The 108,275-nt window shown below is 44.3% G+C and overlaps 6 protein-coding genes across 6 annotated transcripts; 3 read left to right on the forward strand and 3 right to left on the reverse strand.

Annotated features, from left to right (window-relative positions):
• The first annotated feature begins 2,667 nt into the window (after nucleotides 1-2,667).
• On the forward strand, nucleotides 2,668-107,486 carry LOC111598440 (chaoptin). The gene is made up of 7 exons (XM_023313682.2): nucleotides 2,668-2,699; nucleotides 51,865-51,883; nucleotides 90,789-91,713; nucleotides 93,384-93,646; nucleotides 101,807-104,741; nucleotides 104,852-105,342; nucleotides 106,051-107,486. The coding sequence occupies exons 3-7, from the start codon at nucleotides 90,945-90,947 to the stop codon at nucleotides 107,104-107,106; spliced, it is 5,514 nt and encodes a 1,837-aa protein (XP_023169450.2). The 5' UTR covers nucleotides 2,668-2,699; nucleotides 51,865-51,883; nucleotides 90,789-90,944; the 3' UTR covers nucleotides 107,107-107,486.
• On the reverse strand, nucleotides 35,906-38,365 carry LOC111598442. Its single transcript, XM_023313683.2, has one exon. The coding sequence runs from the start codon at nucleotides 38,182-38,184 to the stop codon at nucleotides 36,118-36,120; it is 2,067 nt and encodes a 688-aa protein (XP_023169451.1). The 5' UTR covers nucleotides 38,185-38,365; the 3' UTR covers nucleotides 35,906-36,117.
• Nucleotides 46,166-76,474, reverse strand: LOC111598429 (protein folded gastrulation). The gene is made up of 5 exons (XM_030223464.1): nucleotides 76,329-76,474; nucleotides 65,679-65,851; nucleotides 47,522-49,101; nucleotides 46,862-47,461; nucleotides 46,166-46,807 (listed from the first exon to the last, which is right to left on the reverse strand). The coding sequence occupies exons 3-5, from the start codon at nucleotides 49,001-49,003 to the stop codon at nucleotides 46,409-46,411; spliced, it is 2,481 nt and encodes an 826-aa protein (XP_030079324.1). The 5' UTR covers nucleotides 49,004-49,101; nucleotides 65,679-65,851; nucleotides 76,329-76,474; the 3' UTR covers nucleotides 46,166-46,408.
• On the reverse strand, nucleotides 95,095-95,915 carry LOC111598397. The gene is made up of 3 exons (XM_023313618.2): nucleotides 95,894-95,915; nucleotides 95,350-95,808; nucleotides 95,095-95,276 (listed from the first exon to the last, which is right to left on the reverse strand). Exons 1-3 carry the CDS (start codon nucleotides 95,913-95,915, stop codon nucleotides 95,095-95,097), a joined length of 663 nt encoding a protein of 220 aa, XP_023169386.1.
• Nucleotides 96,495-97,178, forward strand: LOC111598444. Its single transcript, XM_023313685.2, has one exon. The coding sequence runs from the start codon at nucleotides 96,666-96,668 to the stop codon at nucleotides 97,158-97,160; it is 495 nt and encodes a 164-aa protein (XP_023169453.1). The 5' UTR covers nucleotides 96,495-96,665; the 3' UTR covers nucleotides 97,161-97,178.
• LOC111598443 (PHD finger protein rhinoceros) lies at nucleotides 98,690-100,575 on the forward strand. The gene has a single exon (XM_023313684.2). The coding sequence runs from the start codon at nucleotides 98,794-98,796 to the stop codon at nucleotides 100,444-100,446; it is 1,653 nt and encodes a 550-aa protein (XP_023169452.2). The 5' UTR covers nucleotides 98,690-98,793; the 3' UTR covers nucleotides 100,447-100,575.
• Nucleotides 107,487-108,275: the final 789 nt, after the last annotated feature.

Genomic DNA, 108,275 nt, shown 5'->3' on the forward strand with positions numbered 1-108,275 from the left:
TATACATATACAAGTATATATTTTTAAAGTCAATATCAGTTGGAACGAGGCAATCAGGCGAAACTGCTTCAGCTCTGGCCACGCCCCAGTCACACACACACACACACACACGCATGCCCCAGTTCCAGCTTTATCATTATCGGCGAAGCAGTCATCATCATTGAGAGGGTCGAGCGACAAGAGGTGTTGGGGGCGAGCTTCGATAAAACGGGGCATTAAGTTAGCTTCTTTCACGACTTCGGCTTCTACTTGAGCTTCAGTTTCAGTTTCAGCTTCAGTTTCAGCTTCGGTGTCGGTTTCAGTTTCAGTTTCAACTTTATAGCCGCGCTAATAAAAACATTAACGTCGCCACACCCACACATGAGAGCCGATTGCCTTGGGTGGGCGGAGCACACAAGTTTACTCATAAATAAATATTTCCTTGGCTAACAATTTAAGCAGTCCGCGAACAATGCGAAATCCAACAGCTCCGGCCCAGCGTGCCAATTTGTTAATAGTACAAAGTTGCGTCGTGTAATTTGAAACTGTTTACATTCGCTCAAAGGGGTTTTCGCTGCGAGACTGCCGCCTGGGTTGGCTGCGTTGGCTGGGCTGGCTGGGCTGGCTGGGCTGGCTGGCCCTGGCTAATGGCTAGGGCAATCGCTTGTCCAATTGTGTAAGTTTTGCCAGATAACAAGCGGCAACGCCTGGCAAAAGTTCGTGCATACAACAATGGCATCCAAGTTTTCTAAGTAGCCCCGCCGCTGCTGCCTCACCCTGGGCCAGTAGCCAACTTGGCCTGGACCATGGCTGATTGGCTGATTGACTTGCCCAATGGCCCGCGGCTCATCCTAATTGTGCAGCGCGTCTAATTGAAGTGGACACATATTGAAGTACTATAGAGCGATGGCTCAAGTCTGGGCAGCGCTCAGTTCCTATGCCTATTTCAATACTGAAGTGTGACACAACTGAATTTCGATATTTACTAATGCAAAATGAATACAAAAAATTAAACTCTCCATAAATATTGGTCTCACTCCAGCGCTGTCTGCCACATATAAGTAAATAAATTGCATATCACTTGACGTGCCCTGCCCCCAAACGTTCGCTAGGTTGCCCCAACTCCCGGTGTCTATTAGTTGCACTGTATCTCTTTCCATATCTCATGCTATGCGAGGCATGCTGCATGCCTCAGTAAGCAATAAGTTCGACAAACTCATTTCATTAAGCTCAGGGCTGCATAAAAAACGAGCTAATGCTCTGCTGCCACTCCCTGCTCTGCCTTTGCCTCCCTGTCTGTGTCTCTGCCTCTGCCTGTGCCTGTGCCTGTGCCATCCTGCAACCCAGTTGCAATGTTGCTGTCGCTCGTTGCTCCTTGCTCGTTGCTCCATTGCCGATGTCTCATCATTTATTGGCAAGCGCTTTTCAACGGATTGGCAGCAGAAACATACGCGTCGATACAGTTAAGCACACACACACACACACATACACACAGCTGGCTTAAAGTGCTACAGGCAGTAACAGAATCTGCTCGACTGAGTTGCACGCTGAAGCTGAGACTGCGACTGGTACCGAGGCTGAAGCTGAGACCGAACAGGGCTGCAAGCGCCTGTTGGTATTTATTGCCAGTTGGCAGCCTCAATGCGCCCTCTAAAGCCATAAATTCGTTATTAGATTATATAAAATTTACCAACGATTTATCTATGCTCACGGCCGCGTCTGTCACCAGACACAGCTCCAGCTCCAGCTCCAGCCCAGCTCCGACTCGCTTCACTTGCCTCGCCAGCAAGCAATGGTTGCATTTCATATAACGGACGAGATTTAGTTAGCTCAGCTATTCCGGCTAACTGTAATTGCTGCAAATATCCTTGCCAGGCAGGGAATGTGCTTAAGTTATGCCAATTAATAATACAAAGAGTGTGGCAAGTGTATCGAAACGTCAAATTGAACCTGTTCAGCTAATGGGTTAAGAGAGCTCAGTTAGCTGCTTATCGCTTCCCCAGTGACAGCTCCTGCTTGATGCCTCCCTTCGCTCATTTGCAATTGTCATTGAACTAACTGCAGATCGATCGCCACAGGGCCAGGGCCAGGGCCAGGTCCCAGTCCCGGGCCCGAGCAGCATTCAGAATTGCTATGCTTCGCTTTATGTGCCCGAGAGGCCATTGCCAAAATGGGATTCCGACGTTTGCAGCTGTACTTTCTTGCCGGGCCACGCCCATTGGACGCACGCTGGCACGCTGGGCGTCAGTCAGTGCTCAGGTCGTCGTCGTTGCTTTCTGTTGCCTTTTTCCAGTTACCTCGGCAGTTGCAATGAAAATGCATTAAAATGCAGCTGCAATTGCTTTTGTAGCTGTAGTTGCCATTGCCACGCCCACGTGCCAGCTGGCGCCCTCGCCCATGCCCGTGGCCCACAGTTGCTGCGGCAATGGCATTCATCAACGTAATCCTGTCTCGTTATCCTTGTGCCTTGTGCCTTGTGCCTTGTGTCTTGTGCCTTGTGCCTCGTGCCTTGCATGCCCTGCGCAAGACGCAGAACATCTCGACGGCAATGCCACTTAACATCTCCCTCCCCCGCTCATCTCCACGCATTACTGCTGTACACAATTTACATTCATCTTAGAATAAATACCCGAATGAAAACCATATAATTGATTTCTATGTATTCTGTTTTCGTTTCTTCAATTCCAGCTACTGAAGCGACGAGCCAACAACTTTTCCAGGTAACTAAAATTCTTTGTCTCTGTCTGATAATAATCGAATTGGAAATTCTTTTAATACGCAGCATTAATTAGGTGAGCTTGAACTATATTAAAGCTTGCAGCTCCCTGGAGCATTTCGCTCTTTTTCTAAAGGCAAACTTTCAAATACCTAGCAAGTTGCCTATGGGCTAAGCATTTGCAATCTGAAAAGTAAAACTTCTATGCATTTAAACTAGTTAAATATCTGCCTGCTGGGTATCTGCTAGTCGAGCGAGGTATAACACTTAAAAAGCGGCTGAAAATGAGCGACCAAATTTGTGTAAAACAAGATGGGTTTTCCTTCATTTACTTAATGCGCATCCTTTTTGCATTCGATATTGCTGCCTGTGTGTGTGTTGTGTGTTTATATGTGTGTGTGTGTTGTGTGTGCTTTTTATGTAATCAAAAACCGCCGCCGGTGCTGCTGCCATGACAATCCGTAAGCATATATGAAAGTCGCCTCAGCAGCAAACTCCAAGCTCCAGGCTCCAAGGCTCTTTACTTAATGGCAAGGACATTAGTGTTTCGGCTGTCTGCTCTCGGCTAATGCAAGGCGCTGCCAAAGAAATTGCCACTAAATGTTATTGAAATCGAATATCGTATTTTCTGCGCCCCACGCTCATGTATGCGTGTCTGTCGGCTGCTTCGTTTAGCTCTTCTAAACACAAATTGATTTGCAGCCAAACAACGACTCGACAGCCATTAGAAAATGCCCAAATTAACATTCGCATGCGTTCATCAGCCGCGCGCAGTGGCTGGGGCGGCGGCAGCGGACCCAATCAGCAGGACATTAGCAATGCAACAACAAAGAGCATTCGGCTGAGTGGACATGTTGCCTTTGTGGTTAGCTGGTTGTTGGCTGTGCTTTTGACTTATTGCCCGCAACTAATTCCTAATTATAATTTCAATTAAATATTTATTTTAATTAAAAAGCAACTTCAAATATATATCCCACATCCGTTTGGCAGTGCCATCGCTTCAACTGTTCGCGGGTTATCCAACCATGCAGATTCCCATCGGCCGCCTCCCTCGCCGTCCGCTCGCCAGCCCACGGCCAGCCATACGCCATCGTTCATCCTCCAGCCCACTTAGTTTGCCTGCTTCATTAAATTTCATGAATCGCCCGCAGCGTTACCCCATATACTGTGCATGTTGTTGATGGCTTTGTATACACACACACACACACACACACACACACATTGAGAGAGAGCGAGAGGGGGAGAGAGAGCTCTTTGTTGTCTGCTGGTTGGGACATGCTATGCGTATAACTCAGCGATTCTCGCAAGCCCTATATACCATACCTTATGCCCTTATCCCTACAGCTATACCCAGCTCTGCCCTTCAGGCAGCCCCTGGCCGCCCCGCAGCATATCTTGGCTGGCATATCGCTCCACGTTTCTGTTGTTTCAGTGAAAGCCACAAAAACTGTTTGCGCTTTTATTTATTTGATATTGATTTCCACTGTCCCAGGACGCAATTTGTTTGCAATAAACTTCATAACAATAATTCATGTCCACACAAATAAATAATTCATGGTTTTACTTGATACGCTGCCCGCTGCATTCACTGACCAGCAGCTGATTCTGCCACTGGCTCTGGCGCTGGCTCTGGCTCTGTCCAAACAATCCTCTGGACTTGAGCGCGAGGCTAATGCTTCACCCTTCACTAGATTTCCAGCGCGAATCTCGACCTCGATAGATAATTTCATTGCGCAACGCTGGTCAAAAGCCAGCTGGCAGGAGCTGGCAGGCTGAGGAGCAGAATTAGATATGTGGGCATAGGCCTAGGCAGGGCCCAGGCGAATGGCCAGAACGCACATAAAAGTCAGAGTCAAGCTAATAAATTCTGCACGCGTTGCGATAATAAAAACTAAACATTAAATTAAAAAGGTGTTTCCTGCGATGTCAATTCCATTCATGCATGTAAAAGCACTCACAGCAGCATTAATGAGTGCACAGTGTGAATCGTGTGAGTACTGTGGAGACGCCCAGTTAAATAATGGGCCGACGGTTAAATTTCTCTTTGAGTTAATGCACATTGCGCTGTGTGTGTGTGTGTGTGCTGGAATTACTTTAAATAGTTAAAGTGATTAAGCGTTTAAGCAGCGGCTTAAACTGAAACACATACATTACAATGTAAAGCAATTAAATCAATTGATGACTTTGAATTATTTGTATGAATATCAAATTTACACTTCGATACATTAAATACGAGTTTTTAAATCAATAATTACTTGAGCGCTTAACTATGTGCAATCATTGCAATCAATTTTGAATAATTGTGAACTTTTATCTATTTTTTCCTCTTCAATTTTTAGGTATTTTCAGATGTAAGCCTTCCTTTTAAATCGTTCCACAAGCATTTTGTGTTTTAAATTATAATAATAATGTTTATAATTACAATAAGCGACGGTATCATTCACATGATGACTGCGCCATGATTGAATATGCAAATCATCTCATTTATTGACTGACTGCCGAGTGCCACTGGAGCTGTGGGCATTCAATTCACTGCGATTCGAAGGGTCATTTCCATTTCCCCTGTATAGCGAATCATTGACGCTTTTAGCTGTCCCTGAATCGTTGTCTAAATTTCCCCTGCTCGATTAAGCAATAAGTTCGCAGTTGGCAATATTTACTTAGCCAACTATTTGTCTATCTGTTTCGTTTTTTTGGTATTGAATTGAATTTGCCGAGCGATTGTTTAAGTGTTCCGGGTACATTTTTGCTCTCAATATGCTCGTGTCTCTCGCTACATTTCGATTGCGTTGGCCATGGCCTGTCGCCTTGAACAGTTCGACAATGTAAAATGCTTAGCTAGCTGTCACTGGGCGAATTCAAATAGTTCTCAAATAGTTTTTATTGACCTTATCCACTGCGGAGCTGCTAGCTGCTTGCGAGTCGCGCGATTTGGCGGGTCTGTTCTATAGTTTTTTATTCCTTCCCAGCTTCCTTTGGCAAGTGTCTGTCGATATCGCTAAGTAATCAACAACACAAAAAAATGATAAGCAGAAGCAGACGCCACAATGTTCACGAACTACGCATTTCCAGTTGACTGTGTGTGGGGGTGGGGTGGAGCGTGGTGTGTGTGTGTGTGGGCGGATGGGGTGGACTGGGGTGTGTGTGTATATATGCGTACAGCCATTAGCATTTCCCACTGCCATTGTCATTTTCATTACCCCTTTCTTGCCTTCGAGCGAAGCATCAAGAGAGAGTGAGAGAGAAAGAGAAAGTGTGTGTAAGCATTGGAAATGTGTTGGGCGATGTGCATGGGAAATTGAATTTCCCATTATCGTATAAATGAAAATTAATGAAATTTTTGCTAGCTTCAAGCTATCTATCTACTCGCATTTGTAATTCGAGAGCTGCTGACTTCAACCTTTTTGTACGCTGTTAGCTGATTGAATACATAAACTGACTTCCAGTTTGCCAGCCAGCAGACAGCAGACAGCAGACAGCAGAGAGTGAGCCACTTGGTCAGTGGAGCAATCGGATTTGACAAACAACCAAGCAGAGAGCGTTTTGAATTCGCAAATGCCGCATTACTCATACGCCACGTGCAGCACTTTGATTTTTGCTGTGCTGTCATAAAAAGCAAAAGAGCAGCAGGACACTCGAACACTTTGGCGGCTGGCTGGCAGTTGGGCAGTGGAGGAGCGGAATGAGTTGGACACTCGTTCGTATTGATTTCTTATGTGCCGCATAAGTCAAGCGAATTTCGTTTCAGGCCAACTGAGGTACAGACGCGTCCCAACGACCCGTCCAGCGAAGCAAATATAATAAAAATGAGCAGAAAATAAAATATTTACACATGCGAGTGACACACAGTGAGAGAAAGAGAGAGAGAGAGAGCACAAATAAATAAGCAAATACAAATAAAATATGGCCAAGCCCGCCGATGACAGCGATAAGTACAACGACATCGAAATGGACGGCAGCCAATTGAGAAAATGAATTTACTATAAATGGAATGGTTAAGCACACACAGCTCGAGACGGAAGCGGCAGCAGCAGCAGCAGCAGCAACAGTAGTTGATGTGGAAGTAGTTGTGGCAACAGCAAATGTGGCAGCAGTAGAAATTGTATTAGTAATTGTAGCTGATATTATTTACATGACAATATATTTATTTGCTATTAATTCAGAACTAATAAATAAATATAGTACAAACAAAATACGCAGGACAGTAACTCGATGTATATATGTATATATATGAAGTATAGAGTAAGGCTTGCGATTCAAGCAGTCAAACTCATTGATTGAAATCATAATAAATAATAATTCCTAGAACCCATAGATCACTCCTAATTCCTACCCAGTCACATTCTGTGCGGCTTGTATCAATTTCACTTCTCTTAATGCTTATTGAAAGCTCATGAAGTCGCTCAGAGTGCGAGGCCTTGACACACAGTGCACTCGGTTGGACAGTGTGCCCTCTAGCTGCTCATCATACATGTGCTACGTTGGGTCTAAGCTGCAACTGCAACTGCAACTGCAACTGACTGTCTGCCGCTTTTGACTGCACCTGACGGCTGTCGCTGTTGCTGTTGCTGTTGCTTTGGCTGCCTGCGCGAGCGTGACGCTTGTTCAACTGTTTACAGTTGCAGGACCCTGTCGTTGCCTCTGGAACTGAAGCTGATTGAGGAAATGCGCATCAAGCGCTCTAAGGCACTGCCAATAAACTATGCGCCTGTCTCCGACTGCCAGTGTGTGTCTGTGCATTGATCTCTGTCTCTCGCTCTCACTCTCAGGGGAGTGAGCGGGTGGTGGCAATGAGAAAGCCAGCAAAATCCTATAAATATGCCATTTGAAAGATAATGCAGCAATAACAAAGTGACGGTCGGGACGTAGCTGCGCACGGATAGGCGAGGCAGGACGAGCACGAAGCTTGTCCAAAGATAAATAGGCAGCAGTAGGCAAACAAGATGAGCAAACAAACGTCGACGAGGCTATTGCCATAGCACGAATGCAGCTCTCCCTCATGCACCTCCGGCGCCCTGCGCCCAGCACACTGCGTTCTGCGTCGTGCGCTCGTCAACCAGCTGCTAGAGTGGGCAAACAGTGCAAGCAGGCGGCTGTCGAGAGGAGCTGGGCCAGCGTGCTAGCGCCAAAGGCGGCGAAACGCATTTGGAAACGCAATGAGAAACAGCAGCAGCAGCAGCAGCAGCAGCAGCACACACACACACACACGTACACAGTCACATGAAAATACCAACTGTCCGCTTGTGTGACTGAGCCTGTCAGCAGGACATGTGCATGAGACACAAGAAAATAGATAGATTTCGACGACGAGTTGGGATTTTGCTGAAGGAAAAACATTCTGCCGAGACTGGCCCAAAGACCAAATACCCTTGCAGACATAGAGCATAGCTGATCTTAGCTCTATGAGCGAAGAGTATGACTAGGTTAGGCTATGCCTTGAGCAGCCTTAGGCCTGATCAAGAAAAGTGCAAAGATATTGCAATCGAAATACTGCTCAGTATGTTATGTCTTAGTTATAATGCTCAGCTGAAAGGGTATTGGCAGCAATGCAACAACAGCAACACCGAAGCAGTCTAGAAGGGCTGCAAGGGAGGAGGGGCTGGGAGTCACGTAAGTCAGGAGCAGCGAGCAAATAAAATACAAAAAGAAAAAAAGGAACAAAAGTAAATAGATTCCCGTTTGAAAGTTGTAGCGTATTTTATATGAGGCTTGGCCAAAAGAACAAGCCATTACTAGGAAAGCAGTCGAAGCCTAGGCCAACACACAGACACACACTACACTACACACACACACACACACACACACGAAGAGCTGTTTGCTAGATTAAATTTACTACATTTGAAATTAAATAACTAAAGCTCCCGAAGGATCATCTTCATTTTGTATTTATCCAGAATGAATGGTAAACGACAGTTGGAATAACACATACACACACACACTCATACACACACAGGCTGATACATACATAGAGAAGATTTGGAGAAAGGCAATGGATTGATGATAGAAGCAGCCGTGCCAATAGTAAACAAAATATTGCAAAAATACAACTGAAATCCAACGACAGGGCAAACGGCTGAGACATGAGGACCATGAGACACAGAGACAAACAGAGGGCAGAAGAGTCTGACTGAAAGATACACTGAACGACAACGGGCACACACACACACACACACACCCGCTCGCTTATACAAAAACAATCAGTAATGTAATAGAAATGCCGAAGAACAGCAAACATAGCAGTTGGCAATTGAAAAGAGAGAAAGGAGAAAGGGCGGGGCCCAGTCACTGAGGTATCGCAGAGTCAACTGAAAAAGGCAGCTGCTTGACAAGCCGTTGAAATTCATATTGAAAGATGTTTGTCTGGTTGCCCGGATTAAGTAACTGCCTTAGCCAACGGCCCAGCCAGCCAGAGCCGGCACAAGAAGCCGCAGAGCTTCAGTCTCGCCACCGTGGGCGTAGCACAATCGTTCAAGATTACAGCCAGCAGCTGCTGAACTGTTAATCAACAATACAGAGGTGATTGTTGAACTGTGACTGTGCTTGACGCCTCAGCACTTTGTGGGCACAGAAAAGAAATCGCTAGGCAAGAAGTGTTGCATGCGCCGAGGCGCAGCAGATAATGCCACAGTTCGGGGCGTGGCACATGGCTTGACGTAAATGGGCGCTCATTACGGTTACGAATTTTGTGATTTAACAAGCACCTGCCATTGAGATGGCGGAAGAGCGAGAGGCAAGCTTCAAGGATACGCATTGAAAGATATGCAAAAAGGCAGTCAAATGCTTCAGTCAGACGTGTTCACACACACATCGTGTGTGTGGGTGTGTGTAAGGCATTCTGCAACAATGAGGGTAAGCGGCCAAAAGGGGTACTTGCTCAGGGAATTGAGCATTGGGTATTGGGATTGGGAATTGGGGGTGTTGCGTATTCCAATGCGGATGCGGATGCGGATGCGGATGCGAATGCCGAGCTGCCATTCTTTTCATTTCTTTCTTTTTTTTTGCTCTCTTTTGAACGTCCGTCCACAGTGTTATGAATAAACATAAAAGCGTTTCGTCTTCTTATCGCGCAAAGCATCAAGAATTCAATTGTATTTAATGCACACACACACACACACCCATGCACACACACACAGCCAGTTGATTGTCATGCACAAAGAAAGTGACTTTTTTGTTGGGTTTTCAAGGCATGCGTGTGTTTTGTTATGTGCTCCATAAAACAGAATATTATTCATACGCCAGTGCGGCCCAAGAAAAAACCAATTTGATTAGCAGAAATCGAAGCAGTCAAAAATGGACCAGTTTCTGCTTGAGCTGTTACGTAAAGGCTCCGAAAATTTCAATGTATTTAACATATATGTATAAACATACATAAACATATATACGCAGACATTTTTGATAAGGAGCAAGCGGCAAGCTCAGCAGCTAAAGCGAGTTTCTGAGTTTCGACAGCTTGCCCGCATTAGCCCGAAAAAAAGCATCTTTACCGTAATTATTTTAACGAAGTTATTAAGGATATTTCCCTAAACATGACAAAAACAAAATGAAAATGAAAATGTGGGCAGAAAAGGGTTTGTCTAGCGTTACGCCGTGATTGCTATTCCGTTTAGAACTTAGAAGTTTCATAAAATATGTGAGCCTAATCATTTTTGATATAACTCATAATGCGATTACATAGATTACACTATTTATTTGCCTTGTTTTTATTTATTTTATTTTATTATATTTTGCAATATTTTATTTTAGAGCTTGTTTCACGCTTTCCCTACAGCAGGTCATGTCAAGTTTGATCCTTTGTCATCTCGTCGGTGTCCTCATTCTTAAGCCTAAATCAAAAATCTCAGAGTTTCATTTCGAGTTTCTGCTTTTGATAGCTGACAAATTAAACGAAATTCGCGCAGTGTTTTAACTTAATTTGTTGTCAATCGCATAACGGTTAAAGTGGAGCTTAAAAAAATTAGTCGCATACTTGAAGTGCGTTAAGTTCGGGTTAGTTCGGCTGAATTGAGTTGAGTTTTGCGTTGGGGTCACGGAACACGTGTTCAAGTGCAGTGGGGACACCTGAGAACCAATTCAGGCAAACGGCAAAGTGGATCCGGATCCTTGGCTGTTACACCACGGTCAAGCGGATTCTTGTCTCGTTCGCATCCGCATCCGCATCCGCAGCTGCAGACCCGTTTGCCCATGTCGGCGACCTACGTTAAGTGTCAAACACATTTTACTTAGCAATTTCTTGGGTCGCAAATCGTGGCCCCACTGCCGCCCCCAATGTGGCCCCACACCTACTTTCAATACAGCTGCCCCTTGCCGTCTCTGCTGAGCGCTATGTTTCCATGTCGTAGGCGTTGCCAACTCTAATGAAATGATTCATTTCCGTTTTCCGTTCTATTTGTGTGTGTGTGAGTGTGAGTGTAACTATGTGTGTGTGTGTGTGTGTGTCACACACTTGACACTTTCTTTCCGCTTTGGCTCGTGGCTGCGGCTTTGCTTCGTTGGCTTTGACTTTGCCACGTTGATAAATTTGTGTAAATCCGTTTTAGCCAATTTCCACGCACACACAGACACACACACACACACACACTCACACCGTCACACCGTCACAGAGTCACACCGTCACACGTGCTAATGTCCTTGGAGAGCGACGTACACCTTTTTGCTGCCACAGCTTGCGGTTTTTCGCTCTTCCTTTTGCGGCCTCGCCCCTTGGGACACTGCTTGCTGCTGCTGCTGCTATTGTGTGTGAGAGTGTGTGTGCGAGTGTGTGTTCTTTTTTCGTTTTCTGCTTTATTTTCTGTATGAGCAGCGACTAGACAGCAAGATAAACGATCAATGATAAGTATCTGAGGCATTTTCTCGCCTCTCTGCAAACATGCCTGGCATGCAGATCTCAGAGCGGAATATATTTCAATCAACTATTAACCTTTTAATTAGCTGCAAAGCGTGGCTGAAGCTACAGGGTATACTCGCTCATAACACTCCTGTTCAGTAACTTCTTGGTATCGTTAGTTGAGTTTAGTTTTTGAATTACATCAAAATCGTTTGGGATTTGGTTTTCATTTCGGCTTGTTCAGTAAATTTATCACTCACTTGACACTCGCTCGACACAGCCATGGTTAGGACTAGGCTGGCACACACACACACACATGTCAGTATCCTTTTTGCTGTATACAACTCCAGAAATTGCCTCGTGCTTAAATAATCTGCGCAATTCCTTTTTTCGACGCTTCGTTAAACGTTTTTTCGCTTTGTTTGGCATTTTTCCGTTGTTGTTTTTTTTGTATTTTTGGATATTTTTCTTGTGATTTTTTTATTTTTTGCTTTATTTTTCTTCTTCTTTATTTTGCAGCTGCTGACCTGTGGTTTCATCTGCAGCCGACAGGGGGCGGCAGCGTGTGTGCTGGTCAGAGCTGTCGCGGCTTCGGCAACGACTTTGGTCACATGTTTCATGCCAGTTACAGCGTGTAGAAGACGAGCTGCGTCGAGCCCCATAGTCGGCAGCTCCTGCAAGCCCTCAACCTCCGCACCTCCCTCTCTCTTCCTCTGTGCCTGCTGCAATAGCTGCCTGCCTGTAGCTTCCTGTTTGGCCCCGCAGCTGTTGGTCGCCGCTCATAACTTATGCCAGAGGCGGCAAAAATGTGCCTGGCCCGAAATGGAAAATGGCGGGCAGCGCAGAGCATTTGTTACCACCAATGCTAGTGGCAATGTTGTCACACAAACACACACAGCTATGTCTAGTGTGTGTGGAGGGTAGCGTGTCTATGCCCCTTCTCTATGCTTGCCCAGGGGCGTCACTTTTGAAACATTTACTTTATGTTGTTCACAGGAAATTAGATTTTTTTTGCGCTACTGCTACAACTGCCACGCCCACAATGTCAGTGGCGCTGCCTCCATTTTGCAGCAGTGTGTTGTGCAGCGCATTTAGTTTTAGCTGAGTTGTCAATGGCAGCAGCCACGTCGGCCCGTCCTTATGGACAGGAAGCAAACTCATTGCGGAAACAGCTTTTTAGCCGTAACAAGCCGCACACCCACCCAAACACACATTCCTACACCTGGACACACACACACACACCTTCGCACACAGATCAGCAAAGTTACCAACTTGTTTGCCATGCTAATTTATTTATAGACAGCATTTGCAGTGCCTGCGGGTCGAGGCGGGGCTTGCCTGCTAACCTGGTCAGGAATCTCTTTACCTTTTTATGTTTTGTTTTGTTTGGTTTTTTCTTTTTTTTTTTTTTGTGCTGCTGTGTTGTGTGCTGGTTCCGTGCAAATTTCCGCCGCAGACGACAAATTACATACGTGCGATGTCCACCTGGTTAGTCTGGACGGGAGTCCTTCGGGTTGCAATGGGTTCGTTTGGTTTTCTGCTCTTTTTATAAATGTGTCTCCTATGCTTCTGCCTTTTTTTGTCCTTTCGTAATTCGATTTCGAGAGAAGCAAACAAATCATTAAATGGCCGCCAAACTCATTTGCGCAAACATATTTGGGTCAGTCTCGCAGCGCCTTTTTCTCTTTCAGCTTCCTCTTTATATTCATTTCGGGGCCAGTTGAACAGGTTTTCCATTACTGAATCACGCCCACCCGCTGGCCATTTGGCCGGTAAAAAAAATGAATGCGCTGGAATGGACAGCTGCACCTTACCAAAAAAAAAAAACCCCGAAAAGCATAGAAAAAGGCCAAGAAAAGTCGCAGCGCGCGGGGTGCACCGGCGGCGCCATACGCTGTTGCAGGCAGACAACACCCTTTGGCTGCCACCATACGGCTTAAAAGGGCCAGCTTAATCTGTCGAATGAAGCTCAGCGCAGACGAACAGAGCAGAAGAACTGCAGCTAGGCCCACGTGCCGATTTGCAGCTTGTTGTTGGCGTTGGCGTTGGCGTTGTCGTTGTCGTTGTAGAACATGATAAGTAGCATAACCATTAAAATTCGGTTGAAAATGGAGCGCGACCACTTTGGTTAATGTTCGGCTGCCAACGGTAAAAGCATATCGCTAACGGGCAACATTCAGCTGCAACGCGAACACGCCCCATGCATTCATTTGCCATGCAGCCCTTCGCTCTTGCTGCGGGCATTTGCGGTCTTGCATCCAGGTAGCAATGGCTACAAGCGTGTTGTCCCTAAAGCAGCAGCAGTTGAAGCCAATTGCTAATTGGACATGTGTTCAATTGAGCAAGCAAAGCAAATGAAATGGGAATATCAAATGATATTGTGCGGACCAAACGGATTAGTCACTTCTCCATGGGCAATGCCGATTGGCGATAAGCTCTTGGCCATTCTTTCGTTCGACATGAGGATATCGATGCAGATTAGTGACTGAGGCTGGAGTTGCTTGTGCTATCAACTGGACTTGCATCAGATGCAGATAAGTTTACTTTCTATCTAACGTAGCTCTGATGCCTTGAGCGATAAAGCCACATCATCAATCTGCCATTGATTGACGCAGCCTCCATTTGCAACATTCATTAGTCAGAGAGGCTCGAATAGATTTCGTTGAACAAGCACTTATACTGTTGCACCTGGCTACTGGCCACTGGCCACTGGCAGGTGGCAACTGGCAACTGGCAGCTGGCAGGTGGCAACTGGCAGCTGCCACTAGCTCAACCATATTCCAGTTTTTCATTGCTGCGCTGCACAAATGAAACTCCTTTTAATTTGTAAAATGTTTTCAATGGCACATTTCATATTTTAAAGGGACCTGCGCCACGCCCCGTCCATGACAGCTGTTGGCGTAACATCTTTGAGCTGACCTCCTCCTTGCCTTGCCTTGCCAGCTGCTGGCGCTGACAATAAATGAAAAGCAATTTGCGCCGCAGAACGTGGTGCGTCGTACGTGGTACGGTCAGTTGGTGGCTGGCAAATGAATCAAGGCGCCAAAAGCATTCGCTCAAAAGGGCATTTTGCGGCACTCGGCGGCGCCAATTGCGCCGTCGAATAAACCCCTTCAATAAATGCGTCCACGGCCGTTCGTTCGCATTGTCCAATGGGAAAAAGCGCTCGGAGCACTGCCCTCGCTCCGCCGTAGGCATCTATTTTTTGGTTGTTTGGCAAATGCGAAGATTCTAAGCTGCTTTAATGGTTCGCAACATTTTTGAATACTAAATTGTTTGCCGCATGAAATTCCATGAATTTGCAGTCACGTGGCCATGGCCACGGCCAAAGCATCCGCAGCTGAACGGGCAACGGCTCACTGCTTGTTGGCCACAAACAATTTCAGTTCTGCCACCAAATCGAAACGTTCGGCTCCGCTCTGTTGGGAGTTGGGTTGGGCAGGCGGCACACCGTTTGTTCCAAATTATATTTTATTATACATTTTTGTAATATATTATTATTAATTTTGGCTTGGTTCCGCAGTAAGGGACAACGCATACAATAAAACGAAGGCGTTTTCAAATTTTCACTATTAAAATTTATGCAAATTAAAAACGCTTCAGCAAGCCACAACACGTGCAATTTATGGCTAAGAAAAATGCAAATTCTTGCCGAGCTCAAGCCGATTCGATCAACTTTTTATGAGCTTTAACCAGCTGCGGCAGCCACTGAAGCCCCATTGACAAAGTCAGTCCGAGTATATTGCTTTGGTGGCCAGCCATTCATTTATATTTACTGTACAGTATGCACTCGGACTAACTCCCTTAAAGTTGGCCTCACCACTCTCCAGTGCGGATTTGCTCTTGCTTAACGTGCTCATTTACGATGCCTAACCGAGCGCTTTAGTGGTGCCCAAGCGGATCTACAATATCTAGGAGCGCATCACAAACAGATTGTCAGTGTGCGCGAAAGTGAACAGGAGTCTTATGTCTAGGCCGGGGCGAGCCGAGAAGTCCCATTCTATGCCCATGTCCAGCGCCCATTCCCAGTGCGTCTCATTTCATTTCATTTCATTTTGTTTTAATAAATTAAAATGTCAACTTGATAAATGAAGGTTTCCGACTCGTGTGTCGGCAGCGGCGGCATTTTTGAAGCGGCATCAGCCACCAAGAAGTGTCATACACACACAGACAAGTGTACATATATATGTGTGTGTGTGTGTGGAGAGAGACAGAGCATCACATTAGCGTGCGTCCATTGTCCTTTGACTGGGTCCTTCCACATTCAGCGCACATCCGTTTCGGTTGTTCGTTTGCGGGCGGTCACTAAATTATTTTGTGTTTAGTTGCAGCAAGGACTCGGCTGGGAACTCGGCTGGGAGAGCTGGCTGGAAACTGCTGGCCGGAACTCGGCGGGACATGGGTCATCATTTGACCAGAGCTCCGCTCTGCTGGGACTCGATCCGGTTGTCTAAGTGGTTATGAGTTAATTTTATTTATTTATTTATATTTTATTGTTATCATTTATTTCACTGCCCCACCCCCGTCGCTGGCCCTGCTGACAGTCGTTTTGCCTTTTGCGGTTCTCTAAGTGCGCATTATTTTATTTCCCATTTGCCGGCCAGCTAAGCAAACATATGCACGAGTCGTAGTCGTAGTCGCATTCGCATTCGAATTTGTATTCGTTGTTGTTTATTGTGGCTGTGTTTAAGGTTTGATTTCTATCCGGGCCGTAATTTTTATAGGTCGCCATTGCCGTTGGCTTAAAAAAGGTCTTAGACCCCGGGCGGTGGCACAGCAGTCGGACAACACCAAATGCCTGCGCCAGACCCTGCCGAGCAGAATGCAAAGACATTTCCGCCGTTCATTAAATTTGTCTACGCATTTATTTGTCAGCAAGTCGTAAAACTTGAAACACGAATTTTATTAGTGAATGCCAGGACATCAAGACACCAGGACAGCAGGACACCAGGACACCAGGCAGGACCGGGCTGCCCAATTTGCCCTTTTGCTCGGTCCGCCCCGCGTCCTTTCGACACACCTGCCCGTTTATATCTCCTGGGCAGATGAAGCAAAAAAAAGGTCGATCTGATGTCTGGGATAGATGACATATGCGTAATATGGACATAATGTTGCCAGGTGGAAGGCAGAAGCTGTCAAACAGCAGATGACAAGTTATAAAATAATTCTGTAAGTAGTTGGCAGGAGAAAAACAAAAATGTTTTCCGACATCTTCTGCTGGGCGCACCCGACTCCCCGCCAGCTTCCATGTGGCAAGAGTCAGGTCAGCCAAGCATAATTCAGCTCGGTTTTGGGCACGAAATCTATATTTAGAGATGCCGGAGTCCATTCCGTTATTTTCCTTTTTGTTTTACTGCCTTTTACGGCGCCTCGAAAGGGATGAATATGGGCTTATTGCAATGTTATTTTGCATTGGGGCAAGTTCGATGTTGCCTCGCTCCGCCCCGGCCCCGTCCCCTCACTAAGCATAATTTCAAAAAGAATATAAACACGGATTGTGTTAAAGTCGCCAATGTGATGTCAGCTCTGAAATAAATTATTTCTCCAGATCTCGTATACAATTTGCATTAATTGTGGAAAAAGAAGGGCGGAAAGTCGCTTTGGAGTTTGTGGGGCGACAAATCAACGAACTTGACTTGAAATAAATGCACTCAGCCATGCTCTTGGCCAAGTTCAATTGCCAGCAGCAACTGGCAGCCGTATGTGCAGCTGGTCCTGTGTGCTTGAACTGCGGCCTAGGTTGAGCAGCGGGCTAAAGTTTTTGTATTAAATTAAAACGCTGAGCGCAGAACTTTGCTGCGCCGAGGCGAGCGTTTGGGGATGTGGGCTAACCTGGCGTATGCGCGCTGCCGTGCCGCCGACTAAAGGGTAACTTTACTCCAATGTTGCCACTTTCAGCGTAAATCGTTTTTGTTCGTCGACAACCCCGGGCCGGCTCGCATTGCAACTGTTATTAGCAGGCTGAAGCTGGGCCATGGACTGAGGCACGGCATCTGTTGGCTGCCTGGTGCTGCCTGGTGCTTGAGCGGCGTCTCTGAAGTGCAAGTGCAACAACAGCAGCTTCAAAATCCCAAAGCAAAAGTTTTTCTTGCCACGCGGTTAGTTACTGGAAGATCTTGTTTGAGTCTAGCGCACAAAAGCATCGATGCCTGCGGCTGTTGCTGCGGCTGTAGCTGCGGCTGCGGCAGCAACTCGAAAGCCGAATCCCCAAATACTGAAAACTTAAAATGAGGCATTAACGCGCACCCACAAACTTTCTTAAATCGTTCAATTTATAACAACGCTCCAAATACGTTCGATATTAAATAGTTTACAACAAGCATCTTAGGGATTAAATTGTATTTAACGACTCGAAGCTGTTTTCATTAAGTGAAGTGCATCAAAGCGGCGAGCAGCAAATGAACACAGCTCAGACGTTAAAGCGACTTTTGCTAGATCTGAAGTGGAAACAATCGATATCTTGATTTACTCAGCCACAAACACTCGAAATGACATTTATCTAAGTCTCTCAGCTGTATATATCACGTATTAAATACATTTAAGCACATTGGATTAGCTCTTTATTGTCGATTATTTAGCGAGCATAAGCTATTTGCAAAATATTTAATCAAATATGGTTTATGTTAGCCCAGGACAACAATCACTTGTTTCCCTTTTTCCTCTTTATTTGCGCAAAATTTGCCAGTTTTTGGGAAATCAAATAAAATACACAGAGAGCTATAAATTGGGCGAACAGAAATTTAATGCAATTTATAAAAATCAAAGGCACAACAATAATGCAATTAGCGGCTGGCTGGAACAACAATAAATTGTTGTTTCGTTTTTATGAGGTTTTCGCTTTAATTTCCTTCGATTTATCGCATCGAGCGCAAATAACCAATTTCATATGCACGGCTTATATAAATATGAGTTTGATACACAAATGCAATTAAAATGTATGAAAGAAGCTCAACGAAGACACAAGCCTATGCCCACAAACACTCACTCTTCACAGAGAGAGAGAGAGAGAGAGAGAGAGAGAGGAGGGAGAGAGACAGGGAGAGAGAGAGAGAGAAAGAGACGTACGTACACTGTGCTGTGGAAGCCATTCATGCACAACATCAAAGCTCGAACAAGCGTTGCCAATTTCCCATTGCATACTCTTAGGCGCAATTAAGAAAAACTGAAAAATTTGCAATTGGGAAATATAAACGAAATTAAGTACGTATATATGTATGTATGTGTGTGTGTGTGTGTGTGTATGTGGGCATTGGTGACGCTTTAAATGAGCTTTTATTCATGCAACTCCTACTTTAACGCCCGCCACTCAGATTTCAAACCAGCAAAACCAGTTGAGCTAATGGCTGCTGGCTGGATGGGCGCTGTAACGTTGGCCTCTGAATCTGCGCTTGACTTTGACTCCAATTCAACGCCTTTGAAATTGCTAAGTGGCACGAGCGACAAGTCAAAAAGTGGTTTCAACTTAATGCCAGCCTCTGTCCCAGGCTCTGCTTTGCTGCTAGCAAGGCTAATGCATTGTTGTGTGTGTGTGTGTGTCTGTGTGCGTGAGTTTTTGGAGCAAAACTTCTGCACGGCTTTCAGTTCATAAATAGTCAACAGAGCCACAGAGCCAGCGCCCGGCACATTGACAGCCTGCACCAGTTTTTGCTCAGCTCTTTCTTGCTCTTTGGGGCTCGTGCTCGGTGCTCTTGATACTTGCCTTTGTGTGTGTTTCTTTTGCTGCCGCTGGCGGCCTTTCACATGCGACTTCCTTATTGTTACCGTTATGTGATTTTCAGTCAAAGTGCAACGCCCTTCTCGTCCCGCCCCGCTCGCTAGCCCAACCGCGATCGCTTCCGCCAGTTTGGCAGATTTGCAAGGCAGCTGCTTTATGCTTCACTTCCGGGCGTCGTTTATGGCCTAGGCCCTGCCCGCCCATTGTTGCCAAAGTGCCAACGGAAAACGGAAGTTAGCTGAAAAGGCGGTACGCCTCTGCCTGGCTGCCGCCAATGCCACAGCCAACTCCAACGCCAACTCAACGCCCATCCATCCATTGCTTGGCATCCGCATTGTTGCGCTTTTGTGTTGTACATTTTTATTAGCGTCAATCAATCGGCTTAAATGGCTGCCAGACAAATGACGAGCCCCAGTGGCCCAGTCGCCGAGTGTGCCTCTGACTGTGTGTGTATGTGTGTGTGCACCTTAACGAGCCTGTTGATTACAACGTGGACAGCACAAAACGTCCATGTGAAGCAATTCGTTTGCTTAACCCAACTCACCCGGTAATGCTTTAACGAATTCCACTAGGAGAATCAAGGCAGAAAGAAACAGCTGGCGAAAAGGCGTTCGACTAGCAGATACCCTGCAGCTGTATATCTGTCATCGATAGTTATCGATAATATATCAATTTGATCACAATTGAAAGACATTTTGACTTCTCGACAGATTACTGACAAGTCACGATAGGCATTGATTGTTAGCGATAGCTACAATTGCAGTTCTCATATCGATCGAATATAAACTTTGTGCTCTTTAGATCTTAGACCTTTCTCATAGAGTCTTAAGCAGAGTTCCGTTTCAGCTGACCTAACTCTTACCTCGTCTCAACGCATATTTATGTAATTCATATGTGTATGCATATTTCTTGTACTTCTTGCCATATTTTAGCCACAAATATGGCCAAGTTTGGGGCATTGCAGCCAAAGCCATTAACATTCAAAGGGAAATTCGAACAAGCTATCCAAATCGTTTGCTTGTCCCGGCCCAGGCTTTCACTCCTTTGACCAGATACTCAATGTATATACGCACACACATACTTATATATATATATATAAATTTATATGTGTGTGGACCCCTTTATAAACGTGTTAAGCTGTGGCTGCCACATTAAACACCAAATAGTCATTAGCTTCAGCTGCAACGGCAACGGCAACGGCAACGGCAACTGTCACTCTGCAGCTCAATGCGTTTGTGATTTACATATGTGAGCCACTGGGCAATGGGCTGTGTCACGCACAGCACTCGAAATCCCAATGAAATACTTAAATGAAATCACAAACTGTTAACGGACAAACATCGAACATCAAATGAACATTGATGCAAATGCTAGTGTGCGGCCTGCAACGGCTCACAGTCAGTCAGCAGCAGCAGCTGTGGGGACAAAGATTAATTGCCCGATCCCTGAGCCAAAACAACTGACGGACAGCGTCAGCTGCAGTCCTTGCTGGGGCAATCTAATTTCAAATATTCATCAATACAAACTGCCAGCAGCTGCATAGGTATTTAGCCCACAGTTCAGCCAAATGGCATGGCAGGTGAGGCTGAGCGCCAATCTGCTGGCAATGCAAATTGATTGCGGTGCCTTTATTTTAACAATTGTACCGTTGCAAACAACGGGCAGCGCACTTATGTTAATTAATGCTAATTAGCCAGCCTCATAAGCTGGCCAACTCATTAATTTCACGCCAGCAACTAATTAGGGCCATATTAAACGACTACAGCTAATTCTGAGGCGTGTTAATCACTACTTAAGAGCTCCAGTTCGCCGTGGCCCAGCGCGCCTAATCAAGGCGCTTGATAAACATTTCATTCACACTTTTTATGGCATCACGAATGTTCTTCAGTGCAGCAGCCAGTGTTAGTTCTTTGTCCTCAAGCCAATTGGCTCACAGGTTCCACAGGCAGGCAGACAGTCGTGGAACGTTTCGAGCTTTGCCGAACTCTTCAATCTACTTTCAGCTGAATTGAACGCCAAAAGATCAAACAAAAAATATATATACTATTTACATAGCCACGAAAGTGGAGCCTGATCTTGGCTGTGCTTTCAATTAACATGAGCATTGCGTCTGCTGGCCATGGCTATAACCATAACTCGTGCGAATGTCTGCTGCCTTTTGACCAACAAATTTCTCAGCCAACTGCAATTTGGCAATGTGGCGTTAGGTGCTCGTATTAGAATCTTGTTTTTCCAGCATTTTTTGTTTTTGTTTTTGGTTTTTTGTGCTTTCTGGTTGCACGTTGCACACTCGATATATCAGCAACATTCATTTGGGGCTGGGGCTCTGCACAGTTTTTGGGCATCCCTTTAAATGCATTTGGGCTTGCTGTTTGCATGCGTTTAGCTTCGTTAGTTGTCGTTAGTCCGCTGAGCCGCTTGCCAGCTGCCAGCTGTCCCGCTTCCAGCTGGCAGGCCGCACCACGGGCGCACGCTGAAAGTGTTGACAGTGCAGACAGGGATGGAGGCGAGTAAAATGAGGCAGTTGGAGCAAGGGTGGGGCAGGGGAGGGGAAGGGGCAGGGAGCACAGCTTTCTGCTGCTGTGTGTGTTTAATTGTCGCATTGCGACCGGCAACAAAACGCACCAGACTGCAATCGCAACTCGGAGTGCAGAGACGCCCCCAAAACGGGGCCCCAGCCTCACAGTCCATTGCCAGCCATATTTCAAAGCATCTCTGTGTGTGTGAGTGTGAGTGTGTGTATGTTGGTGCTGGCAACGTAAATCGCCAAAATTGTCCCGAGAACGTCCTGTTGTCGGCTTTCGACGAAATTTGCCTACAATTTTTGCCAGTTGCCAGTTGCCAGTTGCCAGTTGCCAGCAAAGTTGGCACGCCAAAAAGGACCAAGACAAATATTTTCGTTGCTTGTGTGTGATAAAAACTGCATGCGAGTGTGCGTACAGCTCACATGTGTGTCAGGGCGAGTGTGTGTCTGCCTATGTATGCGTGCTGGCTGCTTGTGCGTGTGCGTGTGCCGGCCGAGAAAATATGGTGCAATAAACTTTGCGCTCGCGACATGCGCGCATTTTTGAAGACTCCTGTTGAGCGCATGCACCCACACACACACGCACACACAACAAATTCACACACATGCACATGCACTCGCGCATACAATTTGGGTTTTTAGTGCTGCCAAAATTTGTAATTTCATGTTACGCCAGAGGCCCCTTTTAAGTCAAGAGTATTTTCAGCTCCAACGATGCGACTCGTAGTTGCCTGCAAGGGGAGCGCGTCAAGGTGCGGCCAGGTGGGTGAAATGCCGGAACTTAAAGCCCTCGACTAATAGCTGCGACAGCAAAAGTAGCAGCTTAAAAGTTATGAAAAAGTTAAGCTGATAGTAATAGTAATAGTAATAGTAATAGTAATAGAAATAGTAATAGTAATAGTAATAGTAATAGTAATAGTAATAGTAATAGTAATAGTAATAGTAATAGTAATAGTAATAGTAATAGTAATAGTAATAGTAATAGTAATAGTAATAGTAATAGTAATAGTAATAGTAAAGTAATAGTAATAGTAATAGTAATAGTAATAGTAATAGTAATAGTAATAGTAATAGTAATAGTAATAGTAATAGTAATAGTAATAGTAATAGTAATAGTAATAGTAATAGTAATAGTAATAGTAATAGTAATAGTAATAGTAATAGTAATAGTAATAGTAATAGTAATAGTAATAGTAATAGTAATAGTAATAGTAATAGTAATAGTAATAGTAATAGTAATAGTAATAGTAATAGTAATAGTAATAGTAATAGTAATAGTAATAGTAATAGTAATAGTAATAGTAATAGTAATAGTAATAGTAATAGTAATAGTAATAGTAATAGTAATAGTAATAGTAATAGTAATAGTAATAGTAATAGTAATAGTAATAGTAATAGTAATAGTAATAGTAATAGTAATAGTAATAGTAATAGTAATAGTAATAGTAATAGTAATAGTAATAGTAATAGTAATAGTAATAGTAATAGTAATAGTAATAGTAATAGTAATAGTAATAGTAATAGTAATAGTAATAGTAATAGTAATAGTAATAGTAATAGTAATAGTAATAGTAATAGTAATAGTAATAGTAATAGTAATAGTAATAGTAATAGTAATAGTAATAGTAATAGTAATAGTAATAGTAATAGTAATAGTAATAGTAATAGTAATAGTAATAGTAATAGTAATAGTAATAGTAATAGTAATAGTAATAGTAATAGTAATAGTAATAGTAATAGTAATAGTAATAGTAATAGTAATAGTAATAGTAATAGTAATAGTAATAGTAATAGTAATAGTAATAGTAATAGTAATAGTAATAGTAATAGTAATAGTAATAGTAATAGTAATAGTAATAGTAATAGTAATAGTAATAGTAATAGTAATAGTAATAGTAATAATATCGGAGTCACATTACTAGATGCAGCAACATCAACAGAGTCAACAGAGTTGTCTGGAGGACAGTAACAGTTTGGTCATAGCAGTAATAGATAGAGACACTTTTGGAACGAGAAGGAACTCAGCATGCGATGGCACAAAAATAAAGGCGAATTCGAGGAGAAGCTTAGTTAATTTGACGCGCCACAGCGTCTAAGCTGCAAGCTGGAGAGCGAAGAAGGCGTCGGCAAGTGGGGTTATCTTCGGGTGTATCTGAGGCAGGCAGCAACAGGTGGCTCTGGCTCAGCGGTAATGCCGGGCCATAAGCTCACTTGCAGACGGCAACCAATTGGCTGGATTTGTATGGTGTTGGTCGTTGGAGGGGGGCATGTGACGGTGGGGCGTGTTGGCCGAGAATGAGGAACTGCTTGGGTGGCGCTTAGGCTAAGCACAGCCGGAGACTTGCACACAAATTGTGCAAACAAACAATGAATAAGGAGACGTCCTTCTACATAAGTACGCCCACCCGCCCAATGCCGGCAGCATATCAGTGTGGGATTTACTGCTGGGTATTGAGATCTCCAACGGTATTACCTGCTGCTTGCCGCCCGCGCACAGGTAACATTTTTATTAACAATAACTTATTTTGTGTAATAAACAATGTCTGGCATTGTCTGCTTCCGTTAGCCGTCCGGAGTTCGTTGTGCCCCAGCCGGAGCCCGAGCCCGAGCGATAGAGTAAGCCCAAGCCCAAGCAGAGCTGGCACTTGAGGCGCCGCTTCAGCTGCTCGACATGGAAAACAAATTCTAGTTACGACTGTGCCGAGGACTCTGTTGGTAGGATTACCTCAATTCCTTTGGCTGCCACAGTGCAGCTTCATGGCAGCTGGCTTCCGGTTGACTCTAGCCCATACTGTGCTCTGCTCTGCTCCATGTGCACTTCGCTTGTTTGTGGCACTGCCCAAGTTGCCCACAACTTCTGCCCCAGCTCACCAGTGCCTCCATTGTCAATTTCTGTGGCTGCCACCACCCGCTGGCGTGTTGAGCGCTCACCTAATAAAACCTACAAATAATCACGCATTTATTATGCTGCTCAGCATAGACCTACCTGTATGTGGCTGTGTATGTGGCTGTGTGTGTGTCTCTGTGTGTTTGTGGCATTGTTGTCGTGCATCATGTGAGGCCAGGAAGCAACGTTACAAATTCAACGCAACTTGTCTTTTGTTTTAAGCTTCGGCTGATTCAAGATTCTCAAGCTGAACGTCACTCTGACTCTTATTCTGATTCTAATTCCGATGCTAATTCCAAAGCCCCGGCTACGCTGCGCGTAAAGTTGTTTCGGCACAGTCTCCTGGCCTAATTCACTTTAGAGAAGTTGAATTCTACGAAACGTCTACGGACTGCCTTAAGTCCCTGCGGAGCTCGTAACTTTGTTGTTGCCCTTTAACAAATGTTGATGTTGCGGGTCGGCCTAAGATGTTGCCCTAACTCGATAATTGGGGCTTGGTTTGTTTTAACACAGATTACAGCTGGTAGCAATGCTGCTCATAAAAAGTGTAACTCAACAAAATATTGTGTACATAACTTCAGTACTTAATTATTTTACTGAAAGTCTTCTACCGAGAAGGATGCATGATTTAAAAACTTTCCGCAACTCGGAGTCATTTCTCATGCAAGCCAATGTCATTATGGGGATTTAGTTAATCGATAAATTGAAACTTCGTTATTTTTTATGGCTTTCGTTGGACTTTGAGCAGCTATCATGGCATTAAGTTTCAGCAGGACTTGGGTCACTTTAGACTCTAATCGCATGTACTTGGCAGTCGGACATCTAACTGCTCAAAGGCCGCGACCTGTCCATTTCCAATCAGGTAGCTTGTGTGTCCGATGGAACATCTGCAATGCTTATCTAGGGCAACTGTCTTGTCATTTGGCCGAGCCAACTCTGCCAACTGCCGAGCCAATCGACCTAAAAAGTTGGTCAATCGGCAATAAAATCAAAAACGGAAAAACGAAAAAAAAAATACAAAAAACTCTAAGAGTAATAGTAGCAAAGATGACGACGTCGACCACGGCGGCAAGTTATTCGACAAAGTCCAGGCGGCGTGTCTTGCATCCCAAATGCGAGCCGTCCAGCATCAACGGCGTGTGTCAGATCGGGAACTGAAGAGGAAGACGCGGCTGTTGACGGGTATATCAGGTCCGGAGTTGGTTCATAAAACGCTTTGTACGCTCAAACAGACACAGTAATTGGCGATACACAGACACACACACACACACAAACATACACAGAGCCACACACATGTGTCCTAATCCTTGGCCTCCACTTTGTTTTATGTAGCGGCCAGCGGAGCAAAGGCAACGCAAAGAAAAGCCAAAGGAAGAAAAAAGAAAAAATGCTGAAAAAATAAGGAAACTTTGGCGGCGACGCGCATTTCATAAACTTTGAGTGTTTCTGGTTGTGGCATGCACTTATTTTCTTTATATTTATTTATATTTCGCTCAGCATCGGAATCGCCAGCCCCCTCCCGCCCCCTCATCCGCTGTCCCATTGCCATCCTTCACAGCTAACATATTTTCATCAGCTGCTCCGGCGTGTCCTCTGCTCTGCTTCCACTTATTGAGTGGTCATAAGTTTTTTGACCAGTCCCTCCAGCTGATTTCAGCTGTCAGTCGCTGGCCGCCTGACGCTGGCTCTGGCTAGCACGAAAAATATGAGAAAAAATTATTTATAATAAAATACACCAACGAAATTATGTAGGAAATTTCCGCTTTTTGGCTGCTGCTGTGCAAAATTTATTTCGCATTGGCTTTACAAAAATATGTGCTAGATATTGTCGGGCCTGTGCCCCGCCTCCACACAGCTGCGATTCTCAATTGCATTTCAATGCAATAAGCAAAGTTATTCCTTTGCATTGCCAATTGCCAACAACGGCACCAGCAGCTCCGGCAGCATCCTTGGCATTCGACTCACCAAAGAGCCGCCAGCCAGCCCCGCATAGCCCTCGAGTTAAGCATGTCTATGTTGTTCGGCTGCTCAAATTGTTTCACATTTGCAGTCATAATCCAATGCAAGGCGTATGTTACATCAGCACGGAAAACTGTTTTGCCAATGAGCCAGAAACGACCGGAGCAGCATAAATAGAAAGCGTCGCCGTCAACTTGAGCCCAGTTAGCTGCTTCACTGGAAATATTATCAAAAATATACATAACAAAATGAATTGGTCACATAACTAAAGTCTTTGTCGCTCAGATGATTATGTAAAGAAATAGAAATATTTTATTGAAGACTTCGGCTCTCCGGTGATTATATAAAAAGGTAGAAGTATTTGGATGCAGTGTAGAAAATGCAATAATAAACATAATTTTCTATCTAAATGAAATTTAAGTTAAAAAAGAATTTCAAAGATTTTTTAAGTCAGTTTTGATAAGAAGTCAAAATTCCTTTCGACCAGAATGCCAAGTCACTTAGAATTGCTATTAATTTTACTCCTCACAAACGATTTATGACTATTTTTTCAGACTTTAAAATATATGAAATTTTTTGTTAATTTTTCCAAATTCTTTAAGAAATTTTGTAGCTTTGAATTTCACTCAAATTAAAAAGCAAAAGGAAAACTCATTGTGAAAATTGTATAAATCAATCCAATCGAGTGACAGCAGATCTAAGAGCACAATTAGAGCTGACGAGCATAAGTGAAATGTGTTGATAGAACAATTTTTTAAGTGGTCCACGCCCACAGCGCCCTCGAGTGTAATACTTTTAGCATTTGTGACTCGTTAATTAGTGCAGGTCACTTTGTCTGTTTACGGGTCGGATGCGTATTTTAAGCGGAGGCACAGCGCACCAATCCAATGAGTCCGCATTTCGTCGGCTGCAGCACAAGAAAGTAATTACTTAATGCGAGTGGTGCATGCGGTGCCGGGCTGTGCTGCCTGAGACGGACAGACGGAGATGTGGGCAGAGGGGCAGGCAGGCAGAGCGACCGCAAAATCAAAGCCCATTCCAAGGCTAGAAGTGTCAGTGCCACAAATCAAAAGCCAGCCTGAACTTGAATGACTGCAAAACGGAAGAGAGAGAGGCAGAGAGTGAGTGAGTGAGTGAGGGATGTTGACTGACGGACGGATTGAGTGAGACGGGTTGACGGAGTGGCCTGCACTTGTAGCACTTTTGCACCAAGCACTAAGCAGACCAACACCAAAGCCAAATGAGTTCAGCGCCCTGACAGGGGGCAGTGCAAGGGACAGTAGCACTGTTGCTGCTGCTACTGCCACTGCCACTGCCGGTTGCTGTCTCTGCTAACGAGTGGCGAGTCGAGCAATGATTGTGGTTACTTGTTGGTTTTCATTTCATTTTTCATGCCACTTCTTTGAGTGAGTTTGCAGCAGCGAGTTGTTGGCCGAGAGGCAGGCAAGGTGTGCGGTCAGCTGCTTGTTAAGCACTTTAAACAATGTGGCATCAGCTCACGCTGCATGCCCGTGCGCCCGTCCTACCCCTTAGGAGATTGTTAAATTTAATTTTGCCACTTGTTTAACCAATGACAGAGCACGAAACGAATGCAGACAGAAAAGCTGGGTATCTGCTTTGACTTTGACTTTGTGTGCCCCGCGCCCAAGCACAATTTGTCAAATGAATTCCCAGTCATTTCGCAAAATTGCACAGGCAATGGGACACCCGGACAGCCGGACAGCCGGACAGCTGGACAGCCGGACACTTGGACATTCGGACAGAGCTGCAGGGACAGAGTTGTGCTGCAGAACTCAAGAGAGACAGCTGAGTGAGCACTTGACACGTCAGCTTCTAAGTGGGGACCGTTGGGATAGAAAATATATATGTTTTAAATATATATTATGCTCGAATATTACCTGGCGGCTTTGACGGCAGCGCGCTGATTGCGCCACAAATTGCTTCTGACTGAAATAAGCGAGCCCATCGCGTATACGCCACGTTCGCTCTGTGCATTGCACAAGCGTTAAATTTCATTTTCCAATTAAATGCCAAAACGTTAGCTTCTTTTTGCTGGCAGTGCTGCTGCTGCTGCTGCTGTTGCTGTTGTGATTCCAGTTTGCTGTTGCGCAAAAAGTTTTTGCGTCAAACTGACATCGGGGAATATTACAAAACGCGCCACGGAGCAGCTACAGAACTGCATCATTCGCAATACAAAACAACAACAACAACAGCAACAACAACAATAACGAAAGCACACTCACGCACGGCGCCTCTTCTTTCGTATCGCTTGCAAAAAACCCATCCAAAAAACGTAATTGAATAAAAAAAAATTGCACACAAAACAAAGCAAAACAAAATGTAAATGACGAACGTCGATTGGCGCGAAAAGTAAACGAAGAGAGCGGGGCAGACGGAGCGGGCGGCGGGGGAGAGGAAGTCGTCGCAAGGTGGGGAATCGGGGGCATAGCGAAGTGGGCGCAACTTACATAAATTGTGTACGTGCTATGGGAGGCAGGCGGCGTCCCACAATGGTGCAAACATTTTCAATGGCCAGCCCGATTAATTAACCATCGAGAATCCACTCGCAAATTGTTTGACAATCAACTCGATTGCACAAGATTTGGTTTTACATTTTTTTTCGCCGGCCCCGAAAATGTATCGAATATCAAATTGTTGTTGTTCGGATGCCATTTAATATTAAGAGATTTTTTGCTCGCGCCTTTGACAAAATATTTAAATGTCGCTTTTATTGAGGGCATTTGCCATGCTATCAAGCAATTAAAATCCTTAAATTGTTTATACAAGCGAACTGGACAAAAACATTAACCTAAATCAATCAATTATGAATGCTAAGGGCAAATGCCAATCAAATGATAGCTTTGACGTTGGGCAACAGCTTGTCATGCAGTCCACAGCCCTAGACTGCCTCAACATACAATATATATTTGCCTAATATTGGAATTTACTTATTTTAATTGAAGTATAGATATGTGTTTATATGCTAACTATGCCACATTCATATCTGCCGACATATTCTGGAATCGATTTTGAAGCTGAACTTTTGGCACTTGCATGTGGTTGAAACTTGTCTTTAATAGTTATCTATAATAGAGGTTGCTTTAATGGTTAGTCATAAGAATTGAGGATGATATATTGAAGTCTTCAGTCTTCTGCCTTCTAGCATTTGTCTTAGTTATGCAGATTCGTTTCTTTCTTTCAAATACCCTGCGAGTTCAACACTCTTTGAAATATAAAAATGCCCTCTTAATGATTCAGAGCCTGGTAAGTTGAGGGTAAACAATGTGTCTGTTCAGGGAAAGTCCGTGACACGGATCTGCAGCTATATTCAGCTGGCAGGTGAGCTCTCTAAGTATTCGTTTTGCTAGCCAAACTTCTCGACACTTTTCACATGCAATTTTTGTATAAATTTCATTTGACGTTTTGCGCGCAACTTTCGCGATAAACTTAAGATATTTGGACAAGTGCCTGGCGAGAGAGAGAGAGAGAGAGAGAGATAGAGAGAGAGAGGGAGCAAGTGGGAGAGGTAGAGGCGAGGCTATGGCTGGACAGCAGCATATTAGCTGGCACCAATTGAAATTAGAGTGCGTCCAAGGCAGTTGGATACTTGGCTCGACCGTTGCAAAGTTTCACGTACAACTTTGGATTGCAATGTGGCGGCAAATTGCAAGTCGCGCCAGAAATTAAGCGGCTAGCCGCAGTATGGCAAACGCAAAGCCACGCACCAGCGCCGCTCGACCCGCCCGAACTGCCGACGGACATGTCCAACTAAATAAAAGTCAAGGCAAACAATTTTCTATTTTATTTGCTTGCCAAGTTGCGGCCACAAATTCGAAATTTTGGTCAGAGCTGCCCTCGGCAGTCGGCCCCATCCTCCTTTGTCAAATGCCAACAGATTTACACTCATCGGATCGCATCGCATCGCAGCGCAGCGCGTCGCCCCGCCTCGCATCTCATTTCGACTGATTTCGTTTTGGTTCGCTTCGTTTGGCATCGGCAAGTTTCTCAGCTGCTGCGGCTGCTGGCAAATAATTAATTATGCAGCGCCCCCAAAACTATGCAACAGTTATCGCAGCTCAGTGGCCCGCGCCCCGTCTTAACCACCTGCCAAAAACTTTTGTGTATTACACGCGGCGCTCATCAAGCCAAAGCATTTGACGTTTGCCGGCCAAAAAAGTTAAATGAGTTTTTATGCCCGGGCCTGCGAAGCCAACCCCCAACTACAGCTCACGCTCCCGCCGGGTGCTGGCGACCCCAGCCAGCGATTTCTAATTGGAAAAAGACGCGCGTCCGCTCACTGGCAATGACAATACAAAAGTTTGCAGCTCGGCGAAATTGAAATAAATTGCCGGCAATAACAACAAACACAATAAATAACAATGAACGAGTTGGCAGCACCTTTCAGTGGGCTTCAAACTTCCAATTGGCGTGGGCCAGCGTGGGCTGTGTTGTCTTTGACCAGAGACGGGTAGAGAGGTAGAGAGCCAGGCTGATAGGGGTAGAAGATTGCTGTGGCCATTTAAAACTTGATTACGAGCCGCGAGTGGAGTCATGCTGTTGCTGCTGCTGCTGCTGATGGCATTGGTTAAGTTTTGGAAGCAAATGAGAATTCTGTGCAGTCTCTCATGCATGTGGGCCGTTAAATCGCTTTAATTGCCAATTTCCGGTTAAGTAATTAAAAGCGTTTTGCCCGCTCGACACGGAAATTGGCAGAAGAGCAATTAAATAGCAAACATATTTTGTGTGCTGCCAACCGAGTCGCAGCTCCCGAGTGGCGAGTGCCAAGTGCCAAGTGCCAATTGCCAAGTGCTGACTGACTGCTGATGAGTCACGACTTACAGCCTCGAATGGCTAAAATAAATAAATAAATGTGCGCCTGAATAATTGCCTGATCGATTGAGGCTCGGCCAAGCCCAAGCCAGAACACAGCAGGCCTACTGGCTCGCCTGGCCTCGGCTGCTGACCTCTTCGTTTGCCACTAAACATTTCAATTAATTAAATTTGCATGCGCTCTCTCTCTCTCACTCTCTCTCTCCGAAATATTACTAATACGATCAGCACTCAAACATATCTCTTTGAGTTTGATGTTAATTTAAATTGAATAGAATTTCTTTATAATATAATAAATCCTGGACAAAGCTGCCCTTCATAGAAATATTAATTTGCAGCCCAGCCCCAGTAGAAGGAAGAAAAACAAGAAATAAATAATAAAATATTTAATGGACTTGTGCTTAGCGTTTAATTGCAAATATTTTCACGTTTACTTCGTTAATATTCGCATATTTCGGCAGTGCAATAAATACAAAAAAATAATTAACTCATTAAATAAGCATTTGGCGTTTGCATTTACTTTTGCCGTTGCCGTTGCCGTTGCCTTTGCCTTTGCTTCTCTCTGCCTTTGCAATTTGCTCGCTTGCCGCTGGACCAAAAACTGTGCGTGAGCGGACGGTGGCGTGTCATAAATATTGCTTAATGCTTGCCATCAGCTAAATGGCTACGTGGACACCGGCCAAGAGCTAGCTGTGTGGCTGGCTCTGTTCTGTTTTGCCTAATGCACGAGCTCTGCTCAGTTTCTGCCAAGTGGGCGTGGTCTGTGCAGGAAGACGGCGTGGGGAGTTGGGCAGGTAATTTTTGTTGGTGCTAGGCCGCAATTAATGCCAAATGCCAAGAGACAGGCATATGTATATGATTTACATGTGCGTGTGTGTGTGTGTTTATGTTAGTGTGTTATTCGGTCTGCCAGCACATGGCCGGACATCATCATTATTGTTCTTAATAACTTACAGCATATAATAAAAGCATAATTTATAATATTCTCTCTATGAGCATGTGCACAGGGTCGATCTGTGTGTGTGTGTGTGTGCGTGTGCGTGTGTGTGCCTGGCTCATTTTGCTGTTCACTTAATAATTCAGTTAATTAATTTGCACATGCACAAAAGGCAGAGTCTAAAACTCTTGGCAGTCTTAAATTTCTTACACTCAATTAACATTCAGAATTATTTATCTAAATTGTCGCACACACACTCAGACACTCAAACACTCACACACACGAGCAGGCAGGTGTGTGAAAGAAAAGTCTTGCATGTGCATAATAACATCGTACGTACATGTGTGAGAGCTGTGGAATTTCAGCAGCAGCAGCAGCAACAACAACAATGCCGACGACAAATGTTCCAATTGTTGGCATTTGCAATTATTCATACGCCACGTAGACAAATGTGCTGACAGGACACGTAGCTGGGACAAACAGGACGGCGGACGCCTGGGACATGCAGGACATTCCAGTTTAGATTTGTTGCCGGCTTGTAATCGTCGCAGATAATTAAGTTGTAAGCAATCGTAACTCAGCCAGGTAGCCAGCCGGCCAGTCGGCCAGGTGCTCTCAAGTGCGGAACGTGCCCTGGCAATATGAGAAACCATTAGAGCTACACCTTAAACAGAGCCCAAGCTCGCTGCCTGACAAATTGACAATGTGCTAAACACTTCAATATATACTAGATAAACAAAATGCCAAGTGCTCAATCTTTAATTAAATAGATTTGTGCCTGGCCAAAACTAATTCGAGGAGGCAGGCCACTTGAGTGGCTTTCATATGTGGATTACTTGAGGAAGAGCTCGAGACACTGAGCCCAGCTAACAAGCAACTGCTTATCTCTGTGATTGGAGTTTGGAAATGATGTATCAAGGCGAACGTTGATTGTCCTAATTATAATGTTAAAAGCAATTATTGACATTATTATTATTATTTACATACTTTTTATTGCCGAGGGCCCGGTTCAGACTCTTTGCTCTTCGGTCACAGCCCACACAACTATGCTTGATGGAAATCCTTCTCTAAGTCTACACAGCTTTTTGAGGCACCTTTAATAATTGTCTGACAAAAGCTGTTTTAAGCAAATTGAAGGGGTCAACTGAGTTGCGTCGAGTGCACAAAGGCATCCGCGCACAGAATGAAAACTTGGTGCAATGCCAGCGCGATCTGGGCTGGTCCCTTTTTGAAATTAAAAGTTACTACTTGGAAGCATTTTTGTATGACTTTGCTCGTTATATGCCATTCCAGCCGGATCTGTGTCTTTTGTAGTTATTTACAGGCTTGCATTTAGCTACAGTTGGAGCTCCAGCTGCTGCTGCTGCCTGGTTGCGTGCCGGCTGCTGGTCATTAGGGCTATCAAAAGTGAGAGAGACGGCAAAAAGATTATAAGCAAAGTGCTTCAGTTTTTGAGTCTTTGTAAATTATTAAAACACATAATTTACAAGTAAGACCAGAAACAGGGAACGCTTCAAAGGACAATGCTGACAGTGCCAGGAGTCGGCACTGGCTGCTGGCCCGACTCGAGTTCCAGTTGCGCTGCGCTGCGGCAAGATTAAAACGAAATGCAGCCAACAATAACAAAGCCAACACAATTTGTTGCAAAAGAAGTTCAGATGAAGTTGGCAGCATAGAAAAATTGCTTTAGAGCAGCATAAAGCAGATACAGGCACAGTCACAGCCCACTGAGAGCAGGGCGCAAGACAACATCGTCCGGGTTAAGCTGCAGCTCTTCCCAACAGCGCGGCAAAGGAATTGCAATAAGCTGTTTATTAAATTAGTCAGCTTGCAACCTATACAGAAATAGTTTTTGCACTTAAAAGCTATGCTTAAATCATAAGAGTTTGATGCTGCGTTCGATCTCATTCTCAGGTAGAGGCACGTGCAACTTGAGCTAATATTCTGTCACAGAGTCTGGGCATGAAAATGCATTAAAATAGCTGAGGGCAAGGCTACTCGACTTGTTTGATACTAAATAGTTGATGTTGTCCTGTCGATGAGCAGCCGACAGTTTTCGAGCACTTTTTGGCCAAATAAAACTAATCTTTTGCTAATGGCAATAATCAAGGTAGCAAGGAAAGCGGAACAAATAAAGGCAACTGTCCCGCCTTGAGCCTAGCTGCTCACCTCATTAACGAGGCTCTAAAAGAGCCACATAAACATGTTAGCACCTCTATGAGAATGGGAATTGAAATGGGTTTGGGCTGGGCTGGGCTGGGTCAGGTTTACTTTGCTATCTTTGTTACTTTGCCACTTTGCCGCTTTGCCACTTTGCCACTTCTCTCATGGACTCAGAAATTCTCGCGCATGCATCATAAAATTATATGAGTCCTGAGCACTTGAGCAATGTGCATTGAAGCGGTCGTTAGTGGGCAGGCTGTGAAAACGAGTTAATCGTGTCCGGATGTTGCTGAAGGACGACGAGCGTGTTGCATGGTGCGTGGTGCGTGGTGCGTAGGTTCAGCGCTGTGCGAATGGCGCTAATTGCGGCTACCTGACAAATGTCGCACCTGCAGTACGCAAACAGCAAATAGCAAATGGGATGCGGTAACGTGGCGAGAACAGCGGCAGTGCCAAATGGCAAATAAACATTACTGTTAAGCTACAACAGCAACAATGACAACAACAGCAGCACATCAAAGGATCACCCACGGGGCCGCAGGACCTTTTTTTCCACAGTAGACGTCAGGCAGTTGGCCAATTGGGCCCAATGACCAGGGTACACAGGACACAGCCACAGCCACAATACAACACGCAACACGTAATTGTTCTTGTCTATTAGAGCCAAGAGCCAGCTAGTCGAAAGCACATAAAAAAGAAACATCTGAAAGCAATCAACGAACGAAAATTGCACAGCAAAATAAAGAGGAGCAAATGAAAAGTGTTTGTGCATAACGGGAGACAGGTCCCTGCGGGAGACGTGCAGACCAAGCCAGGGCGAACGATGGCAGAATACCCGTTCAGCAGGTCAGCAGACGGCTGTGCCACAAAGCCAATATGCTTGCTTCAGCTGGTGAACAGGTATTAGCAGATGTCAGTGACTGGATTATGAAATAGGCTACGCTAAGCTTGGAGCATTGTTCAATCTATGCGATGCCTAAGCAACAATGAGAACAATTGGATGGCTATCAACTCCGCAGCAGAGCACAGACTCAACTTATGAGCTTAACTTGTGGGGGGCTAAGCCTTTGAGGAACAAAGCAAGTCAATGTGCTTTAAAACAAGAGCTCACGTTGTGACTTATTGATACACACGCGGGGGCAACGAGAATGCAGACGAAACACTGAGCGGAGCCTGCAAATTGAAAGCCAACAAAATGTTTGTTGTGCCGCCGCCGCCAAAGTCAAGGGAGGGGCAAGTTTGTGCGCTGTCCAGGGAAAGTGCGACGGCCCGCAGCTGGCGGTGCAAAGTGCTGGGCAAACAAGGACAACGCGAAGTAATCAAAGCAAAGCAGGAGCCAAAGCAGCGCGACAAAATGAAAGAGAAGTTCGGTGTTCAATGTTTGCGTTGCTGTTCGCAGGCTTTTCTATTGGCCAAGTAAAGTGAAGCGAATGCCGAGCACACAGACACACAGAGTACACACACACCCACACCCACACACACACACACAGACAGATTGAGGTACTCAGCTGCCCCGATATACATACAATCCGACTTGGCCATGGGCGATTGCGATTGCGATTGAGTGCGTATTGAAGCTGCGGTCTACACGTTGAACTCGTGCTTGTACTCGCTATCCTCGGTGTCCTCTCGCCGACGCTTGGCCAGCAAACGCAACCGGCGATCGGGCGCCAGAGGTCCCAGAACCTGGCTGGAGTAGCGCTGCGAGTCCACGCTGCTGCCGGGCAGCATACTGAGTTCTGGGCCTTCGTTCAGTGGCTGTAACCTGCGCTCCACGCTCCAGTGCACGCAACGCGACATCCTCGCCTTGGTTTGTGGCTCCGGATCTGATAGCTCCAGTGAGCGTTGCCCATCGTTTGCAGTGCAGCTAATACGCAAATCGGGCAGACTGCGATAGTTGGCGATGCCGCTGCCAGCTGCCAGCGTGGGCAGCGCGTCTGTCGGCGGCGGCGGCGTGACCATGGAAACGGGACCTGAGCTGCGTTCGGCCGCATCCAGTGGAGTGAATACGTCTAAGAATCTGGGCAGTGGGGGCGAGGCTTGCCTGGGCATCTCTGAGTTCAGATTGTGCAGCGTTATGCAAAAGTTTTGGAAGCCGTGCACCGTATGATAGTTGCGGCTGTTCTCCTTGGCCTGGCTGACAGGTGCCTCCGGCCGTATACACGGCCGTACGGTGCCCGGCGACCAGGTGTGCTGATAGTGTGGTGCGTCCAGATTGACCTGCCTGCGCTCGTCCAGATCCAAGCGATCGATGGCGCTGTGCAGCTCGGGATCATGCAGCGCCACCTCGCGTGCCAGTCGCACGTCATGGCGCCAGAATTGCTGATCTCGCTGCACCGCTGGCGCCACCTCCTTGATGCGCAGCACAACCACGCCCATCAGCCAGACACAGAACACATTGACCAGTGTGAGGGCCATGCTGACCGTGGCGCACACGAAGAGCTCGATGTGCAGATGCTGCGAGTAGTCGCGATGCTTGGACAGGCTCTGCAGCAGCTCATGGTCAATGTTCAGGACGCGGGCGCATAGGGCGATCGCCCACAGCAGGCCGGCGTTGACCGCTGGCGGCAGCAGAGAGGCGGATATGGCCACGCCCACCAGTGAACCTGTATTGCCACCCAGTACTCCAAGCGCCGCCGCCGCTCCAGAAACCAGCGCCGTGCAGAGGCCAATGGCCAGGGAGTGCGTGTCGCAGCGCGACAGGATCTCCTCGGTGAAGCCGGAGGAGAGCACAAAGAAACGGGCCAGGCCGCACAAACAGATGGCGCTGCCAAAGATGAAGCCCGTCACCACCGAAATGCCAATGCCGATCAGCTCGTTCTTGATGCCTAGCCAGCGCAGACCGCGATCGCCAATCACCGAGCCGAATATGGCAGCTATGATCGGGCCCATTAGCGGCGAGATGAGCATGCTGCTGGAGAGGAACAGAAAGCTATTCTCCACCAGGCCGACGCACGAGAGCAAAGCGGCAGCCATCAGTAGCACCACAAAGTCAAAGTTAATGGTGGCATCGTGTCGCACCACACGCACCACCTGATTCACGTTCAGGCGGCAACGTACCGAGTCCATGAAACTCTGCCAGCCCACACGCTGTCCCTCATGGGTTCCAGTAGCGCCTTCGGCATCAGCAGCTTCGCCACTCGCCACGCCCGCTGCAGCCGCTTCACTTGATTCGCAGCTGAGTCGGGGCGCCGAGCTGAATTTCACGCGCGTATCCAGGCAATTGATGGCCGTCACATGGGTGCCCGGCCGCTCGCCAATGCCCCAATCCTGCAGCGTATAGAGCAGACACTCGTAGCGCTCGTCCTGCAACAGGTCGAAGCGCGCCTGCAGCTGCCTGCCGGCCACATCGTGGGACCAGAACACATGCTCCAGCCGCAGCTGGGCAGCTATCTGGCGCAGCACCGTCTCCAGCGGTGCCGTTCGTGGCAGGTCTTTCAACTGCAGCGATCGAAAGTTCTGCGGCCTGGAACTCTTGCACTCTGCGCAGTTGTTCGTGCTCCAGCTATGCCACGGGCAGCTGCAGCTGGCAGAGCTCGCAAAGCCGGAGTTGCAGGAGGGGAAATACTTGCTGTCGAGACTCAGTTGACCCCGCTCCTGGTGAGCAGTGGGCACCGTCACCATGACGCAAACGGAGGCATTCATATTCATATATGACTTGAATTTTGTGCGAAATATTAACTAAATGAATGGATAAGCTTGAGCGCCCAAGCAAACGGATTTGTTTATGGTTATCTCGGAGCCAGAGGCAAACGAAGACAGTGCCTGATATGAAATATATTGATTTTTTGACTCTCCGTAGCTGTCAGAGCTAAACTAGTTTGCTTGGCACCTAAGCCGATAAATAAATATAGTTTTTATAGTTGGAGAAAGAAAAGTTAAGCTGCCAAGTAATCGCTAAAAATGCCACATTAAACAATTCAATTTATTAAATGAAAAGTAAATATTTGCTTTAATCCCAATCTTATTTAATATAACCCTAATAACGCCTCCCTTGCCTTGCAGCCCAGCCAAATTAAGCTTGAGCTGGGAACATACACAGATATGCCCACAGCAATACAAACACACATACAGACACACACACATATAGACACTTATAGCTGTCAATTAATACTCGTCAATAATCATTTGATTTTGTTATTTATTTGACTTGCATTTCCATCTAAGTAGGGAAGTATTTCTGTTGACAATCAGATGGGTTATATGCAGGTCTGGAACCACGCTCAAGCACCCATGCACTGAGGGCAGACCATTAAGGTATATTTTTAGAGAGCTCTCATTAGTGCCCCATAAGCATGGCTGGCTCTTAATCGAATTGTTTGTGCTGCTGGGCGGCGCAGATGCGGATGTTGCTGCTGGTGTTGCTGCGCTGGCTGCATCCTGTTTGACAAGGTGCCAAGTTGCACGTGTCCTGTTGCCGCATAATCAAGACGGTGGCCAGCAGCAAAGGAAGCAGCAAACGGAATGTCAACAAACTGCATGCAGCCATGAAATATTATGAGACCGTTTGGCTGCGACGTCTGCGGTTTGGCAGTAATAACACACGCACACACACACACACACATTGCAGAGGCGGGTGCAAGCGGTGCAGCGGAAGCGAACAGTCGGTGGCTCCTGTGTAAAGAAAACGCATGTGAACCAAAATCGCGCAAAAAACGCACTCAAAACGAGCAGCAGTTGCAACAGCAACAACAATAACAGCATCGGCTCAATGCAACCATTGTCCTGTAAGCACACCCACACACACATACACACACACACACACACACATATGTGGCATTTTTTGTGCTGCATTCATCGGTGTCCATTATCCAGCGGTATTTGTTTGTTTTTTTTTTGTTTTTTTTTTTTGCCACGCCCTTTTCCATCTGCCATTTGGCAGTTGCGGCGGGTGTGTGTGTGCATCTGTGTGTGTGTGTGTGTGTGCTTTACCGAGATCAAGCGTCAAAATTACATTGTTGGCATACGCTGTGCAACTTTTTGCGCCAGTCGCTGCCGTTGGCCAACATTTTATTTTGTTCCTTTTGCGGTGCTGCCGCCCTTTGGTGGCATGCCTCGCGTTTCCTGTGCTGTCGCCGCCAACAACAGTATGGAGCGTTGTTATTGCGACTCCTGTTGCTGCCTTTTGGTCACCTCGAAATCCTTTCCAGTCAGCCTGCCAGCCAGCTAGCCAGCCAGCCGGCCAGCCAGCCATCCAACCATCAAGCCGATCAGCCCATTGTCTGGTCTGCTTCAGCTGTTCGTTTTTTGGCTGTCCGCAAAATGTGGGCGGCACAAACCGAAAAAAACGAATGAAAAAATAACAAAAAAAAGCAAACAAAGCTGATACAAACAGTAAATTTAAATTCAAGCCGAACAGCAAATACCCTTTATAAAAAAATTTTTATATTTTATCTTTATTAATAAAAAAAAAACCAAAAAAAAATAAATTCAGTTGAATAGAATTTTACTCTAAACTCATTCTGTTGCCAGGACATAAGACCTATTTAAATAAATTAACTTCTATATAAAATAACCCCAGTTAAACTAAACTTAGGACAGAGAATGTTCTATGACCAAATGTTAAAGAAGGGTATTTCAAGACTCCATCAAAAAAGAGGAAAATCTGAAAAAAAGAGCGTGCCGCTAGACGCAGGACACACAGGACGCAGGACGCACTGAGCAGCGTTGATTGTTGCAATTTCTCGTTAAATTGAATTCAGTCATTCAATGCGAGCCCTGAGCAGAGGGCAGCTGAGAACCGAGCACCGAGCGGCACGAGTTGAGAGCTAAGAGAGAGCTTCAAGCTGCACAGCTTATTTATGACAAGTGTCCGGACAGCGGACCACAGACAATGGCAAACGAGCGACCGGCCAGCGAGCTGGGACAACGAAAAACGGCAATGACAACGCCGATGACAATGACAATGAATGAATACGGCGCATTATGAGATTGTGATTGCGATTGCGATGGCGATTGCGATGGCGATTGCAGGTTTCGTTTTCAAATTACACAAAACACATGGCAACAGCTCGTTGGCCAGCTGATTGGCTTAAGCTGAGCAGCAGCTCGATGCGCTTAATCAAGGTCTCCACTGAGTGGTAAAAGCCAGCTTCATTGTAATAACGCGCCACTTTCGTTGCCTGTTCGCAGCCCCCACTGAGATGCCAACGTCAATTACACGTGTGGGTTAAAAAAAGTTTTTCATTGCAGCCACACAATGTGACGGCAAGCGATGAAGGCGAGAGATGAAGGACTTAAGGACTTTAATGAGAGTGAATGCATAATGAAGAGGGATCATTGGTTATTGGCATTAGTATTGCTGTTTATATTTAGGACTCATTGCTGGTGTTCTCTATTGTCATTATCATTATCATTGTCATTATCATTATCATTATCATTATCATTATCATGAGCAGGAGCAGGAGCAGGAGCAGGAGCAGGAGCAGGAGCAGGAGCAGGAGCAGGAGCAGGAGGAGGAGCAGAGCAGGAGCAGAGAGGAGCAGGAGCAGGGCAGGAGCAGGAGCAGGAGCAGGAGCAGGAGGCAGGAGCAGGAGCAGGAGCAGGAGCAGGAGCAGGAGCAGGAGCAGTATCATTATCATTATCATTATCATTATCATTATCATTATCATTATCATTATCATTATCATTATCATTATCATTATCATTATCATTATCATTATCATTATCATTATCATTATCATTATCATTATCATTATCATTATCATTATCATTATCATTATCATTATCATTATCATTATCATTATCATTATCATTATCATTATCATTATCATTATCATTATCATTATCATTATCATTATCATTATCATTATCATTATCATTATCATTATCATTATCATTATCATTATCATTATCATTATCATTATCATTATCATTATCATTATCATTATCATTATCATTATCATTATATCATTATCATTATCATTATCATTATCATTATCATTATCATTATCATTATCTCCAGGGAAAGAGTTTCCATTCGTAATAAACATAGCAATTTCGAAAGTTTCACTACAACTTTAAGCCATAATTAAAGAATTTACAATGATAGCTGCTTAGCCGCAAGCTGATGTGAACTAATTTCATTACAATTCGGCTTACAAATTGACGAACAGCTGGAGCTAAAATCATGCAACATTTAGCCATGCATATTTTAGCAGAGTAGCTTAGTGGGCAAGGTGCGGGCGACGCTTGATGCTGCAAAGAGGAGGACTGAGTGGGGTTGAGGGGGGTGGTTAGGAAGTGATGGCTCGTAAATAACTAAAATGCCAACCGCACAGCTACAGGAAAAGGCAGCCAAATGCAAAATTATGCGCCGCATTTAAATGTAATTTGCATTTATTGCCATTAATTGAGTTCCACTACGCGCTTGTGTCTGTCTGTGTGTGTGTTTGTGGGTGCGTAAATACAGCCGAATGAATTGCGTCAAATGAGCATTTAAGCCTTTTCATTGAGCAGCAACAACAACAGAGCCTCGGGCATATGGCAAACTAATGAACCGAGTGCCGGGTAAATCTGCTTCGGATAGGCTCATGAGATAGCTGCTTATAGATGCAGATACGCATACAATTATATCTGGCGAATCTACCGAGCTTGTGGCATTATATAAAGTGCAACAGCAGCAGCAAAAACAACAGCTCGAAACTTTTGCTCAAACAGCAAATCCCAACCATTCCAATTACTTAACACAATTGTTTGAGTAAGTGGCCAACTTTATGTCTGTCTGTTGTCTGTGTGGCAGCAATGAAAGTGCCAAATAAATAAGGTGCAAACACGCATATGTGTGCGTGTGTGTTTGTTGGCAGTTTGCTGAGCTCGTTTTGCAGCTTAAATGCCAACAAAATCGCAATCGTCTAACGTTATCCTTATCATTGTTATACTTAAGTTAACAGCAGCTTAAACAACAGCAAACACACACACGCACACGCACGCACGCACACTCAAGCACTAATCAAGCACTCACACACATTTGTGTCGAGGCACCTTGAATTTTATGCGCTGCACAGTGTGTGATAGACGCCAACAATTTGAATGAATGCCATTTTTGTGTGAGTTTTTCTTCAGTAAATATCATAAGCTTGAAAATTCTTAAAATATATTTTGATTGAGTTACTTTAATTAGGATTCTGAAATATGCTAATTAATTGCACAGCAAAAAGCATTCTTCAGACTTTTAAGCTTTGAACAATCCATTCAAATTCAAAATTCGATTCATGCTAAATGCTTTGGAATCACTGTACTCGTCGATACTAAGAGAAGCGATTTGGAGTGTATGTTGCCGCTGCCCTAGCTACATCAGCAACAGCAGCAACACAATCCTCAGAAGCAATGTAAGTGGCTGGTGAGTCTGTGGCAGCGGCAATTGTAACGGGACAGCATTTGACTGGGCTTTTAGCCACGCTCATTTAGTGGCAGGCGCAAAGCCCCATAATCAGAAAGCTTTTGCACTTTATTTGTGTTAGTTTCAATTATATAAACAACGAGAGCAGTAGCAGAGGTAGCGACGGCAAGCAGACCCAATTACCGCTTGATTTAGCACACGCACACAAGTGCAAACAAGCTTAAGCATCACTCACACAAACACACACACGCACACCATGACAAACTTATTGAGATTCATTGAGCAGATTGTGAAGCTTCCCTTCAGCTGTGCAACGTAACCCCAGCAGCAACCAGGCTGCCAACAAGCCACGCCCCCACTCTCTCTGGGCAGATTTGACAGGCAGACAATAGCTAATGCTTCAGCTGGCAAACACAAATACAAACACACACACACACACACACACAGTTGAATTATGTGCGTGTGTGTGTTTACTTTGCATAAAAGCTCAGCCATTGAAAACTAAAATACTGCACAGCACATTGAGACTTTGTATTGCATAGCATTAGGCGGTGTTTCATTTATATTTTAAGCACACACACATACCCACACACACACACACGCACACACACACACATGCATGCAGAAACGTTTAAGTGCGTCGTTTTATCGTCCAGCTTTCAGTGTGCATTTTAGCTTAATAGTTAAATAAACAACAATTTCCTTCTGGCAACTATTGCCATTTGGCTTACAAACATAAAACCCATGCCGAGACCCCCATGACAACGCACCACCATACTACAACGCCCAATCGAAGTCCGGCACAAATACAAATACAAATTTTCTTATGTAATTGAAATATTTTATTTATATATATATTTTATATATATATTTTTTTTATATATATATAGTATTTTTTGTTTCATTTTTGTTCGATTTGTATGACAAATATTGTATCGTTCGATATGCGAAATGCAAATTGTGGCTGGGTTTATTTTGAACTTTTATGCAATCGAATGTGAAAGTGCCTTAAGGTATGCAGCGTGAAAGCAGCGGCGCTGTGGCCGCTACCCGCCGTTAGGTGGCGCTGCAGCAGACTGACGAATGGCAGCCGAAAAGCAATGCGTTTGGGCCACACTCATAGTCGCATGCACAAACAAACTCAGCTGCTGCAATCAGCGCCTAATGCAATCGTTAGGTAAACACGCATTTTCACAGCTCTGCCAATTTCTCCAGCGCTGCCTCTATCGCTCGCACTCGCACCCTCGCTCTCGACTTTTTCGTTTGTATTTTATTCGCCATGTTAACATGCCGTCTGCATATGTTTGCCAAAGAATTTTTTTTTTGTTTTTTTTTTTTTTTGGAAAAAAGTTAAATTTTCCTAATGGCATTTGCTACACGAGTCAAACACACCAACAACAGCAGCAGCCGCCGCAGCAACAACAACATCGACACCTACGCCGGCTGCATGCGAGTGTGACAGATATTTTAGCATATTATGTTCGTGAGTGTGTGTGTGCCCGTGTGTGTGTGTGTGTTTGAATAGGTTTGTTTGCTGCCTGTGCATCCCTTTGGGCGCCAGCTTCCTGGCCCTGATTTTGTTTCTATCGCTTGGTAATTCTAATGCTTCTCATCGCCACCAGCTGTCGTTAACATTCGCATTCGCATTCGCATCCGCATCCGCATCCGCATTCGTATTCGCAGTGTTTGCCTTTAGTAAGCCCAGCTCGTCTCGGCTGTTGCTCTATGTTTTCGAACCACTGTGACCGGCTTTTAATGCATCATATGCACAAGGTACCACGTCTCGAGTAGTCACCCTGTCTTGGGAAGTTAAGTGCCAAAAGTGTCAAACTTAGCTCCGGCTCCGACTCACTGCTTAAGGCTCATGATAGACATTTTGTTTAATACTCGTTCAAATCACAAGGAGTATATTAGCTTGCTGTAAATTCTTCTGATAGAGACTCGATGTTTGACTTATGGATGACTTGTGAAAGCTTCAGCTAAAAGCCATCTCAGAGTAGACAGCATAAGGCAAGGTGAAACACATCTGTGAGCGAGTATTAAGCAGTCACTATATTTTTATTCTCATGTCTGATGCTCTCGCGCCCTTCATTATATATTTTACTTTGCCTTATCGATCGGACGCGTTCTCTGTCCAAGCTATGTCCATCAACTAAGCCAATTTATAGTTAAAAACATTGCGTAAATTAGTTTTTGTTTTGTTTCGATATTTTTTATATTTATGTTTCTCTTTTTGTTTGTTTTAGACACCAACAGAAAAAAAATATATATCTATGTACATGCATTACATTTACTTTACAATAATATTTTGTTATTTGTTTTTCGTTTTTTTTTTTCGTTTTTTTCTTTGTTTTAGATAACATAAATAATACGCTTAAATGTTAAAAAAAAAATTATAATTCTAATATATAAATATACTCGTATATCTTTGAAAATGTTTCATTTAGCAGCATTTAAAAAGCAACGCATTTTTTCTTTCATTTTTGTTTTTGTTTTCGTTGAGCTTAATTTAAATTCAAATGCAGCAGCAATTTACAATGTTTAAAATTAAGCAGCGCATATTAATGGCTTTCCACGTGGGGTATATACACAGAGACAACTACAACGAGGCTTCACATAAAAAATAATATATGGAAAGGAATTACAATAATAATTATATTAATAATATTACAAAGGTACGGATAGGGGTGGGGATAAGCTCTATAATTTGCCAGAAGGACTTAATTTACAATTATATATATATATATATATATATATATATATATATATATATGAATATAATATCAATAATAATTGTGTGTGTGTATGTGCTAAAAAACTAGCTTTAACTTTAAATAATCACAATTAAATATTGCTAAGGCATGCAACAGCAACAGGTGGCAATGCACGTGTCCTGCCCCACAGAAGCACAATAATAAAACTATTGTAAAAATTGATATATGTATACACATCGGAATGCATATACATATATATATATATACACACATATATCGTGTTAAAATTAAATCAACAACTTAAAAGGCAGCAAGGTAAATAACAAAAAAAAATATCTAAGAACTGTTGAGAACGAAAAAAAAAAAAGATATATATATATATATATATATATCTATATATATATATATATATATATATATATGAAATCATAAACGAAATTTGTTGACGTTACGTAATATGTACAAATAGATAAACAGATACAAAAAGTTAATACAAATATATATATATATATATATGCATGTATGTATGTATGTATGTATGTATGTATGAATATATGTAAATTTTGGAAACAATTAAAATTATTAAATATTTATAGACTGAGAGCTAAGTAGTGTATGTGTGGATAGGGTAGTTAGACGCTGTTGCAACTGGACAAGCAGAGACTTCAACACACAATTGAAACGTTGTTGCCAGCGGCGCCGTCAGACGACACGGCAGCAATTCCAACCGACCAGCGGACTCCAGCGACTCTCCACATCGGCGAGAGATGCTAAGAGCAGCGCGCAGGCATTGAAAAAGCGCCAGGGAAACTGATCCACATTAGCGACGCGACGTTATTGTGGCTGCTGTGCTGCTATCGCTGGCACGAAATGTCCTGAAGATACGCAGCAATAGAGAACGATCCTCGCCTTTCTCATCCACCTGGCGGTCGACGCGCCAGCCTATGTTCGGCAACCACCAGAAAGGCGCATAATTGTCATCATTCGGTGTTGCTGATGTTGCTGTTGTTGCAACTGTTGCAGCTGTGGCTGTTGTTGCTGCTGTTGTTGATATTGGCTGTGGACTCACGCCTGGACTGTCTACTCTAATTATTTTACTATTTCTATTGCTACGATTTGTATTAATACTTAATTGTTGTGTGCTTCTTGTGGTGTCAGCAACTGTTGCTGTTGCTGCTGTTGCTGTTGTTGCTATTGAGCTATCAGCAACAACATTACCTGGTATTACTGTTGTTGCAATTGTCTCTGCCGTTTGTTCTGTTGCTGCTGTTACTGTTGTTGCTTTTGCTGCTGCTGTTGTCGCTGTTTCTGCTGTTGCCGGCGTTGTTGTTGCTTCTGTAGACGTCTGGCCCATCATTGGCATGAGGCTAGACCAAAGCTTTGTTGTTTCTGCTGTCGGAGTGCTAGACGCATCCGAGCTGCTTTCAATGATCGTTGCTGCTGTTGTCGTTGTCGTTGACTGCTGCTCATGTTGCTGTTGTCGCAGCTGCGATAATCGTCGCTTGTCCTTAACCAGTTCGTTTATAATGCGCAATTCTTGTTCAAAATTAATTTCACTTGCCGCCCTCTCACTGTCACCCTGGCCACCGATTGTATTTGTCATTAAATTGTCACTGGATGCCATATCGTTCAGCACATCCAAGTCGCCGTCAGCATTGCTGCCGCTGCTGCTGCTGCCGCCGCTGCTGCTGCTGCTGCTGCTGCCACTGGCAGCAACATTTCTGTTAAAATGCTGATAATAAAACCGGTCATCATCTCGAGCATTGCCATTGGCATCTTGATGTATGGCAGCAACTTCGGTTTCAGTAGCGACTGTTGCAGCTGTTGTTGTTGTCACTGCTGCTGCTGCCGATGATGATGATGATTCTGCTGCTGCTCTTGTTGGTGTTGTTGATGTCAATGATATTGTTGTAGCTGTTGCTGTAGCCGCTGTTGTTGTTGCTGTTGCAGCTGTAGCTGCTGTTGTTGTTGTCGTTGTTGCTGCTGTCGTTGTTGTGCTCGAGCTTAACTGAACCGGTTGCACTTTCGATTTTTTCAACACAGGCACATCTAGCTCTTGTTCTTTGCTTGTAACTTGTGCCCGGGTTGCTGACAATGTTGGTGTTGTGGGCGTAGCCAACGAGGCAGTTGCTGATGTTGCTGTTGTTGTATCAGCGTCGCGCTCCGCTGTCGTAGGCACAATATCCGTAGCTGAATCGTCAGCGTCCAGGTCGGCGCTGAGCAGCGGCGAGACGCGACGATGACTGAACGGCGGCATCATATCCACGCTGCTGCCATAGGCCGGCAGAAAGGCGTCGACCTTGAGCAACTGCTCCAAGTCCGTTTCGATCTCTGCGTCAGTCTCAGTCTCGGCCACAGCCACAGCATCGGCATCGGCATCGGAATCGGCAGCGGCAGCGGTCGCTGCATCTGACTGCAACTTCGCCCCCGCATTGGGCACTGCATCCGCATTGGGCTTCGAATCGGCATTTGCTTCGGGCTCAGCGCGCATCGAACTTGTCACCAACTGAACCGTGGGCTCCGCGCCCAGCGACGCGCCCGCTGGCACGACAATGGCATCGATGTGGCCAATGTCACTGAAGGAGCCAATGCTGCTGCCGCTGCTGCTCGATGTGCTGAGGCTTGTTGTGCTTGGCAGAGCATTGCTCGAATCAGCCTGCAGATCTTGTGCGCTCTCAGCAATGCGATTATTCGGCTGCTGCTGCGCCTTGAGGGCGTTTTCGCGCATCGTTGCAATTGTGGGTGTTGGCGTGGTTGTTGCCGTCGCCGTTGCCGTTGCCGTTGCCGTTGCCGTTGCCGTTGCCGTTGCCGTTTGCATTGCAATCGATGGCGATGTTGCCGTCGTTGCATTGGCAACATCGGGCTCTGATGCCGTGGGAAACTTCTTTTCGAATATATTGAACTTGAGTGGCGCATCCTCGCTGGGCAGCGCCTGATCCTCGGCACCCGTCGCACTCGTGGGCAACGTGGGCAACTGTATGAGCGGCCCCAATGGCAACTCGTAGATCAGCTCATCGCTTTCATTGTCGCTGTAGTCGTAGTCGGTGAATGCAGTCGGGCCACTGCCGTCGCCCAGCTGCTCCTGCAGCTCCTGTGCCACCAAATCGGTGGGATCAATGTTGGTCTGCGATATGCAGCGCTCGTTGTACAGCTTATGCCCCGGCGGACAGTGACGGAAGGGCAGAGCGAATATGGACTTGGGCATTACCTTCTTCTGCTTCTCGAGCGATTTCTGTTCGAACGGCAGGCGCAGCCACGCCTCCCACGCATCCTTCTGTGCATTGCCCTCGATGGGCCGCGAGGTAATTGGCAGCGCCTCAACCCCGACCGGAATTAGGCTGTGCATGTGCAGCGCGGTCAGCGCCAGTAAGCCATGCGCCAGCAACAGCATCCAGCAGCCATTTGCCGGCCGCATGCCTCTCGACGACGATGCCATGGCGGCAATCCTCCAGCTCCACTGTTGCAGCGTTACCAATCCCACGATCCTAGTGCCGCTTATCTCTGCAATCGAAACTGAAACGGAAACACAGAGAAGAGTAGGGATTAGTATGACTGGCCAAATGTGCTGGCAATGCCCCACAGGTAAAGCTTAGCTGCCTTCAGTTTCCCTGCCTCACAGCAGCTAATGCGCTTTCTGTGCCACCAGCAGCAGCAGCAGCAGCAGCAGCAGCTGTTCTACTCTTTGAGTTTTTGCCCAGCCGCATCTTTTGTGGCATGTGGAACAATACCGGTTTTCAATTGTATGTGCCTCGGCCGCACACGGAGCATGCCACAATGGCATCAATTCAAGAAGTTTCCGAACAATTCAAAGCCAAAATGAAACCAACAACAATAAATCATAAGAAAAATGATTTTGTTACATTTTAAATATTTATAAGAATTGTTACAAAAAATTAATAAAAATAAAAACAGAAAATATTTTAGAACATTTGAAAACTTGTTTCACTTGACTTGGTAAATTAGGCAAAAGTCGCTGCCAAAATTCATCAGCTGCTGCCAGCTTAGGCCATCTAAGTGCATATTCAGATTCTTAATTAACTCATTTTCAATTTGATATTTTTACTATAATGAATCAGAGAGTCGCAATATTATTGACTCCTAAAGGGAACAGACTTCAGCGCTGAAACTCGTCCATGAATAAAGAATTCATTTTGATATATATTTTGAATATATATTTTAAATAATAATAATAAAATTAAAATATATTAGATGAATTAGCTTAAGCAATATTATTTATTTTGAAATTGTTTTCTGCTTAAGTTTTAACAACATTTGCACCACTGTGCGCTTTGCGCTGGCGTCGGCGGTAGTCGTCACACACAAAGATTGTGAACTTGGGCAGCGCTTTAATGTTTTAATGGGTATATCGACGGTGGCACACACACAAACACACACACACATCGACACAGACAAATGCATATCTCTCATCAGTCATCTCTGTTGTCATTATCAACGGCAACAATAATAATAATAACAGCAGCAGGGACGGCGGCGACAGCAACAACAACTGCATCAACTTGTTGCTGCCACAGCAGTCATTGTTGATGTTGCACTTTGCTTAAGCACACACACGCACACACAAAGGCAGACAGATACGTTGTGGGACAAGCACGCACAATGTTTATTTATAAAGATACACGCACACACACTGCGGCAGAGACTATAGACATATATGTAGGTTATCTGCGGGCTCTTAGAATTTATGAGTTCAAGTGTGGCACATTGCAACCGCGACTTTTTCCCAGTGCTCTAACTGTTGCACTCAAGTTTATGGCCGTTGCTGTTGTTGTTGTTGTCATTATTACTTGTTAATAGCTTTTTAGTGGGCCTAGCTCGGCGTATCGGTCATAAAACTGGCCACTGGCCACTGGCCACCTAGTCCATGCCCTCGCCCGCTGCCTCGTCTCATCTTTTCGGGCAATGCGTGTCGCATGCACGTGTGAACGTCAAGAACCTCTTGACACACACACACACACTCAAACACATGTGTGTGTGTGCACATATATTAAATAAGCACTTGATAAGGTTAATGTCATTACGGTATTATGTAAGACAATGACTTTGACACCCGCAGCAACTGGCATGGCTCATAGCTCAATTAGCTTAACATTTGAAGCACCCACAGCTCAGAGCTGAATGCAAATGCGGTTTTCGAGGTTCAAGCTTAATATTACACTGTATATATATTGCATTATATTATAATATACGAATACTTTCAGTTGCAGATGAATGTTAACTACATGCATTGGCCATATCATGCTCATGAAGTTAGTTTGAAACTGAGCGGCATTTCTGGTGTTCCTTTCAGTTGCAGTTTGTTAATTGATTCAAGAACTCAGCGAAGCTGTCCGCCTGCCTGGCTTAGGCTAGTTATCATATGTGTCAGACACGAGTCTCTGGCAGACACATGTGTGTCACGTCTCTGCGTCCTGTGTCTATGCATGCAGCTGTCAGCTAGGCCCGCCAAATTGAAATCAACTTCACACGTCGCAAATTTTTAATTAAAAATCAGCAACGGATGTCAATTTGGGGCCACAGCCAAAAGGATCCGGCAATGGACCTCTCACAACACTTCAATTCGTTCAATTTTTGTTTGCTTTCTTCAGTTTCAGTTTCGGTTTCGGTTTCGGTTTCGGTTTTAGTTTGTTTTTTGTCTTGTTTTTGTTTTCTTTTTTTTTTTGTATTTTTCTGGTGTTTTCTATTTGATGTCCTTTGCTTTTTCGGACAACATTTGATGCCTTTTACGCGTGCAATTCCATTTGGGAAGCGACAGGATTTAGGGTCCTATCTATGATTTTGTTTGTACACACACACACACACATGCATAATGCGAGGCCGCACACATTGACATCCTGCTAATACATTACAGCAGCAAACCAGCAACAACAACACGAACAGGACACGTAACTGTGCTTTCTGTTTCGTGCTCGCACGTATTCAATTCAATTCAATGAGTCAATCCCATTCGGCATCCTTCAAAACAACAACAGCACACATGCGCATAGGTGTGTGCCCGTGTGTGTGTGTGTCCATGTGTGCACGTGTATATGTCCCGCTATTCATTTGCCAATTTTTTATGGTGTCCGCGGAACGCCACATGCAATCGCCGCCTCATTCCCCATATGTCGAGCTATTCCTGTGCATTTCACTGCCTATCAACATCATCAGAGTGTGTGCGTCTCTCTCACACTCTCTCCCTCTCACTCTCTCACTGTGTGCGCGCTTTAACATTTAACCTGCATAATTCTCATATAAAACTCTTCTTCTCTCTTGCAGCAATCGTTTTGTGGCAAAGGTAAGCATTGATTGTTTCAACTTTATAATATTTAATAATAAAAATATTATTTATAAAAAAAAGCTCAACGACCTATGACAAGCTTAAAAGCAACTAAAAAGTCTAACATACTCAAAGTAAGAAAATAAAAACAAAACTCACAAATCAACTCACTTAAAGCAGTAAGTTGAGCTAAGCTAACGCTTTAGCTAATTATTAGTATCATACTCTAGCAAAGAGTCCTATGATTTGGTCAATGCCTCGGCTGAAGCCACAAGCTGTAGAAGTTGTTGAAGAGCATCAACAAGTCAGTTCTATCCGCTATCTGCACTATTTGATATATCGCAGCGAAGGGTATTCCAGCATCGCCATGCTCACGCTGACAAGGAGAAACAAGATGTGATGCTCCAGTCGGGCACTTGGAGTAGGATTCGGGTTTGCTTTTGCAGCTGTCCAAACAATAAGTCATCTGTTTTCAATTTTGTTTTTGTTTTCTTTTTGCTTTTGGTGGTGCTGGCTGGTGGTGGCGGGCTAGAGTGGGCTTGGAAAGTGCAGCAGAAATGTATTTTTGGAAACGCTGCCCATTCATTGCCCAATTGTGTTGGCCTGCTGCAGGCATTGCATCATTAGTGATCTCATCGCTGGCTAAGACGTTCACAATTCGAGTGCATCAGGCAAGCACCGGCCATAGCCATAGCCAAACCCATAGCCACAGAGGCTAGCATCCAGCACAATTTCAATTCATATTCATATATGTATATGTGTGCATGTGCGTGTGTGCGTGTGTGCGTGTGTGCGAGTGTGTGCCGTATGTGGAGAGCTGCGCATTCAATTACTCATTTGCGAGCGCAGCTGATGATCAAAGTAGTCCAATTAGCAGCAAGTGGCAGTCGCTTGGCTACACAGTCGAGTGGCCATTAGAAGTGGCTTATTATGCATTCAGCAGGCCACACAGAGTATGTCAATGTCTGGCCAAAAGAATTATACAATCGAGCCGAAGCTAACGAATCTGGTTTGCCAACGTTGCCTACGCACGTGGACTGTTCCATGTGCTGCTGCCAACATGTTAATATATAGATATATACATATATGTTTAGAGAGTTGGAACTACGGCTAAATAGTGTATCAACCAGTTTTTGGGCCTCTGTCGTGTCGTAAAAATTGAAAAAAATGCAAAACAGTCGAGCTCAAATGAAACAAAAAAAAGAAATAACAAGAGAAAAAAGTTGCTGCTGCTGTTGTTGTTGTGCTGATGCGCCACAGCAACAACATGCACAGCAAAGGCAGGGGCATGTGGCTCAGAGTAGTTCAGCAGGCAACTGGAACGCAATTTTACACCACTCTTGTGGTTTGTTTATGTGCCGATGCGGGCGGAGATGGTGCTGCTAGCGGTGGTGCCATTTAGTTTTCATAGCCGTTTAACAGCTTTGCCAATACCAGCAACAGCAACAGCAACAGCAACAGCAACAGCCAGAGTCAGACCCAGAGCCAGAGCCAGAGCCAGAGCCAGAGCCAGAGCTTAGCAATCACTCAGCTTGGCAGCAACAGCAACAGCAACAACAATCGACAACGATCGAGTTGGCCAAGCAGCCAAAAGGCGGCCTAAACCATGGGACAGTGGATGCCAAGTTGTCGCTGTGGCAGCTATAACTGTTGTTGTTGCTGCTGCTGCTGCTGTTGCTGGCAACGCACTTGAGAACCGTTACAATTCGTGCGAACTGCTTAACTACCGGCTTATTTAGTAGGCATCAAGTTGGCCCCCACCAAAACCAAAACAAAACAACAAAAAAATGAGTGGAAAGTGTGGCTATTTATAGTCGACTGTTGCAGCCAGATAACTGCAATTAAAAATAGTCTCGGCAATCAATATATATATATATATGCATACATATATATATTTATTTATATAGTTATTTATGAGATCAGCTCAGGAAATACTACATCGTCGCTGTGGTTGGAGGCCAAGCGAGTGAAGAATTAATTTGCACATCAATTAAGTTAAAGCCAAGTAATTAATAAATGCGCATTAACAAAATCTCTATCTCGATAATAATCATCATAATCATAATGATAATGATAATGGTAGTTCTGTAAAGCAAGAACTGTGCGATCGCATCATCGTCGCATTTTTTGCATCTATCAACTGGGCCAATTTCAGGAACTTGTCGAACTGCAGCACTCTTAACTGACATCATCGTCTCTGGCAATTCCATTAAATGCCAGAGACAGAGACAGGGTCAGCGAGTGGGAGCGGCAGGGCGGTGGAGCGGGTGGGGGGTCACTTATCTAATAAATACTTATGAAATGCAAACAGTTGTCGCCCTTTGTTCGGCTCGGCTTGCAACTGCAATAAATTGTTGCCTATTGTCGGTGAATTGCAGCTAAATGAGGCATGATCGAAGTCTAGGAAGCATTTGATGTGTGCTCCCGTGCCGCTGCCTGCTGCAAGCCACTCAACTATCCGCATATTTATCGCAAATGGAAAACTGGAAAGCTGGAAAATTGGAAAATTGATAATTGAAAATTGATTTCCAAACCAAACTACGCTGCGTTGCGTTGCGTTGCGTTGCGTTGCGTGTGAAAAATGCGTGAGAAACGCAGCTGCGAGCCGCGTTTCAATCAGCACGCAGCAGCATCCAGCAGCTAGCTGTTGGCTGTTAGCTGTGGCCACCACCAGGTGGCATGACTCGCTGCTCGCCTAGGGTTGAGGGTGGCCTCATCCATCTGCCCCAATTGCGAAATAAGCAAATGCGCAGGACTTAGCTGCAAGTGCACGACTGGCGGATACCCTGTACATTTAGCTGGATTTAACAAACAAAATTAAGATCTGCATTGAGTGCGACTCAGGCCCTAAACTTTATATTCTATAAGCCCTTTATTTTACTGATTTGTACATACATACATACATACATACATATATATACATACATTAATAATTCAAGATCATTAGCTATAGCTGAATTAGGAATAATAAAATACATTTCTTAGTTTCTCTCTCTGATAACAAAACAAAAGATAAATGCATTCAAGCTTTACGACAGACTCTTGCTTTTGATAAGGTTAACAAACTAAATCGAAAACTTCTCAAAGTCGCTCAAAAATCAAGGACAAAGACGGCGAATCGGGTATATTAGCTAGAGTCTCGGAGGCCATCAGTTGTCAGTGCATTTTCACTGGACATTTTTTGGCGGAAGCACAAATTTTGATAGGCTGCCCCAGTGGAGCATTGTTTATGATACGCAGCAGCTGGACGGCGAGACGCGAATGCGGCGCCAAGGTACAGGCAGACGGGCGGGCAGAGGGACAGAGGGACAGAGGGACAGGCGGGCTGCATGCAGCAACTGCCCTAGTTGTGCGTGTGGGTGTGCGAATGGGTGTGCCTTGTGCCTTGGCTACTTACAACTGGTCAGCGTGTCTGTGCGTGTGTGTGTGTGTGTGTGTGTGAACAGCGACACGAACGTAGCTCTGAAATGCGCACGCAGACGCGTGCCGAATTCATAAAAACGCATTCGAATCGATTTACATTAAGTCGCACTTAGGCCAGCCAAAAACCCGGCGAACGTCAAGCGAGGCACGAAATTTGAGTCCAATCAAAATGAAAAGGCAGCAGCAGAAAGAACAGCAACAACAGCAACAATAATAATCGACAAAAAAGTCCAAAAGCAAACAACTGCGAGCGAATCGCGTGCAAGAGCCCAGTCAAAGTAAGAAAAAAAATGATTTGATACAAAAACTGGCAAACAAAGCCGACCGACGCGATGCTCTACGAATGGCATCAATAGCATATCAATTGTATTTGATTTAAGCCATAAGCTGTTCCGCTCTACATGTGGCATGCCCCATTAGCATAAGTTGCGCTTAGAGCTGCAGCTCAGCCTGATATATGAAGCGCATGCCCAAAGACAATATGTAAATGTGGCTTAAGATCGCCAAGTATTTTAAGTCCTAGCGCAACTGGCTGCCCCTGGGTGGCAGCATGCCCGGCGGCGAGGGTAGCGCAACTTTTGGCAGTCGCTTGACTCATAATATAATATAATTGTTTCTGTTTCGCTGTTTGGAGTTCTGCTTTCCACACACTCACACACACACACGCTTCGAAATTCGTAAGGATTTAAATGTTGAGCATCAACAAATGTTGCTGTTTGCGGCTGTTGATTGTTTTGAATGTGCTTTTCATTTTCATTTCTGCCTCACTTCATTCACTTCATTCCATCCAAAATAATGTATACACAAGCCGTGCAGAGGTCATGGCTGTAGCTGACCCGGCAGCCCACCAGCCCACCAGCCCACCAGCCCACCGCCCACAACTAACGCCCACACCCACACCCACATCCATGCCCATGCTCATGCTCATGGCTGGCAGCGCAATTGCTCGCCAACACTTTATGCACTGCGCCCCGCCTGTTGGCCAGGTCCAGGCCCTGGGCCAACAGGTTGTCCGTGAGAACCTGAAGCTGCCTCAACCTGCCAGCATTTCTGCTGTTAACCCCCACACACTTACACACACACACACACATCCTCCTCCAGCCATTGTACTCGCTGTTGTATTTACGAAACACTCGTAAGACAGCGTTTGTTTACCTTTCAAAAACGAAATGTATCTCTCGTCACCCAGCGAGCGCTGGCCTGGCCTGGGCTGGCCTGGTCTGTATCTTTTCCTAATTACTATAACGTTACCAGTACATTGCCATTTTTTGCCCATTTCCCATTTTCCATTTCCCATTTTGTGTTTTTCCACTAAAAAAGTTTTCAATTTGCGCATTATTCGACGAGCGTGGGAAAACTATTTGCGCGCCGCTGAAACGCAATTGAAAATTTTCAAAGATTTTCACATTCACTCACTTGTGTATATAGATGATATAGATATATATATATCTATTTGTATATATATATTTATATAAATGTGGACAATCCAAGGCGTTAGGCCGCGCAAAAGTTAAGTGTATCCAATTAGTGCAAGGTTTCGGCTAACTTTATTTGTATTTGTATCGCTTGTCTCTCAGCGTTTGAGCTACAAACTTGGAACTGGCATTGCCAAAAAAACAAAAAAAAAACAGCAAGAAAAAACAAACACTTTTCACTAAAGACCAAGCACAGCTTTAGGAACTAGGGAACCGTTTAAATTGTATATTTTCATTTGATTTGTTTTTAAATATGCTGAATTTTCGAGAATGTTTGATTAAATTGTAAATTTATTGTGAGAGCGCGTTCTGCGAGTTGTTTGGCTGGAGATCTGAATGCAGACTGAGTGGAAGTACACGAAATTTTCGTATCAGCTAATAGACGTACAAATCGTCGAGAACGACGGCGGCAACGGCAACGACGACGACGACGACGACGACGACGAGCAAGAAAACCAAATTTAAAGAACTACACAGAGAGATAGTGAGAGCAAGAGACACGGAAAGAGAGAGCGAGGGAGAGCGAGAGAGAGAGAGAGTGAGCGCGGCAGAAGAGAGTAAGATGGACATAAGACTTGTGTACGAGCGGAGAGAACAAACCGATCAGCTCTAAGCAAAGTAAAAGATAAACTTACGCAACGGCCAGGCCAACAAGAAGAAGCCGCTGCAACAGCAGCAGTTGCCCCGCTGTTGCAGGCAACAAGAGCAACAATTTATGGCATATTGAGCTGCCAGGCAGTTGCCATTTGGCGGCAAATTTGTTGCCACTTGTTGCAGTTGATGCAACGATCCTGCCACACACCGAGGCCAGAGCTAAGGTAAACAAACAAGCACACACACGCATGCACGATTGTGGAGCGTGGAACGTGGCCAGGTAGACACTTGTCACCTACCTGCACAGTCATCGCAGCCTTGATCCACTCCATTTAGCAGCAGCAACGACTGAATCCGTCAGATACAATTGTTACAGTTACGCACACACAGAGCGCGCGCGCGAGAGAGAGAGAGAGAGAGAGAGCGAGTGATAAGAGCTGCTCTACTCAGCACAGCTGAGCTCAGCTCGGCTCAGCTCAGCTCAGCTCATGCGCGCGTACGTGCCGCGTCCTTGCATTGTTTGCCGCAGCTGTTATCGCAGCAGCAAGGTGAAAAGTATCTGAGAAATGTATCTGTATCTTGGCCATGTGTGCGCGCACTGATAGCAGCAAACAAGCAAAAAGATACCTTGGTGCGACTCTCTCATCTCTCTTTCTTGTCATGCCATGCACTTGATCTGGCCAAGGGTATTGTCTGATTGCGTTGCATGTGTATATGTTGGCCTGATAAGCTAGGCGAGGCTGCCGGCAGTTATATCAGCAGTCGGTCCTTGAAACTACAAGTGAATACCGAATGAATTGATAATTAATAGGATAAGTTTCCCACCGAAAGACTATCAACAATGAGATATGCATTTTTTAATAATGCCACATCTCACCTGACTGCTTACTTTATCTGTCCGTCTCTAACCCTGACCTATCGACTCTGTCTTTATCTCGACATTAGGTAAATAGGTCGGCAATTGGAATGACAAATAAACATTATTAAAATAGATAAGCAGATAGCGCGGCCAGCAACTTGGAGACTTTTAATAGCTGAGAATCAACAAAAGGTAAAGCGATTGAGCTACGATTTGTCATCTTCATTCTTTGTGATCTTTCTTATCACATAACGTTACATCTTAGCTATGGCTATGAACTGAATTGCCAAATTGATAGCTGAGCTAAAGCAGAAGCTTCAAGTAATTTCGCAGATAACAACAACGAGATACGTCTTGAAGCCGGAATCGTTATATGGTCTATCAGATGGCCGACATACACACATATATATATAAATATTTATGCATATATAAGAAACATATAGTAAGACTCCAAAACTAGATGCATGAACAACAGTTATTCGACTTTTCCGGCTGTTTATCGACTGATAAGCTTCGGCTTTGGCTTTGGCTTTAATCAGCGTCAACAAGTGTATCACATCTAGTGAGCTGCAAGCATAGGTCAGTGTTAAGCCGCACTTGAGCATACCCTTACCCCGGCTTGGCTGGCCTAGGGCCAACGAAAGTGAGCCACATTCTGACAGCGCAGCTAGGGCCCAAAGCCAGCTTTCGCTTGGCAGCGCGCTATGCGCTTAGCTGTTTGCAATTCAATTAGCGCTCTCAATGCCAGACGCCGCAACTTGTTGCAGTCGCTGTTTGTTATGATCTACACAATTGCAAGATCAGCAACAGCAACAGCAACAGCAGCTGACAGCAAACAGCAGCAACAGCAACAGCCATAGCCATCAACCCTGCGGCCGTGTTTGATTTAGCTGCATCTGTATCTCTATTTGCGCTTGTTGCTGTATCTGCCAGATACGGCTAGCATGTATATACACATATATATGCACATACATAAATCGGTGGGCCCTGTGGCCGCTGACGGGCGTCTGCGGTTTATCAAAGTGTTAGACAGTCGCGACTGCTGAGGCTACGGTGGCAGCTACTGCCAGCGCTGCTAGCCATTGTCTGACCAAATTCTAAAGATAGACAGACACAAGCAAACAAAAAGTGAAAAAAAGAACAACAATCATAATAACAGCAAGTGCATGTGAAACAAACTTTACAATCATGAATGCATGTGTGTGCCATTGTGACTAGCTCACAAATGGACAGCGTCTAATTGCATGCAACGGAGCTGCGAGTGCGCAGCCAGCAGACAGGCGAACGATAAGCATCGATAAGGTCGACTGGAGACACATCAATTAACTTTTGGTCACAGACACAGACACAGAGAGTGAGAGTGAGAGAGAGGAAGAGACTTGAACTTGGTGATAAGTTTGGCGTCATCAAATTGGGCGCCAACTAATGGTCATTTATTGGGTATGCGTGCATGAGGCCAAACTAAGAAAAGTAGCTAAAAATAAGTCTGATCTACACACAGACACACACACACATATGTGGCCATAAATGTCTGGAATTCAGCAATGTCACAGCCCAAACTACTCGTATAATTCTATTTATATGCACTTTACGACACTTTTATATCACAGCATTGAAAACTTAAGAGGTGTTCCATCAAACAGCAGCAAAAGTTCTCTCAGACCCCGTGAATGTAATTCTTGAATGCCTGTGACTGAACTGAATGAGGGAGTACCCCTAATAAAACTGTATTGCTAGTAATTACTACGGCTTTGTCTCTTTGATCGAGCTGAAACAGCCAAGAGGTGTGTCTCAGCTCAGCTGCAAAGTGTTTCTTATATTGTTGTGCTTAAGTAATTGGCGAATGGGCAGATTATTAAAATATAGCACGGCTTCTGGCAGCGAAGAAACAGAACTGATTATCAGCTGCGAAATTGAGGAAATACCCAAACTCTTAACTGAATATACTACTATGATATAAAGCGGCTATTGCTGTTGCTTTGCTTAATAGTGAAATATGAATAGCATTTTGTCAAGAAAGTCTTGTAGAAGAGTAGAGTGTTGACGGATCTATTAATGTATATACATGTGTTTCTATATATACATATATACGTTTGGTAATCATGAAAGGCAAGCCACACGCACAACTAGCTTAGCGTAAACAAAAAGGGAAACTGAAACAAAAGACAAACAGAGGCTGAAGTTGGGTCTCTCCCGGGGGCCTTGGGGCCAAACCAAGAGACTGCTCAAATGCATGGCAGCAGATAAAAAAGCAGAAAAAACCCAATTCGCATGTGTTTGGCAGCCAGCTCTACCCACCTCAACCTCTGCCCATTTGTTTGAAATTAGCTAATTAAAATAATGTTCGCTTGCATTGATGAAACGCATTTGGAGCTATCGCAAATTAAATCCAATTCGAGTTCGAATTCGAATTCAAATTCAAATTTCAATTTCAATTTTTAGCTTTTTATGAAATTCTATTTCAAATGCAATACGCGTCGACGTTGCTTGTTGTTTGTTGTTTGAAATTGAATTTTGCAGCTTTGTCAATTGTTTCTTTAAGCTTTTATTATCTTTTTTTTCATGCAATTTTCGCAACGCAAAGGGCAGCCGAGGCACGCAAACAGCCAACACACAAATTCGTGACGGGCCAATCAACAAAATAAAAATAAAAATAAAAAAAAACCAAACAAGAAAAAACTAAATAAATGTAAAAAAAGAGAAAACAATTGTTTATCACTAGCTGCTGGTATTTTTGCTGTTGTTGTTTATTTGTTGTTAGTTTTTTTATGATTTTTTTCACGCATTTAGCGCAGGTTTCAAGGCCAAACCTTCATTTGTGCCATATTTGAATTGTGAGTGGGTGTGAGAGAGTGGGTGTGAGAGAGTGAGTGTGTGTATGCGTGTGTGTATATGTGTGAGTGTAAGTGTGCGTGCATTTTATGATCGCTTCTGTGGGCGGCATGTAGTAACAGAAGCATTGGCAAATTGAAAAACGTATTTTTCTTTCGTCGTTGTCGATTTTGATATTTTTATTGTATGCCACGCCCCCGCGTGGACCGTGCGGCTAGAAGTATCTGACAGATTTCTATTTGCCAGCCATGTGAAAGTTTCGCACTACAATTAACAGATTGGATGATGCTTCACATACGCATAAGTACGCATGAGTGGCGATCGCGATTCGAGTGGATCAGTTGCCACTTGATACGTTTGGGCGCAGGGAGTGAGCGACTAGCAGATACCCTGAACCACAAGTTGCTGTACACAAAATGTTTTCCTTCCGTTTCAAATTTCAATTACAAAATTATAGACTTAACTTAAGTTAAGTTAATTAAAAAGAACTTCTTTAGTCTACCTCAAGTTAAGGTGAGTTTTTACTCAAATAGACTCTTCAGCTTCAGGCATAAATTATAAGCCTGAATGATGAGCACATTTAACAGTTGTTAAGCGAAGTATTGTTCAGGTCATAGATACCCAAATGAGTGTGAATCGATATCAATTGATTTTTTCAGAGTTACACAAGCTTGGATCATAATAAAATAAGAAAATATATTTTTAAAATCAATGAAATGGAAAATTATAAATACGAAATCTTATGACATTTATGTTCAGATATGACTTTGGTAATATCGCCGCCATGACTGGCGCGTACAAGGCGCAATCCGGAACAGCAATTGCTATAATCGTTTCATCGCTTTTGAAAACATATGGACCAATGACTTCGCCAGTCCATAAACACTAAACACTAAACAAACAGTTGTAATGGTGTTGCGGAACTTCTTAACTGAAAGTGCTACAATACTTATTTTCGTACCCATTCCATCATTATTTTGATATACTTAGAGCATTACTCTAGTATATGCCTCTTAATAACCAAATGTCAAGCTAAACACAACAAAAAGCAACTAATAACTATTAAATGTAGTGTCAAATAAAGCAGTGTAGCCCGGCCAAAGTTGTTGAGCACTAAAGAAAAACCCTTTACTTGATGCAACCAAGTTTAAAAGAAGCTTTAAGTACAATAAAAACTACATGTCATAGAAGATATATGTCTATACATCTATCTCATGTGACATGTTCAAAGCAATAGTTTTTCAGAACAGTATGAACATCTGCATAGACCAAGCGAGCTGGAAGATGTGTCCTTCTGCCAATTGGCTTATGCCCTGCTTAGACATTTCAAAGGAATCCAAAATATTTTTAAAATATATTTACAGGCAATATTCGACTTTTTTTGGGTCAATTTTGGAAATGCTGTTTGAACTGGCTGAGTCGTAGACAAAAGACAAATTTCGTTTGCCTCGGCAAAGACATCTAATCGAGTTTGAAGGCCTCTACCAGTGATCTAATTGTCTGCTGCAAGCGGAGTCAGATGGCCAAAATGGAATTATTGGCAAAGTTTTTACGGCAAACTGTGCAACAGTCAATTGGATTTGCACATTTTTTGATTCGGCCCATGGGAAAGTGGTTTTCATATTGTTTATTTAGTTTTGCTGCCTAGAAACAAGCGAAGTCAATAAGCAGCAAAGTGCTGTTGCACTTTGGCTTTAGTGCAAATTGGCAATTGCAACACAAATGTGGCAATGCGGCTGGCATTTGGGCCTCGAATTTCCATAGCGGCTTATGCAACACATTTTACCAAATGAATTGTTCGGTAAATCAATTTGCATATTGCGCGACGCATTTTGCGAGCACATCATGCCGCACACACACACACACACACACACGCACACTCAGTGAAATGACGATTTACAAAATATTTTTGTGTTCACACTCAATTAATGCCAATTGACTGCAAAATTGCAAACACCTTTGACACGTTTTCATTTGCCATGTGAAGCAAATGGAAATGTGCAAACAATCCAAATGTGTGTGTGTGTGTGCGTGTGTGTGTAGGCTAGTTGACTATATGGGGCAGATTTTGGCAAGGCATGCCGGCAGGCAGGCCGGCGGCCGGCAGTCGTTCTATTTGTGTTTAGTTAGCTTTGCTGTTGTTGCCAGCGCTGTAAAGTAAATCAATAAATAAATTGTCGCATGCAAAATTCATGAGACAATTCACAGTACAACAACAACGGCAAATGTATCAATAACCCAACGGACAACCGCAGCAAATTATTGTCATTTTGAACGCAATTGAACTCTTGCCGCATAAATTAAGTAAGAAATGTTGACAAAAACAAATATACAAAAAAGAAAACGAGAGTTTCAATATACTCGCATTAAATTGAATTAAATGTAGCTGCTTAATTGATAAATAATTATTATTGTTATTCCATTAAACGACTTGACCCACACCACAAACCCAGCGAACAGCGAAAACTATTTTTTTTTTTATTTCTTTTTTACTTTCATTCTTTTGCAATTTACGCTGACTTTAAAGAATTTGCTGGAGTGCCAGCCAGTCTAGGCCCAAAGATACCCTGTAATTAGGCATTTCCAAATGATTTTGACTGCAGCCAGCAAATTTAGAAACATTGGCTGCAATACTTTAGCTTATTTGATTTATGCCAAGTCACAGACTTAAGCTGCGCCTGCGCCTAACTTACCTAGCCTTAAGGAAAATATCTGTGAGAATAAAAAGTTTTGTTTACCATAAAAAGTATAGAATAAATAGAACCAAAACTTTAAACAGTTGCATCCTTTCGGATTACAACAATATTTCCATCACGATTGCTTACATAATATTATTATTCTCTTCTGAGCCATACATGCCTCCACTTTTGGTTATGAAACCCTTAAAGAAATTCCCAAAATATCCAATAGATCTTACTAATCGACTGACAGCCTCGCGAGCTGGAGCGTTGCCATACAGCCATGTGTGTTTTTGATCAGGTGGCAGCATCACTTCATGCATTCACTGCATTATAATAATGCACTGTATAACCGTTTCAGAATGTCTGTCACCTTAATGATTTCTATTTCAATTCCATTTCATTTGGCTAATTATAGATCTGTGACAGATCTGGCAGCTCTGTGTATTGAATTGGGTATCGCTTGCATTATCGCACTTGGACTTATTCACATATGCAGATGGTATGGGCATTCCCATATGCATGAGCCACATACATGCTTGTAAATATAAATGTAGCTGCTGATAGGCGCAGGGATACCCTGTAGCAGACAGGCAAAGTGACTTCTCTGAGCAAATACAGAAAAGTCTCCTTGATCTGTTTGCTTGGCAGGTATTATTCCAGTTGGAAAATGAATATACCCACATAGTTAGATATGTTCCAATTGGAAGTTGAAGTTATCGATATTGTGCTAGATGTGACTGAAATCGATAACAGTAGTTTTATACCTCGAGACCTTTAGGCGCTTTGCATCAAATTATTCCAAGCGTAAGAGGTACAGCTATGGTTCTATATACCTGACATGACACAGGGCAACCCGCAGTCGGGCAAGCCTTTGTTTTCTGCTGATTCCGAGCGATTTGCTGACTGGCAGTGCCATCCATCCGCTCAGGGGCAAGTGCCAGCAGCTGCAGCAGGGGCAAGTGCGTCAACAACGATCTGTGGCTGTGTGTTATTTTATTATTATTCATTCTTGCTGTATTTCACATTCTGTATTCCGAGTATTCACTGTACGTCGGACACATGGTCAGTTATCTGGCTGCGCGGCTATCGCTTCCGGGTGCGCGGCATTCGGCTCTCGCAATGGCAGCCGCAGTGAGACAGTGGCAACTGGAGGCCACCTTGGCGGCATGTTTGGCATTAAGTGGGGGATACGATTAGTAGGGTGTTGGGTTTGTGGGGGCGGCTGTTCGGCTGTTCGGCTGGGCAGGCATTAGGCATGCAGCCCTGGTAAATGCAATTAAATGCAAATTGCGCCGAGCGCTGGTTGGATAACCCCGTTAGCGCTTCGATTTCGACAGCTCAGCGAACTCGAACTCGAGCTCGAGCTCCAACTCGGAGCGAAGCGCGACACTTAAAATTCATTGTGAGTCTCCAATAATTTGTTGTTCAGTTCGGATTGTTGTAGTTGATTTTATTTTAATTAAAATTATGTCAACGCAATTGAAATGTTATTGAACCAATTTAATAGCGCCGAGAGTTCATTAATTTGGATTTTGTAATTTTTATGCCAGTGCCCAACAGCAACTGTTGCTGCTGTCGATTGGCAATATTTATGCACAGCGAGCGAACATTTCGGCGCAGTCGCGTAATTTATGGCAATTGTGATAAAGAAAAGCTCTGCCTGAAAATGCATTTTCAGCAAAAAAAAGCAGCGAAAAAAGCGAGTAAACAATTGTGTTTAATCAACTAAAACAGCAGCGCGAAAAACGAAAAGGCACAACAAAAACGTTATAGTAAAATAAATTTCAATCAAAAAGGGAAGCCCGACCATTGCCCTCCCTCCCGCTAGGCCTCCTCCTACCGACCCCTTCACATATTTATCAGCTCGAAAGCAACAAATTAAGAAAAATCAAAAAAATATACATCAATATTTATGTTTATCCCGTATATTCATATATTACTGCACTCACCCCAAAGGCGGGCGACATAAATGTCAAATGACAACAGGAATACCAACTGCAACACCAACAGTTTTTTGCTCTGCAGTGTGGATGACAATCCTTGCACAGGATGCGTGTGCGTATGTGTGTCCCTCTCTCTCGCACTCTCGCTCACGCACAAGCTGCCTTTAGCTGCGGGACTGCTGCAAAAAGGACCAAAAAGTGGAGTCAGCATATGAAACATGAAATTAATGAACTTTAAATTAATTTTCTACATTAAAGGTTTTAAGGTCTTTAACTGCTTAATGCAAGCTTAAGTTAGCAAAAGCTTAGATACTTCATGTGCTTTTTGGCAGGAACACTTACTGAAAGCGCTTCGAAAGAGCTTTAAGCTAAGCTTAAATGCGCTTTCATAGACGTTAGCTATGCCGTTTATATGTCAAGTCCATTTAATATGCTGAGATAAAGCTTGGCTCAGACGACTTTGAAACTTTTAAATATTACTTTTAATGAGCTTTCATATAATTTCGTATATATGCTAAGCTTCTTGTAACATAAAACCCAAACAAATTTGTAAATGCGCAAATGTTTAGAGTCTATTTGCGACGATTGTTGCCGGGAGGAAACGTGGCTGTGGGTGTTGAGCCTATCAGATATACATATATACATTTATATATATGTATATAAATATATTTATATATATATACTCCATTTTTAAGACCTTGAGTACAATTCCAGCCAAAGCTTATATAAAATTTGACACAACAACCAAATCGAGGGATGATTAAAGTTGTTTATATGCCGACATATAGAAGTATATAAGCATGGATGTAGTGTACATATATATATGTGTATAGCCCCTGTTTATCAGTGGATGAGCTTCTCTGGAATATTATGGAAGCGTGCTGCTCTCAAGCTAAATAGCTTTAAGCTGTGGCTCGTTTCCCATTTGCCATTTCCTGGCAAATTTTGACCCATGTGCGGGCGCATAGAAATATATTTTTTTTCATTTTCTTTCGATTTCCTCGTGCAGCGGCATTCGATGTAACAAATCCAGTTATTTGTTGAATTTGACAGTTTAATTCTACGCCTCGATGAGCGTTCGCCCGAATCGATGCCAGCCAAAGCGAAAGAACCAAAAAATAAAAAAATAAAAACAAAAAAAGACTGCCACGCCCCGTGCACGCAATGCTTTGTGTCTATTTCAATCTTTATTTTGGCTGCCGTTGATTTGAAATCAAACAGGTCTCCGCCATTTCAACTTGACATTCGATTTGTCGGCCCGCTACCAAGGATCATGTCATAGGGCCAGGCCCACAGTGCGTAGCGTACACTGCGCCAAATTGCAATCAAATGGTTGTCTCTAATCGTGCTGTAGCCAAATCAAAAAACAAAAAAAAAAAAAAAACAAACGTAAGTAAGTCACAAATGGCTAGCCAAAAGCATGCCAAGCCATAAAAGTAAAATTTGCATGCGGCTGAGAAATTTCTATGAGTGGACACCAGATTTTCAAGTTGCTCAGGCCCAAGCTCTCGGCCCGCTAGGCAAGGGTTGGCGCTGTGGGCCACAGTGGTGAAAACTTGTACCAAAAAAAAAACAGCCAAGCGCTATAAAAACAGCAAAGCGCAAATCAAGAAAGACAATAAAAATTGAACAATAAAAGAAGAGGGCAAAAAACAGCAGCAACAGTAAAGCAAAGGCAACAAAAACAAAAAAAAAAGTGAAAAAGGCAACAACAATAACGGGCGGCGTCAAGTGCCAAAAACACGTTTAAATGTCAAAAAATGTAACTCCCCAGACGACAGCAGCAACAACAACAACTGCAACAGCTGCAGTCGCCGCGGCGCCGATAAAGCAACAAAAATCAAATTAGCGCCAAGCAATGTCGCCGCAGTCGACGCCTACGCCGACGCCGACGTCAACGCCAACGTTGCCGCTGACGCTGACGTCGCAGCTTCTGCCTCTTAGACTTTTGCAATCATCTTTCAGTTTCGTCGGCTTCATATTAATTTTTTTGGCATTTCTGCAGATTGTTGCTGTTGTTGTGGCTGTTCTTCTTCTTCGGCGTTACTTTTTTATTGCTGTTCATAATTTGCGCTTATGCAAAGACGAAAACAAAAAAAAAGAAATACAACAAAAAATTAATGCAAAAATAAATAAAATACTTTTGAATTAAACGCAAATTTCGGACTTGTTTTCTTCGGGCAATAAAAAGAAGCGAAAACAACAAAGCTGCGACAGCAAAAATAAATGATTATAATATCATTATTGCAAAGTGCGTCAAAATTTATGAGCAATGAAAACTTTTCTCAGCTGCCTCCGCGCCAAAGGGTTATCTGGGCAAAGTGTGTTGAAATCTGGCTTGCAGTTCATAAAACAAGTCCATATCAAGCCAGAGAAGTTGCGGCACTCCACGAATCCGAGGGGAATACTTTAGCTTGGCTAAAGCTTTTCGAGACCTCAGCTGGGATCGTTGAAGTAGAGATGCTTCTGCTAGAAGTCAAGTAAATCGCACAAAGGTAATATAAAGATACAGCACTCCATTCTCTCTCTCTTTCTCTGTGTGTCTCCCTCTCTCTTTCTCTCTATCTCCGACTTTACAATCTGTCGCTATCTATCAGTGTCTCCTTATATCCCTTTGCGTCTCTCTGGATGTCTCTGTGCCTATTTATGTGTCTTTTTTCTCTCTCTCTATCTCTCTCTTTCTCCCTCACTCTCGCGCTCTCTTACTCTCTCACTGTCTCCCTCTCTCTCACTCTCTCACTCTCTCTCACACTTTCTCTCTCTGTCTCTCTTTTGCCCTTGAATGATGTGCAACAATCGATAAGTTAATCGATAACTTGATCTTGGTAGCTCCACGCATATTGCGCAGAATCAAAAATAATGAAACGGATTTCAATGCAATCATAATTGCCAACTGAAATATGAATGTCGTCTGCGAGTGGTTTAAGTGGTGCGAGTCATTTGTAAGCTATTCATGGAACCAGCTGCTGCTGCAGCAGAAACCTGAATGCCTGAGGCTTGAACTCAGCGTCTGTCGATTGCAACAGATCCGAAAGTGATTGCATGGCCAAGACATGATTAAAGCTTAATTAATTGCAACTGACAATGACAAGGAGAAGTCCGCTTAGCTCAGCTCCCTCCCTACACCCCGCGACCCCAGCGCAGCTTGAGTTCAAGTCAGGGACAGTCAAATGCCGAATAGTTGTCCGGTGGTGCTCAAAGTGGGTTAAAGATTGAGCCAGTCGAATTCTGTAACCATTAACCATTATCAACAAAAAATATAGCTTTAAATGCGACTATATAGCTGTGCCTATAACATTAACTAGCTTTAGCCAGTCTACAATATAGCTAAATCTATACAGCAGCAGCTTCAAAGTGGCTAGATTGTCAAATATTTATAAGGCTAAAGCAAAACAATATAGCCGTAGCCCATCAAATATCTAGCCGCTATATAGCTAACTAAATAGCCGACATTCCAGCTATTTTGGCTACAGATTAGCCAAAAAATATAGCTAGATTGATGCTCGTAGCTGTAGCGGTTATAGCTTCTATTTAGCTAAAAATATATTTGGCTATAATTCTAAATACCTAAAGCTCACCAGCCTAGCTTTAGCTAACCTTCTATCTAAGGCTGGCTATTAAATCTTTAACTAATCAGCTCTAACTTTAACTAATCTAGTCTACCTATATTCACGGCTATTTGGCTTCAGCTAGAAGTGCTGCTATATAGCTTTGTAGCTATAGCTATATCTATAGCTGTGGCTATGGCTGCGGCTAGAGCTGTAGCTATAGCTGTGTAAGCACGCTCGGTTGCGCAGTTGCTGTAATCTATGTGACAGCATGACATACAGCCTGCCCCCCACACAGGCCCCCCTCGCCCAGGTCACACCCACAGCGCCTACTGCCCCGGGGGCGGAGCTGACGATCAGTTCAATGGAGGTCAATGTTCGCCCGTTGATTCCATTTTTGTTTTGTTTTGTTTTTGCGAGTTTAAATGTGGTTTTGTTTTTGATTTCGATTAGACAAAGTTGGCATACGATTGCGGTCTCCCTTCCTCTCTGTCTGTGTCTATATCGCTCAGCTGACACGCTCTCACTCTCTCTGACACACTCTCGCTCTCTCTCTCTCTCTCTCTCTCTCTCTGACTCTCTCGCTCTCCCTGCGCCTTTCTTAAAGTCATTAAACTTTCTATGGCTGTGCTTATCACAATCGTTGTTGCTGTTGCTGCCGTGTGTCTTCATCGCAGCAACATGTTGCAGCTGTGGCTGCTGCGGCTGCCGCTAACAGGCCCGCTCATTAGTTCAATGATTTTGAATGTGGAGCAACAACAATGCCACATATATTGCTGCTGTGGCCGGCATTGATTTATCTGCCATCTCACGTTGCAATGCACGACGACAACAGCAGCATCAACAGCAACAGCAACGACAGCTCCAAGCCAAAGCAATAGCAACGGCAATAGCAATAGCAGTAACAACAATTGAGAAGGGCTGCCTGGTCGTGATCGGCGGATAGCTTTGGTCCGATCCATGGCCCACCCATGACTCGCATTGTTCAGTCAGCAACATCGTCTCCGTCATAGTCATCGTCATTCGTGCTCGTCCTCGTCCTCATGCACATCAACGTCATCATCGCCTAATGCATTGCATTGCATTGCATTTTCAATTGAATTGCTTGAACCACAAAATCATTGACAGCACACAACGTTAACAACTGCCAACAATGCGGCTACTGTTGTTCTTATTAGTAGCTGCTGCTGCTGCTGCTGCTGCTGTTGCTGTTGCTGTTGCTGTTGCTGCCGAAGGCATCAGCAACATGTCAGCGGCGGTCACACGGCCAATCGCCCATTCAGCAAAGAGGGCGCCATCAGTTCATGGGAAAACTTCTGCAAAAGATGCCACACAGCCAGCCGCAGCAGCAGCAGCAGCAGTAACAAGAACAACAGCAGCAACAACAACAACAACAGTTGCTGCAGCTGCAGCTTGCTTGGCCCCGCTGCAATTGCTGGCATTGGTGTGGGCGCTGGCTGCTAAAGCATAAAGCAGAGGGCTGGCTCTGATAGCGGAGGCAATAGCTGCTGTTGTTGTTGCTGCTGCTGCTGCTGCTGCTGTTGGTGTTGGTGTTGCTTGCAATTGGCATGCTTGCATTTCGCTGTCGCAACAAATTTTAATACATTTCTCACATAATTCGACTCTTGGCCCCGTATAACAAGAATACAATGCAGCAGCAATTATTGCTGCTGTTGCTGGTGTCGTTGTCAGTGATTCGCGCCGCATAGCCCTGGGTGCCAACATCATGTGATCATGCGTTTTAGCGCACTTCAAATTAAGTTTCACGCACAAGCCCAGTGCAGCGCAGTGGAAAGCAAAAAGCTTAGTTTTATTTTGGTTACTTTACATAAAAAGCAAAAGCGAGTTTTTCACGTTAATCAGATAATAGAATTACGTTGTTTGTTGCTGTTGCTGCTGCTGCTGCTGCTGCTGTTGGCATTGCAGTCATAACTTCAAAACAAAAAAGAAGTTCCAACATAAATGAATAATAAACAAACCTAATAAAACAGCACAATATGATAACAATATATATATAAACACACACATGCACACATCTGTCTATATATACATATATATATATACAGATATATGCATTTGAGGGCCAAAAACTCAAACGAGAATTGTCAAGCAAAACAACGCCGGCTACCGCAAACAGCTGTAACGGATGCCAACGTCGTTGTTGGCCCCATTCCCTATTTGGCACCTCGGCTTACCTCGGCATCAACATGCGCCAGCTACCCCAGGGGTCGTGGGTGTTGCTACTGCTGCTGTTGCTATTGCTGTTGCTGTTGCTGTTGCTGTTGCTGTTGGTGGCTGGCGGCTGGTGGCTGGTGGCAGCAGCAACATCAACAGCTACAACAACTAGAGCGACAAACGTGGCGGGCAAAAACACGCGTTTCCATTTTGCGCATACCAAAAACTGCAATGCACAATAAGAGTGATCCCTAACAAGCCCTGGCCCAAACCAAGCGCCCCCGAACATTGAGAGGGGCCTCCTGTCACCTCCCCTCTAGCCCCCTTTGCTGCATTCACATTCACAAGCCACAACACACGCTCTGCTCTGCTTTGTTCTCCTGCCATGCAGCCTCCATCACGTTAGCATTGTAAAAACATATGCTTTCACACTTGACACACACACACACACACATACACAAACACAATACACACACACACAGGTGCATGACACTCATGGCTGTCCAGCCAGCAAAATTGTCGACTTTGTTTTGCCTGAATGTTCCAGAAGTGCAGAGTTGAATAGGAAAACATTAGAAAAGTAATAGAGTAGACGTGATATTTGAGTATTTTAGAGTATAATCTAGTTTAATTTAATTATATTTTTAAGTAAATATTTAAGAATTTATTGTATTATTTGATTAAGAATTAGAAAACTTGAAGTTCATCAAGAAAATGAAAATTGATTAGTTTGAAACACTTTCAATGGATCTCTCACTCACTCTCTCTTTGCCTTTGTCATACTTTGTCTAGCTCTCTCTCTCTATCTCTCTGTATATCTATCTTACTGTTCATCTCTCTCCCCCTCTCCCTCTCTCACTCTTTCTTTGTTTAATCATATTAGTTCTGTTACCTTGTTATTTGCCACCTTTGAGTCTCGATGCCTTTGTTTCCTTAGCCATTTTTATTTTTAGCCTAACAATTACAGTTCCATGAGTTTAATTTTAATTAATATAATTATTAATTTATGCATACAAAATCAGCTTTTTCTTTTACTTAATTTTTATCTTCTCTCTGCTCTGCTCCATGCATAATATGTTAAGCTCTATAGCCATAAAAGCTTGTCGCCTGGCTGTGCTGTTATGTGTGTGTGTGTGTGTGGGGATCCTGGCCGGCCAATCCTGGCCAGTCGCCGGTTGCTTTCCTGCTATTCTGGCCTCCACTTGTCGCACTTTACATGCATGAAAATTAAGTGCTTGTCACATTTGCGGTTGACAACGTTTAATTTTCAGTTTATTTTTATGCTTTCCCAAATAACATGCCAAGCAATACCCCTGCAGACACATACATAGCGACAAACGCGTGTGTGAGTGTGTGTGTGTGTTGGGGGAGGCGTGGCTGGTCGCACATGCAAATGCGGCTGACACAAACAAGAAACAAGTAAACAGCAAAGCAGAAACACGAAAAAAGCAGCAACAAAAATTTAAAATAATTAAATCATTTACCAAAAACAGCTACAGAGGCGACAACAACAATGGCGGCAGCAGCAGCAGAAATAGAAATGAAAACGGAATATAAAATGTGTAATAAAGTGTAATAAAAGAAGAAGAAAGAAAGAAACAACAATTGTAAGCGGAAGTAGCAGCGACGCATTCAGCTGTGACGTCGACTGAGCTTTGGCTTATATCAGAAACAACAGCAGCAGCGACAGCAGTGATAGCAGCAGCAGCAGCAGTAGCAGCAGCAGCAAGAACAGCAAAGGCAGCGACAGCGGCAGCAACGGAAGAAGGTCTGCTTCAGTCCTCTTCCCACCCCTCGCACTGGTCGCCCTCGTCGGCGGCGACTACGAAGACGTGGAGGCATCATAAAGAAAGACAAACGACGACTGTCGGCCATGGAGTGTAATGTAAATTACGAGCAAAGCCAAATGGAAACAATAAAAAAAAAAGTCGCATTGTAATAGCCGCTGCTGCTGCTGCTGCTGCTGCTACTGCTGCTGCTGTTGCACTATAGGCATCAAATGAGGCAGCCAACCGCTGCACCTGTGGGCCAATTGTGGCAGCCAGTGCTCAGCTAGCTGCGTCGATCGTTGGCGATTAGGCGGCCGCTGCCCCAAACTGTTTACTGCTTCCGCTTGCTGCCGGCAACAGCAGCAGCAACAACAACAACAACAATGACCACAAAAGCGTAACATGCGCTGCCGCAATCAAATCAAGCCCCTGCCCCTCTGCTTCTTACCCCTTTGGCAATTACCATTCCTGCTGCGACTGCCGCTGGACACTCTGCCCCTCGCGACGTTCGTCGACACTTTGACGCTTCGCTGGGCTTAGGCGGGCGACGCCGATGACTCAGTGCGGCACAAGCCGGCCGCGAGTCACCCTGTGACGGCATTTCATGCTTAAATAACTGACCGCCGCGACTGCCCAGAGGCAGGAGCCAGAGCGGTGCGGCAGAAACTCTTGCAACGCTACGCTGCACATGGCTAACGCAGCTTGGGGACAGCTGGAGCCCGCTCTAAGCAGCGACCACTTGTGTTTTGGTATTTCAATTTAGCCAAAACACACACACACACACACATAAATATATATATAACTGCGGTTCAGGTGGCACGCAAAGGTCAAGTGTGTTATCCCATTTGGATCTGAGCTCTATAAATACAGTTGGGGTAACTGTTTGTTGGCTAGAAGTAGTTTCAAATATTAATAGACCCGATACGATGTTAGACTAAGGTATATGTCTATATATATACAGCATATATTATAATATATCTACAGTTATTATTGTACTTCCAACATATGAAATCATCATTAATAAAAGATGTTATCGACTCATCTGTGCATTGCAACGAAAAGAGTTGACTGTGCAGTTGATAGTATATATACCTGCCCATTCTATATGCCTCACTAACAGGTTTATTATTCTTCATTTGAATGCCATTTAAGAACTGATTTTATATAGAGAATTTGTATTTATTTACACATTACTTTATTATGTAGAATCTGTAAAGTCGATCGGATTTTGAAGCGGAACTTGCAGTCCATGCTATGGCCATAAGCCATATGAGCCGCTCGACCTCTGGCTGCAAATTTCGCTACAGATATTTGTGCTGTAACCGAATATTACAAAGTTTGTGCAGCTGGCAGCGCATTAGCTGAATTGCAGCTGTTTGCTTGATATATGAAGCGAAATCAAAAGCTAAAACCAAAACTCTCGCCGATTGGCAGTAATACAAAACGGAAGCTGAGGTCACTTTGCTGCGGTCCAAAGGCACGTACTTTGCATTCTTTGCGCAACACCAAACGCGACCCCAGTGCGCCCAAAAGTACAGCCTTTCGAACAGCTATGGATGCCGTCATTTGAGCGGGCGACGTCCGACTGGGTCACGGCGAAAGTCCGCCTGGGGTGGTGTGCAGCAGGATGAGGAGGCTAGGCAATTGAGTGTCTCACGAAAATGAGTTCGTGTTTCGCTGCTGATTTATTTTCACACCAAATGTGCTTGTGTCTGCGTGTGTGTGTGGGTGTAAAGTACTTAATTTGATTTGCGTGCTGTTTGCAACACTTTCTAATGCCTAATCATGAAGTTTGGGTGGAAAAACATTTGAACTCTGCTTTTGTGAATCGGATGTCAACAATTTTTGGTCATTGCCGTGGCTGGGGCTGCGGCTGTGAGCCGAATGCCAAATGTTAAATTTCATTAAATGGTTCACTGGGAATATGAGGGCTGTCGTGCTGTCTAGCTGTCTAGCTGTCTAGCGGAAATGATCGGTTTGCCACACACACACACGCACACACATATATACACCCATGGGGTAGCCACAATTTGAGCACTCTTAGCTGATAACGCCACTGACATCATCATCATCATCATGATCATTAGCAATTTATATATTAACATTTGTTGTTTGCCAAATGTAAATCTTGCTTTGTTCTGATAAGACCCAACTGAAGGTCAAGCGGTTCAATGGGCCGTGAAAACTCTTCATCTTTCGATTTAGGTTAATATTATTGCTGTGCTGGGATTACGTGACTTGGAAGTGTGGAAGCAAAGCAGAGCACAAGTCAAATCGAAAGAGAGAGATAAACTTAAGAGCAAGACTGAAAGCTTCAATGAAATTAACAGCGATTAAAGAAAAGTTGTTTTAAATAAACTTTAAAAAATGCTATTAAATACTTGAGTCTTACAGAAATGATTACTAATTTCAGTTATTATAAGTCTCAAGAGCGGCTAGAAAATAATATTTAAGCACTGAAGATCAGTTGCAGTTTATACTGAGTAATATCTATAGAAATAACCAATCAATATTAATGTTTATACAGCATCGATTGACAACTTAAGTTATTTAAAAAGCAGAAGAAAAAAACTTGAAGCACAAGTTGATGATTGAGCTTTAAGATTGATCGGCTAAAATCCGAAGAAATAAGAGACAACTGAAAGAAATAAAAGACAAAAGAGATTTGAGTAATCGCACTCTCTTTGCATTGCAAATATTTCAATCAACTGAATATTTCTTGGGATTTCGCCTCGATCGTCAGCAAAAACTGGCCGCAGCTGCCGCTGGACAGGCAGCAGCAGTCACATCCGCAAGCGCAAGCGCAGACGCGCCTGCAATTAGCGAAAAGGTCAAAGGCCACAGATGCTGGGCATGGCCCAGGGATAACAGCAAGGATGTGCGCCGCTAAGCAAATGACAGCAGCAGCGCCTGACACGCCCACCACTAAGCCCCTTTCACACACATGCTCTCACTCTCTCCCTCTTTTCCTCCCTTCCTCACTCTCTCTCTCTCTCTCTCTCTTTCAGCTATCGCTAACGGCGAAATTTAATTGAATTTGCATTTAAAACATGTTTTCAATTTGCACAGCAAACAAAAGAGACAAAAACTCAATAATCATTATAATAAAGACAAATAAAATATTTATATAAACAAAAAGACAACAGCAAAATAAAACAACTTACATTTAACTGCTTTATATCCCAGGCGCAAGAAGAAGAAGACGGCAATGAAGAAGACCGCAAAGGCACCAACTGTTGCGCATGCGTTGTTGCTGCTGCTGTCAACGCTGTGATTGTAGTTGTTGCTGCTGCTATTTGGTTTGTTTTTGTTTTTGTTTTTGTTTTTTATCTTCTCGTTCGGCGCGTTGTTTTTGGTTTTTGGGTTAATACAAAATTATTGTAAAATAAATTAGCAAACGAATAAATATTAAACACGAACTTGTGCGCTTTTTACTTTTTTGCTTATACATATATTTTTCACTTTTGTGCTGTGCGTTGTTGTTGCTCTTAGAACCATGCTCCAAATATTTATTATCGCTGTTGTTGTAGGCCTTTCTGCTGCTGCTTTATTTTTATTTTTATCTAAATTTTGTTTAATTGCTTAAAGTTTTCTTGTCGCTTGCTGCCTTTCATTTTTTCTTAGTCGCTCCCGCTGTTGTTGCTGGCATTATGACAACTGTTTGCTGCTGCTGTTGTCGTTGTTGCTGTTGTAGTGCAAGCGCCTCACATGGCAGCACACGCACACGCACATACAATACTCACATAGACACGCACACACATGCGCGCAGATAAATCCGCGTTCACAAAGAAAAAGATTTCGCACACACGCAAAAAAAAAAGGAAACACGAAAAAAATAAATAAAATAATATAAAAGTCGATTTATTGTCACAATTTTACACGGCAGCAACGAGAAAAAAACACACGATATAAACTGAAATTGTAGTGTGTATTAAACGAAGCAGAAAACGCACGCACAGTGGATACAAAACATAACTGTAAAAATTGTAAAATATATAAAAAAAATTAAATAAAGGCAAAATATTGGCAAAATTGTAAAATAATGTATATAAATTTATATATAAATAAGTATATATGTATGCACTTTGCAATGACAACAACAAAAATAAAAAAATGTAAAAGATTATAATTTCAACATGCATAAATACACACATACATATTTGTATATATACATGTATATATAAATTTATAAATTATATATTTTATGTATAAGATTATGAATTATCGGCGCCTGTTGCTGTTGTAACAATAGCAAACAGCAACAACAAAATGTCGCGTGTGTTTCACAACACATAAATAAGTCGATTTACATGCCTACATACAGACATCTTTATGTGTGTGTGTGTGTGTGTGTGTCTCTATATGAATATTAAGCTTTATTTTTGTGCATTTTTTTTTTTGTTTTATTTCACTCGCTTTTTGTTTCCTTTCACAGATACGCATGGGTTTTCTGTTGTTTTTGTTTTGATTTTGTTTGTTATTGTTGCTTTTGTCATTTGGTTACACAGTCAAAAAATTCAAATAGGAATCGGGTCAAACTAAAACCAAAAGCGACACACATCACCAAAGAGAAATGCACACGAAGAAACGTTTTTTTATACATATTTAATTTTTTTTTTAAATGCGACACATTTTTTTTTTTGCTATTTGTTTTTGGCGCGCACGAACTAACAAAAAAAAATGCAAGTAAAAACTTAAAAACTTAATGTATTTATTTTGCACGTTTCGTGCGATTGCACATAGCTGGCATTAGCAAAGAGCTCGTACATCCCGTTATATTAGGTGTATTTTTGTATATTTTAAATACTTAAAAACTGTATGAAAAGAGACAAAAACTGAAAACGGAACACCACAGAAATAGAAATAGCAATCGAAAATAGAAATTAGATAAAAAAAAAGAAACAAGTTCGAACTGTTGCCTGCTCTTTACGGCACTTGTCACTGTTCATTTCATTTAAGTTTCTGATTTCTGTTTTGTTGATGAGGCGGTTGGAGGCTGGGGGCAGGGACTGTGGGGAGTTGGGGTATAGTATATGGGTAGAGGAAGATGAGCCCCGTTTAACGATCCCGAGTTGACGTTTAGGCAGAGCTCAGCTGCGCACGCACCGTTACCGTTCACGTTCACAGTTGTTTATGGAATGAGGCTTGGAAATGAGTGTGCGGGCGTCGTGGCTCCGAGCCAGCAGCAGCAGCAGCAGCAGACGCTGCGCCGACAGCGAGAGCGGTAGAGCGAGGGAGAGCCAGCGCTGAAGAGCGTCAAACGATCGGGCGGCAACGAGCTGCCTTGCTGTTCATCTGAATAGAGCGCGAGCATAAGATAGATAGAGAGAGAGAGAGAGAGAGAGAGAGAGAGAGCGGGCAGGAGAGCCAAATGACAAAGAGAGCGCAACGACTTTGACGGGGCGACTAAATCGTACTAGTGCCAGAGCCAATATAGCTGCAGTTGTTACTGTTGCTGTTGTTGTTGGTATTATAATTTTTGCTAGTGCTGTAAATAATGTTGTTGCCGGCAATTCAACTTAAATTAACTAAAAAGTAAAAGACTCTGGCCATAAAAATAATGTTTCTTTTTTATTATCAAAAGATATACAAACTGAATGCTTGAGCTACAAATTAAGAGCTCGACGCTAAATGGAGCGTAAGGATCAATTTGCATATGTGTGCATAAGAAAAACATGTTCACAGCTGTGGAAACTAACTCAATTCCTCTGAAGCGCTGCTAGGACTTACAATTAAATATTAAATCGAAAAATATATGTAGAACTTAATATGTTATGTCTTCAATATATCTTCTGGTATTATACATAGTTGTGAGCTTGACTAATGTTTCTTCCCCTTTTAAGTAGTGACTACTATATTTATGAACACATAAATTTGCTTAAGTTTGTGACAAACAAAACAGCAAATTTAATAAGAAATATGTTAATCTTAATATTCGCTTCAAATTATTTTCAAAAACTTAAGTTTATTACTTAATTTTCTTGTGCACGAACCCACTACTATTTTAATGAACAAGGCCATATATGCACCGGAAAATGTGATCCTAGTCGAAGCAGTATATGAAAACTTGTCTATGCTGATTGATTTTAAGTTCTCTAGGCTTTTCATAGCTCATAGACTTTCTGCATTGTGAAAACTTTCAGCTTGAACTAAGCCATATCTATGTCCCAATGCCTAATAGACTAGATATCGATAATATTTAAGTTTGAAATTTCCATTTACTTAAAAATTATATATATATATATATATATAAATATTCACTTTAATCGCTTTGAGGAATACGTGTGTTCAGCTCGGCTACACACATTAGTTGGCTAACAAAAATTTTTTGGTGAGTGTGAACTGAGAACTGGCACTGGCACTGGCACTGGCAACTGGACTCTTGCTGAGCTGCAGTCGGCTGGGTCTGGAATTGAATGTAGATAGTTGGGCCGCATGATTAATGACAGCAGGGAAATGGATTTCTTTGCTTTGTTTGTGCAACTAATTGAGAAATTTACATAGAGCGTCTGACACGCAGCTCGGAATGGGTCTAAGTGTGCGACTGGCTGTGTCTCTGGGCAGGGGTCGACCTCTGGGCACGACAATTCCCATTCAGTTTTCACGTTCAGCAAAAAATAGAAATTCCCTAGATAATTTCGTTTTTGTCTAAAACTATTTCAAAGAAAATCAATTTCTATTTTTTCACATTTTCAATTTGTCAAGTTTTTTGTTTTTGTTATTGTTTCCCTTCTCTGTTGTTATTGTTGTCAACGCATTGCATTGAACTTTTGTGTATTGTTCAATATACTTTATCTTGGCATAGGTCAGGTGCGACAGCAACTGAAAAAAACTGAAGAAAAGATGTTGGACAAATCCTTGCAACCGATTCCCACTAAGCCCTTAACACCTAGTATGCAGCCTCCAAGCCAAGCAGCTAAAAGGTCAGCTCGAAAATGTAAGACCTCTGCTCAGCTTCACCAGCTCACACAATTACCTGCCGCTTGCGTTAAGCTCATCCGCTTAAATTAACTTTTCACGCAATTTTCCACAATACGAATTCAAAGAAATATATGTGTATATATAAATATATCTCTACATATACATAGCGGAGCCTCTGCTGTGGCAGCAGCTTCAACTCCAACTGCTGCTCCTGCTCCAATTCAGCAACAGCCGCTGGGCTGTATCGTATTTAATTTCTGTTTCCATTTGCCTAATGGTGGCATGGGCGCTTGGGGGCGTGATTCTATTGAAGTCCCTAAATTCAACTTGAATATGTTCGAATCCATTATGGTTTAATACCAATGCCCTGTAACGTTGTTGTTATGATACCCTGTGCTCAGCGCTCCGGCTGGGTGGATCGAAAATAAATTGTGAAGTTAGAGCTTAACTAAACGCAGATCGAAACTCTTAAAGGCTTAAGAATCACATTTATTAAAGTACAATAAGCTGGCAACTGAGAGGCAAAGTAGGCAGTCACCTCACAGGCACCTTCACTGTCTTATGATTAATCTACGACTCTCTCTCGCTTATCCTGCTTGTGTACAGGGTATTATGCTGGTCTTGTTGTGGTTGTTGTTGTGTGCTGGCTGCTCCATTGCCAAATTGTATTTCACGCTACTTTTAATTGGCCGCCTCTTCAGCAGGCCCTCCCCTTGCGAGCGCCCAATGGCAGCTGCTGTTTTTTAGGCCCACATAATGGCCAATTATGCCCGCTTGGACTCGCACATTACAGCTCCTCTCGCCCCCTATGTGCGCGGGTGTGTGTGTGTTGGAGTTTACTTTTTAATGGTCAAGTGTATTGCGGATGGATGTGCCTCTTTCGTTCTGGCACTGGCCTTTCCCAAAAGTCGAAAAACAACAGCTTTTTGTTGTTTGCTGATACTTTTCCTGCTGCTGCTCTTCTTCTTGCCCAGCCGTTTGTGCTTTGTCTTCTTCAGCATATTTCGCTTCTTTTTTTTGGTACTTTAAGTGAAATCAATTAAAAAATTTCTTTGTCTTTCGAATGTTTGACTTCAGTTGTTGATGATGTTGTTGTCGTTGTTGTTCTTGTTGTTGTTGTTGTTCTTGTTGTTGTTGTTGTTGCGAAGCATCTTCCAAGTGGCATTTGGAATTCAATGGAAATTAATTTCTTTTGTTTTTTCTTTTTTTTTTGGGTGCTTTTTTTACTGGGCTGTTGCTGTCTGCCGTCTTCTTCTTCTTCTTGATTTTCATTTTCACTTTTTACATTTGTTTTGTAGTTTCTTGAGCAGGTTCTCGTTTTCACTTTCGAAAAAAGTTTTGTCTTTTTTTCTTGCGCATTTAATATATTAATTCGTAAGAGCAGCAATCAGAATTTGGAATTCGAAATTTGCTTAATTGCTTGAGCCAATGATTGAAACTTTCAAGTTGTCAACAGCCCGGGCACAGGGAAATGGATAAGAAATGAAGTGCAGCTGATATCAAACGACAGGCAGGCCTAAAAAGATTTCACATGCGACTACAAGATAAATCCTTTTTCATTTGAAAATCTCCCGCCTCGTTGGCGGCGCCAGCTTTGGAGCCGGTTCTCGATTTATGCCCTTCGTAAGTCAAAACCCAAATTGACAACTTAATGCCATCAAAGTTCAAAGTGCGCACAATAAACCCCAACAGCATGCGGCACCCGAAACACTTTTCCCTCGCCTCCCACTCCCCGCCTCAGCTGGGGCATAAAAAAACTCTGCAATCGAATGCCAATGCCAATGCCAATGCCAATGTCGATGTTGATGTCGATGACGATGCCGATGCCGATGTGAATGCCGATGCCCATGTATCTGGCATCGACATTGACATTCAAATCTAAACATAAATAATAACAATGATAAACATGTCAACACGTCGACAGCGCCTGGGCCGGGGCTTGGCCTGGAAGCCCCACACATTCATGTCAGACACAGATAGAGATACAAATACGGCTGCAGATACAGATACATGCGGCATGTAGTAACAGATGCCAAATACCAATACGCAGCAACAACAAAAGCACACATACAGCCCGAAAAAAGGCCAAAAACATTTTTAGGTTTCAGTGCGCTTTGGGCCTACAAGAATCGAAAGCGAAAGAAAAAAATGTGGAAAACCAACTCTGACAACAACACGAATTGCAACGATAAAAGAGACTTGGTTTGGAACAACATGAAAAGTGGACAACAATTTGCTCGCAGTAAAAAACTATAAGGCTAATAGTTGCTAAGAGTTGACAGTTGCAATGGGAGCCCGAAGAACTAAATAAGCCTAGAAGCAGCAGCGAGAAGAGAGCAAACACATAGATCATGATTAATGTAGATCTCCGACTTTTCGGGCATTCTGAATGCAACTTAGCCTCTCAGTGCTCCAGTTTCGATAAGCCGATTGACCGATAGTCCGATAATGGCAACTTGGGCGTTCCCATGACCAAGAAATGTTCTTTGGGCTTGGCGTTGCCCGCTTGGAAAGGAGATCTGAGTATATTAGTTGCCTTGAAAATAACCCCGTGACAAGTGAGAGGTGAGGACTCTGCGAAGTCTGTTTGAAGATGAGCTGAATTATTGTTGTGGCACGCCCACTGCCGCCCCAGCTACTAGACTGTCTAGTCCACGTATATTTCTATCAACATCTGTAGCTTAAGGTCTGGTTCAGAATTCAGAATATCAATTTCTGATGGCCTTGCTCAGGCGAACAAGCATTGCGCAGTCTGTCACAGCCGGTGGCAACCTTCTGACTGGGCTAGTTTTCTCTCGTCTGCTTTTCAATGTGACGACAAGATGAAATATTTTTACCCAGATATCTGAGGAGAGTGCAAGAGGGAGAGAGAAGTACTGATAACTGAGCGGGCGACAGACAGATACCAGGAAAATCGTGGAAACATGAAGCCAAGTGGCGCGTCGTCTGCATTGCTGCTGCCCCTTTGCCGTGACATTTGAACTTGGCAATGAGTCATCACAAAACAAAAAACAAAAAAAAAACAAAAAAACAATGTTCAGCCAGAAGAACAAGATACAACTACTTTGAACACTGCATAGGGTTTTTTTTCTCTTTTGCTGTTGCTGTCTTAGAGCTCTGTAATTTGTTGACCTTCCAGGAATTTCGTTGGACGGGCCCAACACTCCAACAGTCCAGTCCAGAAGAGTTGACTACGAATCCCGCTCCGCCCCGCCCCGAACCGCCCCTCCTCCGCCTCCCACAGAGATTATTGTACACATCCGCTACCAATTAATAAGTCACTTCACATATTTTGTTATTTACCATTTGGCCCACAGACAGAGCCCAAGCATAGAGTATTCAGTCTGCTGGAAAAGTCTGGATGCCACAGCTATTCACATTCGATTTGAATAGCTGTACATTCAGCAGCGTCAGATCTTGCGGCAGCTGGGCGTGGCATAGCCTCAGTTTATTGCGCTCTCAACTACTTTAGAGACATATATAGCTGTCTATGTAGATCTAGATGCGCTCCGTCTATGATTAAAAATAATGAAATTCATGAAAATTAATAATAAAATTAAAAAAAATTAATAAAAACTACAAACTTAAAGGAAATTTTATTAAAGTGCTGAGCTCAGAAAACGTGGAATATTTCATTATTGGTGCTGGCAGCTTAAGGTGCAGAAATGCTTCAGGTCGAGGGTATTCTCAAGCCGTCAGTGCCTTCGCAAACACTTTGACTTGTTAGCCAGTTATTTGTATATGCTTTAAGCCAATTTAGTTGCTCGTTTCGCAAGTGCCATACAAAGGAGCTGTGTCTGCTCCCGCCTCTGACTCCGCCCAGGAGTTGGCGCAGGCAAACGTTAGCCCTATGCCAATCATAACAATAACAGTTATAGTAATAATCGTAAAGAATTCGTAGCATATAAATGTCGCTTTAAGTAAAAAATAACTTCATTTCATGTTAATATGCATAAGTAATATCCGAACCCTAGGGAAAGGCGGCAGCAGTTGATGTTGTTGTCGTCGTCTGTGTGTTTGTGATTGCTGTTGTTGCTACTGTTGCTGTTGCTCTTGTGGTCAACAACAACTAATTATAATCAATTCTAATCGTCTTTAAATTGCTGCTTTTACTGCCCGCAGTCGCTGCCTTTTCTGGGCCGCACTTTAAAAGGTGTTGTTGTTGGTGTTGTCAGCGAGTCTTCCGCCTTGCAGGAGCTGCTGCTGCTGCCTCAAACCCATTTAAACTGCTTCGATTTTTCTTCAGTTGTTGCTGTAGCTATTTAGTATGTGCACGTAACATTATTTCTTTTTTCTCTCTTTCTTTGTTGTTGTTTTTTTTGTATTTAGTCGCGTTTTTTTATGGGCTTTTGGCTTTTTCCGCGTGGTTCTATTTTTGAAAAGTGGTGCTGCCGCTTATGGCCTTAAGGCGAAGAGCCATGGCCAAAATGAAGTGAGCGAAACAAAACAAACCATTTCTGTTATTTTCAATAGAAACCCAAGAGCAGTTAGCCAGGCAGGTTGGCAGGGATGCCAGCTACCATGGGCAACCGCAATGTGTCAGTTAAACACGACAATCTACTTAAAGTGCGACCCGCAAATGGCAAGCGACAAATGGTGGTCGGCGGCATTGGAGCTGCAGTGGGGGCTGGGCCTTTTTCGAATAGGGACTGACGGCATGAAGGGCGCCAGTTAGATAGGGAAGCACTATGTGTGTGTGTGTGTAGATTGGGAAATGATTTGGTTTCATCCCTCGTTGCTGGCTGTCAAATTGACATTTTTCATTTTCGCTTAAAAACCACAAAAACCGCCAGATTGTTTGTCTTAACAGCGGCTGGCATTCCGGCTGCTGTCAATCACAGCTGATGCGACTCCTGCAGCTATGCCGGCATGAGTGTTGCTCTCGAGCAGCCCCATATTGGACTTCATTTGATGTGGAAACAACCAAACAGCCAAACAACCAGCAGACACCAGGCGCTAATGTTTCCTGTCAAAGGCCAGCAATGCCAAAAAGCGCATAAGGAGGCGCAGCCATAGAGGAGGGCACGGCCAATTACCCACACTCTATGGCCATGCCCACGTCCATTCCTATTCGCATCGCCATGCCCATTCACACGTTCAATGCCGAAAACGCGGGCCCCATTTGATGAATGGGCTGTCACTGACTTCGAGATTGCGAGGCAGACAGCAGCAACACTGGGCTATCGCTGGATACATTAATGCCAAAAAAAAAAAAAAAAAAAAAAAAAAATGAGAAAAAAAAAAAGTAGCAAATGTCAAGTATTGAAAAGTGAGGCATGCCACAATTACCAGACAAACGATGCAGCAATTCCAAAAGATGGCATACTTAACAAACAATATTGGAAGCTGTGTAAGAATCTTTGACTCTTATCATTTGCTAGCTGCAAATTGAGTGAGCTAAATAAGTAGGTAACCAGCGTAGCGCAACTGCTGTAGCTGTCGGTGTAGCTGCAGCTAATAAAAGCCCCATCCCCAGGCAGGCACGCCCTATGCTCCAGCAAGCAGCCACCGCCTACGGTTAGGGTTCCGGGCAACTCGTGTGTTGTTCAAATTAAGTAAAAAACCATATCAAGGCAATGTCTCTCTGTCTGTCTGAGGGGCGGACTGCAGAGGGCGTCGACTGCAGAGGGCCTGGGCCTGGACTTGTGTGTATGTAACTATGTGCCTGTTATGTAATAGCATGTTACGTGTATAACTTTTATTATTATGATTATACTTTTGCTGCTGCTTCAACTACCATGACTTTGTTGTTGTTGCTGTTGCTGCTGCTGCTGGTGGATGCTTGGGAACTGCCTGCAAGAGGAGATACGTGAAAGTCACGTGAGTCATTAAAATGAAATAGCAGCACAGGCAGGAGCCGTGGTGGCCAGGAGGGAGACAAAAGTTGGGGGCACACAGTAAGAGCAAACACAGGTGCATGTGTCTGCATGTGCCTGCCTGGCTACATCTCTCTCTCTCTCTCTCACTCTCTAGATACGTTGTTGACTGAATGATGAGATGCTTACTAGTATTAACAAAGTTGTTTTTTGCTGTTGTCGTTGTTGTTGTTGCTGGTGCTGTTGCTCTTGCTGCTGCTGCACTCCTTTGTTGTGTGCGCTGTCAACGCTAATGTCATCCGAGCTCAGACTTTGAGCCTTCGGTCCCAGTCACAGTTACAGACAGAGAGACAGCTGCAGTTCCCAGTTAGAGTTGGTCGCAAAGTTATTGCCAACGTCATTGCCGGCATTAGAGATCGTCGTCATCATCATCATCATCATCATCATCATCATCAGCAGCAGCAGCATCAGCATCAGCGTCGTCGTTGTATTCATTGCCTGGGGCAACTGGATTTTTAATTGCAATTAATTTTGAGACCCTGTAGAGGGCGCATGGCCCATGGCCAATGGCCAAAACAATGTCCCGCCGTGCTTCAAATGCCAACTCATCTTGGTTCTATGGCTGTGCTTTGCCCGAGACTGGGTCTAGGTAATAACCAACACAGCCAGCAGGAGAAAAAAAAACAAAACAAAAACCTACAGAGAAAAAGCTCATCATTGGCTAATAGCCCATCTATTGTCATCGAAGACTTTCGCTGCTGGGATCCGGAAAGTTTCAAGAGCTGAGCGTGCTTACGATAGGATTTGCACAATGGAAAGCGAAGCTAACATCTTTATTAGCCCAAGATCTATTGTCGACTACGTTAACTTATAAGGGAATCGATAACGATTTCTAATTGAAATTGATTTCAATGATAACAGTTCAGACTCGACATAACGATAGCATATCTATGGTGAGACATCAATTTGCAAACGATTCACTTTCAATTACTCGATAACATGAAAGTAAAAATCTGTTAAAAGTACTCCGATTGGCCAGTTTTATTGCTATCGACCTATCAGATGTTGGTAACAATATTAATATGTTTTTGTACCTCCACTTATCGATGCTTCAGTATTGGTTACATAAACTGCCAGTGCTTAACTTCAGGTCATCATATTGTTATCGATTACATATCGATTGCTTTGTTGTTTTATATATGTATATATATATATATATATATATATATATATATATAGCTATAACACACATCTTGCCAAGAGCTTTAATTAATGCACAGCTCGCTGGACCTTCAAGTCAAAAATGCAACTAGTGATTGAGGCTGTCCGGATGAAATTGGGTGGCTGCAACTAGTTCCTAGTTGGTTTGCTGCTGCTGCTGCTATCGCTGCTGATTTCCATATTTGCATGCATACGAATATTCATATTCGCATTAAGGTACATTCGGTGCAGCGATGCATTCAATTGCAAACAGCTGCATACAAATTTGCAATTTTTCATTTTATTGCCAGCGCTTGACTACCATTCCAGCATTAGGTTCGGGCTTAGATTGGCCTTTAATGTGGGCCAACCTACATTTTTTGTGTTTACCTGTCTTTATTATGTGGGGGGCAAAATCGAAGGGGCAGAAAATTAAGCTCGCTGCTAGTTGAGGGTGGATTGCGATTTGGGAGGACGAGCAGTCGAGTGCAATTGGCTGCGCAGTGTTCAACCAATCGATATTTATCGATAGGCAAATTTCCTGTATTTGCAAGCACACAATCTCTTTGCTTTTCGGTAGCCAATATAAAATAACAAATATTAATAAATCACAATATTGCAGTTAAATATGTAATAGAAGACTTATGTACAATTGATAGTTATCGATAAGCATATATTTTTGAATTTGAGCATATATTAATAATAAATTAGTTATAAAGTTGTAGTAGCATATAGAAAGTAAGAGCTATAAATAATCAATACTTATCGAAAAGAATATATTTGCAAATAATCGATAGTTATCGATAAACATTGATTTGGGTATGATTGAGTATATATTACAAATAAATAAATACGAATGTTGTAATATCATAAAGAATGTAAGGATTATAAACAATCGATAGTTATCGATACATATTTACTCTCAAATCTAAAGTCTCTCAAGGTGTTTTCAATTTGTAAAGAGCTCAAATTGATTGTGATATAAGATACGCCTTCTCCAAGCCATTGCAAACCTAAGCTTGCCCCGCTTTCACTTTATCAACTCCGCAGCAATGCTAATCATCCACATCCCATTGCAATTGAGCATTAAAAATATTTATTTATTTATAGTTATTCATTTAATATTGTCTCAGCAACCCATGTGCTTTGTGGCCACATTAACAATTCATTGTTATATTATAATGTAATTTTATTATTATTATTATTAACGCTATGATATTTGTTATTGTCAGTGTCTGCATTTGTCTATTTAGCATTTGCGTATTTGTGAATGTTAACTGAATTGGCATAATTCCTTTAATTTCATTGCACATTTTCTCTTTATAATTAACTTTTAATTTATATCTGCGTATATCTGGCGATTAACCTGCTAACCGGCTGACCAGCCTCTAGCTGGACTAACTTTTAACTGGCCTCGTTTCGGCTGCGATTCGAACGACGGAATTGTGGTAACAATTGTTCAGTTGTCATGGCCACTAATTGAAATTGCCAAGCGGGGGATGAATATCGGGGCATGAAAATATCGTTGCGAGGCTATTTGAACTATGGCCAAATCTTCTGGTCAATGGCTGTTAAACGAGCTACAAACAACCATCCCTGCTGCGTGGCCAGGTGGCGTGTCTCACGGCACAGGTGTTTCACTACAATAAAAGTGCATTTAATAGCCAAATTGAAATGTTTATAACGCCAGGGCAATAAGTTTCAATGACATTTTTAATGCATAATATAGAATAATGCCTAGCATCTATAGCCCTTTCAAGTTAAGTGAATTTGTTTGACAATTCCTAATCGATTGACAATAAAAATAATATATCGGTAGCGGAACAGTTGCAAATGCCACTGTCAGGGAGAAAGTAATTTGTGTATCCATTGAGAATGCGAACTATACCCTGAATGAAAAATGTATGTAACAGGCAAATGGAGGCGTGGCAGAGTCCGCCGAGTCTCGATGACCATAAAAGCTGAAGAAATCGAAAGGCAAAGTCAGGAATTGAATTGTATGCCATGAGCAGTACAAGCTTATCTATTTAACACATTTGCCAACTATCGATAATAATCGATAATTTGATAAACAGACAAATTCGAGCTGCCCCGCCCACTTTAAAAACTTCATCAACCTATTGCAAATAGTCGAATGTCATTATCCCGCCTTGAACCTTGATGGAGAAATTGCATCTAGGAAAAAAATTATTCGATAATTCAGTAAAATTCGACATCAACCTTAAAGCCTTTGAACTGATTTACTTTGTCCTCAAACCAAATACGCTTTATGGCTTATGCATAAAATCGTTGGCAGTTGCATAGAAAATTTATAATAATTTATTATTATTTTTTTTCGAATAAAATCTTTTAGTCGTTCGACCTTCGGCCAGGGCGCGACAAATACTCTATGCAGCCATTAGATATATTTTATTCTCGACTCTATTATTTTAGCTGGCGGTCCAGCGGAAATATGGAATAATTAATATTCGGTTCGTTGCAATTTTTCCACTTAATTTTTTCTGCTTTTTTTTTTTGGTTTTTAATTTTTATTGCAAAAACAAAATTTCCGGCTAAGGCGACGTCGGCTGCCATAATTTTAATTGCGTTTAATGGCGCAAGAATTGAATGCGAATGTTGGCCAAGAGTAGTGGAAAAAAACGCATTAATTAGAAAAACGAGCAGAAGGACAGCTCAAAAGCGGGTGGAGAGAGGCAGAGACAAAAACATAGAGAGAGAGAGAGAGCGAGAGAAAGAGAGAGCGAGGGAGAGAAAGGAGGCTGGGAGGGAGGCTGGGTGTGCGCTACTAAAGTAATAAAATAATAACAATATAGCACACACCAACGTGACCGACACGACTCCACCACGCCCACCACTCAACAGCCCCCTCCCGCCGCCCGAAAGGCAGTAAATTAGGCGCTCGAGACTAAATACCCGCAAAATTCACGCACTTGACACAAATTCCTTTGGGACGGATGGCATTAAAATTGAAGAGAGGAAAAAACTGAAACAACAGAAAACACAAATCAAAAAAAAAAAGAAAAACAATATAAAAAGGAAAAGGAAAAGAAGGGGAAAACGTGGCAGAAAGCGTCCAAGAAAATAATTCATAATAATGCTGAACTGGTCCTAAGAGGCGGGCTAGGGGAGTGGGTGCAAGGCAGCTACTGAGTGGCTGCGGCTGAGTGGCACGACAAAATGGCGACCAGCAAAGCGGAAGTGCGCGCAAATGACAAAATGCTGTTAGCCCAAAATGCTAACCGAAGCCGCAGCCAACGTGCCACGTAAAGGGTGCAGCAGTCTCGCAGTCGCTGCGAATCGGCACGCAATTAAGTCGAAAACTAATTCCAACTGCATTAAGTGAAAATATGAAAGCAATACAGTGCAAAGCCTTCGCATTGGTTGGCCAACAGCACGCCGTGCTCCGGCTGAATTGGCCATTTAATGCAACTGCTTAGAGCGAGAATCTCGAGAATTTTATAATTGAATGAAACTTGACACCGCAAAAACGAGCTTAAGCAAGTTTTCTTTGTCGAAGTGAATTCCTTTTGAGTTGGCAACGAACTCTTTACAGAAATTGGTGCTTTATTCAAGCTATATACATATTTTGTTATCTATCATATTTTCAGTCTAATGTATATTTCTCTTACAGGTCACTTTAAATAGGAGAACTTAATTATTAACGTCTTTCTTTGCTCTCACTTGCAGATGGCACGAGCCTGAACGCCAAAGTGTAGTTGATAACTGAATGGAAAAAGCATCGATGAGGGCAATCGGGTGAGAAATCGGCTTGAAGAGACAGACCGAGAGCAGGCCAGACAGCCCAGACAGACAGACAGGCTGTCTTTTAAATCGAATAGCAAAATGTGCAAGGGCAGCAGTCCCAGTCGCAGTGCCAGTTCCAGTCCCAGTGCAACGGCAACGCTCACAAACTTATTAGCAAAATGCACAAAGTCAACAAACGGTCCCAGCGGCAGCAGCATCCACGCTAGCAATTGTCAGCAGAGGCGCCTGCAAGTGTCACAGGGAAACAAAGAGCCACAAAAGCAAAGAGTAGAGCACCAAAACATGCAGCAGCAGCAGGAGGAACATAATCAGCGGCAACATCAACAACGTCAGGAACAAGGACATCAAATAAAGCAAATGGCAACAGGGACAATTGGTGAGGACAAGGAACATGAACAGAAACACGAATTTGGACGAGACCAAAAACAGCGTCGCCCAAATTGCAATAATGTTGCCAAAGTGCAGCAGCAGCAGCAGCCGCAGTCGAGGCAGCAATTCAAGCTACATCAACTTGGCTGCTCCTCGATTGTCCTGTGGTTAATGCTGGCCACGACTGCAGCAGCAGCAGCAACAACAACAACAACAACAAGCAAGCCAGCAGCAACATCTTTAGCAACAGCAACAATCGCCCAGCGACCCGCCCGCTCGTTGAGCAGCGGTCACAGCAGTCTAAGCAGTGGCGTCGGCAGCTCGGGCAAGAGCAGCGCACGTGAGCTGCACTATGAGCTGAACAGCGGTGCAGCAGCAGCGGCAGCAGCAGCCAATGGTGGCGGTGGTGGCGCAGCGGGCATAGAGTGCCCCAGCTTCGACGACAGCTCCGCCTGCCCCTGCTACAAGTTCGAAGATGGTAAGTGCAAACGGACCACCGAACTAATTAAACGCATCAAGGCTCGAGCATGGTCAAGTTTATTGCACCCAAAAACGTGCGAACAGGCCCAATAACAAATCTCAGTGTGTGTGTGTGTGTGTGCATGCAAAGATTGTTTACTTTGACACCAGAGACACCAGCATTTGAGGCTAGACACCAGGCACCACAGTGCTTGGCCGGCAAGTGCACTTGAATGCGATTGCGAATATGCCCTGCACTCACAGCTATCAAGTCAATTAACTCGAGTGTGGTCAATAGATCAGCATAAACTAGGGTAACCGAGCAGCTTCAGTTACATGCAGTCTGCCATTGCTGCTCTTTCTGTCTCTTAACATATTATAGATATTATTTTCTTGATAGTCAAAGAGCTTTTATATTCTGATTACTATAATGCTAGCAGACATGTTGGAATGTCGGCTATGACTGACTGCATAATACCCGTTCACGGTTCAAAAGTAGCAAAACCTATGCAAATTTCAAATATATCAGACTTGCCCCAGACCAGAGCTGGTGCTGCGCTTTGGACTCAGCCATATTTTATCTGCTTAGCCACGCCTCTATCTCAACAAGGCGGCAGTTGCTTAACTCTTAACTAAGCTCGAGAGGCTGCTATATATAGTCTAAGTCTAACTAAGTCTAGCCTATTGACCTTGCGCTCAGTTGGCTGTAATATATAGTTTTAAAGCAATTTTAAGAGTGGCTTTGCAGTAACTTGGATTTGACACTTTGGGACATTAGCTTATCTTCGATCAGGCTTAAAAACTAAGTCAATCTAACCGTAGGGCAGCTGCAGCAATGAGAGTCACACTTGAACGCGCAGATATTCCAGTTCAAGCTTCAATCTTACGAGTACATAAGTCACCATAGATTCTCCCCTAGGCATACATAAATTGATTTGATACACAGTTGACTTAATAAAGTAGCCACAGTGTATCTGCTAGTCGAAGAGGCCTGATTAGTTTCTTATATTTAATTTAGCAATTGGCTTGCTTTGATCTCGGCTTCTGCCAATTAGCAAAATGAAATGCGTATTTTGATTAATTGAAATAACTATCCAATCCATATGCAATAATTGCCTTTTTAATGGATTTTTAGCTATGAATGCAGCTGCTTTTGAGAGCGAGTCAAAGCGTAAATGCTTTTCTTGGTCATTAATGAAAGTAGAGTGCATTTGACTATACGCTCTGATTAAACTGGGAGGGAGATTAATAAACATATTTATTGTTCACTCAGAATTATTATTAAGAAGCTTAGTGTGTCCTGAAATAGAATTATTTAGAAGCTCAATTATTAAATCAGCTTTGTAGCCTTAGTGGGGCTTCAAAGATAGCACAGCAGAGCAGAAGCTCTTTTGTTTGCTAAATATTAGAATAGTCTATTGTCTATTGGCATCGTAGGTATTTCTGTTGAAATTTTGCGTTAGATAAGCGGATTATTCACTTATCTGAATCAAGCCTAATCAAAAGCCAACGAAATTTGAAGCACACGCACTTGCAACTCGAGCTAAGGGCGTATCCTTCTGCTCAACGGACGGACTGGCCGAGCTGAGAGTTGGTCTCACTTACAAATGATGTAGAGTATGAGCTGATTGATTACAATGATGTTATTGTCTATGATTAATTATTGAGTTGTGGCCATTTGATTTGCAGGTTTGTTTCTGGAGTGTCCTGGGACGACGGCGCTGTCGCTGCGCTCGACGCTTGAGCGCATCTCGGCGCCGATACACTCGCTCTCCATCTACGACTTCGATCGGTCGGTGACATCGCTCTCACAGGACGTCATCCAGCCGGGCGTGCATATACGCCATTTGCAGTTCTCTCACTCGCACTTGGAGGCGCTCAAGGAGAACAGTCTGCGCAATGTGCGTGGCAGCCTCGAGTCGCTTAGCATTGTCAATGGCAAACTATCGCAGGTAAGCAGCTGAAAAATGCAATTGCGTATTCGCCAAGTGGTACACTTTAACAGCATAGGCGGACAGCGGCTGGCAACCTATTCCTACTTAGCACGAAGTGATATAAGTGAAAAATGAGTAAGAGTGAAGCGAAGGCAAACGGAAACGCAACGTCAACGTCAACGTCAACAGACACCGAAATAATAACATGCAAATTTATTGCAGTTCACAACAATGTGCTGCCGCCTGTGGCCTGTCCTTGCAACAGTGTACTTATTGTCATGCCAGCGCCCTGCCACACCCTAACTAACGTTGTGACAATCAACTGTTGGCTGCTCGACAGCAGCAACGGCGATTAATATGTGGCAGCCACGTGGCCTGGCTGACTAAAAAGCCAAGAAAATTTCAATATGCAAATATTGCTTGCATATACATACCCACACATGTGTGTGTGCGTGTGTTTGCATAGGTGGAGAAAATTTAATATGCTTTGCTAGGAATGTCAAGCTTGTAGAAGAGCCACAGCAGCAGACGTAGCTTGCATATAGCAATATATATTTATTTCTGCACTGGGCAACATCATATAAGATCCAATTAAAACTATTTCTTTATGCATTCAGCAAATTTTGCTTATTAGTTTATCGAATTTCAAACGCGCGCAAAAGTATGCAATGGAATTTAGCATGTTTCCAATATGGCGGTCGCAGCAGCTGCCTGCAATTTCCGGTTGCCAAAATTTCATTGCATACTTTCAGGCTAAACTAAAACAGCAAAACTCTTCAGCTTGTTAGCAATTTCTCTGTTAAGCAAATATATAAATAATTAATAAATAAATATATATATGTTTTTGAAGATTTTCGCTTTTCGCGACAACTGAAGCTTAAATAATATTTATTTCATTTTCGGGTTTCATTGCTGTTGGCTGCATAATTTAATACATAGCTGCCACAATATTTGCTTGTCGCTGCTGTTAGTGGTGGTGGTGGTGCAGCTAAAGCTAATTAGCGGCACCAACATACGGCGTCAATAATGTTCAACAAAGTTGGGCAACCGAAAAAATGCAAATGGCTTTCTAAGCCATTAAATTTGGAAAACAGCCGCCACAGCAGCAAAGGCAACGCCAGCAACTGAGGCAGCCACTGTGGCAGCAACAGTGGCAGCAAAGGCAGCAACGGCATTCACCGTTAACGTAAACCCGACAAACGCCACTTGGGCAGCCATAAAAAGTAATTTGCCGCCGCGAAATAACAAACGAGCCAAAGCTAAAAACAATTGCGTTCGATAAAATAATTTTCACCAAAAAGGCAGCCAGCTGGAAACTTGTGGGCGTGGCAGTAGCGCTTGCTCCTGCCTGCAATTATACAGTTAAAGTTGCAGCGCAATATATAAGTAAATGTTAAAGTAGTTCGATTTATTGAAAGACAAAATAATAGGAGAACAGAAGAGGAAGAAGTGAGCAGCGCAGCGTCTTAACCAGCTGTAACAGTGCCGTTTGAAAGAGGTCTGCGGGTCGTCGAAGTTGGCGGGCGTGGCAGCACGGGTGGGCTAATGGTCACATCGGGTCCATTAGTGGGCAGCAGAGTCCGGCAAGCGCGCGCCTTATCGCCAACCTGCATTTGGCCGCAAAGGCGTCTCTGTGCCGGCAGCCAATCTAGAGAGAGCGAAGTGAGAGAGCGTGTGAATGGAGTTGGTTTAAGAGTCCCGAGGGACGAGACAGCACTCACTGTTGCGTGGACGCGTGTGGCAGTTGTTGTTCAGAAGCTGGCAGCGGTTGGCCAACACCTTGCACAACTTGAGGTTGCGTGAGCGCACGCAAATCTCCTCGGCACGCGGCGTGCGTCGGCAGGCGACTGGCCGCCGGGGGCAGTCCTGATGGCACCAGTTCGCAAGCGCGGCGCCCACGTTGCGCACCCGTCGACAATCCCGCTCCTGCGTGTGTGTGTAGGTCAGCTTGTTGCTGGCGCTCACATCCCGACGGTTGACATCGAGCAGCTCGCAAATGTTCCTGAACCGACGACACATGCCATTGGCAAGGCGTCCACAAACGCGCGGACTGCGCGCAGCACAGACAGGCGGCAGCAGGCACACCGGCCGAATAGTTGGCAGAATCAGGGGATTGGGCGCACGGGTCGTCGAGGCAATAGCCGGCCGCATCAGCTGCAGCGTTGAGCTGAGCGCGAGCACTGCACGAACAAAAGACAAATGGACAAGCGGACAATCTAAGCATATTCCCAAAGGTTGCGGCTCTGCGGACTACGAACTACCTACCAATTAGCGTGGTCAACTGCATGTTGTTGTGTGCTGCGAGTCTGTTCACAAAGTTGTTGCCCCCAACAGACGCTCGGCGTTTTTATAGCTCATGGCCAGTTGCGCAACAATGGGGGCTGGACACGAGCCCAACCCCAACAGGAACAACAGTTGTCACCACAGTCGCCACAGTCTTCACTGCCATGCGCCACTTCTGCCTACCAGCTGTTGGTGCCATTGACCTAAGCAGCAGAACAAAGCAATCGAACGTCAATTAATGGGTATTTGGGACTATGAAGTATGAAGTTGAACTTCCTTTCATTTGACTGAAGTTTCTACTTAACATTTCCAACTTCAGCTAAGTCAGAATCTGATAAAGAATTACTTAAGATATTATAAGATATAGATCCAGCCAACGAACTGTCTCCAGAGACTCTAGAGGCAACACGCACCACTCAAAGTTGTTCAAAAATATATATATTACATAGTTAAGCCCAAAGTATATTCCAGATCAGATTCTCGCCTGCATTGTCTTGCCCCATTTGAGGGCATTGAAATGCGTTTTTCAAAACAGTTGTTGTCAGATTGATCAAATAAGACGTTCGATTGTCTGGCTGCCTGAATGAGAAATGGAGCAGTTGGCGAAAGATAATGCCGCCTGACTCTGACTGGCTGTATAAATAGCCCGTTGCAGTGTCTAGGTAATCATCAGCAACTGTCGCTTGCTTCTCTCAACAGCTAAGGTCTCAGCTCCAACTGCAACTCCAACTCCAACTCCAACTCAGTCTTCGACATGTTCAAGCTAACCATTTGCTGTATGCTAATCGTCGTCCTGGGAGCAGCTGCTCAGGTAGTGAAGAAGCCAACGCCCGTATGCGTGGGCCGTTGCACCATTTTGGATCTGAAGCGCACCACTGCGGTGTGCACACGGGATGCCAGGACCAATTTGTGCACCAAGCTGCGCCCTTGCCGGCTGCGCGAACGCAACTGCGCTCTGAGGAAGCTGGGCATGGCGCCGCTGCGACAGACGACCTTGAGGCAGTGCGCCAATGTCCAGGGCATCGAGGGCACTGCTCGCTGTGCCCCCATCAAGGTGAGGAGCTGCATCGACAAGTCCTGCATCAATCAGAAGCCGAACAGCTGCTGGCGCACTCGGGACGGCCGCAAACTTTGGCTCAGCATCTGCGATGCCCGCCGGGTGAACTGCGTCAACAGGAAACGGCCACAGCTGCAGCTGGTTCGCCTCCAGGACATCAAGTGCCGCATCAAGCCCGTCATCACGGCCTAAGCAACGACGACAACAACAGCTCCCACAATATCCACAAGCATGCATATATATATATATAAATATATATATATATATTTTTTTTTTTATTGTATATCTTATTTCTTAGAATCTTTTTTTTTCGGTCCTTCGTATCAAATTCAAAACGCTCGTAAATATTTCATAATGTTGCGACAATAAAAATAAATATCATTTTATGGCAGCCATTTCTTTGTTCTGGTTTTCTACTTGCTGCTGCCACACTATGTCACCGCGTGCCGCACCGCTCCGGCCAGACACTGACTCGCATGACTTGGCCATAAATTTGCTGGGGCCGAGCGCGCTTTTCAAGGCGCCAAGCCAAAAGCGGCCCAAACGGCATCGCAAATGTTCAATAAATTAAAATCGACTGCCATAAATTTCCATGTCAGTACATTAATTAAAAGCCCGTAATTCGCTGGCCCATGTCACTGGGCCCCGACTCCTTGCTGGCCGCGCAGTCACCTGCTTCGCTCACGCCAACGCCCCCATCGCAGCTCAGTTGTAGCGGAAATTTTGTAATTTAATGCAATTAAAAAGCCAAACAGTTCGAAAAAGAAATTGTATTCATTTCATTTGGCACAGCAAGCGAAATTGTTGCCACACACGCAGCGCATCAGCTGTAACTCATTAAACGCAGCCCAGCCCCGCCCCGTCCCTGCTCACTTGCCTCCGGGCTTGAGGCTACGGCAGAGCAGCTACGTGCATTGTGGCTGACCCCGGCTAATATCAATTGCATTGCATCATTATGCTCGCCGGGCTGCAGGAATGACTTTCATCCGAAAGGCAATGTGAGTAACTAGGACAGCAGCCCTGATTTATATACAAGCAAAATGATGGGCTTTAACCTTAATATTTATGTTCAAAGTGAAATGCTGAGAGCGTGCTTAACAGGAAACAGAACACGTGGCCAAAATATGGAGATCTCTTGAATGCCAGATGCAAGTCCAAAGTTTTTTCTGTGAGAGTCTTCAATCCAGAGTTTCGGCTTCAAATTCAAATTCAAACAGACATTTGAAAGCTGTCAATAGACTATCAAAAAAATCAATATAGCTGAGAAGCAATTATGAGCATTTGCTAGGTATCGATATCGCTCTATTGAGTTGCAAATTGTTTTGGGCCAAGGCATGTGGATCACAAACGTCTTCTCTAGCTATTTGGCTTGAGGCTGCAGTTGTCCACAAGGCTCGAGGTATCTCTCTGCTCTTATGCTTGCGCTGGCAGCCCAAGATCAACAAAATTTAGTGGACATGTCAATGTCTCTTTGGGGGCGTGGCAAAGCGAGTAAAACTGCAGCTTTCACAGCTGTGCAGCTGTCAGCATTAGGCAGTCATGTGCGCACTCGTTTTCTAATTGGCTTCAATTGGGATCCATAAGGAGAAGACAACTGAAGCTAGTTGCTGCGTCGGCTAGGCAATTGGCCGAAAATTTTGCGATCGAAGTGTGCATTGAAAATTGTGCTTGGAGATTGCCGTTCGCTTGGGCTAACATTTTTCATTTCAGAGCAAGTCTCGTCCAGTTACAAGCCGAACGTCAGCGCGCCAGTAAAGTAAAAATTTCAAAATCAACTTGAAATTGATAATTTTTTTCATTTATTTTGATCGAATCATTACCCATAATGCGTCGAGCAGCTCCCAACAAAGGTAACAACAATGGTGAGCCATCGTCGAAGAAGGAGAAGATGGATAAGAAGGAGAAGAAGTCGGGCGCCAAGGCAAATTTGGCATCGAATGTTGCCAAGAAGAAGATAAAGACCCCGTCGCCGGCGTCATCGGCGAGCAGTGATAGCGACAGCGACTCCACCAGCTGCACCAGCGGCTCCTCCAGCAGCTCATCCTCCTCGTCGTCCAGCGAATCGGAGAGTGAGTCTGACAGAAAGAAGCGACGTCATCGTCGCTCGCGCAAGCTAAAGTCTTCGAGGAGCTCAAAGTGCAAGTGGAGGCATAATCGCTCCAGAAAGAAAGCTGGCGCTGCTGCCACGGAGCCGCTGCCGGTGCCACCGCCGTTACCAGCAACGGTTCAAGCTCTGTTCGCAGTATCCGCCGTCGTGCCGACACCGGTTCCTGCGCCCAGCTCGACTCCGGTGCCAGCGCCTACACCAGCTACCCCAAAACTAAGCCGGCGGCCAATGGAGATCTGGTCGCCAGTGCCATGCAGCAAGCGTCGGCGGAGTCGCAGCACTCATCGCGCCCACTCTACGCCGTCGGGCTTCGAGTCGAAGGGCAAAAGCAAGCGCTCGTCAAAGTCGCAGCCTTCAAAGCCGAAGAAGAGAAAGTCGTCTTCGAAGGAGTCGCAGGGCAAGCTAAAAGAAAAGAGCCGCGGCTCGACCTCGATCTCGACACCTTCTACCAAGTCTAAGAAAGCCTTGCCAACGGTAATTGAGGAGCCAACGTCAAAGGATAAGGAAAAACGCCGGATATCAGTGTCACGTGGCAGGGAGGAGACGGACAGACAGCCAACCACGCCATCGTGGCCGTCCAGCAAGGTGCGGCTGCCAGAGAAGGTTCTGAAGTCTGATTCAAAGGACGAACAGCGCCTCGAGTCCAGCAAGGACATGGTCCAATCGGAGAGTAAGTTGCACATGTACATGGCGGAGCACGACTCAAGAGTCAAAATCCGGCACTCGTTGTCGCGTTCCCCATCACGGGACAAGCGGCTGCGTCTGATATCGAATGCGACGCCAGTGCCTGTGGAGAAGAGTCATAACCATGTCGCACGGTATTCCAGTAACAAGAGCCGTCGCGGGAGCAGTCGTTCCTCGTCGCGCTCCAAGAAGTGGCGTTCAGGTTCGCGATCGGGGCGACGATCGCGTGAGAGGCGCTCGCCCTCCGATCTGAGTCTACGGATGCGCAATCGCCGCTCGCTGTCGAGCGCATCGACTCAATCGATCAGCTACCGACGTCGCAGCATAGATCTAACGCCGAGTCCGCTGCGCTTGCAAGACGACGATCTGAAGACCGTGCGCCTGCATATCAAGGGCCTGACGCGCCAGGTGACCAAGACGCACATTGTGGAGATCTTTGGCAGCTTCGGTCCCCTGACCAATGTCGACTTCCCCATTGATCACTTCTATCGCGGCGGCTACACGCGCGCGGGCCGCGGCTTCGCCTTCGTCGAGTATGCCAATGCCGAGGACTGCGAGTGCGCGCTCAGGAACATGGACGGCGGCAAGATAGATGGCCAGCGCATCGTCGTCTCTCCCTTCGAGAAGAGCATGCTGCGCTTTCCCATGCGTCGGCGCTACCCCTCGCCGCTAAACCTGCGCAATTGAACTGAATGAGAGCCTACACAAGTTGCAACCATATCCACTTTGACCACTCGGCTGCCCACGCTAAACCCGTGCACTTCCCATGTATTATAATCAAATGAGTAACGAGTTTATTAAAAAAGCATTCTAAATACGGGAGGAGCTGCTGCTCGTGTTTGACTTACACTCAATTTGCAGCTATGTCAAGGGATGTGTATTGAGTAGTTATATAATTGTATAATTAGTATATAAATAATTAGATTATATAAATTGGTATATAAATAAGTATATAGATAATTGGTATATAAATAATTAGTATATAGATAATTGGTATATAAATAATTGGTATATAAATAATTGGTATATAAATATTTATTATATAAATAATTGGTATATAAATAATTGGTATATAAATAATTGGTATATAAATAATTGGTATATAAATAATTAGTATATAAATAATTAGTATATCAATTGGCACAGCTTCGGTAGCTGTCCACGGCTGGAACTCAAGCAATCCCTGACATATTCTCAGCAGTTGAGCTATAAAGCATATGATGTCATATTTGCATATTTTATTCCATGAAATTGATTTAGTACATGTTTCAATTAAATACGAACTCATTTCGGCTGATGAATGTAAACAAGTCGTAAGCAGCAGGTGCTCGTGTCCATTGTTCTCTGCGCCTAAGCTCAATATTTTGTCACCTGCACATCCTATATGAACAGGTATGCAGCTCAGATATTTCAAGGGACACCTGTCGAAACAGGTGAAACGTCGCACTTGTGCAAACAAATTAATGAATGAATAAAAAAATACTGTAAATATTTTATAAATGCAATATTGCAGAACAGTCGAACCGCAAAATGACGCAATTCTGCCAAGTTTCGCTTAATACTAATTTGCTTTTATGTAATTCGCTCGACTAAAAAATACACAAATGACACGCATGAAGAATATTAAAATGTTAACAACTTTAAATTAAAAAAAAAAAAGAATAAATAAAAAACACTCTTCATATTTTTTATATTTAACAAATAACAGCAAAACTCTAAACTAAATTTAAGTCGCATTCAATTAAGCCTGAAATGAAACAAAATTTTAAATTCATTTAATATAATCTGTTTATTTTGAATACCTGGAATTCGATTATTGATTGGCAACATTTTGTATTCAGTTTCATTAGTTTTTAGGCCATTTTAGGCTTAGTTACTGAGTTTCTTAACCAGCAGGTTTCAGGTCAGCGAGGCTTTCAGACTTAAGCATTTGGCATTCATAATGCATATTAAATTTCAATATGATCTTATCCCTGGGCTCCAGATTGAATGCAGCTTTAGTTATGTTTACCTGCTTTAAGCCTTTTCTATTCTCTTTGATCCGCAGCTGCCCTCGCGTGCGCTGAGCTCCATGCAGAAGCTAAGCGCCCTGGACTTTGACTACAACGAGATTGTGCGCATCGAGGACTACAGCTTCTATGGGCTGCGCGTCTCCAAGCTGAACATCAAGGGCAATCGGCTGCAGGCCATACCGGAGCACGGCTTCGCCGGACTGGAGGACTGCATGCAGGAGATTGACGTGTCGGAGAATGGCTTGCGCACGTTTCCGATGATGGCGCTGCGCAAGCTGGACCATCTGCGCATCCTGCGGCTCTCCAACAACAAGATATCCACCTTCTATGGCGACATTCAGCTGGCCACAAACAACGCCTCGGCGGCAGCGGCGACAGCAGCTGCTCTGCAGCTGCCCTCGTTGATACTGCTGGATCTCAGCTCCAATCAGTTTAGCGAGATTGCGCACGATTGCTTTCGCGCGTTCCCGCAGCTGAAGACGCTGTCCTTCTACGCCAACCAGATCGAGATCGTGCAGCCGGAAGCGTTCAGAAGCCTCAAGGAGCTCATGTCGCTGGACATGTCGCACAATCGCATCATCACGCTCGATCCGAAGGTCTTCGACAAGAACAAGCGCCTGCAGACGGTCGATCTGAGCCACAATCACATACACGCCATCAGTGGGGTGTTCTCCAATCTGCCGCAGCTGCGCGAGGTTTTCCTGTCCGAGAATAATATACTGGAGCTGCCCGCGGACGCGTTTACCAATTCGACCAATGTGGATGTCATTTATCTGGAGTCGAACGGCATTGCGCACATTGATCCCAATGTGTTCAGCACCTTGGCCAACTTGGATCACCTGTATTTGCGGTCAAATTTCATACCCCTGGTGCCCGTCACGCTGTTCGACAAGTGCACGAAGCTTTCGTCGCTTTCGCTGGACAACAACGAGATTCAAGACCTGGAGATCGGCATGTTCCGCAAGCTGGAGCAGTTGCGTGAGGTGCGCCTGCACAACAATCGCATACGGCGCGTGAGGAAGGGCGTCTTCGAGCCGCTGCCGGCGCTGCAGGAGCTGCACATACAAAAGAACAATATCGAGGACATTGAGCCCGGCGCCTTCCACACCCTGGCCAACATGCAGCACATAAATCTGCAGGACAATCAGCTGACTGTATTGGAGGACATATTTCCGGAGCAGAACTCCTCGCTGCTCTCCATACAGCTGGAGGCGAACTATCTGCACAAGATCCATCAGCGCACGTTCCGGCAGCAGCAGCGCATACAGATCATGTGGCTGCGGGACAATCAGCTGGTTAAGATCGATCGATCGCTGTTCGTGGACACGCCGCACCTGGGCCGACTCTACCTGAGCAACAATCGCATACGCGAAATCGAGAAGGACACCTTCGTCAGCCTGGGCCTGCTCAAGTTTCTCGACCTGAGCGGCAATCAGCTGCGTCAGCTGCGCCGCGACTACTTCGCAACGCTTCACAGCCTGGAGGAGCTGAGCCTGGCCCACAATCAGATCGAGGCCATTGAGGGCTACGCCTTTAGCCGGCTCAAGCAGCTCAAGTCGCTGGATCTCTCACACAATCCGCTGGTGCAGCTGACGCGAGACATATTTCTGGACGAGCTGCCGCTGAGCACGCTCAATCTGCGCAACACCTCGCTGCGCAAGCTGGAGCAGCACACGTTCAAGTCCATGCAGAATCTGAATGAGCTCAATCTGGAGCGCAATCAGCTCAACCCGGCGGACATACAGAAGCTGGACGTGCCCAGCCTGCGGCGTCTGCATCTCTCGCACAACAACTTCAGCCATGTGGGCATTGGCGGCGGCATGGGCGGCATCATGTCTGGCATGTTCGATAAGCTGCGCTCCCTGCAGCAGCTGTCGATGGCCAACTGCAGCTTGAGCAACATACCCGATCAGCTCTTTGCCAAGAACACGAACTTGGTGCGCATCGATCTGTGTGACAATCAGTTGGTGGAGATGAATCGCAACATCTTCAATGGGCTGAACGTCTTTAAGGAGTTGCGTCTGTGCCGCAACAATCTGGTCGAGTTCCCACACATTGCCCTGTACAATCTGAGCACGCTGGAGACACTGGATCTGGCCAAGAATCAGCTGAACTCCATTGATTTCTTCAAGCTGAGCGGCACGCTCAATCTGCGGCAGCTGGTGCTGCGCGACAATAAGATCAACTCGCTGAGCGGCTTCAATGCGGTCAACCTAACCCAGCTGGACAACGTGGATCTCAGCGGCAATCTGTTGCTCTCGCTGCCGGCCAACTTTCTGCGGCACTCGATCAATCTGCAACGCGTCGACTTGTCCAGCAATCGGTTCCTGCAGATACCCAGCTCAGCGCTGTCGGACGGGTCTATACCGCGGCTGTCCTGGCTCAATTTGACCGGCAATCCCATAAACAAGATCTATACGGTGAAGGAGGAGCGCTATCTGTATCTCAAGGAGCTGTACATCTGCCAGACGAACCTCTCCATACTCACATCGAAGGACTTTGAAGCCTTCCAGGCGCTGCAGCATCTGCATTTGGTCAACAACCGCATCACACGCATCTCGCCTGGGGCCTTCAGGTCGCTGGTGAATCTGCTCACCCTGGACATCAGCGTCAACGAGCTGGAAATGCTGCCCAAGGAGCGTTTGCAGGGGCTGCGACTGCTGCGACTGCTCAACATATCGCACAACACGCTCAAGGATCTGGACGAGTTCAGCAGCGAGCTGGGCCAGCTGCAGACGCTGGACCTTAGCTTCAATCAGCTGGATCGCATCTCCAAGAAGACCTTCCGCAATCTGCACGGCCTCGTCGAGCTGCTGCTGATGGGCAATCGCATGACGGCTCTATCCAACGACGGCTTTCGCTATTTGCGCAAATTGCATCTGCTCGATCTGCGGAAAAACTACTTTGAGCTGGTGCCACTGGAGCCGCTGAGGCCACTCGAAACGAATCTGCGTACATTGAAGCTGGAGGGTGAGTAGCAGCTGCAGCTGCAGCGTTTAACCAGCCGTAAATTCACAGTCCTTTAGCTAATTTGGTGCTTACTCTGATGGCATTTTCATTTGTATTTCGTTCACACACAGAGAATCCACTGCATTGCAGCTGCGATGCACAAAAGCTCTGGGAATGGCTGCGGGATCATCGCAAATGGTCGCTATCGCCGACGGGCGGCGATAACATTAATTATCTGAGGTGCGAACACCCAACGGAGCTGCGCGGCAAGGTGTTTGGTCGCATGGAGCCGCAGCAATTTTGTGATGCCCCATTAATACCCAAAATGGCCATACAGGACATACAGCCCTATTCGGTGGTCGTTTCCTGGCAGAGTCGCGACCATTTGGGCCTCACTGGCTTTGAAATTGTTTACCACGCCACCGGCGATGGACTCATTGCGGCACCAACCGACCGCGACGACACCCGAGGCCGAGCGGACAATCATCGAGAGCGGGACAGGGATAGGGATAGGGATATGGCTGCCGAACGCGACCGGGACTACGATTTGCCACGCCAGCACAACGAGCTCGAGCGCGACAGAGAGAGGGAGCGTCTGGCCCAGTTTGCTGCCACGGATGAGGTGAGTGGCCAATGATTGCTCAACCAGACCAGCCAGACTAACTGACAGAGGACGCACAAATTTAAAAGAAATCTGATGTTAAGCACTCGATGCCGTGATGACCAAGTGTACTCCTGCTCCTCCTGCTCCTGCTGCTCCAGCCCTTGTCCTGTTTGGCCCCCGGCCCGTAATTCTCTTTTAATAAACGCTTAATCAACGCTTAGCGGTCTGCGCGAACCAGGCGACGCCATGTGGCCTCGTTCGATCGGCGATAAACTGCGCAACTTTGTGCATACAAAATTTAATTTAAGCATCACGTTGCCCCGGGTCCTCAACTAACTAAGATGCCAGCACAGTGGGCGCAGCTGGCATCAAATGTGCACAGAAATCATCCTTCGGGCTCCTGTCAAATAGTTGACTAAGATTAGCTCAGCAACTATTTTTAGCTAATGCTTTGGGCCGCTGAGCTCTGGCCTGCATTTGCTATTGTTCTATAAAAATTTTCTATTCTAATTGAGCCGAGCATCGAGCCCATTGTCCAGGTCAGTTAGTCATATTGCGGCCGCAGGCCACGACAGAAAATTTTAATAAAACGGCACGACGACGACGATGATGATGACGGGGATGACGATGATGTCGTGGGGAATTGGTGACTGGGGCATATTGAGTACATGACTGAGGTTGGCATCGCAATAATTATCTTGAAAACTTGGTTAATTTATTCCGTAGATACACGGCAAGCGGCTAAACGGCACGGCCAGCTCAACAAAGCTAACGAAATTGAGTCCCAACACGCGCTATCACATCTGCGTCATCGGCACGGGTAATTGGCTCTCGGAGCCTTTGGCCAATGCGCTACAAAGGCTGCACTACAATGAGTCGCGGGACGACCTGCTGCTCGGCATGACAGCTGTTGGAGATGTGCCACTGGCGGCCGCCCTGCCCTCCATGCCGGACAGCTATTCGCCGTATCAGCATATGAACGGCGCCATCCACGAGCAGCAGCAGCAGGCGCTGATTGAGAACAGCATTGTGACGGACAAGGCGCTGCATGAGGTGCTCAAGAACTCGCATATCTCGGCCTGCACCGATGTCCAGACGCTGGACTCCACGCCCAGCCTAATTACGGATGAGAACGGCTTGTCCAGCAACGGATTTATACACTCGATACTGACGCGTCGCCTGGGTCTGATTGTCGGCTGCTGCTTGGGCATCATCGTGTTTATTGTGATGATCTCGGTGCTCAGCTACGTGAAGCTCAAGAAGCAGCGCATCGAGAATGCCAAGCGACAGGCGGCCATGCCGCCCGAATACATCTCCTATCGCCACTTCTCCATACCCAACGAGGAGCTGACGCGCACCGCTGCCAGCGTCAACAGCGCTGCGGCCGCTGCAGCCGCCGCCTCGGCAGCAACAGTGTCAGCAGGTGGCGCACATGGCATGGCCAGCGTGCCGAGCGGTATCAGTGCGCATATAAGTGGCACGAGCTTGAGCACCGGCACCACCACCACCACAGCAACCACACCCATTGGCGGCATACCCTTGGCCATGGCCAAGTCGGGCAGCCGCAGCCCCATCATGGGCATTGCGGGTCTCGTTGTGGAAAACGGCGATGCAGCGGGCAGCATTGTTGCCGTAGCCACATCGCCAGCGAACAATGCGCCCCACAACAATCACAGCCACAACAACCACCATCAGGCGGCTCATCGGCCCAACAATGGGGCCATCGGGGGCTACATGGCAGCGGGCGTGGTGCTCAATACGAACCATTTGAGCGTCTGTTAGTCGCACTCCCATTCAAACAATTCGATTGCATTCGCTTTGCAGTGCACTTCATGAATGTTGCATATTATAAAATATATGCTGAAAGACTTTCTCTCAATTGCAATCATTAATCGCGCCACTCCAGAGCATTATCATTATCAGAGCAATATATACATATTTATAAGCTCGAACAATAACCAACTCAATCAGACGAGCATTACGAAACGAGCAGTGCTCAAAAGGTTATTCAAATAATTCATTTTACCACACTGGCTCAACATGTGGCGGGCGCTGCACTCACATGATCCGCCATAAACACCCACTCGAATCCCACAGATATGCAGACGCATATATATAATACGATGTGGCGTTCAATTCATTTTGCATAAAAAGTTTTTCAATCGGAGCAAATGTCAAAGCATTTTTTATGTTTTCAATGTGGCCCAAAAATGCATTTAATTTATGAGTAAAAAATCGAAATATTAAAAAATTGAAAAGCCAAAAAAAAGCAACTTCCAAAAAATAGATGAGAAAACAAAAACTAGGTTAGTGATAATAAACATCATGATGCGTTCAACGTTCGTTTAGTTATGACAATTTCACATAGAGGAAAAAATCCAACAAAAAAAAAATTAAATAAATAAACATAAATAAATATATATGTAATAATGCAGAGAGTAAACCATTTTCAATGTAAATAAAAGTTGGAACACAATGAAAACTCAACTCAAATATGAAAAGCAACAAAAAATAGCAAAAAAAAAGGAAAAAATCTGTTTTTAGTGTAATGATAAAAAATATTAAAATAAAATAAAAGAAAAAAACTATGACAAATGTCGCAGCTAAAGCTAAGGCCAGCTACACATAGAACATATATGTATTTAGGGCTTAGAGGGGCACTGACAACACAACTGTAATCAATGTTGGTGTTGTTCACATTTTTTTTTCGAGCCCAAACGAAAAACTTAGAATTAACGAAAGACATTTTTTTTTCGAAGCAGCGCGGTAAGTAAGAATCACTAAGTAAATAGCAACGGGGAAACGAATGAGTTTAGCAATCTCTGTCGAGTAGCATTAAACTGCAAGAGCAACATATTACAACTAATTAATAAACAATTAAACCAAATACGAAATTCAACTAGGCTAAGCGAGCAACAACAAAGAGAAAACCAAAGGAAAAAAATGCAAAA

The sequence above is a fragment of the Drosophila hydei genome, unplaced genomic scaffold (genome assembly GCF_003285905.1).
Source record: "Drosophila hydei strain 15085-1641.00,03,60 unplaced genomic scaffold, DhydRS2 tig00000211-arrow-pilon, whole genome shotgun sequence".
NCBI lineage: Eukaryota > Metazoa > Arthropoda > Insecta > Diptera > Drosophilidae > Drosophila > Drosophila hydei.

Bases quoted from the DNA above. Each gene is read 5' to 3' on its own strand.
- LOC111598397 (XM_023313618.2), bottom strand. From the start codon at position 95,915: ATGCAGTTGACCACGCTAATTG. The intron at 95,809-95,893 runs GTAGGTAGTTCG...TTGTTCGTGCAG, and splicing joins GCAGTTGACCACGCTAATTG to TGCTCGCGCTCAGCTCAACG. The intron at 95,277-95,349 runs GTGAGTGCTGTC...CGCTCTCTCTAG, and splicing joins CCACACGCGTCCACGCAACA to ATTGGCTGCCGGCACAGAGA.
- LOC111598444 (XM_023313685.2), top strand. From the start codon at position 96,666: ATGTTCAAGCTAACCATTTGCTGTATGCTAATCGTCGTCCTGGGAGCA.
- LOC111598443 (XM_023313684.2), top strand. From the start codon at position 98,794: ATGCGTCGAGCAGCTCCCAACAAAGGTAACAACAATGGTGAGCCATCG.
- LOC111598442 (XM_023313683.2), bottom strand. From the start codon at position 38,184: ATGAATATGAATGCCTCCGTTTGCGTCATGGTGACGGTGCCCACTGCT.
- LOC111598440 (XM_023313682.2), top strand. From the start codon at position 90,945: ATGTGCAAGGGCAGCAGTCCCAGTCGCAGTGCCAGTTCCAGTCCCAGT. The intron at 91,714-93,383 runs GTAAGTGCAAAC...TTTGATTTGCAG, and splicing joins CTGCTACAAGTTCGAAGATG to GTTTGTTTCTGGAGTGTCCT. The intron at 93,647-101,806 runs GTAAGCAGCTGA...TTTGATCCGCAG, and splicing joins TCAATGGCAAACTATCGCAG to CTGCCCTCGCGTGCGCTGAG.
- LOC111598429 (XM_030223464.1), bottom strand. From the start codon at position 49,003: ATGCGGCCGGCAAATGGCTGCTGGATGCTGTTGCTGGCGCATGGCTTA. The intron at 47,462-47,521 runs ACAGCGGCTACA...CCAACAAGAGCA, and splicing joins CAGCTGCAACAGCAACAACA to GCAGCAGAATCATCATCATC. The intron at 46,808-46,861 runs GTAACAGCAGCA...ACAGTAATACCA, and splicing joins CAGCAGCAAAAGCAACAACA to GGTAATGTTGTTGCTGATAG.